Source organism: Oncorhynchus kisutch, linkage group LG20 (assembly GCF_002021735.2).
Source record: "Oncorhynchus kisutch isolate 150728-3 linkage group LG20, Okis_V2, whole genome shotgun sequence".
In the NCBI taxonomy this organism is placed as follows: domain Eukaryota; kingdom Metazoa; phylum Chordata; class Actinopteri; order Salmoniformes; family Salmonidae; genus Oncorhynchus; species Oncorhynchus kisutch.
This window is the reverse complement of record NC_034193.2, coordinates 49,674,601-49,798,362: the sequence shown is the minus strand read 5'-3', so window position 1 is coordinate 49,798,362 and position 123,762 is coordinate 49,674,601. Positions and strand designations below refer to the sequence as shown.

The window sequence follows — 123,762 nt, the reverse complement described above, 5'->3', positions numbered from 1 at the left end:
TTCAGAGGAGACTGAGTGTATCAGGCCTTCATGGTCAAATTGCTGGAAAGAAATCACTACTAAAGGACACCAATAATAAGAGACTTGGGCCAAGAAACACAAGCAATGGACATTAGACCAGAGGAAATCTGTCTTTTGGTCCGTTGAGTCCAAATTTGAGATATTTGGTTCCAACCCGCCAGAGTAGAGTAGGTGAACGGATGATCTCCGCATCTGTGGTTCCCACCATGAAGCATGGAGGAGGAGGTGTGCTGGTGACACTGGCAGTGATTTATTTAGAATTCAAGGCACACAACCAGCATGGCTACCAGAGCATTCTGCTGCGCTATGCCATCCCATCTGGTTTGCGCTTAGTGGGACAATCATTTGTTTTTCAACAATCAAAAACACACCTCCAGGCTGTGTAAGTGCTTTTTGACCAAGGAGAGTGGAGTGCTGCATCAGATGACCTGGCCTCCACAATCACCTGACCTCAACCCAATTGAGTTTGGCCATGAATCAGGGCAAGGTGACCGGAAACATGACCGAATACAAACAGTGTAACTATTCCCTCCGCAAGGCAATCGAACAAGCTAAGCGTCAGTATAGAGACAAAGTAGAATCTTAATTCAACGGCTCAGACACAAGAGGTATGTGGCAGGGTCTACAGTCAATCACGGATTACAAATAGAAAACCAGCCCCAAGACCAGGATGTCTTGCTCCCAGGCAGACTAAATAACTATTTTTCCCGCTTTGAGGACAAAACAGTGCCACTGACACGGCCCGCAACTAAAACATGCGGACTCTCCTTCACTGCAGCCGACGTGAGGAAAACATTTAAACGTGTCAACCCTCGCAAGGCTGCAGGCCCAGACGGCATCCCCAGCCGCGCCCTCAGAGCATGCGCAGGTCAGCTGGCTGGTGTGTTTACGGACATATTCAATCAATCCCTATCCCAGTCTGTTGTTCCCACATGCTTCAAGAGGGCCACCATTGTTCCTGTTCCCAAGAAAGCTAAGGTAACTGAGCTAAACGACTACCGCCCCGTAGCACTCACTTCCGTCATCATGAAGTGCTTTGAGAGACTAGTCAAGGACCATATCACCTCCACCCTACCTGACACCCTAGACCCACTCCAATTTGCTTACCGCCCAAATAGGTCCACAAACGATGCAATCTCAACCACACTGCACACTTCCCTAAGCCATCTGGACAAGAGGAATACCTATGTGAGAATGCTGTTCATCGACTACAGCTCGGCATTTAACACCATAGTGCCCTCCAAGCTCGTCATCAAGCTCGAAACCCTGGGTCTCGACCCCATCCCTGTGCAACTGGGTACTGGACTTCCTGACGGGCCGCCCCCAGGTGGTGAGGGTAGGCAACAACATCTCCACCCCGCTGATCCTCAACACTGGGGCCCCACAAGGGTGCGTTCTGAGCCCTCTCCTGTACTCCCTGTTCACCCACGACTGCGTGGCCACGCACGCCTCCAACTCAATCATCAAGTTTGCGGACGACACAACAGTGGTAGGCTTGATTACCAACAACGACGAGACGGCCTACAGGGAGGAGGTGAGGGCCCTCAGGAGGCTGAAGAAATTCGGCTTGTCACCAAAAGCACTCACAAACCTCTATAGATACACAATCGAGAGCATCCTGTCGGGCTGTATCACCGCCTGGTACGGCAACTGCTCCGCCCACAACCGTAAGGCTCTCCAGAGGGTAGTGAGGTCTGCACAACGCATCACCAGGGGCAAACTACCTGCCCTCCAGGACACCTACACCACCCGATGTCACAGGAAGGCCATTAAGATCATCAAGGACAACAACCACCTGAGCCACTGCCTGTTCACCCCGCTATCATCCAGAAGGCGAGGTCAGTACAGGTGCATCAAAGCTGGGACCGAGAGACTGAAAAACAGCTTCTATCTCAAGGCCATCAGACTGTTAAACAGCCACCACTAACATTGAGTGGCTGCTGCCAACACACTGACTCAACTCCAGCCACTTTAATAATGGGAATTGATGGGAAATTATGTCAAATATATCACTAGCCACTTTAAACAATGCTACCTAATATAATGTTTACATACCCTACATTATTCATCTCATATGTATATGTATATACTGTATATACTGTACTCTATATCATCTACTGCATCTTTATGTAATACATGTATCACTAGCCACTTTAACTATGCCACTTTGTTTACATACTCATCTCATATGTATATACTGCACTCAATACCATCTACTGTATCTTGCCTATGCCGCTCTGTACCATCACTCATTCATATCCCAGCTGCCCACTGCACTGAAGATAGGAAACACTGTCTGGACGGCTCTGACTTAGAATACGTGGACAACTACAAATACTTAGGTGTCTGGTTAGACTGTAAACTCTCCTTCCAGACCCATATCAAACATCTCCAATCCAAAGTTAAATCTAGAATTGGCTTCCTATTTCGCAACAAAGCTTCCTTCACTCATGCTGGCAAACATACCCTTGTAAAACTGACCATCCTACCAATCCTCGACTTTGGCGATGTCATTTACAAAATAGCCTCCAATACCCTACTCAACAAATTGGATGCAGTCTATCACAGTGCAATCCGTTTTATCACCTAAGCCCCATATACTACCCACCATTGCGACCTGTACGCTCTCGTTGGCTGGCCCTCGCTTCATACTCGTCGCCAAACCCACTGGCTCCATGTCATCTACAAGACCCTGCTAGGTAAAGTCCCCCCTTATCTCAGCTCGCTGGTCACCATAGCATCTCCCACCTGTAGCACACGCTCCAGCAGGTATATCTCTCTAGTCACCCCCAAAACCAATTCTTTCTTTGGCCGCCTCTCCTTCCAGTTCTCTGCTGCCAATGACTGGAACGAACTACAAAAATCTCTGAAACTGGAAACACTTATCTCCCTCACTAGCTTTAAGCACCAACTGTCAGAGCAGCTCACAGATTACTGCACCTGTACATAGCCCACCTATAATTTAGCCCAAACAACTACCTCTTTCCCAACTGTATTTAATTTTAATTTATTTATTTATTTTTGCTCCTTTGCACCCCATTATTTTTATTTCTACTTTGCACATTCTTCCATTGCAAAACTACCATTCCAGTGTTTTACTTGCTATATTGTATTTACTTTGCCACCATGGCCTTTTTTGCCTTTACCTCCCTTCTGACCTCATTTGCTCACATTGTATATAGACTTGTTTATACTGTATTATTGACTGTATGTTTGTTTTACTCCATGTGTAACTCTGTGTCGTTGTATCTGTCGAACTGCTTTGCTTTATCTTGGCCAGGTCGCAATTGTAAATGAGAACTTGTTCTCAACTTGCCTACCTGGTTAAATAAAGGTAAATAAATAAATAAATATATCTTTATGTACATATTCTTTATCCCCTTACACTTGTGTCTATAAGGTAGTAGTTTTGGAATTGTTAGCTAGATTACTTGTTGGTTATTACTGCATTGTTGGAACTAGAAGCACAAGCATTTCGCTACACTCGCATTAACATCTGCTAACCATGTGTATGTGACAAATAAAATTTGATTTTATGGAAAAGCAGCCAACAAGTTCTCAGCATATGTAGGAACTCTTTCAAGACTGTTGGAAAAGCATTCCTAACGAAGCTGGTTGAGAGAATGCCAAGAGTGTGCAAAGTTGTCAAGGCAAAGGCTACTTTGAAGAATCTAAAATATATTTTCATTTGTTGAACACTTTTTTGGTTACTACATGATTCCATATGTGTTATTTCATAGTTTGTGTCTCCACTGTTATTCTACAATGTACAAAAAAGTAAAAAATAAAGAAAAACCCTTGAATGTGTGTGTGTAGGTGTGTCCAAACTTTTGACTGGTACTGTATTTAAATAAAAAGGCATCTTTCAGGAATTCACTGGTTTTCCAAGTCATTTAAAGGGATCGTTCCGTTTGAAGTTTTAGTAACATTGCTAAATTACCAGCTAGCAAACCATAAAACCCTTTGCATTTACTGTCACTTTCAGGAAGATAAAAAATAACACCTTTAACTATCCCTTTAAGAGAAACTCAAGTCAAAAATAAGAGGAAGGAGTAATGCTTCAGTGATTTATTCAACAGAAATCATTTGGTCCCCTCAACATCAATGAAACGGTTACAACAACATCTTGTATGGTGAGCTGAGGTGAAGGAGGAACAGGGAGAAGGAACGATAGAATACTTCAGTGAAACAAATACAGAACAGAAAAGTTATCACAAAGGATAACCTTGACAAAAAACTGGAGGGGGTGAGATCCATGGGGGTACAACAGAGAGACTAAGAGAAGTGCAAACAAACGTTGACAGACACGGTAGTATCCAAAATAGCACCACATTCCCTATATAGTGCACTACTTTTGAAGTAGTGCACTATATAGGGAATATGCTACCGTTTCAGATGCAGACCATGACACTCACTTCGAGATACAATTAAATCGCACTATAGTGGAGTCCGATACAAATTAACCAACGACAAAACCTTGCAAAACAATTCTTTTTTTCACCTCAGAAATGAACAAACCCACAATAAACCTCCTTTTACAAGAACCAAAGCTATGCAAAGGTGCATACGGAGTACTTTACCAGTACATGCTGCTTTTTACTGATGTAAGCAAACTTATGAGAATTGTACCTCTTATTTTAACTCTGCCTTCTGAGATAGTGGACACTGTAGCACCTGGGAGTTAGTTCTAACGTAAAACGCAGTTGTATCTTTCGAGGCCAAACTAAAGTATAATTTAAGTTTTAGTGCACAATTTTAAGGCCATTTTTGTGCCGATTGTCCCTTTGTTAAAGAGAGAAATAAGATTATGCCCATTGTTAAAATTGGATCTAACACTTTCGGAAGATTCTGAGCCTTTAAGCCGTTATGCCTCAATATACCGTATCGGAAATCACTCAAGATTCTGGTAAATCCACCTCCTTTACTGAGTGAGTCATGTAATTAGAAACAGGAAGGAAATCTTGGGCGTCAAAACACAAAAGTCTAGTAACTAACGAGGAGAATCAAATTAGATGCTAATTTGAAACACAGTCAACAGGAAAAACACTAACAGAACAGGAATCTGAGTAGCCATATTGGCTCTTGGCAAGGAGATCACTATCATGGGCTCTGGCCCAATTTCTCTGGTCTTCAACTGAATCTCCAACACATACAGTAACACTGACAGAAGGAAGACATTTTGGATCAAAGGAGATGAACATCAGGGGCCCTGGCCCAATTCTCTGGTCTTTTCTGCATCTTCAACACAGTAGCACAAGAGAGAAAACTGCATCTTTCAACATCCGTTCATAGGGATGCTGTTTTTCCCTTACATCAAGTCATGCCTTCTACTTTCCAAACCATGCTTGTAGGTAGGAACTCAATGTCATAACTTGGGTTTGGTTGGTACAATCAGCACTCTCATCAACACGTTTGATAGGCAACAAAAAAATAAATCTAGACAATCACAAGTAAAAATGTTATGTAAAGACAAATGAGGTATGTTATGTCTCCAGTCCATTCAGTAGCCATCCCTTACTCAGCGCCATGGCAGATACAAGCCATTGTAAGAGCCAGGCGTTGTCCAGAGCCGCACGAGGGCCTTTGTCCCTTTGATCCTATCGGGGCCTCCAGGGGCCCTTCTTGCTGTTTCATGTGTAGCTGGAGCACACAAGTGCCCATCTTTTCTCTCCACTTTTACTAAAAACACCAAGTCTATCTCATTGTTTTAAAAATCAAAAATCCCAGCTCCTCTACTCAACCAGTAGAGACAACACTGAAAATGTAGACAAAAAGCAACAAGGTTGAACAAAAACAACCTTGGGCGTTTCCACAGTAACCAGGAGTGAGGGAGGGGTGATGTAAACTGTAACCAGGAGTGAGGGGGGGTGATGTAAACAATACCTCTAATATATGGTTTCTGCGGAAACAAGACAACTTTAACTAATTTCTTTTTAAAAAATGCAGTTCACCAACAGTCTGATTTCTGACCTAATAGGTTTACACCATGCATAAAATGTCTTGTTTTTTATGCACAACATGCATATTACACACCACCTATAAGTTATTCAAGTGTAAACCGCACTCAATCTCTAAAAATACAAAACCAGAAATCATTTCTACTTAGCTTCCGGCAGGAAACAGTGTCACCATATCGTTGTTCACGCTGCCTCCAAGCTTTTTAACACCTGGTCCGAGTATTCAGGGTCTCGGCTTCTGCCTTGCCTAAATAACGGCCCAAGGCAGACGGACCCTCAACCTCGCCAAGAGCTCGTTCAAAACTCTCCACGGAGGAGTCAGAATTCCTTCTCTTTCACACTGCCGTACACATTGGAGACAGCGCTGATTGCGACACCCCATTGAGAACACACAAATACAAGCTTAGGTCGATTTGACTGAGACCAGACAGTCGTCAAAGTTACTTCGAAGCCACTTTGGCAGCTTGATCACTCCTGCCATTGACTCGATACTTGAATGAGAAACTGAAAACACCAGCCATATAGGCTACTACTTTATGAAAGCACATAGTCAAGGTGGAACGATGTCTGAGGACTCTAACACTGGACAGTGAACTGAACACAATGCTAAACATCGCCCAAGAGAAAGAGTTAAAAGAATGAGATGGGCATGGTTACTCAACAACAATAATTGTCAATACTACCTCCAAAGCTGCCTCAATGGCAAAGCTCAAATATTTTTTTTGTACTTCTAGCTGTATGAAGAAGTGCATTTGTCCGATGACAAAATGCAATGGGGACAACACAGGGGAGAGGGCAGTAGACACTCAAAAATAATGACGTTTCTCTACATATTTATATAGCTTTCCCCTCAGAGCTTCCTTGACAATAATTAACATGATATAAAATCCCTGTATAAGTACCCATTTTTAAACAAGTTACTGAATTAAATCTCTGAGGGGTTTTGAGTTGAGGTAAGGGTATTCAGTGGTAAAATAGGCATCTTTTGCGATTTGCAGTGTAAACTCGTGGCTACAGTGCCAACTACCTCAGTATTTGTTGTTGCTGTATTGTGGGGAAGTTCTCTTTCCACTTTCAGAGAACCATGTTTCCAAACAGTTTATCCATAGTATATAATTCATATCTACCACAAAACCTTTCTTGACATGCATTAATCTGACTAAAAGTACACGGCATAGAAAAATGAATGGCTGTTGCAGAAATAACTACAACAAGAAAACTCATAGCTTTGTGAGGAAACAACTACATCAACATGATGATTGAGTTTGAAAAGGGGAAAAGGCAAAGAAAGGAAATAACGTCACAGTTTGTTGCGGGGGGCATGACTAAAAACAAATCATTCTTTTTGGGGCTTTTTACAATTTAGCTGATCAACTCTTCATTTTCGAGTTGTGTGTGATGAATGTGTGTGTGTGTGCTTGTTCCAGCATGTGATCGTCAGTGAGTGTCTTAGGGTGCGGCTGTAAAAGAGAAGTTAGCTGCCAGCTTCACTTTATTGCGAGGAGTCCTCTTGCTGGGGCTGTTTTCAACGGACGCCATTTTGCGGGTCACATTCTGTGGAGGCTTGGTAGTCATGGAAACCAAAACAACAAGGTTCTGGTTGTTGTCAGTTAATGCTTCTATAGGCTCAGATGTGTCACAGACAGCAGGGGCTGCTACTTCTTCTGCTACAGCTTCCTCCTCAAGTTTATCACGCTCTGAAAAACACAATGGCATCATATATCCAGGTCAGTCCAAGGGAAGATGTCGGCTGTGTGTATAGCGGAGCACGAGTAAGCTCGAAGCTAATGCCTAGGCGGGCTAACAGTCTCATGGCATACAGAAGACCTGGGTTTGAAACGCGGTTGATCACGTGATCAGCTCACCTGCTGGTGATGGCGTCTGCCCGAAGCGGATGAGGTCAGCCTGTTGGAGAACGAGGTCAGGGTGCAGCTGGGGAGAGGGCAGGCAGGAGGGTACTGGGCCACACAGCAAGTCTACTGGAGAGGTCAGACACAGCAGCTCTGTCTCCACCCCACCAACACCTGATGGAGATAAAAAGAGACTTAATTTCTGCTTCAATGTATAAACAACTATTAAAAAGCCTAAAAACACCTACAAGGCAAAAAGAAGAACATCAAAACATTGGTAATAGTGCCTATGACTCCAGTGGTGTGGTTAGCTACCTGGGCTGTGAGTTTCAGACTCTGTGTTGCTACAGGGGCTGTCTCTCTGGCTGGCCCCGTCCTCAGGCTCCTCTGAGGCTGCAGGGCTGGCTCCAGTGGCTCGAGCTGCTGAGGAGAACCAACCAACCAACCCACAGACCATTATTACACTCTTTCCATTACAGAGTAAAACACTGTGCCTTCAAGACACTACCATTTCTGTTCCCATCATACAAGCAAAACACCACGACTTCTGTTCCCATTACATGTCATGTTCAACTAGTCTCATGTTGAAGGATCATACAACATGATGCCCATGAGATGAACTGAACAACCCCTTCCCGTATGTTAATACTAAATGCAGGTACGGCTAAAGCCATTTGTTTCCACAGTTCCTGCTGCCAGACGGTTGATTAGTCTTTACCTTTCATATCGTTCTTCAAAACGATAATCCTCTTGTGGCCATGCCCTTTGATCCACACTACCTGCACACAGGCAGAAACAACATCCCATTTAATTACCACAAACCCCATCCATCCATCCATCATCACAGAGTCTGCTATGGGGGCTAAAGCCACACAGTGCAGGGACAGAGAAGGCAACTAACCACATTGACTACATCTGCTGCTTCGACAGTGACATCCCCAGTGCAGGTCCATATGCTGAAGAACTCTTTAGATACAAGCGTTATCAATTCCCATCTTATCATAACACATCTGTGTATTTCCAACATGTTGTTTAACAAGACGTTTCTTGTCTATCAGCTTTGAATTTGAGAAAAGCACTTAAACTTTTTTTGGTGAGGAGGAAGGCGAGTGTGGTGAGAGTTAGTCATTCTGTACCTGTGGTATGGCGTTGAGCAGGTCGTCTACGCTGCCGTAGCCGTAGGAGCGAGGTTGGAGGCCGCGTCCGGTGAACTTGGCGTAGGCCCCGGGGAACTCCGTTAGGGAGATCTGGTGGTAGTGGTAGGTGTGGAGCAGGGCACGCACCCTACGGGCAAACTGGTACAGACGGGTTAGTCTAACTCTCTCCTCGCCACGCTCGCCTTCCTCCTCACCCTCACCGTAGAACAGCTAGGGGGGGGGGGGGGGGGGGGGAGAGAGAAGGGAAGTTATGAGAAACACCAGGGGAGGGCAAACTTTGTGGCTCGAGGGCCACATTGGGATTTCAAAATGAAACAGAGGGCCACACATTTTTTGGGGGGTGGGCCAGAATGGGTGGTTATTTGAAAATGTATAGGTCCATTGTCATTTCAACATATTTTGTCTAAATTGAGGTTATTATTTATTTTTTAATTATTATTATTTTTTTACCCGCGGGTCGTAGTTTGCCGACCCTGGTCTAGACCTACACACAAAGACCTAATGGTCATCATTCCAAATATTCTAACATATAACCACAGTGTTTCATTCAAAAGGATTGTGCAATACGTCTCAGACAATTACAAAACCCGACTAACACAATGCTACCCAACTTTAAGACCCTGTGAAAAAGCCCCCAAAAAATACTTTCAACAGGAATCCATTATCCTTCTTATCAGACAAATAGGCAGTAGAGCAAAAAGGTTCCAGTCTATAGAACTAGAATTAAACATTCGTATAGTATGATATCGCTATGGTCCAGTCCACCGACCTCCACCAGGTAAGGCAGGCTCTTCAGCAGCTCGCTGAGCGAGAGGAAGCCGTATTCACAGGGGTTGAGCTGTACCCCATGTACAGAATGATACAGCAGACTCAAGCCCTCCACGCTGACGGAGCCGTCTCCCTCGTGCTGCCCCAGGCCCATCAGCAGGGACAGCAGCTGGCACGTTAATGAGCGCAGAGACTTCCTGTTGATCAGCTGGACCTCACGGCCGTTAGTGCCGTCCACCACCTGAGGAGAAGGTCAAATCAGATGTATTTATAAAAATCCCTTTATACTGCAGCAGGTATCAAAGTGCCTTCAGTTGGAGGTGAGAGATGAACCTTGGCATTCAGAAAACATGGATGAATTGATAGCCAATTTCCAATATAAAGATGACATTTCAACGCACCAATAAGGGGCCTGCAAACTCAAACCTCATCCAAGCCACTTCAGTGACATCAATTCATATCAGGAAATACTTGTGACTCATCCTTAGGGGCCAAAATAATGTTTGCTTGTTTACATGAGGTCTTGTATAGCTCAGGATGCTCTTGTTCAGTGTTGGAGTCAACAACCATCAAAACATGCAGTATCACAACCATTTAAATCAGTCTAAATCTATTAAGTACAACAGCCTACTACAGATGTATTTGACTGAACTGACTAGAAACTCCCAACCCATACCTTGACGACATGGCAGAGGTTGACGAGCAGGGCGGGCAGGGAGGAGACGTCGTAGTCCTGGAGCCTCAGGCCGTAGCCGAAGGTCTTGCTGTACTCAGACAGTAGCTGGGCAGCAGGCAGGCTGGAGTCTCTCTGGGAACGGAGCATCTTGACCAGCTGGGCAGCCAGGGCCTTCACACGCTCTACCTCTGTTAGGGTCAGCACCTTCTCCTCTCCACACTCCAACACCTGGGGAGAGAGAGAGGTTCCATAACAAAATGTCCACTCTACTCTAATAATGTTATTTGTACTGATAATCAATTACCCATTGGGACAGAAATGAGACGCACACCAATATTTATTACACACAATTTTTATGAGAGGTAAAAATATAAAAAAATAGCTGCTGGGTATGACAGTTATTACTGTCAGACGTTGCAATTAATTTCCAAATTAAGGTAGTGCTCTGGATAAATTGAGGATAATCTGACATTATCAATGGCTTCTCCTGCAGCACTCTGAAGTCAACAAATAAAAACACACACTCCTCCTGGGACAGAGAATGACTCTGGCCTCCACCTACCACGAGTACGTCGGGGATGGCCTCGAAGAGCTCCATGAGCTTGGTGAAGCCGTAGTAGGCGAGTTTGCACTGGCGTCCGAAATGGTGGTGGTAGGTAGGGATGAACTTGGAGAAGGCCATGCGACAGTGGGGCTGGTGACGCAGTAGGTCCACCACCTCCTTACCAAACTGCTTGGTCCGCTCCATCTCATCTGATGTACGATCTGAATGGGACGAGGACAACAGTTCTCTTTATTTATAATATATATTTTTAGAAGCCAGCTAGACATGTTCTCTGCTGGATGGAGTCTCCCTGTTGTAATAAACCATGTATTTATACATTTACTTCACCTTCTCTCCTTTTAGCTCACCTGGTAATTCCTATTACAGGTCATTTCATTTTTTGCCATTTTAAAGACTATACAGAAAAACAGGTAGAGGGAAAAACAACCTGATCCCCAAACCACATCAACCCCATCCCAAGTAGAACAGGTATATTCTGACTCTATTGAACAGAGAGAGGATGACAGTGTGGAAAGAGGTTGTGTCAAAAGGCAGTAGGCCTGGTTTAAACCTACTGTATGCCGACACCGTAGACGTGTACTGGAGGCTGCGGCATTACTGCTACACCAGCCAGGTCACAGTCAGGAGATAGTCAGGCATACGTGTGTGTGTGAAATGCATTACTTTATTCCATGCCAAGGATATTCTTATCCATCTCCAAGGCAATTTCTGGGTTGAATAAAGAAGAGTGAAAAAAAAAAAACTATCCAAAACAAAAGTGACTAATATTTCACAATTTCCCCCCGGGGATCAAATGTACAACTACAGACACAAACAAGACAACAACCCAACCGTCTGGTCCCAAGTTCAACATATTTTCTAAACAAACATTTCCAATATTTCACATGTTCCTTCCTAAAGCTGGGTATGTTCCCCCAGAGGATCAAATGTACGAGAAAGACAGAACAACCCTCTGGTAGTTTATCCATGACCCTGATATCAGACCCATCAGGGTTGAAAAATTATTGTTACTTTCCCCAAATTCCCAGAAAAGTACACTGGAACAATAACCACGAAAAATACAGAATCCTTTTGGGGAAGTTACCGGAATGTTGCATACCCTAAGACCCATACAGAGGGACCTCATCTCACCTCTCTTGGGTACAGAGATGACCGTGTCTAAGTCCTGGTGTGTGATGGTGATGGTGGTGTCAGGGATCTCAGCTAGCAGGTCCATCAGATCACACATCCCATAGTCCAGCACCTGCCAGTCTCTGGAGAAGCACCTGTAGCAATAGAAACATGTTGAATGAACACACACACAGACAGGGAGCCATTTGACACAGAAAATACACTTCCAAATGAATTCATATAAAACACCATCACAAGTAAATACACTTCCAAATGAATTCATATAAAACACCATCACAAGTAAATACACCTCCAAATAAGCCAATAGAAACAGAATCCAAACGAAGTCAGAAAACAAATACTTTACTGTTAATTAACAATAGCTGACAGGAATGTGCTTAGCTTAGGATAGACAACATGATTGGCTGAGAGTGTGGGAATGGGCGGTCCTCCTATAGAATTGACCAGTGGTTGGTCTGCATGAATTTTAGACTCTTTGGCTCGACGGTATGATTTGCTGAGAGAGTGGCGGAATGGGCAGTTCCTATGGTAGTACTGACCAATGGTAGGCCTGCATGAAGTCTGTGATGGCCACCTGTTTGCTGGCCTGGAACTTGAGCAGTTTGAGGAGGTCCTGGGTGAATCTCTTCACCTGGGCACGGTGGGTCAGGGTCAGCAGACGCTTGGTCCCCATGCCAAGGATCTGGAGTTGAGAGGAAAGAGAGATTCATTCATGCTTTGTTTACTTCAGGGGTCACCACCACTGAGAGTGTATGCTAGCACTTCCTGCTGCAATAATCTATTAGATGTTGTACTAATTGTTTCTGTCAGGGATCTAACCTCAAGGCTGTTGAAGTGTGTAATGAGAAACAAAGTGGGCAAGGCTTTGTCAGAAGGGATAGCAGATGGTCTCCCAGTCTCTTCATTGTGTGTTTGAGCTAGGATGTCACTAAACTAGCAAGATTAAAAGTGATCCATCGTGTGTCAATTAATTGAGCTTGAGTAACTGCCATCTTTGATTATCTGTGTAATGGAGCGATTTATTAAACTGTGCGTGTATGTATGATACCTGCAGTACGTGAGGCACAGCCTCCAGTAGCTCCAGCAGCTTAGAGTATCCGTAGTCAGAGACCCTACACTGCTTGGCATAGTGGTGGTGGTAGGCAGGTATGAACTTGCTGATGGGCATCAGGTTGCAGGGCTGACCCTTCATCAGGTCAATGAGCTCTCTACTGAACTGGATCAACTGGGGGTTCCCCACTGGGGACTTGCACCGCTGCGTCCACTGTTCTATGACACACACAGCAAGAGGTTTTAATGACTTCTATTATGATAGTAGTATGGGTGCAGCTCTGTCTTGGAGTGCTGGTATCTGCGTCAGCAGCACAGTATCCACCTACTAAAAATGTCAGGAAAGCAGTTTTTAGCTCAACATATCTCTGACACAATTCTTATGGCCATCCGAATATCTTCAAGTGTCTTTGAGAACAGTTTTTTGCGATAGGGGTCTCCATTGTTAATGAATATAGGGTTTAAATTCTGTAGGTTTGTATTGCTTTTATGAACTCCAGGGGATTCCTCTGTGAGTCTAAATAAAAGGTTTTCAATGTAATTCTCCCTGAGTGTTAGGGCTGAGAGTCAGGTCAGTACCTGTGTTGGATGCGGGTGGCTTGTTGTGGATCCACTTGATGACCTTGAAGCCGTTCTGAGCAGTGACAATGTTAATGCCTGGTATACAGGTGATAAGGTGCTCCAAGGGGACACTCCCCTCCTCCTCCCCCTCTTCAGACACCGCTAGGGGGCCCAACTCTGATGCATAGCACTCTGAGAAACTGAGTCACAGGAAAGCAAAATTAATATTCATGAAACACAAAATCTAGTAACATTTAGTGTTATACGAAATTCCAAAAGGCCATTGCACTCCATTTGTATGAAATGGGTTCTAGAAATATTGTTTTGATTTATTAAAAAAAGGTCTTTCCCATAAAAGTTCACTTTTATATCAAGGCAGATCTCTCACACTCCATTTATTGAATTCAACTTTATTAAGCATCCACTGTCCGTTAATCTATCCAGGCAGAGACAGCGTTGGTTACCTGAGCAGGGGCAGGGTTCCCTCATGGGACTGTAGCAGACAGTGGACCTGGGAGGCCAGGGTCTTCAGAGACACCACCACAAAAGGAATCTTATACGAGTCTGGGTCAAAGTCTGCCTCGCTACAGGGGGGGACAGAGAGAGAGAGAGATCGAGCTCTTATGAAATACTTTCTCAAAGAGAGTCCTGTAAGATGACATAAATGTGTGTGTTTGCACGCATATGGGTCTTTCAGTCTATCCCTACCTGAAGTTCTGCTGTGTGTAGTGGTAACTGCAGACAGGCTCGTGGTACTCCAACTGTTCAAACACCACAGGACTACCATTAGCCGAGGACCCCTCCTGGGACTGAGACGACCCCAGAGGGCTCTGCCTGGCCTGGCTACTGGGGAGGAGACACACCAGCCTGCCTCCACCCTGCTCCCTCACTGCCACAACCTCTTGTAGTCTGTATAGGTCGCTCACCACCAGCTTACGACCAAATCTGGGGAGAGGTGGGTGGAAAGGAATTAATAAAGTACATTGACATAGCCATTACTTAGCCTCCATTTACACAGGCAGCCCAATTCTGATCTTTTTCCCCCCACTGATTGGTCTTTTAACCAATTAAATCAGATCTTATTGGTCAAAAGACCAATTAGTGAAAAAAAAGGATCAGGGCCCATTTTCCCAAAAGCATCTTAAGAATAAGTTCATTAGAACCATAGGATCCCATAGTTCTAATGTTGAACTTAGCATTAAGATGCTTTTGGGAGAAAGTGTAAACGCAGCCACAGTACTTAACATAGCATAGGACTAACTCCTACAGAGGTGGAGGGAGGTTGAGTGATGAGGAGGAGAGAAGCAACATGACTCACTTTTTCTCGTAGATTTCAGTGAACTTGAAAAGGGGAAGACAGCTGGCTGGCGCGTCCTGGAGAATCTGGAAGATTTCAGAGCTGTAGAAAGAGGAAACCTTTTCATACCATCCGAATCCATCTCAAACCAGGAACAAATCATGTTTTGGCGACATTTAAAAAAGGATGGTGACGAGTTCCGATCGAAGACATGAAACTGCCAAATGATGTGACAAGTAAGGGAGAGAGTACTACCTCAATGTTAGCTGTGCTGTACATACCGGAGCATGGCTAGAGACTTGTTGCCGGCCCCGGTGATGAGGGAGACGTGGATGCGTTTGCTTCCTATCTTGTAGCGGTGCAGGCTGCTCACAGCACTGATGGCCTGCTGTAGGGAGACGAACTGGACGGTGGCCTTCAGCTGGTAGTCTGTGTGGGGACTCAGCTCTACGCCTTTAACCTGGAGGGAGACACGCACGTTAGCTTCTCATGTCGTCTACAGTGTCCGCGATTTGGCACAAGCACACACAGCCGCGTCAGAAAATGACAGAATAGGTTGAATCAATACAATGACACTAAACTACTAAATCCTGACCTCGCCATCTTGCTATTTAGCCTCAATTGGGAGACAGATTAAAGCTCTATTCATCTATAATGAATAGCATCAGAATACTGTCTGTACAGGACTCACCCGTCCGTGTCTGGAGAAGGCGTCGTGCAGGCTCTGCTGCAGCTCCTTACGGGACATCCTGTAGTCCAGGTTGGCCACCTGTAAGTCTGTCCCGTCCGAGAAGGGCTCCGAGGCCTGTGGGCCCACAGGCAGACAGGGGCTGCTGCTGCCCCGGGGAGGAGGGCCTATTAGGGGGGAGGAGCGGCTCGACATGCAGGGGGATCCACTCCTGGAGCAGAGAGAAAGAGAGGAGTTGAGTGGGTTGGCAGCACCATAGGAAGGTATAGATTGAAATGTCATGACCAAATCATCAAAGTGTCCGATATTTGTGTAGCTCAATGAGGTTACTTTAAGACGATTCGTGCAGGAAATTTTAAAACGAATTTGGGGGAATATTCCCTTGCATTTGTTTTTTTGGGGGATAAAAAAAAGGCTCAAGTTAAAACCAAGGCATAGACTGTCTCTCCTCGCCTAAAGACTGCTTACAGGGTAAGGAAACAAAATGGGTAATTCTGTAGTGTCTGATTGTCTCACCGTGAGGACCAGGAGCCTTGGGAGAGGCCCTGTGGCTGGGAGAGGACCGAGGCGCTAAAGGTCTTGTGCAGGGTCAGCTTGCTGAAGGCAGAGGGGGTGCTGATCTGGAACTCTCCAGAGCTCCGGTCCACATGACGCTCAGAGTCCGATGCACTGCGGGGGCTGGAGAGGTCTCTCCTGATGGGAGAGGGGACATTAACTCAAAGTTGAAAGATTATGGCATACTCAGCTCTCTGAAAACAGCAACTGCATGTGAGTTTTTGGCATCACCTCAGCTCCAGTAGTTTGAGCACAAGCCACCTCATTTAGAAACAGCTGCTTATTAATTCCTACATCAGCCCATGTGTTCTACACTTCCTTGGGTCGATGGACCCCTCTATAACAGGGATACTTTTTGCAGGCCATTTTACAATATTGAAGGTAAAAACACATACAAGCCTGTGGGAACCAACTGTGATGGAACCATCTAACAATTAGTCCATTTGTTCTTTCTTCATTTTAGTCTGAAAGGGGCCCTGGTGTCCATAGCGTACCTCCTGCAGCTGAACATAGACTCTCCTATGAGGCCGGCCTTGATGGGGTGTTGCTGGGACGGCCCCTCTCCGTTACTGTGGGGGGAGGAGTTGTGCTGGCCTTTCTCCAGGGGGAAACCCCCAATCTTGGGCTTGGTCTCCAGTCCACCTAGCTCCTGCACCAGGGGGACAACCAAAGTGTAACTAGATATGTAGTGGTGAATGTATTAGAATAGCCACCAGCTTGGCAGAATGGATGTGAAGTGGAAGAGGCTAATAGATAAACGATAAGAGCTGAGAGGAAGTGGTCCTTCAGAATGCTGGTGATTTTTTTACCAAAGCTATTTATTCAAATCAGTTTCCCCCACTGTTAGTATTATTCAACCTCTTGTATTGTCATAACTCTGACATTATCATCACCATTCTGCAGTCTGCAGTCTTCCCCTCAGCTCTATTGTCAGGTGGAGACAAAGCAACAGAATAAAAAGAGCAGAGATCAAAGTAACAGATCAAAAGCGTAGAAGAAAGAGACCATAAAAAACAGACTGTTAGGGCCGGCGGGACAGGAAGCGATTACAAACAGAAGCAGGATTCTGACGAGATGAGGCATGGGATAGAGCAAAGATATGGGAGAGAGAGAGATATGCAATCATTAGATTGATCATTAATTGACGCAATGAATTTAAAAAAAGATCAGCCAGACATTATATGAAGCATGGGACAAAGTGTTAAAATGCCACACATTGATTAAAACATTCCATGAAATGTTGAACGAAGCACAGAAACAGACCAGGCATTAAACTACATGAAGCATGGGATGAAGCATGGCTATAGTTTAAAAACCACAGGTTAGCCCAGGCAGAGTGGAGGACATGGACAGGGTTAGGGGAGGACAGGCGGCACGCGGGATGGGGGGACGGCAGGATGCTGCTGACCTGAGGAAGGGTTCTGGTTTGGGGGGGTACGGGGTAAGGTGTCCCCCCGCTCCCCCTCCTGGGGCTGTAGGGCCTCTCAGGCACCGGAACGGAGAGGGGGAGCGAGGATTCCCTCTCTCTCTGACACTCACGCCTCGCACGTCTTTTCCTCCTAGGGGAGCCCAGCTTCTCCAGGGGAAGGAAGGAAAAAGAGGAGGAGGGAAGAGATTGAACTGGAAGCAGAGGTGGAGTCTCAGATGAGGAGGGTGGTGGGGTCGGGTCGTTTCCCTCCTCAGTGGACGGAGCTGAGAAGGAGAGGGTGATGCGCCGGCCGAACACGTCCTCGTTCTCCATGCGCTTGAGGGCGCGCTCCGCCGCTTCCTGCGAGCTGAAGCGGAGGACGGCGGTGCCGGTGGCCATGGAGACGCCCAGCACCTTGCCCCCGCAGTTGTCCGAGAGGCGGCGGAGGCGGTTGCCCACGCTCTTGCCGTCGCAGCCCGGCGGCAGGTTGTACACATAGAGCAGGTTGAAACCGAGCTGGTGGGGGGAGGAGAGGAGGGAAAGAGAGAAGAGGGGGCCGCTCTGGGTTTACGTTTTTGAACATTCTTTGGAAATGTGTTTTGAAATGACAAGAGGTTTGCAGGGTCGGAGTCTTGTGATTCGTCGCATTACACTACTGAAGATCACACTGTAGAACGAGAGGGAAGACACAGGACCCGTGTGGCTCAGTTGGTAGAGCATGGCACTTGCAAGGCCAGGGTTGTGGGTTCAATTCCCACAGAGGGACCAGTATGGACAAATATGAAAATGTAAGTCGCTCTGGATAGGTGTCTGCTAAATGACTCAAAAGTCAAATGTAAAGAGGTCTAGAACCATTGGCAGATTTCAGATCGCCCAGAAGTAATGCCTAAAGGGCAGATATTGTCTCTGAGCAACCAGTCAGAGTACTGTACATGTATTGAAAAGTGAACTTCTGACATTCTGCAATATGGATTACATATATCAATTAAGCATCTCTGAAGCCTACCTGTGATTTGACAGCCTGTCTGGGCGGCAGGTCGGCTACCATCTCTTCAAAGGCCACGTGGCGGTGGGCGTGCTGCAGCAGGGCGTCCGACGTCTGACCGCTCTTATGGACCAGGATCACCTGGAAACCATGGCGATGCCGGAGATCACTCAGCTCGCTGGCAAAGTTCACGTCGGCTGCGAAACGGATTCAGAAAAGGGGTTAACTACATAGGTATGGAGTGGACGAACGAACGAAATTAAAGAAAAACAGTTTTAATATCCATAAGGTAAAATGAGCACACGCACAGGAGACTAGCACCACAGTAGCAGGGGCAGTGTGTGTTTCCGCAAAGCGCCGCAGGCTCTGACGAAGCTTGTCGTCCGCAGCGTTCTTGGCGGTAGCGTTAATGTGCGCTACCGTCACCTGGGGGAAAAAAATTAACCAGAAGACAATCAGACATTGCTCATTTAGGTCAGAGTCTGAAGAATACAGCGGAACACTTTACCAGCTGAGGGAATCAGATCACACACAGGTTACCTGGCAGTTGTTGAGCTCCTGGATGACGGCCTTGTTCTCCTTGCTGATGTCACAGACGCAGATGAACTCTGCCTCTCTGTGGCCCTGGAAGAAGTGGCTGCGGAGGCGCTGGACCACAGCTGCAGCAGAGCGACCGCTGGGAACGCAGCAGTTCTCGATGTCCCAGAAAACACCCACCGGAGGGATGTTCTCAGGGCCTTCTGGAGAACCTGGGGAGGAGAAAAACACCAAATGTGTTCAGAAATTGAGCGAAACTGGGAGGTACTACTGTCCTGCATGTCTCTAGTGAGAATTGTTTTTGAGAAAAATGTTGGTTCAGTGTGCCCTTCTGAACACGACTGGCATCATTACATTGATACATACCATACTTTGTTGCAGATTTGCCCAGGCTGGAACCCAGCAGTAGCAGGCCGTCGGAGGAGGTCCCACAGCCATTACACACGGGGATGGGCACTGAGGCCGACTGGGCCAGGGGCAGAGGAATGTTAGGCCACAACTTGTCTGCAGGCTGAACACGTGGAAAGAACAAGTTATCATTCTGTAGTCAGACAAAACAACCCATGTCTTCAAATGTTGTAATATTGTACAGTCAGGGACGGCAAAGAGTCATTTCTAAATGATGGGCAAATGACACAAATTGTAACTCGTATGCATGTAACTGAACGAAGTACTGCCCGTTCCTGTATACAAGTGACACCCAATACAATAGAGTGCCACCACCACAGTGAACAAAGAGAATTCCACCAACCTTCGTCAAACAATCCCGGCAGTAGTGCGCCCCCGTGCGACAAACTGTGCGTTCAAGATTGAAGTGCATAGCATTAGAAGAACAGATATGTCCAGAGGTGGGTATGTGGGGGTCACTGTGTGCTGCCAATGATCTCTGGACCCCCAGAGTGGCAGGATTGTAATCACCACCACAGGGGTAATACCCAGCTGCCCTATGGTGGGGGGTGGAGGTGGTAATGAATTTAGACTCGTTGTAGGGTAAAGGGATGGAGGGGTAAGAGTGGAGAGGTCTGAGAAGGCCTCCTGTACAGCAGGAGCATGGTAGGTGGGAGTGAGACTGAAAGGGTAGGGGCTGGGACGTGGTGTCTACAGAGGGGAGGTGGAGCTTGTAGCTCCCAGAGGGGAGTAGCGTGGCTCTGGCATCCCCTCCACCAAGGCTGGGGAAGTGCGGGTGTGAGTTGAGGGTGGTTGGCGTTATTTGACCGGCTCCTAGCCTGCTGAAAGAGGCTTCCTGAGAACTTGGAGGGAGGTAGAGTGGGACACCACTGCTGACACCGACACCACTACTAATACTAGCGCTACCTCCACCACTAACAACCCCATAACCACCACGACCCAATGGGTCTGTGCTGCAGTGCTCACAGTGAGTGCACACGCTTACTTTGGGACTACCCCCCTGTAGTGGTAGTTGTTGGATGGAGTCTTGCGGAAGAGGAGGCAGACAGGGAGGGGGCAGAGGGAGGGGGGCGAGGGGGAAGGGCTGGGAGGCAGCGGTATGATGCGGAGGAGGAGGCAGATCTTTCAGCTCCAATACTGGCTTTCTGTTGTCCATGTAATCGTTCTGGGAAAAGAAGTTAAACAAACAAAAAGGTTATTTCTAAACTAATCAAACAAAAAGGTTATTTCTCAGCATAATCATTTCATGCTTACTACTTATTTTTTTATTTGGCATTTGATTCCTGATTGATATTGTACTGCATTGTTGAGGAGAGTTAGTAAGCATTTCACTGAACAGTGCTCACGTGACCAATAAACTTTGATATGATGGGGAAATGTATTCTAGTTTACCCTGACCCATCTTTGTACAACTTACACCTCAGCTCTACTACACTTTGCCTTCGGCGCAGTGACAATGTGACGTTCTACCTGTTACACAGAACATATGCAACCAAAAATCAACCTTTTCACTCGAGAATTGAACCTCGGTGAATCTTGAGCTTGGAGGCTGCCGTTGGACGGGACGCAAAGACGAGCGCAACGCGGCAGTATAGCAGCTTTCATTGATGTCAAAGGAAACATTTCCTCAATGGCTGATGGCAATGCTGGATGCCCGATGTCTATAGCATAGCAGGGCCGTAAGATGGGAGAGAAAACCAAGTTGATGAAACTAGGCCCGTTCAGTTCACTGATAAGAGTAAAGAGACTCTTTTGTGTCTAACATGTCAGATAGTGGCCTTGGGAGGATTCACGATATGTAATAAGAGGAACTGTCATTCTAGAACAACCAAGTTCAGGAACAAACGGTCTCTGGCTTTTGAAGCCTATCTAAAATGACTGGAGGCAGCAATGTAGATAGTTATGACTATAATGCTACATTTCACATTTCATTAAAAAAGGCAAGTAGGTTAAAGAACAAATTCTTATTTACAATGAAGGTCTACCCCGGCCAATCCCTCCTCTAACGGTGCTGGGCCAATTGTGCACCACCTTATGGGACTCTCGATCACAGCCGGTTGTGACACAGCCCGGGATCGAACCTGGGTCTGTAATAACGCCTTAGACCGCTGCGTCACTCAGGATCCCCAAATCCTCTTTTATTACACAGATTTCACTCTCCACAATTCACACATGGCTTCCTCTCAAAGCTTCAAATTAATTGGTCCCTCTATGTTGAAATCAGTATCTTCAATGTCTACCCCTAATAATACGATTGATTAAAGCTGGGAAGAGAAACCGCAAATTGACACCGACCACTTATTGTGGACATTTAGCTGATATTGTTCATTACCTGAAAGGGACTTATTAAATAAGTTTGCTTATGTGGGCGATTGCTAACGGGACAATTGATAGCTACACCATTTAAAGTAGTAGTAGCTTTAACTCCTTTGGGATAGGGGGCGGTATTTTGACACCCGGATGAAAAGCGTGCTTAAAGTAAACGGCCTGCTACTCAGGCCCAGAAGCTAGGATATGCATATATTGGTAGATTTGGATAGAAAACACTCTAAAGTTTCTAAAACTGTTAAAATAATGTCTGTGGGTATAACAGAACTGAAATGGCAGGCAAAACCCAGAGGACAACCCCCCCCCCCCCCCAAAAAAAAGAATCCTACCACTGATTTCAATGGCTTGCATTTTTATAATAGGTCGAAATCGTGCCCGACTGCAGTTCCTAGGGATTCCACTAGATGTCAACAGTCTAGAGTTTCAGGTTGGTTTTTGGAAAAATGAGCCAGTAATTGTAGTTTTTCTAGGTAGCTCCCATTTTGGCTGTAGTGTTTCCAAGCGTGTGAATGAGAGCGCATTCTTTGGTATTTTTCTCCAGTAGAGATAATAACAATTCGCAGTCTTAAATTGTACCGTTTATTTGCATATTAGGGTACCTAAGGTTTGTATTTTTGTATTTCATACCCATCATAGAAAGTAAACTATCATAGGTCCCCGGCTACAATGTCAATACTTAATTGAAGCAGAATGTAATGTTACATACTTGTTTGTCTGTGTTGTAACTTGGGGTGTTTTGCTGCTCGGGGGTGGAGAAGCACTCTGTGAGTTTCCAGAGCCGGGACGAGGCCTCTTTCTTGGGATGACTGAGCCATGGGAAGGGCCTAGAACTGCATATGGATCTCTCCTTTCCCAGTCCTTCCATCATACAACCTAGCAAAGCCTTTCACCATCTTGCTTGCTTCTCATGCTTCCCTAAGATAGAGAAAAGAGGAAGCCCTTTCTTTTAAATGTTTCCAAATTGGTCTTCATAAGTTTCAACTGGCTGCAATAGGGTAGCTAATGTTATCTAGCTAGCGACTACCACAGAATATTTAAACCTACCCCCAGGGCTTTACAGAGCTACCATTTTGGGGGCATATGCTCCTAAATATTTAGCTGTGCTGTCTGGAATTATAACTTGGGAGCACAGTGCCCCTAAAAAACAGAATCAAGGTAATAATTGTTGAAACGATTTCTTCGCTGTCCCGCAGCAGTATGCAAACATGTGGTGGCACAGAAAGGAAAAGGTTGCTTCTTCAGAAGAACATGTGGTGACACAGAAAGGAAAAGGTAGCTTCTTCAGGAGATGAGCTTCAAAACTAGCTAGGATTAATATATTTTAGTCATTTAGCAGACACTTATCTAGAGCGGTTTATAAGAGCAATTAGCGCTCAGATTTTTCACCAAGTCGGCTTGGGGATTCGAACCAGCAACCTTTCGGTTACGGTCCCAACACTCTTATCCACTAGGCCACCTATATATATGCCCACTATAGGCCATCTTAAAAATCTTCTAGATTTATTAAATTCCAATAAATCCTGTATTTTTTTGCTGGCAATTCTTATCAATGAAAGGGCAATCTGCAATTACTACAAAAAAATCAATAAACCCATTGATTCCTGAAGAGTAGAACTTAAACTGCCCCATGAGCTTAGTTTAACTGTCATAATCAGAGTCAAAAATATATACTTGTTTTCCCTATGTTTGTAAACAAAGTAAATGTAAACAAACACTATAGCCTCAAACATGGTTAAAACTGTACTTTTATATCATGATGGTCGGTCTGTGAATTTAAGTGTGGTTACATTTCCCACAGGCCAATCCCTCAACCTTTTACCGAAACAGTTGCGGGAAATATTCTTAGTTATCGTTTCAACTGTGGATTGCGGCTTGAATACCTCAAATATGTTTATTTGTGTGCTTGGGAGCACGTGTGGAAAATGTCAGCATTAGAGCATCAAGCAAATTGTTAACTGTAGAGTTTAGCCGATTAAACTCAACGTTTTAAATCGGAGTTGAGTTGCCTGTGCAGTTGTGACATGCTAGTGTGGATTTACTGTTTAGCTATACACGTGCCATTAAACTAAATGCGTGTTCCCGTTTGCTATGTTCATGACCAACTGCCCTCATATAATTCACTGGTTCGTTTTAGTGGTGAAACGAGGCGTGTACCTAGCTAACAGGACTGTTTGCGTAAACCAATCTCAGTGTTTGGTTAGCAGCTAACCATAGTGAGTTAGCTAACGTTACATGGATTCGCTTGAAAGTAGTTACAAAAACTAAATAATTTTGCGGCACAACCCAAACGACATAGTTTTATCTCTAAAAACATTGTGGCAATTCCTCATAACATAACCTTGACAAATGACAGGAATTCTCTCCCATAAGAGTACCGTTAAAGTTAGCTCGCCTAGGTTGGTTAGGTAGCCAGCTAATGCTAACTGACGATTGTCTGTTGAGACAGCACCTGCTACATACTGCTTAGTAGTAGGTACAAGGGATAACATCATGTTATATCAACAAACAGTCAACGTATTTGAATGGGGTATTTATCTAGATAACTGGTTATTTCTTACCTGACTGGCGAGCTAGCTAGCTACTTTACTTCCTTTCTTCTCATCATATCCCTCCGTAGTATTGTTTTGCGTTATCCGTCTACCTAGCAACCAGACGTTTTTTTTTTAACATACATTTGCCATAAACGATTCCACCACTGTCGCAATTGCACACAAAGCACCCAACTAGTTTCAAGTGTCCTTGCCACTGAGCTTATCGTTATATCCTTGCTAGCTGGTTATCAAATTCCTCAAAACGAAACATACCATAATTACAACAGTATGCTGATCAAATTTGTAGCCATTGTAATGTAAAATAACTACTAAATAACCTGTAATGGAATAAATAATTTGCTAACGAAGGCAATTCGTTCTCTCTATTCTGGAACGTCCGTCAATTTCAAATCGTGTAATGTTCCCACTTTTCTAGTGGGAAATTGGTTTAGCAAATCGAAACATTTGTTTGTGTCCACAAGGTTTATTTATTACATAACTCGTTTTTAATTTCTTAGAACTTGTAACGGTGCACCGAATGACTAATAAAGTGAACCTGGTTGTCTACACTCAGTCTTCCAGGAAATATAACTTGATTGGTTGAAATGCCTATTCTTTGCCTCATCCTCTCAATCCACCAATGGCGTGCTGTAAACGCGGGGGTTGTAATCGTTTGGATTTGGGTAGAAGGGCAGTTTATTTCCTGATAGCGTTTTGCTATCTATGTTATTGATCTACTGTTAGCTAGGTAGGTAATATGACATTTTCTTAGCTATCAGCGTTCAGGTAAGCATTCTGCCGTATATTTTACTCTCTGAAAGTCGGAAATCTTCACTATCGTGTATCGCACAACAGTTTATATGTTATTCACGTAACGGTTTGGATGTCGCTAAACTAGCTAGTTAGCTAGCCAACATCTTAATGTATTTATTGAATAGGCTAGCTAAAGTAACTGAATAGTTATCTGATCAAACTGGACATCCCAACGGGCTGTAAGAAAACATAGTTAGCTATCAAGTGTCTAACGTTACCTACTGGGCTAACTGTTAAGTGTCAACATGCATGCAAGCATCATGCATTCCATTGTATGATTAATTGATATCCATAGCTAGCTAGACAAACAAGAGCCTGCCTCAACATGACCAGTGCCATGTTCCTTCTTTACTTTATATGTTTACCTAGGTTTTGTGAAACCATAAAGTCAGCTGTAACGTTAGACATGGGGGAGCCCAAGACGCCCAAATTTGGGTCCATAGAAGAAGAGCTGAGTTTCTGGAAGGAGCAGTCAGACAAACACCAGCAAAGGTAAGGAATTATACCAATGGTTGGTAGCTAGCAGCCGAACTGGTTGGCCTAGATGTGTGGATAATGGATAGAAGTGAAACAATCCGAATCTGTATATCTATCTGTAAGTGTATATCTAGGAAGTTTACCATATATCAATCCTAAACGGTCATGGCTAGAAGGGATGTGTGTGTTTAGCTAACCCTAAACTTTTTCCTAACTTTAAGCAATTTCTCCTAACCTGCTGTGTAAGTTCTCCTAACCTGCTGTGTAAGTTCTCCTAACCTGCTACGAAAAATCAAATCTGGTGTTAATTTGACAAAAGCTGGATCCCTTCTAGCCATGACCATCCTACCTTCACCCTGTAACAGAGACAAAATGGAATCTAATCCTAGATCAGAATTCAGTGGCGATTTCCTTCTACATAGTTTAGCTATGAAGGTTAGACGTGTGTTTGTGCCCAGGGCTGAGGAGGCACAGGAGGAGTTGCAGGAGTTCCAGCAAATGAGTAGGGACTATGAGGCTGAGCTGGAGACTGAGCTGAAGCAGTGTGAAGTACGGAACAGAGAACTACTGTCCAACAACAACCGGCTACGCATGGAACTGGAGAACATCCAGGTTAGAACCTAGAACATCTGTATTGTCAAGGCCAACACTACTCATATTATGTAGTCTTGCATCACCACGTCATATTATCTCGTATACTCTGCTTCCCATCACGTAAAGGTTGGGCTCCATAATCTGTATGTTTTAGTAGACTTCAAAGCGCCTTCTGTGTCTTGAGTTGTCTAGTAGTACACACACGGTCACTCTAGCGTCACTAAATCATAGCCACCATCACCAGGGGCCCTGTGTGTTCATTACCACGGAGCAGCTGACTTCTGAGCAACTATTTATACTGCTGGGCCCAGAGGGAAGGTTAAAGTCATTGAATACTTGATTGTACTAAAAGCCTTCATTTCTGGGTCCTGGGGGACAGTCAAGGACAAGCTTTTGAAGAAGTGAAGAGAGAACATCATCTAAGACCACAAATGAGCAGCAGACATGCATCAAAAATAAGTGTTCTGTGATTTTGCAGGAGAAGTACGAGGCGCAGCACTCTGAAGCGTTTAGGCAGATCTCATTGCTGGAGGGAGACCTGGAAGAGACCACAGCGGTCAAGGACCAACTCCAGAAGTACATCAGAGAGCTGGAGCAGTCCAATGATGACCTGGAGAGGGCCAAGAGGTCAGTCTGGACACTTTGACCTCGACTTGGTTGTTATTATTGTGGCGTAATGACACTGACTGTTGTTATGTTGATGAGGGACTTTCAATAACTGTAAAAAAGCCTGTCTCTGCTGGGTTGTCATTGTATTGTAACTCTGAAGTGTCTGTCTGACACTTCTTTATCCAATCACCCTAATGACATTGGTGGGTGTCTTGACATTGGTGTGTACCCATTTTGTCACAAATTTCATAGGCCTGCATACAGATTCAACCATGTCTGTCCTTCCACTCACCCTGGAGGATAGGATGTAATTTAAGACATAACCATAGTAACTGACTGACCAATGTCCTGTCTCACAGGGCGACCATCATGTCCCTGGAGGACTTTGAGCAGAGGATGAACCACGTGATCGAAAGGAACGCCTTCCTGGAGAGTGAGCTGGACGAAAAGGAAAACCTTCTGGAGTCTGTCCAGAGACTAAAGGATGAGGCCAGAGGTTTGTGTGTGTAAGGGTGGGGACGGGGGTCAGTGTGTTTCTCTCTGTGAGAGTGAGAAGCCAGAGGTGAGTCAGTGGAACAAGAAACTCAAAAAGGTTTTCATTTCATGTTCTCATCAAGAACTGCTGCTTTTTCCCAGATTTAGTTACCGGTTTCAAAAATATGTGCAATTTGATAGTTGACTAACTGACATTGTAATATCAGGATGATCCAGCCTTGCCCATTGTATTCCTCAAAAAGTAAGCAGAGCGAATGTGAGATTATGAGTTTGGCATTGTGTGTAGAATTTACAGCTATAAAAGTCCTGCACTGTGTTTTAATGGTCTTCAAGCTTATATATCATCATATTCATGAAAATGGGGTCATCTTAAGATATATACTGTAAATGTTTTTGTGGATTAATTTACCTTTACCCAGTGCCTTTTATGAAGGTTTTTGATTACGGGGGGCAAACGCAATCGAAAACCTTCATTAAAGGCATCAGTTAAAAGTAAATTAATCCACAAATACAAATACAATTTTACATGTACAGTATCTTAAATTATCACATTTTCATGAATTTGATATAAGCTTGAAGCCCATTCAAAAACTTGATCCAGGAAGTAGGTGGGACTTCCATTGCGTATTGGTGATTACTTGTATTGACTTTTTCTATATTTGTACTGTAGTATCAATGTCACACGTCCTCAGTTTTGAGATCTGATCTGTTGTCTCTCCTCTCTCTGTGTTGGGCAGATTTACGACAGGAGCTAGCTGTACAGCAGGTCCAGGAGCGACGCCCCCCCAGTAGCTTCTCTAAAGAGAAAGACAGGACCGAATCATCGTCACGCTCCACCATACCGACCACCCCCTCCAAACCACTTGGTACATTCCCAGCAACCCCAGCCTCAAGCATTCGTCGAGGTGGGTGAGAGCAATGGTAGCTGTGTTGTGGGTTAAACTGTAATAATGACATATGACTTTATCCAAATGTTAATATATGAATAATGGTGGAATGCTAGTTAATCCCTTAGTCAGAGACAGTACAGTATGAAGACAGATAGGCAAAAAATGCTTTTCTAATAGAAATCCCCAATCACACTTGTTGGCGATGTCGGCTAGATAAGCTTGTGCGTAGAAACACATCAGTTTTTTTTAACCTTTATTTAACTAGGCAAGTCAGTTAAGAACAAATTCTTATTTTCAATGAACTGCCTGTTCAGGGGCAGAACGACAGATTTGTACCATGTCAGCTCGGGGATTTGAACTTGCAACCCCTACGGTTACTAGTCCAACCACTAGGCTACCCTGCCGCCCCAGGGTAACGGCGCGTGAGCAGGCCATCAAATCAATGGCAATCCTTCGATTATAAAGTTGTTTTTGAAAAATGAAAGCATGTCACTTTCACGAGGTTGGAATAATAACATGTTCAACCACTTAAGACACTGGCTCGAATCATGGTTATGCATTTAGATTGAGAAAATGTACAACTAAAGAAGAATTTCCCACCAAACCCTGGTCTGTTTTGTTTTGCGAGCTTTCCAGGAAAGTCTTGCGATGTTGCGCCTCTGGCTTTAGAAACGCCTTAGTAGCTGTTGTGATATGTTCTAAATGTGTTTGTGTTTAGGGGATAACCTAACAGGAACTCCACTGACTACGTCGGCTCGCATATCTGCACTCAACATCGTCGGGGAGCTCCTAAGAAAAGTTGGGGTAAGAAACATTGTCTTAGTAGGACCTATGCATTTAATACCACCCTCATAACATCACCATGAACCTTCAATGATGTATATAATAAAATAGAACTCTAATTTAATGACGTAAAGGAAAACTCCATACAAAAACAATATCTTGGTATCTGTTTGGACTTTTCATTTTTAACATATCTCCATTTCTGTGTCTATGATGATCTCAGACTGTAATACCACTTATTTCCCCTCTTGGATGCTCTAGAACCTGGAGTCCAAGTTGGCGTCTTGTCGAGACTTCGTATACGACACGTCTCCGAAAAGATCGGCTCTTCCGTCGTGTCCCGGTACCCCCTCTGCTATAGAGGGAGGCACAGAGATCCAGGCCTGCAGCATGAGCCCTCCACACTACGACAGGTAAATGGGTCACAATGAGAAAATCATATTTCTGAAAATCATATTTTATATATTTCTGTCTCGTTGTGTGTATCTAGATTCAGCCTAATTAGTAGTAGTATTTATTAGGATTCCCAATTAGCTGCTTCCGAGGCAGTGGACACTTCCTGGGGTACCAAATATTAGGAACACCTTCTGCACCCCCCGCCCTCAGAACAGCCTCAATTCGTTGGGGCATGGACTCTACAAGGTGTTGAAAGCGTTCCACAGGGATACTGGCCCACGTTGATTCCAATGCTTCCCACAGTTATCCAGATGTTCTTTTGGTGGTTGACCATTATTGATACACACAACTGTTGAATGTGGAAAAACCCAGCAGCATTGCATTTCTTGACACAAACCGGTGCACCTGGCGCCTACTACCATACCCCGTTCAAAGGCACTTAAACACCTCTACAGGATCGGTGGGTCCCCTGTGGGACGGTTGAGCTAATGTGATTAGCATCAGGTTGTAAGTAACAAGACCATTTCCCAGGACAGACATATCTGATATTGGCAGAAAGATTAACATGAATTTAAGCTAACTGCTCTGTCCAATTTACAGTAGCTATTACAAAACAACAACAACAAAAAAATTCCTATGTGTTATTCTCCTACATTAATTTAGCATTTCCACAAACTTCAAAGTGTTTCCTTACAAATGGTATCAAGAATATGCATATCCTTGTCTCAGGTCCTGAGCTACCGGCAGTTAGATTTTAGGTGAAAATTGAAGAATCTTTTGTCTTGACCATTCAACTTCTGAATGGCACACACAGACAATCCATGTCTCAAAAGAAGGATTTTTTAAAGCCATCTCCCCCCTTCATCTATACCGATTCAAGTGGATTTAGCAAGTGACATCAAAAAGGATCATAGCTTTCACCTGGTCAGTCTGTCATGGAAAGAGCAGGTGTTCATGTTTTGTATACTCAGTGTACATGGCACAACATTTAGCAGATGCTCCCATCCAGGGCGACCCACAGCTAGTGCATTCAACTCAAGATAGCCAGAGATCTGGACTAAAAAGTACTTTACTCTCCATTTAGACTTATACTGGTCTTAGTATCCTACAACTAATGAACTGGGTGGGATGTGTTCTGGTTCCTCATAACATTGTCTGATCTACATTAAAATTAACTTGTTGATTTGTGTTACTCATGGTAGATGTTCTGTCTTTCAGTTTGGTGAAGCGGTTAGAGTTTGGACCTGCGCCTCCTCGGGGGGTCTCCTCCCACGGCTCCCAGTCACCATCGGGGGGAGTCAAGATCCTGCTATGAAACGAGGGCTTCCCCTGCCCCCCTCCACCAGACTGTACTACCCATCAGTAGGGCTTTAAACTGTGTCCCCCTCACTACCAGCTGAACATCCTCCCCCCGAACCAGGAAGCCGCTCCCTCTATCAACTTATTTGCTGCATGGACTCTGCTGAGAAGAACTGCCGTGTCATGATGCTACAGTTTTATTTGATTAATGAATAATATAAGTGAGGATTCCTTGACCCTGCTGCATGTCCTCCTGCTGAACCCAAGTCCTGCTACTATACCACTAACACCCCCCCGGTCCTTCTTGTACCCACGTTCTCTGGATTGAACTCTTGGTGTGCCAGCTGTAGCAGAAGAGTGAAGTTGGTCGATAATTGGCAGTGTTAGCATTGCTGCCTTTTATCAATATCACCACCACATGGAAGTTTTGCCTAGTCATGATTCCTTTCTGTATGTCCAACTCTCTGATATGTCCGTTCGTAGCTAAGCCACATGTGCTTAGAGGCTATACGTGTAAAGTGTCAGAGATGGTAAGTTAGGCTAGCTTTACCTTTGAGAATGTGTATTATTCCTTTCTTCGTGCCGTGTTGTCATCGGCTGTAAAAGCTAAGGATGGTCTGAAGTTATGGGTACTACTACTTTACAGGTCAATGTTTGAGTTAAAAGCAATGGTTTATTAATGTACAAATATACATTATTTTAAAGGTCTTCTACCTGGTAACTTGAAAAAGTATTCTGTGAGAAATGCACAGACTAGCTACCCTTATACCCCGTCATGCATTTGCAGAATGTTTTACAAGGTAGGCAAGATATAGGAACAGAGAGAGTACATTGAGTTAACTTCTGAGAATCTCAAATTTAGTCTGTCTTTGGCAAAGACATTTCTTTCCGTTACCACAGTTGATAAAGTTGCCGTTTAAGTTAGATTTCTCTCCATTTGTTTGATGGTTTGTATATGTTCTTCATCTTTTACGAGTTGGAGAGTTAGGGGGCACCACTGCACTACTGAATGTATAGAATCTATATTACAGATGTTTCTAATAGGAAGTGGCCTAAAGCTTTGGTTCAGTTTGAGCAGGTCAGTCGAGCTGGAATTCCTGTCAAAAGACTGATCTTTTATCAGATCAGGGAGCTATCGAAGATGACAAAATAGCAATAATAGATTTGACAGAGTTCGATTTTACAGAATAGGGTTTTGAGAAAGCACAGTTCCTACTATATTTCCAAAACCATTATGGATGATGCCTTGGTTACTGTTAATGCTGGACGTATGAATTCATTACGTGCTGTTTAAAATAATGTTTTAGCCTTTGTCTTTCCAATGAGGAGCAATAGTCCGATATCAAGGACATGTTACTACTCAACGACAGATGGAACGTTTGTACTTATTAGCAATATATATATATACTGTATATCACTGATTTATATTTGTTCCATCCATATGTGTTTAATCCAATTCCCGTCATGTTCGTGATAAAGGAGTTGATATGAGACCAGAATAATATGTCTACAAAACAACTGTTACAGCAGCTGTTCTTGTGTAAGTACTCTGCTGTTGTGTGAACTAAGGACCAGGAAGTACCGTTTGTACTTTTACAACTGTACATGTAACCGTTTGTGGGTGTGTTACTAACATACTAACTTCTGTTTGCGTTTACATTGAAATGTATGCACCTGAGGTGCTCTACCTTTTGACCTGTTGGTTTGCAATCCTTTTTGTATCAAAATGAACACATAAAATGAACATTCTAAACATGCTTTTGGCATTATCATTCAGGATGTGGAGACAGACATATAGTAGAGAAATAGGGTTACTTTTTCACTCTTTATTATGCAGGTGGTTCCACAATTTATAGATTTAAAGAAGTGGCATGTAAACGTCAATTGAGTCAAAACAAGACAGAACATTGTTAAGGTGACCAGTGGCGGGAAAATCTCAAAAATATTTTTGTTGAATATGCATCTGGACACACACAAAATGGCCTTGACGGTATGACACTATTCCTGCTGATGATATTCTACTTGGCAAGGTACACAACTGAAAAGTATCGGTCTTATTGATACTATCTGTGTATTAGACTATGTACGAGAAAGGGGTGACTGGTTTTGGTTTCTAAAAGTAGGAAGGTGTTCTCTTACCCATACTTTACACTCAGAGAAATATTCAAAGTATGAAATATATATGGTCAATTCACTGTCCTTACCACAGACAAAGCAACTGTGCGCCAGCTATTCTGAATACAAAGAAAATACATTTGGACTACATCAGTTATTTTTTTAGCTGGGTGGGTATACAATTTGTCATAGTATACATTGACCTTCTATAACGATCTTAAAAGTTAACAGCACTGTAGAAGACGGGACAAGTCATAATGCCGTCATAGAAATAGAATTACATGACCGCTAGATGTATAAATCTAGAAATACAATGTGATGCCTATAATTAATTAGGATTTAAAGTGACAAATATTAACACCTGGATTTAGCCTTCCAGATGAAAAGAGAATAAGGAACAACATGTAACCTACGTACATTCGAGGGGTACAACATTATGCTAAGGAAGTATCGTAAGGACAAGTCATTCAGTGCAGTACAAAACAGTGTAGCAAAACAAATCACACCAACATCCCAGGCACTAAACTTACACCAAATTAATTATTACGCCTTTGTCTCTTATGCCTCCATTTAGTCTGTTTTGAATTGTGAAAAGCCTTATGTGCTCTGAACGAGAAGGCAGTCGATATGCGACTGATATAGAGAATCATATTTGGAAGTGATATGAAAGTGAAAGGTTGAAGTCACTTGTGTGTTCTTTGGTAAAGCGGGTCAGTCTGGCACCAGTAATACCGAGTCTGATTGGTTGGATGCTTGTAATACTGAATTTAATTGGATGGTTTTGGGCTCTTCTACTCAACAGACTTTGTTCCGTTGTAGTCCCCCTGTGAGTCCCCGTCTTCTTCTGACGCGTCATCGATGACCCCTCTCCGGGCACTGCCCCCGGCACGGCGCGGCGCGGCGCTGAAAGAGGGCTCGGTCCCACGCCTGACAGACAGACAGCACAGACACAGGACACACAGACAAACACACAGATGAGACGAGCTATGGGCAAGACCAGTCCAGGTTTCCTGGTAACCTCAGGACAATGTTGGAGGACTTTCTGCTCCCATTGTCTGCGTCTGTATATCACTCTGCCTTTATCCACCTTTCTGTTTGAAGTTAAAATGGATGTCTAACAATACCTACCAGAGAGGTTGTGATCGTTAACAAAGTATTGACATCTTATTACAATAATAGTCCCACTTTGAACAATTACAACTTATAAAGGCTTCGTATAGCCTATATAAATGCTTCATAAGCACTACACAAATCTGTGATTTATAAACCATGATATAAATTGTGTATAAACATTTGGCAATTCACCCTACTCTGGATGTCACGTCACTATTTATAGAGAGTATGACATGCTTATAGATGATTTATGAAGCCTTTATGTAGTTCTTATGAGGCCTTTTGCATGCTATATAAAGCCTTTATAAGTTGTACTTCGTTTAAAGTGGAACCACAATGGTCTATTAAGTTCAAACTACATCATTTCATGTAACTTGTCTATTACGTTTTGTTAGACTTGGGTAAAAAAAAAAAAAAACTTGTGTTGAACACGAGGAAGATTAAATGGCATCGCGGAAATGCAGAATGAGTGAGATGTTATAGTAACAGTAGGCACGCTGCACACCGGCCGGTTATATATCTTTAACTCATTTGACTCCTGTCTAGCTAGACAAACACTAGTCTGACCCCAAAACTGTTTGTGCGGAATTGTCAACTCCGATGGTCACCGGAGACCATAGGATTTGGCAAGACAGCACAAACAGATCTGGAACCAGGCTAGACAGACACAGAGAAATGAGTTTGGTTTAGGGCAACTAAACCAAGCATGGAGAAAAATATGGTCACCAGTAGTAGAAAGACCACAATGGAAGTGCAATACACTTTTCTTGCACTGTTTCAGACTATGAGCTCGATCAGAGGAGCTCCATTGAAGATAGACCGATAAACCATATTTCACTCTTTCAGGCGGAGAAATGGCACAGTCAGTTGGACAAGAGTGCATGGGGGTAAGTTATGGAAAGTTAAAATGAAATGGTGATAAACGTCTAAATGCAGAGGTACCTGCCACGTTACTCCTTGGGTTCTGGGATTGGGTTGCCTCTGCAATAAAGATTCAAGAAAGGCTTTGATATCCAGAGGATTCACCATGGTGTTGGAAACAGATATACTGTAGTACAGTGTTCGAATTGTTATCTGCAAGCCCCAAAAGGGCACTTTATGCTCATTTGCCCATTGGGAGAAGATTTAATTGTGGTTGGCGAATGGTTGATTGTGTGAAATGTCAGTGTGGTTGCTGTAAATCTACTCAGTTATATATTGGACCCGCCTTGATTTGGGGTGGGGTTATCCTTTTCTATCGAGTGATTTGAGCAGTGAAACTACAGTACACAGGAGAGGTCAGGAGCAGGGACTCTTGCCAAAGACACCGCCCCGACTCTGGGGTCATACTGTACCTGAGTTTGCTCTTGAGGGAGTTGACCTCGCGGCTCATGGCATCGTTAGCCTCGGTGGACTCATCCAGCTCCCTCTGCAGCTTCCTGCGGGCAGCCGTGATGCGCTGAGACTCCTCCTCCGACTCCTCCAGCTGGCGCTTCAGCTGCTTCATCCGCGTGTTGCCCTTTTCTGCCTGGGGAGGAGAGGGGGAAAGGAGAGGAGTAAGGTGGGGGGGGGGGGGGGGGGGGGGGGGTCATAAGAGTGTCAGAACACTGTCAATAGCAGAAAGGAAGAAGAGGGTGTTCATAAGACTGGTGTCAGCATGACACAACCGCATACCTGTTCCTTGTACTGTTCAGCCTGTTTCCTCTCGTCCTCCACCTGGATCATCAGATCTTTCAGCTTTTTGTCCTTCTGGCGCAGGCCCTTGGCTACAGCCTGCTTGTCTCTGCTCTCTTGCTCCACCTGCTCCTCCAACTGAGCCACCTTGGCCTCCAGGGCGGTGATGGATGACTTGAACTTGGACTTGACCTGGTCAGAGATGAGACCGATACCCCACAATTTAACGGCACACTACACGCCCACTAAGATAGACCGGAATGTAAGGACACTTAATATTTTCTCAATGGTGAGAAACCCTAGATGGTAGATTTACGTAGATGTGACTCTCTCTGACCTGGTTCTCCATCTCCTGCAGCTTGGCCTTTAGGTCCTTGTTCTGCCTCTCCATCTGCTGCCGGGCGCTCTCGTTCTTCTGGGAGGTGGTGCGCTCGGTCTGCAGCTCATTGTTCAGCTGGTCCACCTGAGTGTGAAGAGTGGTCAAGATGTGGTCAATGACACTGAGTTCAAAACTTTGTCACTAATAGTTAAACGTATGGTCAATGTACATCCAAGAGGTGGTCAATGAGGGTTGAAAGTGTAGTCAATGAGGGTTCAAAGCATGGTTGATTAAAGGTCAAGTTGGGGTTCTAGTGCAGGGCTGCCCAACCAGCTTCCTGGAGATTTCCTTCTTTTTCTAATTTCACCTTTATTTAACCAGGTAGGCCAGTAGAGAACAAGTTCTCATTTACAACTGTGACCTGGCCAAGATAAAGCAAAGCAGTGTGACACAAACAACAGAGTTCCACATGGGAATAAGTAAGTGTACGGTCAATAACACAATAGAAAAAAGTCTTTATACAGTGTGTGCAAATGGCGTGAGGTGGTAAGGCAATAAATCGTCCATAGTAGCAAAGTAATTACAGTTTAGCAAATTAACACTGGAGTGATAGATGTGCAGATGATGTGCAAGTAGAAATACTGGTGTGCAAAAGAGCAAAAAATTAAATACAAAGAATATGGGGATGAGGTAGGTAGATTGGATGGGCTATTTACAGATGGGCTGTGTACAGCTGCAGTGATCGGTAAGCTGCTCCTCAGATAGCGGATGTTAAAAGTTAGTGAGGGAGATAAGTCTCCAACTTCAGTGATTTATGCAATTCGTTCTAGTCATTGGCAGCAGAGAACTGGAAGGAAAGATCTACTGTCCTGTAGGATTTTCAGTTCAACCCTAATTTAGCATATCTGATTCAGCTATTTAAGGTCTTGTTGAGCAGCTAATTAGTTGAATCAGGTGTGTTAAATTAGGGTTGGACTGAAAACCCACAGGATGGTAGATCTCCAGGAAGAGGGTTGGACAGCCCTGTTCTAGTGTGTTTAAGGTGTGGTCACAGTGTGTTTCAGGTGGTTAGGAGGGGTCCTGCCAGTCTAACCTGTTGAGTGCTCTTCCTCAATCTGTCGTTGAGGATCTCCATGTTACTGCTTTCTTCCTCCAGCTCCTCCTCCAGCTGGGAGATCTTAGCCTCCAGACGACGCTTTTCATCAGACAGGGCTGATCTGGAAACGGCACACAGGAAACAGTCAATCATACAACGTTCCACTACACCACCACACAATGCTCCACTACGCTTCAGTCGCACAATGAATGCTCCCCTACATTATCACACAATGTTTCAGTTGCACAATGCCACTACACCACCATCTAATGCTGCGTTCAATTCACCGTTTCCAATTCATTCCACTCATTTGACTGTGGAAAAATGGTGAAATACAAGAGTCATTATAATGCTGTTAACATCACACTCATTTAGTAAAGGTTCTACTTACTTTCCAGAGGTGTTGCTGGCTAGTTCGTCGGACAGCTCGTCCCGCTCAGCCTCTGCTTGTTTCCGTGCCCTCTCAGCAGCAGCCAGCTCCTACACACACACACACACACACACACACACACACACAATAGCACTCTGGTCAAAAGTAGTGCACCATATGGGAAATAGAGTGTTATTTCACACTTTGCCATGCTATCTACAGTGAGCCAGGCTACGTTACCTCCTGAATCTGCATGAGCTCAGCCTCCAGACTCTTGGCCTTCCTCTCGCTCTCCTTGGCCGTACCCAGCACCTCTTCTCTGGCTGCACGGGCATCTTCCAGTTCCCTCTGGAAGTCCTTCATCTGGGCCTGGAGATGGAATGACATAGTTACATTATGAGGCATCATAAGGCTTTCATAATGCTTTATAGGGTGTGATGGGTTCCGACTTCTAAACTTGAAATATCCTTGTTCATGGTACTGAGGGAGAGAGGGGGAATGCAGAACGTTTACATTCTCTCAGAACATGTTATTGATAGACATTAGATATCCTATGGAAAGGAGAAGGGCTACAGTCTGGTACAAGTCAAGAGGACAGCTGTGAGTTGGGGAGGAGTGAGGAATTTGGGCAGAGGTCAGGTCAGATGAAGTGAGAAAGAACACTAAAGTCCTGTCTAGCAACAGAGATGTATTGGCTGTCCAGATGTGTAAAGGAGGGGACTCTGCATAGGAGGAAGGTTAAAATACCAGTGCTTATGTAAATAGGTCTTTGTCCTTTCAGCTGTCTGACCAATTGGGTGAATAAACTTGGTTAGAGCATTTTTTCATAGTTGTCCATTAGGTTCTAAATAAACAGTAAAACTAACAGGTTTTATGTCAAAGCCATAGCCAAACCTCACACTAGCTGGATTCATTTTACACCATGAAAGTCAGTTACATAAGGCTACATAAGACATGCTACATATGACTAAATAAGGAATAGGCTGTCATACTGCTCCATAAACAACAGTATCACTGGAAGGTAATGTGTTACAGTATCGTCATTCGCTCCAACTCACCTGGATCTTGCGCAGCTGTTTGATGGCCTCGTCGCGTCCCTTGTTGGACATCTCAATCTGTCCCTCCAGGTCCTTCATATCTCCCTCCAGCTTCTTCTTGGCTGCTGCCGCCGTGGCTCTCTGCTTCCTCTCGTCCTCTAGCTCCGTCTCCAACTCACGCACCTGGGGAGCACACACACAGAAAACGAAAGATGAGCACAAGCTCAATTCAGCAACATCATTTGTTGCTGTGAATGTGTGTCAGTATTGTGTAGCTCAAGAGTGGCTTGAACACCCTGGAGAGTTAATCCCATGAACCTACTACTCTTCTGTGTAACAAAATGGTGGTTTTTCCTCTTTACAGTTTTTCCTTCTTTCCCTACCTGCTTTATGAGCTGTCTCTTCTTCTCCTCTCCCATCTCATCACGTCCCACCAGGTCCCTGTCGAACTGGGCCTTCAGGGCCTGCATGTTGACCTCCAGACGCAGCTTGGCGTCCTCTGCAGCCTGCAGTTCGTCCTCCAGCTCCTCCAGCTGGGTCTTCATCTCCTCCACCTGGGCCTCCAGTCCACGCTTCCCCTTCTCCAACTCATGGACCTACGGATGGGATGGAGGGGTGGGTGGGTGAGAAAAGGTTGTGGACATGCCTGCCACCTATTGGTGGTTTAAGAATATTGCCATAAAAAGAGAAAAAAATTGTGATTAAACCTAGTCCTGGATTAAAGATCATGGAAAGAGGCTCCATGGAAAGAGGCTCCATTGAAATATACTTTTAGTCCAGGACTAGGCTTGATCAGTATCTGGGAAACTGGCCCATAGATTCCAGAGAAGTTGGTTGTCCACACTCACACTCTTGCCCACGTCGTCCTTAGAGCTGACCAGGTCTTCCATCTCAGTCCTCAGGGACTTGTTGGCTCTCTCCAGCTCCTCCCTGCTCTCCTGGGCCTCCTCCAGAGCACGGGCCAGAGACAGGGCCTTGGTCTCCTTCTCCCTGGCCTCTGCCTCAGCACGGTCCCTCTCATCAGCGTACTTACTGGAGATGGTCTTCTCCTCGGCCAACATCTGAAAGAAAGAGGGAAGTGGAGAAGGTAAGTTCAGATGCCTTTCAAATCAAAATAAATTTGAATTCACTTACACGGCAGAGAAAGTAGTTAAATATAAGTATTTTTTTGTTGACGCATGGTTTATTTACATTCTCCTACACCCTGTTGATCTTTAACATAACATTCACCAAAATTGCTTTGATTAGTGTCAGACATTTTGATATGTCTTTTGTACCAGCAGGCAAAACTGGTTGGTATTGCGTCATTTCCATCCTTATAATGTTATGTCGACCAGTTTTGCAGTTGGTTTGGTTGACTGACCTGGTCGAACTTCTTCTGCTTCTTCTCCAGGTTGGAGACGATGGTCCTCTGGTTGTCCAGGTCCATGAGGATGTCCTCTAGCTCCTGCTGCAGACGGTTCTTGGTCTTCTCCAGCTTGTCGTAGGCAGAGGCCTTCTCCTCGAACTGGGTGTTGGACGCTTCCAGGTCTCTCTGAAGACGCTTCTTGCTCTCCTCCAGGAGCTCATTGTTGCCGGCCATTTCTTCTAGCTTCTTCTTGGAGTCTGACAACTGGTGATACAAGGAAAATAGTGTAAACAAGTGTATAAATGTCCTTCCTTCACATTTTCATTATATGTTCATTTAACTGTTATTTTATAAGATTAATTGACTGAGAACCCCTTTTCATTTCCAGCTAGTCTTCATCTTAAGTGGATGCTGTCCCAATACGCTAACTCCGAAAGACACACTACAATCTCTTGTTTTGGGAACATAACGCACAGGAAATGTCCACTTGAAATGGTAACAAGATGGATCTCTTCACATGCAGTATCCATCTCAATGAGGTTTTACCGTTTGACCCTGTGTGTGAACTCTGACCTGTATGTTGAGGGTGGACACGTGTCTCTCCACGTTCCTCTTTGCCTCCACCTCCTCCTCCAGCTGTTCCTGCAGACTGTTGCGGTCGTCCTCCATCTGACGCAGCTTGGTGGAGAACTGCAGCTTCTGACGGGTCTCCTCAGCCAGCAGCTCCTGAGGAGGGCAGAGACAAGGTCAAAGTTCAGTATCAAACGCCAAACAATGAGCAACAAGTGCTACAGGATATCATAAACCAGCATTGAACCACACAGAGCAGTTACGGTGAGTCATTTTGGTAATTCCTCACTTAAAATATACTTACAATGAAATGTTAGCTTGCATGAATATGCAGTACAGAATAAACAGGATGTATTGTGTGTGTACTTGTGTGTCTTGGACTTGGGCACTGAGGGTGGAGACATCTTTGCTCAGCTTGATGTTCTTCCCCTCAGCTTCATTCAGGAGGTTGGTGACACTCTCTAGTTCAATCTGTGTAGAGCAAGAGATGGGATATTAGTCAGTATCTCATCTAGCTAGTGAAACTTGTCTTCTATATCTATGGACCATTTCATCCATTAATCTATTGCATCGTGCGTCATTCTACAAAGAACAAAGAATTGAGTCCCTGTGTGTTCCAGCAGGTCCACATTTTTAATGAATTATTTTCATAGTCGTCACTCACAGTGATCTTGGAGCAGCGCTCTCCCAGCTCGCCCTTCTGCTTCTCGCTGTCGGTGAAGCGCGCCTGCAGCTCGTTCAGCTGACCTTCGACCTTCCTCTTCTTGTTCTCCACGTCCTGTTTGGCCGTGGTCAGGGAACGCACCTCCACCGTCAGCTCCGACGTCTCCTTCTCCAGGGCCTGCTTGGCCTTGTCCAGGTTCGACTTCACCTGGGGGACACAGAGAGGAAGGGGATTCAACCAGTCAATGGAAATACTGTATAATGTAGGTAGGCCCACACAGCATCTAATACATATGGATTTTTCTGTATCCTGAAACCAGAGTGCTTATACATAGAGCTTCCATAATAGAATGGTAAAATGGATCCTGTTCTGTGGAAGATGGATTCATGCACACATGAAATTATCATATGCTTCAGAATGTAGTCAGTTAGAGTCACGTCAAATCTGGCCAGTGATGATGCTATACAATCAGATACAGAACTTTGGGCACTTGAACAGGCCTAGTAGTGTAGCTACATTTCCTTACCCGTTTGGACTGCTCCAGCTGCTCTGTGAGCTCCTCTACAGCCTGGGTGTGTTTCTGTCTCATCTCCTGCACCTGGGCCTCGTGGGTCCGACCCTCGTCGTCCATGGCCTTCTTCAACAGGGTCACCTCCTGTTCTCTCTTCGCCCTGCAGAGAGGAGAGGATGAATGGGTAGATGGATAGATGGGTGAGTGAGTGAGTGAGTGAGTGAGTGAGTGAGTGAGTGAGTGAGTGAGTGAGTGAGTGAGTGAGTGAGTGAGTGAGTGAGTGAGTGAGTGAGTGAGTGAGTGAGTGAGTGAGTGAGTGAGTGAGTGAGTGAGTGAGTGAGTGAGTGAGTGAGTGGATGAAAGAATGGATGGACATGATGAATTGCATGAGTGATTGAATAGACCAAGTACTACCCTAGACTGTATGAATATACAGACAAATGACCAAAATGGCTACGTTCCAATGTCCATACTAGCATTCACTAAGAATATATTGCTTCCTACTTAGTGGTATGCCGGTGTGGATATTGGAACAGAGCCACTGCCTAGTATTTGTACTCACCGGAGCTCCTGCTGGGTAGCGGTGCTGTCAAGTGTATCCTCCAGCTCAGACTTGAGGGCCTCCAGCTCCTCTCCCAGGTCCCTCCTGGCCTTCTCAGTCTTGTTCCTGGCCTGGCGCTCAGAGTCCAGGTCCTCCTGAAGGTCTGAGATGTGGCCCTCCAGCTCCCGGATCTTCTTTAGGGCATTGTTCTTCTGGGCCATCTCGTCCTCTAGCCTAGGGGAAAAAGATGAACATTGTTAATATGTTGTTTGTGGATGATTTCAAGATAATAAAAACATCTAATAAAAGGCGCATTCTGTGCTGATGCTAATATCAATAGATGGCACGGTTACATTTGGTGCTGTGTTTTAGAGGTCATAAACAAGTGTAATGTGGACTTAATCATAGTATCATGTGAAGATCTATAAAACAACTGAAGGGGGCTCAAAAGGAAAGAATAATGAAAAGTGACATAATTACTCAAAATAAATATCAAAATCCAGTGTTTGTTGCCCACCTGCCCAGAGCAGCCTGTAGCTCCTCCTCCTTCTTAGCCAGCTGGGCTTTGAGCTCAGCGATCTGGGCCAGCAGGTCAGCTATCTGCTCCTGGAGGTCGTTAGACTCCGCCTCCAGCTTACGCTTTGCTTTGTCCAGCTCCTGCCGACCCTTCTCCTCCTTCTTCAGACGGACTAGAGGACAAAAGATAAAGAAATATATGGAAGGTTAATCTATGGATGAAGATGTGTGTAGTGGGTTACTCTATGGATGAAGATGTGTGTAGTGGCTGAATAGCTTCAATACGTTCTGCCGACAAACCTAAGGACACCACAGATTGGTTACGATATAGGATGCTCCTGTATGGATAGGGCTAGGAGTTTTTCCTGGTCAGGTCACATGGTCAGGAAAACCCCCAAAGCCACTATTTGTACAGACCAAGATGTGCATTGTTGCTTGATAACTGAATAGGTGTGGTATCCATTGAGAGTGGTTAATGTGATGTCTGGATGGGGTAAAAGATTGATACGAACCCTCAAGTTCAGAGATCATCGACTCATGTTTGTTCTTGAGCTTGGTCAGGTTTTTGGACTTCTCTTCCTCCTCTGCCAGGTTGGAGCTGAAATCTGCTAGTCTCTCCTCCATTAGTTTCCTCTCCTAAAACAGGGTAAACATGGCAAACAAACAGGTAAACACAGTGTAAATCCTAAACGTCATACCCTTGCTTTCATCAAATGCCGATTGAGTGGACAAATGGAAAACAGGATCAACTGTCATTATCAAATCTTCATTGGACTCACGGACCCAGAGACAATGCTTCTTCTTTGATGCGGAGGACATAATATGGAAACTGACACACGAGTCTCTTGATAGACGAAAACACTCAAATGTTCCTTTAAAATGGCCCATTGCCTTGACAATATGTATCATATGATGCCTGAGACATGGTACTATAACTAACCTTTAACAGTTTGGTGTTGTGGTCCTCCATCACTAAGACATCGTCCTCCAACTTCTTGATCTTGCCTTCACATGCTACCTTCTCCAGCTGCAGCTTCTGACGGGCATCCTCCTCCTCCTCCAGATGCTCCTCCAGGTCCTAAACACAAACCAAGAAGAACTTAACTGCCAGACTTAGGATTCAAACCGGCAACCCTCAACCTTAACATGACTGGCACAAGCCTAAAGCAACACACACCCCGAACTCCAAAATACAACGTCAAGGTGAAAAGACATAGAAGGAAAGAAAAGGTCAAACAAACCTGCATCTGTTGCTGCATCTTTTTCTTATCCACCTGCAGGGCCTGAGCGCGGTCTTCCTCCTCTTCCAACCTGGCCTCCATTTCATGGAGGATCTCCTCCAGCTCCTGCTTCTTAGAGGCCAGACGCACCCTCATCTCCTCCGCCTCTGCATACAGCTCGGTCTCAGCCTGCAGCTGCTCCTGCAGTGCGTTCCTCTCCTCCATGATCTGGATAGAGGAGGAGCCAGAGAAAAAGCTAAGAGAGCTGCATAGAAAGAAAAGTGTAGGGGGCCCAGCACACAACCCTGTGAGACACCAAACTTTGAGTTAATAAGTGTTATGAAATAAAAACATTATGTAAATGCCAAAACTTTTTTTGAGAGGCAATGAAAGTGGTGAAAAGGGTTACAATAGTAATTGAATTCAAACAAATATCTGAAAAATGGCAACATAATCCCTACAAAGATTGTGGAAAGCACAGTGTGTTCCTGGTGAATGAACCCTATACATACTGTTGTGTGTTTCAGGGTGATCTCCTTCAGCTCTGATTCGTACTTCACTGCAGACTCCTTGGCCTTCTGCAGCTCCTCGTCCTTCAGGCCCATCTCCTCCTCCTGGCGGGTCACTTGCAACAGAGGCTTGACCTGCAGGTCAGAAGGACGTGACTTGGTCAACACTGCATCCGCCACCAAAGTCTAAATCTGATGTCCTTGGTAAGTAGGACAGACATCAATTAATGGAGTGAGTTGAGTAGTTCATGTTGTTGAAACTCTACCTTGGTGAACAGTCTCCACCATTGCCAGTTTCTGAGTTTGAGGTAGGCAGCACAGTTCCTCTGAATCACCTTCATGGCCATCAGTTGCTGCTGTCTCTTAGCAAAGGCCCTGTTAGAACACAGGAGCGGAACCAACATTGACCACTGTAATGTAGCATTTATTGGCTCATAAAAGCCATTTTCACTGATTCAGTTTCATTTGTGGACAGTGCTAATAACAGCCTACATAGTGGCACTTTCGGAACCAGAATCAGAAAAATAGAACAAACGTCTGTCCTGGGAACGTTACATTGCGATGTCCCCTGGACTTTCGCTAACATTTTGGGGACGTTCCCAGGACAAAATGTTGTTAGCTGTAGAGAATTGATATATAGACTGAGGGCTTTATTGTATTAAAGCAGTGTAAACACTGAGGCCATTGCTCACTTTCTGGCCAGATAACCTCTAGCCTGGGACTGGAAGGCAATAATGACCACCGTAATCTTCAGATCTCTCTCCTCCTCGAGCTGGGCCAACACGCCGGTACGGAAGAAGATCTTACTCTGACCAATCCGGTACAAGTTGGGGTCCAGATCCAGGTGCTTAATCTACAGAACCAGGAAATGGGACAGAAAAGGAATGTGAGAAAAGGGGAATTAAGCTTGGTATGTGGCAGAGTTGGTACCAACTTGGTTTCTATCTTGGTACTTGGTGTCTCGTCTTGGTAGAATTCCAGAGAAGATAATATGTAAGGCTGTTTTCATAGACTTGATATGATAAAAGTCCTGATGCTAGGATTTGGAAATGGCTCCACTTTCATACCATGAGACCACACGCCTGTTTGCCATCCATGAATCCCTTTGGAATAGCACTAGCCGCCAGGATCTCGTAACTGTAGAGTGAAAATATTGAGAGAGACAAAGTCTGATTTAAGAGAAATGTTTAATACATGCCAATGTTGAATGCACTGGATAGTAGGCAATAGTATAGCCTGGTTAAACCAGACTGAACGGTGAAACCATGGTGAGCGACAGTGTCCAGGCTGGTTTAACCAGGCTAAGGCAACAGATTCTTCCATTCCAGTCTACTCACCGCTGACGGAACTCCTGGAAGAGGATTCGGTTGGGGAACCCTTGCCGGCAGATACGGATGCCCTCCAACACACCGTTGCACTTCAGCTGATCCAAGACCAGATGGGCGTCCAGTTTCCCCGCCTGAGGACAACAGGTCAGGATATAGGCTCAATGAATATGATTATATTTGCTTTACATATTGTCTACAAACATCAATTTGTTACAAATACCCAAGCATAGCAAACTCTAAAGTAAGGGCGAGATTATTTAAGGCTCCTTACCTTACGAATAGAAATAAGTACATAAACCTTTTAGAACAAATCTAAAGAATAACTTTAAGGTTGAAAGTGAAAAAGTAGAAAAAGCAGTTGAAGAAAATACTTAACACTCCTTCATAACTGGGGGAGAAACACTTCATTCCATTCAAATGTCCTAAATTGCCTTTATCAGACAAACGGCGTCTTCCCGCTAATCTAATATGGTATTTTTTCCCCATTTTATAGAGGGAGTTGCTTGCACCTCTCCTCTGCATCAACAAACTACAGTTCAAAAGGAATGGCTCTACAAGGGGAACAATAGTGGTGGACTGAGGTAGGCTTGAATTGAATCAAATAGAATTCAAATTGAATCAAGTGGATTCTTCACTCCACTTAGACACTGGCAACAGGGTGAAGGGAACCTCCCTCGACTTGCAGCCTAATAGACCTTATTCACAGCTGAACATTCTATTGAATGGCCACATTGTGAGTAATGTCTATGCCTAGAGTGCCTACCCTCTTCTCGTGGTTAGGGATGATACATCTGACGAAGTTGGGCTGGGTGTTGTGCAGCGTGGTCATGAGCTTGGCCAGTGACTCCTTGTAGAGCTGACCCACGGTCCGGAACATGCCCTTCTTGGTCTTGGAGCCGCTGGGCATGGAGCTGTCGGACATCTTGGCCATGGTCTCCAGGCCCACGACACGGTCCGCTGAGTCACATTCATGACAGAGGGTTTGTTTTAGGATTTGGGTTAGGTTAGGACACTGGCAGCCTATATGCCAAACATGACACCAGTTGGCTAATCGTGGAATAGATCTGGTTACCACGCTTAGGAGGCAATATTTTCAATCAGAGCTAGTCACACAAAATGAAGGGGTATATGTATCCGTCTTGAGACTCCATCTCAATGCTAAAAAAGGCAACTGCTAACTGGAGTTCAGGGGAACTTACCATCTTTCCAGAGCTCCTGGATAAACGTGTTGGACGAGATGTTAAGCAGTGCTATGACGTTGTCGTTGAGAGGGTCCATGTTCTTTGTCAACCAATTATCAGCATTGTAGTCCACCTACAGACAAAGCACCACACATTTCATGTATTTTTATGTGATCCCTGTGGGAAATGAACCCACAACCTTGTCCCTCTTACCCACTTACTGAGCCACACAGCACCACAAAGATGATAGATACACACCTTTCCAGCGTAGTGGTGCACAGAGAACTCTGTCTTGCTCTTCAGCTGTTTGGGTTTGCTGAACTTGATGTGGCTGGCCTGGGTGTTCATGAGTTTCTCCACGAAGGAGACGTCTGTGGCTTTGGGGAACCAGCACTCCTCATCCAACAGGGCCAGAATACCAGGAGGATTGTTCTGTGGAGAAAACATAACTCAAATTAATATTTTCCTGGTTTCTTAATATATCTACGAAAGGTTTCCAGGACACAGATTAAGCCTAGCACTGAACTAAAAAGCTCTCAATGTAGAATCTACCTGAGAATACTATTTAGTCAAGGACTAGTCTTAATCTGTATCTATTTAATGTCTTGAATGCATACATTTTACACCTAAAGAGTGTTTACAGTCTTCCCACTCACCGGCCTCTCAATGAGCTCAATGCAGGGCTGCAGGTCCAGGCCGAAGTCGATGAAGCTCCACTCAATGCCCTCCCTCTGGTACTCCTCCTGCTCCAGAACGAACATGGTGTGGTTGAACAGCTGCTGCAGCCTCTCGTTGGTGTAGTTGATGCACAGCTGCTCAAAGGAGTTATCCTGCAAGAGAAGGGAGAGAAGAAGAAGACAGTGTGGTGTGCCACAGGGTTGTGTGCTAGGCCCCCCAAGTCTTTTCCTTCATCTTAATAGCTCAGCTTTGACGTATAGCATGTGGCCCAAGTCTTACCCAAGATATTGTACAAACAACCTTATGAATCCTTCCATGCAATCATATGAATCCCCTCACTCACCTCAAAGATCTCAAAGCCAGCAATGTCGAGGATGCCCAAGAAGGATGCTCCCTGGCGTTTGGTCTTGTCCAGAGCCTTGTTGACCCTAGCTAGCAGCCAGCGGAACAGACGCTCGTACATAGCCTTGGCCAAGGCCTCGATGGCAAAGTCAGCCTGGAGGAAACAGAATAATATATGGATAACTGAAAACTAAACATAGTTTTAAACTGTCTCAAATTCAGCCCAGCAGTATGGCCTATTCCTGGACAAAAAAAACAGTGGAGATTCTCCTTTGAATATGTTTTTTAGTCCAGGAGATAAAATCTGAGTCTGGGAAACAGGTGAGCAGGACTGTCTGAATTTCAGCCTGCCAAAGCAACATGTACCTGCTCTTTGGTCTGGGCCTTCTGCACCACCTCTCTGCCCACTTTGATGCGAGGCGTGAGGATGGCTCTGGTGAAGTCTACCACGTTGATGCCCTGGAGATGGCACACCTTCTGAGCCGCTGGAGAGGTAAGAAACAAAGACCCAGAAAGAAAGTAGATGTGATATGGTCCTACACATTAATAACATACAGCATGTACTACATTTAATATAAGTGGCATAATACATACCATATTCATAGCACAACATGTACTACTACTATAACATACCATGTCAAATATATACATAACTTGTGCACTATCTGCCATCTCATGTCCTCATCTAACCTGTGTTGTCAGGCATGGTGGCCTGCTCCTGGTTCCTCTCCTTCTTGAACTCTATGTTTCCCAACTGCAGCACCGTGGAACACACCTTCAGGATGCCTAGAGGACACAGACAGCACAGAGAGTACAGGTCAACTACAGTAAGTACAGGGACAAATGAAAATGCCATGTCAGCCTAGCTAGTCAGTCACCATTAGCTATCTAAGATCTTCACACCTAGTTTACTGTGTCTAATGTATTTGACGTGCTGATGTAGGGCCACCGGATTATCCTGACCTTGAAGAAAAAACCCTAGACCCAAGTCATAGCCTGGTTATTCCTGAAAGTTCTATAACATTTACAGTATGGTGTAACCGCCCTAGTAATAAAGAGTTTGTTGTGATTGAATAGAATGGCCCTGGACTGTTGCCTACCTATCCCCTCATCCTCAGTGAGGGCTATGCATGGTCTCATGCAGGACTTGTTAAGGTGATTGAATAATTGATTGATGTATCAATTCATTTATTAGTTGATTCAATTAACGAATAGGTTGATTGATAGATAAACTACCCATCTTCTTGTTCTCGGTGAGGCCCATGAATCCATTTATCAAATCAACAAATCACCACAAAGTCCTACATGTGGCCATGAACATCATTTATTGATTGATACAGTACCGGTCCTCTCTTCCTCAGTGATACCCATGATGTTCATGGCCTCCATGGTCTCCTCGTACATCTCGTCGTCCTGCTGGCCCGAGATCGAGACATGGCCCGCAATCAGGAAACGGTAGGCGCTGAAGTTCTCCAGCAGAAGCTCCTCTGGAATGACAATGATTCAGTGTGTTCAATTTTGACAGTTCTAGAAATTCTAGCTCTAAGTTCAATCACGTACAGGAGTGCATCTGGAAGAACAACGGTTGAGGGTTTTCATTGATGGAGTGGAGAGTCCTAGAAATTCTAGCTCTGCATTATCAAGAAATAATCATATTTGATTGTGTACAGAATGATTCTGCTTCTGGTTGTCTGCGGTCAATGAGATGAAGTGGGACTTCCACAACTGCCTGTCCTGCAGTACAGATTAAATCTCCTACTCTCCTCCACCATGACAATCATCGGGTTGATCAGGAACCCTGACCTAAATCTAAAATGGCACCCTATTCCCTACAGAGTGCACTACTTTTGACCAGAAGAGCCCTATGGACCCTGGTCAAATGTAATGCACTACCTAGGGAATAGGGAACACAACCCAGATCTTACCGCGTAGCTTGTCCTTGACCCCAGCCACCATGTAGTAGAAGATGTGGAAGGCTCTCTCGGTCTTGGCCTGTCTGATACAACGAGACTTCTCCAGCAGGTCTGAGAACAGCCGTTAAGGATATACATTCTAATGCTCTGGACGGAGTTAAGTTTATGCCTGAGAGGAAAACAGCCTAAAGAAAACGCATTTACAAACTAGCTTGTCTACTTTGTCATCTTACAGTGAACATACACGGTGAACTATAAACAGAATATACATTGTATGACACTGGAGCTTCATTATCTCAATTTCTGACACGTTCTTGGCAACCTGTATGTGATAACATGGACGGTTCAGCACCCTGTACCTACAGTATGTATGAACCTTTACAAACAGGGCTCTGTGCCAAAACATCTTTAAACAACATGACCAAATACATCATTCCAACCTAAACATTTCTTATCTCATCATTCCATTCCACAGGAACTCAGAGTTATTGGAGTGACAGCACTTTTTAGACTGTCAGTGTGCAGATGCCAACGACCTCCCCCAGTGTTTACCGTCGGTCACAGGAGAACCCATGACACTTCTAACAGGAATGTGTCAACAGTCCAATACCGCAGGTTTGGGTCTGGGTTCCTGTTCAAACACAGGAGTCCCAGGAGCTTTTGTAGCTGTTTTCCCAAGGTAGTGAACACAAAGAACAGCTTTTCTGAACCTGGATCCCCCCGTTTAGAGTTAGTGTGTAACACAGTGTCAGGATACAGGTCTCAATGTTGGCTCCCACAATGTAGCCAGTCACATCAAAGTTGATGCGGATGAATTTACCCTAAAGGGAACAGGCACACCAGGATTACAGTAGGTCATATGTTACACAACGAGGTACCGTATACATCAACTGTCAGATGACTGTTAAATAACACAAGACAATATATGGGTCACTATGCCTAATTACACGAATCAAGAGCTTGAATTAATGAATTGATGAATGTAAAAGTGGACACTACTCGGTGACCCGCCTCAAATACTCCAGGCCTACGCGTCTGCGAAAGGTGAACTCACAAATCGTGAAGAGTTGTCATTTTTGATGGTCTTGGCGTTCCCGAAGGCCTCCAGGATGGGGTTAGCCTGCAGAAGCTGCTTTTCCAGCTCCCCCTGGACAAAACAACATAACGACAAACATTAAACTAAATGTCACATTGTTTGTGAATAGAGTAGTCAAATAAAAGGCTGGAACAGCAGCACAAGCCCTATGAAAGTCAATTGAAAAAAAGAACATTTTCTAAAGATAGATCCTAAAAATAAAGAAAACCCAGTTGTTTTCAACAGTTTGGACTCCTATATCATCATCTCTACACTGTGTATATCTACACCGTGACTGGGCCTAATAGCATTATAACTGAGCGGACAGCACCTACAACTCCAGAACATCTAATCCCCTATTAGTCTCTATGCACTGAGGACACGTGTCCTACCAACATGACTTATTTCACTACCAATCTGCCTCAAACTGAGACAACCAGGGCCTGATTGTTTAAATGAGGCCCACTAGAGTGTTCACTGGCTGGGCCAGGGGAAGGATGTGAAGAGGGAGTGGCTGGAGGTGGTAGATTCAGAGTGTTGCTGGTCTGGAGGTGGTAGATTCAGAGTGTTGCCGGTCTGGAGAGGGGCCAGAGCAGAGGGTGGCGATGGGAGTGTGTGCTAGTTGGTAGGCAGTGGGTCTGTTCCAGGTCCGCAGACATGACAGGATTGTTATTTCTATAGAAAAGGTGCTTCCTAGAAATCAAATATTTTGTATTTCTCTAGGCTTTGTACAGATCTGATAATATGCAGTTTGATCAAAGGGCCTGCGTTAGCTTCCTGGCTGGCTGGGTCAGAGGCAGGCATACCCCTGTCAAACACACACACGGAAATGTGCACACAAACACACGTAACAATGCTCCTCTGGCTTAAGGGGGAGGGGGGAGCAGTGGATGGTTTAACCTCTCCCATCTTGACTAGCCGAGAATGATAGCTTGTTAGCTTATTGTGGTCCTTACACCTGTTTTTTTCTAATGGGTGTTTTTAGACTGGAGAGTTGAAACCAGGCCAATGTTGTGCAAAACCACAGGGCAAATGAATGTAAATGAGGTAAATGATTTGACTGGAGTTCAGAGGTGTCCGTCACATGCCTTTCAGATCTAGATCTATGAGAAAACTACTTGATGATAACACATCAGCCAAATCTTCTTATTGACAAATTCCCAGTAAGATAAAGATAAACCTCACCCAAGTTCTGAAACCGAATGAGTTACTGGTACTTGAGTGAAAAGAGAGTAGCAACCAGATACTTTACATTTCAGCAGGGAAAAGGCCCTGCTCGCTTCAGACAGCCACTGAGAGAAAGAGAGAGAAGAGACAGAAAAACAAAGGGAAAGAAAGAGCGAGGGGAAATGACAGATGACAGGAAGGATCAGTCATTAATAGGCTGTTGAAATGGAGAGATAAAGGAGGAGAGGAGGAAGGAGAAGAGAGACACATTCTAGTTCTAAAGCAGATGTAAGTTCACTGCTGGTGATAGGCTTCTAAAAAATGAATTACATTCTAATCTCCACACTAGCATACTACTTAGAATGCATGGCCAATACATCGCTTCATACTAAGTAACCACTGGGCAGACGTCAATTCAACGTCTATTCCACATTGGTTCAATGTAATTTAATTGAAATGACGTGGAAATGGCGTTGATTCAACCAGTGTGTGCCCAGTGGGTAGTAGAGAAGGCTGGACAATGAAATTGGGCTTCACTGCATCTCCTGAAGTTCTTGAGGGGTAATGGCAAAGAAAAACATTTTGACCCTTGACCCCCCCCCAATCCGTACCCCCCTACTATTTGAATCTCACTCAGGCATGATTCTGACAGAGAGCTGTCTGAAAATGCAAATAAATAAAAAAATCAGGGGCGAAGAGAGACCTGGCTGTTGTGATGAAAAGGTCAGAGATCACAAGGTCACGTGTAGGTCACATGGTGTCTGAAACTCCACACTAGTGCAAATCATCAAAAGTGGTAGAACAACTACTGTGTAACGGAGGAGCAAGAAGCCGCCACAACGGCCACAGGACAAAATGGCGGGTGGTGGATGTTAGGATTAGGGGATGAGGTAGGGGGGTTCGGTGACAGGACATGATGTCGTTTGATAGACAGGAAAAGGTAGATGGACATGCTCACACTGTGCTCTGTTTATCTGTGATGATCTGTGGTGGTGGTTAACCATTTCAATGCCGGGCTCCAACCCCAGGCAGTGAAAGAGTGTTTTTGGAAAACCATGGACGACATAACAATAACAACCAAACTCAGGGGGAATATAAAGTAAATTGACATATTATCTACCATTTTGTATTTGGATGAGAGGGCTGAATGTTAATTCTTTTTTAAATCACTACTATCATGCAGTTTTTAGTTGTGAGGTCCATAACTGGTAATATCAGGAAGTTATGAGCACACTGTTCTACAATGGGGATATGGGATGATATTGCTCATGTTATAGTACATTTGAAATGTATTATTTTGAGCTCAACAACAAAGGAGATGGGGAACTTGATAGGAGGGGGATCTTGTCAGAAATATATTTGTTACTACAAAAAACCTGTCAGTGAGCCACTCTCACATGCAATCCTTAATTCTAGGAGAAAACACGCATACACCACACGCAAAACACACTTGGGTCATTCCCTTTTTTACTCACGTGGACAAATGCTCCTGGCTGTGTCTATTTGGAGGAAATTGCGGTACAGAATTATCATTCAACGGGGCAGTTTCCTCACACATTGGCCAAGTCTCCCTTAGAGCATGGAAACCGGCTTGGGGAGGTCCCCACTTTTGACACACAATAGCCACTTGTCATTGACGGCACAATGGCAAAAACGATACAAAAAACATTGCAGTTTGCAGTATACTTACAGCACTGGTGTCCTTCTTGCCTTTGTGAGAAGAGGCCACTAGAGCCAGATACTGGATGACCTTCTTGGTGTTCTCAGTCTTACCCGCACCAGACTCCCCACTGGAGAGCAGGAGACACGGGTTAGAGAGAGAGAGAGAGAGAGAGAGAAGGGGGGGGGGGGGGGACAGAGAGAGAGGGGGGGGGGAACAGAGAGAGCGAGAAGAGCGAGAGAACAGAGAGAACAGAGAGAGCGAGGGTGGGGGGAACAGAAAGAGAGGGGGGGCAGAGGGAGAGAGTTAAAGAAAGAGTTTGAGATAGAAAAACAGAGGGTGAGCAAGAGAGAGAGATGAGAGAGAGGGAAAACAGAACTGACAGGTTGTTCACAGTTGAATAACGCACTTTAATTAAACCGTGAACCACGTGAGTGACTGAGTGAAATAACATCAACTCCCAAGCACAATGTTATTGCCATTGTCCAAAGTAACGTAATGCCATCCAACCTCTTCCTGTGTGCCTCTAACAAAGATTAGCCCTACCCTACTGCTTTATACCATGATGAAAGGAAACTAAAGGGTCAGACTGACCCACTACCAGACCAGGGGGTCCACGGAAAGGTCAGATAACCTGGAAAGACCCATGTACATGGAAGGCAGATCCAGGTAAAACATAATCCCTAATCCAGTGTATCTGAGGTTTAAGGAAGACAAAGGCAGGGTACAAATGTATGACATATCCTACAGCTCTAAACCAGAAGGCCAAGGGTGGGTATTGGACATATTTAACAGAGGTAGGAAACTACAGAAGGATGAGGGAGAGTAGTTTATTGGCCTTTGATCTCTAGATGCTGGAGACGCCAACCGCAATGCTGCTATCTGAATGATCCCAGCCTAGCGTCCAGCTGGCTCCAACAACTCCATAAAAAGAGAGGTGTTTGTAAGATCCACCAGCGGCTGTCTGTCATTGGGCCGACAGGAATCTAGCCAGTATCCACCATAAAGATGTAAGCTCTTAATTTGACGTATATTGTCATGGCAAAATAATAATTTTAACGTTTAGTCCATAATGTTGCTTGATCAGTGGTTAGGCTATTAGCGGACACAAAAGTAGACTACATGAAAAGTGCAATACTGTTAATATAACTGTTAGTGCGGGTTGTCAGTGAATTTATGGTCAATCACAAAGCTCATCTGCCTTTCCTGAGGTGCAGGAAAATTCTCAACAATAAAAGTGTGATCAAATTAAGATCCTACATCTGTACCTCATCTCACCATGTCACTCACACTATACAAGGTCGTAACCTCATACTACAGCATATACTGTACATCAGGTCGGATTCGCACTCTCCTAAGAAAACCTACATTCGTCATGAATGTTATCATAAAATTCTGTCATAACATTCATATCTCACCGAAATACAACAGACCAAGCTCACATCAGGCCCAACATTAACTGTCATACAAAAACCTAAAAATCACACTACACCAACTCTGTGCATCAACACACACAGGCCTCAACTCACACACCACTTACAGCGTCACTCCTTACACCAAGTCTAGAACAACACTACCCAGGCCTCAACACATTGTAAAAGCACAGAACTCCATAATCCTTGAAAATATCCTCTGAGACCTATAAGCCCTGAGACAGAGACCTCACATTCTGTATATCTAGTGAAGGGATTCCTCTTCTAACAGTTTGTCTTAAACCATCCCAGGGTCAGGGTGGTCACCGTGGATCACTGGTCTGGATGGCTGGTCCTGGGCTTTGGCCCTTTTCATTCCAAACCTGGGTTCAAATGCTATTCAAAATCATTTAAAACACGTTGTCTGTGCTTGATTGAGCCTGGATTATTGGACATAACTTGAATAATTCCAAAACAGTCAACCCCCGCCCATCTGGCACTCCAGGCAGAATAGAGCAACCACTCAAAGTATTTGAAAGAAAAGAGTTTGAATAGCATTTGAACCCAGGTCTGGTTCTCTTTTGGAAATGATGCTCGGTCTCTTACCACACTCCAATTCTTGTAAAGAGAAAGAGATGACCCCATATAAATGAGATGTCAAGACCCCAAGCAAGGATTTAGTGAGCTATGTGGCTACTTCCTATGCATTGTGGGATTGTGAGGAGATTGTGAGGAGAAATTCAGCAATGGAATGGGAAACTGCAGTGTGTGTCTGTGTATAACATGTTATTGTCAACATACCACACCCTGACAGCAGTCCATTAGCTCGTGTTTTGTCTATGTTCACACTTATGTGAAACGCATCTTACAAAACCATTTATAAGAGTCTGTCACAAAGCCTACACAATGCTGTTATAAACAGCGCCCTCATATAAATGCTATTACATTGTCATAAATGCAATTCAAATCTCTAGACTTCAAAAGATGGTCCAGTACATTGTTTGCCGCCATACAGATGTAGGATCTTAATTTGAGAGTTTTCTACAGCGGGAAAATTTTCCAGCAGCAACAGGAAATGTGAATTATTATGTGGATTATAATTAATGGACATTTTTGTAGACGTTGATACATTTTCATATGGGAAAATCAAGTTTGAAATGTCAGTGTAAATTACAAACTTCAGAACTTTTTAAACCTAAAAAAAAACACTACAAACTTTACATTTCCTGCATTGTAGAAAAATGATCCTGCACCAGGGTGATCAAATTAAGATCCAACATCTGTATTTGACTATGTATGCCATGACGTGTGCTATGTCATGTTTATCAATATACAAAGTAATGCTATCGTCACCAGGTCAAACACCTGTCTGCTATGGCGACAACACAGTCGGTCCCTGGTTCATATGTTTTTACAATACATCAGTGTCATTTCACACACACTCAGGGAGCATGTCATTCCCCGTAGCATATGTTTCGCCTATATATGGATAGAGAGCATGCTTATACCTAGCTGACCCAACTAGGAGGTTCATTTTTTTTCCAAAAGCTCCCAGGTTTTTCAGAATTCCCTGTTGGAAGATGTCCTCTCTGATATTTCCTTACCGATTCCAGGAATCTTTCAACCGGGATTTTGGAAAAACATGGGGGAAACATTAGGAACACTTCTGGAATTTTGAAACCCTATAGCTCCAAACTTCCCTGCTTCCATCCACAACCCTACTGCATTACTGACCTCCCATTCCCTGACTACAACAAACAAACAGGAAAATGAAACCCCACTTCTCCAAATAAGCCTCCTCTGGTAAATTGTTCAGGCAAAACTTCAGGAAGTGAGTCGATTTGATCAGAGAATGCTGCATCCTGGCATCAACCGGTTTAGAAGGAGCCCGGAACTCCAGGGCAGTCTACTTTAGACAGGGACCCTCCCATTTCCTCTACTGGGTACACTGGAGGCTTGACAGGAAAGGTGCTCTGACTTACTGTAGAGTAGGGCTTACTGTAAATAGGCACGAGACAAACATGCCAAGAGGTGCTGAAGTGTATTGGGTTTTGTTATGTGTAGTAGACCTGACTAGCTAAAACCCCTAGAACTAGGGCCTGAATGTGTGGCCTGACAACACCTAGTCTATATAGTAACTAGAATGAGACAAGAGATTCCATTTCTCTCCCTAAGTCCCAGAGAGATTCTCAATAATTGCTCTGCAATAAGTAAACAAACAAAATGGAGCCCAAACAAAAAATTATCTGTCTTTATAATCAGGACAGGGCACACTTCCTGTCTCTGAGAGGAGCGAGGGGAGGAGAGGAGAAAGGAGAGAAGAAAAGAGAGGAGAAGAGAAGTGCTCTAACCCCTAACCCCACAACTCCCTGGATAATGGTTCCCACAACAGGATCTTAATTTGATCACTATTTTGTTGCTTAGCATTTTCATGCACAGCAGGAAATGCTAACTTGTAGTGTATTTGAGTTTTCAAAGTTTTCAAATTTCCACTTCAGAAATTTCAGACTTTATTTGCCATAAACAAAACGTATCAACCCCTGCATAAATGTTTATTATAAGCCACATAATAATTCACATTTCTTGATGCTGCAGGATTATTCTCCAGCTGTAGCAAACTGTCTCAAATTAAAATCCTACATCTGTATGACATGAGCATGTCAGCTAAGATTCACCAAAATACCCACAGAACTTCCTGTCATCCTTATTGTCAAACCAATCAGACATGTCACCATAGTTGTCCCCCAAAGTGTTCATTCCCACCAGACAGACCACAGTGTGTTAGGGTAGTGCAGTAGCAGGCTGGAAAAAGGTCATGTTGATGTTAGAGGTATCTCATTTGTTTAACTGTGGCTGTGTTTGAAATGGCTCCCTATTCATCATGTAGTGCACTACTTTTGACCAGGGCACATAGGGCCCATAGGGAATAGGATGCCATTTCAGACACAGTGTGTGTTTATGTAACCCATAGGTTACATAACTGTTCCATCTTCAACACCCCACCCCCCCTGTCCAACCATGTGACGTCTAGGAAAAATGTGGGGAGAAAAACAAGGTGTATTTTAGGATCAAATGTACTGTATAGTGTGAAGTGTAGTGGATAGTGTAAAGTGTCAAATGTAAAAATAAAAACCACAACATTTTACTCACGTGCAAAGAATGGACTGGTCCTCACGATCTGCAGAAAAAATACAAATCCTGATGTCAGTATAGAGTTGCTCATACATGCACACGTGCAGTATGAAGACGGGCATCTGACATCAGTACACCATATAGTAGAACAATTGGATTGGTTAATCAAGATGTGTTTTCCTGGTCCTGGTAAGAGCATGGTGCTTGCAACGCCAAGGTTGTGGGTTCAATTCCCACTAGGGCCACAAATTCAAAAACATACTCACTGCACTTTAAGTTGCTTTAGCATGATATATCTATTAATCATATACAGTATGGGTATGTTTATCTGCTACCTGTTCATTTGGACAGTATTTCATTTTAATAACTCTTCCTGTATTTCGGTAGTGGTGCTCCTGAGTAATTACTGAGCGATGACGTTCTGTTGTTTCTTGTCTCGATGTACAGTGCAGTCCTCAGATCACACACAGCCTATCATATGAAACATACACTTTAGGACTCCAGAGAAATCAACCAAGCGTTCACATCTTTGTACAGCCATATGTGTTGAACCTTTGTACAAACAGGGCACGAGTTGAATCATCTGCTCAAGTGAGAAATTGGTAGGGCTTTCTCTTGCCTAAATCATGAAAGCAAGACAAAATTTTTTTTTTTTTTACTTTGATTTTGAAAAATAAATATGTCCACCTGATGACTATCAATTCCTGATATGTGATCCCAAAAAATAGACTACGTCACAAATCCTAGGAAAATACTTTAGGTCCATGTAGGGACATAACGAAACAGTATCCCCCTTTAAAACGCTAGACAGGGTGTGTATGTGCTTGTGTGTGTCTGGAGTCTGGGGAATGCGGTTTAGGAGAAAAAGACCATTTGGATATTATTAGTTCAATTATCAAGTTAAAGTATTTGGAGCCCAGTGCAATCTAAACATGACCTGTGTGAAACAGCGTGAGGGGGGGATTGGAGGGAGAGAAAGCGGAAGGAGAGCGAGAAAGAGAGCAGCAGAGAGGGTAAGTTAATCCCCCTGTGCATTATCCTTATCTGCTAATAGAAAGCCCATGGCTCGTATGTTGTGTCATTTAGCGTAACTCCTCAAAGATTGAAATCTCTCCGTACTGGCCATCATTCCCATCCCTGGTCCTACTGGGCATGTACTACACTAGGCTACACTAGCCAGGCTAGCCTGTATGGCTTCGCTCAGGCTGGAAAGAACCAAGCGCTAGGATGCTATTCCTCATTTTGGACATGACTTGGCAGTGGGCTAGGTTCCATTCCACGCACAGCAAAATGCTGTCTGTTCCCCTTTCTTCCTAATTAAGGCACAGAGGGGAGAGAGGGAGAGGGGAATCCAGGGTTGTGCAGCATTTCCAAACACGCTCAAAACAGATTCAAACACAAGACACCAAATGTAACTGAGCCAGGGAGTAGAACCTCAAGGGGGAACGCCAAACAGGGTAGGGGCCAATCTGAAATGGCACCCTATTTTCTACTGCAAAGCGAGATAAATACAATACAGAGAGCGAGACAGAGAGGGAGTCCCCCAAATTACAATTGGTTTAAAGGGAAAATTCCAAGGTCACTCTAGTCTCATCCCAATCACGAGTTCACCAGAGAGAAAGCCAAGACCTGTCACCAAATCACTGTCAAACAGAACATTTCATATAAGAGTTGTATATAAATTCCCCTTATGACAATGGCATTGAAAAAAACAAAGTTTCAATCGTCATCCAAATCATCCTCACCAGCTGAAACTTTTTACACAAAACCCAAATCGCATGAGAACTTACCATCTCTATTCCCTTCAAACTTCAAAGACCAGGCAGGGCAAATTTCTAAGCCTTTGTGAAGGAATGCGAGTCTTCCCAGGAGAGATGAGAGCCAAGATTTCACAGAATTGTCAGAGACTGATTGTAGATAACCCTGTTAAGACACTTAAGAAAGTGTAGACTCCGTAAGACTATTATTTAAGACTTATCATGTAGCAGACAGGCAAGGCTGTGTCTGGTCAAAAGTCCTGCACTACATACAGTGCATTCGGACTGGATTATATTGTTTTTCCCCTTAATCACTCTACACACAATACCCCATAATGACAAAGCAAAAACTGTTTTTTTATACATTTTTGCAGACTCTTTACTCAGTATCTTGTTGAAACACCTTTGGCAGTGATTACAGCCTCAAGTCTTCTTGGGTATAATGCTACAAGCTTAGCACAAAGTATCTCCCATTCCTCTGCAGATCCTCTCAAGCTCTGAGAGGTTGGATGGGGAGCGTCGCTGCACAGCTATTTTCAAGTCTCTCCAAAGATGTTTCGATCGGGGTTCAAGTCCGGGCTCTGGCTGGGCCACTCAAGGACATTCAGAGACATTCTTCTCCCCCATAGCTCAGTTTGGCTCTAGGAAGATTCTCTGGTTCCAAACTTCTTCCATTTAAGAATGATGGAGGCTACTTTATTTTTGAGGACCTTCAATGCTGCAGAAATGTTTTGGTAAGCTTCTCCAGAGCTGTGCCTCAAAACAATCCTAACTCAGAGCTCTATAGACAATTCCTACAAACTCATGGCTTGTTTTTTTGCTCTGACACCCACTGTCAACTGTGGGACTTTATAGAGAGATGTGTGCCTTTCCAAATCATGTCAAATTAATATAATTTACCACAGGTGGAGTCCAATCAAGTTGTAGAAACAGCTCAACAGTGATCAATGGAAACAGGATGCACCTGAGCTCAATTTCGAGTCTCATAGCAAAGGGTCTGAATACTTATGTAAATAAGGTATTTCATTTTCAATACATTTGCAAAAAAATCAAAACCTGTTTTCGCTTTGTCAGTATGGGGTAATGTGTGTAGATTGCTGAGGATTTGTTATTTATTTAATCCATTTTAGAATAAGGCTGTAATGTAACACAATTTGGAAAAAGTCAAGGGGTCTGAATACTTTCCGAATGCACTGTAGGAAATAGGGTGCCATATCAGACACTGCCAGGGTTGTTGATAGTCTTGCTCCTCTTAATGTACATGTAGACCCACGGAGAGATCGCCACGGTGACAGAGCGACACCCCCCCCCCCCCTAAAGGGTTTGTTTGGACCGTACCATTAGTCATTTAGTCATCTACTCTATTCTGTCGTGGGAAATCCTATCAGTCTGTTAACAATAAATACTCCCAACACTCCAATTTAAACATAGCGACAGTAGACAGCGAGCCATTGACCGTCCATCGTCATAATGTTTACTCACGACCCTAGATGCACACACCCCATAGCTGTAGATGTACACACTGACATTTCCTGTGTGTACATGCAATTAAGCTGGTAGATTCCTACACATACAGCATATCAACAGAAAGTTTGAGTCATACACGACACCAGAGATGGGCAGCTTTTGTAGGCCCGCTGAATAAATACAAAATAAGTTGAGTCGGGGTCTTAACTTACTGTTGGGAGTTAGAATAGTAGAACACACAAGGTGCAATTTCGAAATGTTGTTGTGCATCTGCATTTTTTTTGTTCTTGTTATGTCAGTCACTGACAGTCAGCCCATGTCAGCAATATTTTTAAGGGGGGTTAAGATAGCAGCCTAGACTATCTAAACTTATAGTTATCATGGTCGTATTACCGACCGGAGGGCCCCTATTGATTTTGTTAGTCCCTCAGTCAGATATCATATTAAAAACATTTCTCTCCACCCTATGACAAAATGAGTAGAATGGCAGTAAATTTTTGGTGTTTATTCAAATGTGTTTGTTTTTTTGCAAAACTCTATACACTGAGTGTATATACACTGAACAGCTGCTCTTTCCATGACAGACTGACCAGGTGAATCCAAGGTGTTCCTAATATTTGGTATACTCAGTGTATTTTCATTGTCTAGCTGGAATGGCATGTTCGCATCCTGTATATTTGACTGTGATACGTGGTCACCCAAGATGAATACACTCTAAGTTGTTCTGGATAAGAGCATCTGCTAAATGACTAAAATGTTAAATGTAAATGTTTTACATACTCATATTACTGTATTGATTCCTTTTTAAATATTGATGTCACAAATGTATCATTTGTACAGTTTTTAAATAAAAAAAATGTAGTTCTTTGTTACATTTGGCTTTGTAAAACCTAGCAGTACTATTTATTTATCTGAGACTGAGGCAGACAAATATTCTGCAAAAAAACATGATTATTTTTCTCTCTGAAATGAAATGTCTGTCATTGAACAACCCCATTCCATGATTAGACAGTGAAAAAAAACTCATCTCTTTTCATAAGTTCTTTAAGCAATAAAAGCATCCAACATTTCTGAAAATGGATATATAGCGTTTTGGAAAGAAACTCTTCATAAGCACGCCTACACATCTAGCATTTTAAAAGATCTTTACAGCTAGACACACTAAAATGCTGTTTAAATTACTCCACATTTCTCAAAACAGATCAAATCGAGTAATAATCATAGACCAACGTAGATCAAACATAGTGAAGAAAACTAAAAAACATCACTGGTAAAAACATTGAAGTATTTGTTATTCTACTCCAAGGTAGTTATGAACGTGTCAGTGGCTCAATTCATAGATGTATCCAATGAGGGCTTTAACATTCTTGTTGTGTTTTTGTTTAACCTCAACCTGCCTTGTTTCCTGTTCACCTCACAGATCCCCCTAGGAGCTGCGTGCACACACCCACTAATGTGTTAATTCTGACTAAGCTGGAATGTCAAATGCTATCTGACAAGAACCCACAGAACAGCAGGCAGATTCTACGGGAATCCGTTGTGTGTGTGTGTAAATTCAAAGATAATACACACACACACACACACACACACACACAGGCTTAACCTGTGACTTATGAGTGTAAGAAAGTCCATCTAAGATCTAAATCCAAATGATATAAACATGGGGTTTGAAGAGTGACTGATAAAAAGAGAGGATAATCAAGTCAGTGTTTGCGCTCTCCTCTTTGTGATGTATGACTAGAAATGTATCCAGTACTTAAACCGGGTACTACATAATAGGGAACTTGAGCTCGAGTAGGAGTGAGGTGTGTTTCTGCTTGGCCAGCATCACAGGGCTTATTCTAACTTCTCTCATCATGCTGCAGCACTTTGAACAATGGAGAGGGTTGGTTCTTACATCATTTACAATGTGCTTCCAAGGTCATGTTCTGGGAGGACCCCATTGGTCAGAAAATGGTCAAAATGAAGTCTAAAAGGAGAGATGGTGTTGTTTTTTTTCCCCAAGGAGGTGACTATCTGCTCTTTGACTGCAATGTTATGTTCAGTAAAACTCTTTAGACTATCGTGCCAACCTGACCCATATTGTGCCGACTCAGATACATGTGTCACATTCTTTTCACAACTACCGTAAATGAGTAAGCAGGCCAGTGCGATACGTTTGCCTCAGCTTGGCTCAGTGGTGTAAAACTGGTGAAGAGTAACCATGCTGTAGTAGTGACTTGGTAAGGAACGTGGTATGCCAACAAACTTAGCAGAAGAACAACAGCCTTGTCTGCTTCTGCTTTGTGTGGTTATTGATTTGTTTGAGTCAGATCTAAGTTTTGTTGATGCATGGTTAGCAACGCAGTGACTGGCTGTAAAAAAGACAGTCATAGAAGTGTGATAACCACAAAGCCCGTGAGAACATGTTGTTGTATAGTGTCACTTATCGCCGCATAATTGACATGTACTGTCACAAAAGTGATGATCATTTAAATAAACTGTTAACTTTTACTTATAGCTAAAATGTCAAATGTAGAATTTAAAACATAAAAAGGGGCTGATATCTACAATCTGATTAGAATTTACAATAAATTATACAAGTGCTTGAATCAAAGAGGTGAATACAGAAATGTTTGTCTCTGGGAACTTTTGCTTTGGGGCCAAAATGAGTAATTTAAATGGACAGAAATATTGTCAGAAGTTAGCAACTTAAACTTCCATAGTTTATCTTTAATCCTAAAGCAACAGACAGAAAAGGCTAAATGGAGAACACATTTTATTGAAGATTCGAACAGGAACTGTCTTCCGACTTCCTGTCCTCCATCTCTAAAGCCAGATGTCAGTAGGCTCCTCTGAAAATCCCCCAGAATTCTTATAAAATCCTTGGGGTCAACTAGGTCCGCATGACCCCTGACACCACATAACAAAGCCTTGTGGGAAACAGTTGTCCACATCAGGATATTAGCCTCTTGTTCTCTCTCAGTCTTAGCACTGTAGGGGCTAGCCAAGAGCCCTTTACTGGCATTTACTGTAAGCAGAGTTAGCCCATCGTCACCTCGTGTCCAGATTTATCTTTGAATGAGCTACTAAAAGGCTTTTTCTGCTTCAGTTCATTAACTTTTCATTGAAGTAAGCAGTTTTCACATTGTTTTTATGCAGTTTCACAGCCCACATACTTCAGGAAGAGAGGTTTTTGACCATAGAGGGCATTGATAGAGCGTGTAAGGCTATAGTATATTTAAGCAATAAGGTATCTCGGGTGTTTGTTGTATATGGCCCATGTGCTGGTTGGGTCGAGCCCTGAATGCTGATTGGCTTACAGTCGTGGTATATCAGACCATATACCACAGGTATGACGAAACATTCATTTTTAGTGCTCTAATTATGTTGGTAACCAGTTTATAATAGCAATAAGGCACCTCAGGTTTTGTGATATATTGGCCATTTTACCACCCCTCCTCAGGCCTTATTGCTTAATTATATCTCTTGAAGAGTATTGAAGAGCTAGCTATCGTTGAGTTATTGAAAATGTTGTTTTGTTGGTTTGTTGACCTAAAGACAGCTGACACAAGACTGTTGCAATCACTGTTTTGTAGCAGCTGATATTATACAAACCACTTTTAATTCTCCCAAGATAGTAGCTAGCTAGATAGGAAGAATGGCTGTGGTGAGATACCATGGCCCTCAAGCAGGGTTGGGATCTGATCAAATGTCATTCATTTCAGTCAATTCCACAGGTAAATGGAAATTCTAAACACTTCATTTCAGTCAATTGATGGACTGAATTGAATCGACGCCAACCCTGCTTTCCCAAGCAAAGAAGCTAGAGTAACAGGAAGAGGTGTAACTATGAACCTACCTTGCATCATGTTTCTGTAGGCATTGTCAGTGATGGAGTAGATGTGAGGGGGAACTTCGTGGCGTTTCTTCCCTTTGTACATCTCAATGATTTTCTCAGAGTAGATGGGCAGCATCTTGTATGGGTTCACCACTACACAGAACAGGCCAGAGTATGTCTGCAGAGAGAAAACAAGGATGAGCAGGGTTATTATTACACAATAAGGCACCTCTGTGGGTTGTGGTATATGGCCAATATACCACGGCTGTCAGCCAATCAGCATTTAGGGCTCGAACCACGCCATTTATTATTGTAAATAAGCCAACATGATTATTCTACACTTATTAAATTGCTGTGTTTGAAATTACATGTGTATCACAGTCCTTTTTGCTGGTAGCAAGGACCTCTTTCTAAGGTTGTGAAGACTGAGTATTATTGTGAGTATTTATGGGTCTGTGTGCTTCTACGACCATATATTCTCATGTAGATGGGCCTATCCCACTGGCCACACACTGGTTGAATCAACGTTGTTTCCACGCCATTTCAAGGAAATTAAGTTAAAGTGGAATGGACATTGAATTGACATCTGTCCCAGTGGGACAGAATTCATTTACCTCAGGTTGTGTAGAGTGTGTACTGTACAAGTATGACTGTGTATCTGTGTGAAAGTAGAGAGTCCAACTCACATAGATGAGCCCGGAGAAGTACCTCTCCCGGATGTTGTGCAGCACCGACGCCTCGTTCAGGCAGGTGAGCTCGGCCATGTCCTCCACCTTACTGAACTTGGGAGGGTTCATCTTCTGGATATCATCCTTATTCACCGTCACCTTCTTCCCGTTGTCGGCCAGCTCTACCAGACACTCGTCCCCGTGCTCCTCCTTGACGCTCGCTGCCTCGAAGCCATTCTTCTCAGAGGGGATCCACACCAGCTTCTTGGCTGACCAGTCGGCCTGGGCCATGGGACTGTTGATGAAGTCCTTGTCCAGGAAGAGGAACTTCTCGTCCTCAGTCATCGGTTTTTTATTAGCCATATTGGTGGTCGGTGGAGGATCTTGGGTCTTCTAAGATCTTCTGTCTTTTGGGGGGGGGGCAGCTGGAAATGGGGATAGAGATAAGGGGGGGGGGAGAAATGTTAAGACTGGGTTGGATTGACTTGGTTTATGTGTTTATGGTTTGGCTAGTCATTGACTCTGAGAGAAGGGGGTTATGGGTCTGGGTCGTGCACGGCAACCACAAGGTCAGGGGTTAAGGAGTTTGAGTCATTACAAAAATATCAAAAGAAGTGGACTGAATCTAAAGGATTCTGGTATGAATTGCATGATTCTGTCTGTAAATACTTTCTCACACAGAAAACTGTTTTCAGTCCAGCACTTCCAAAACATACTCAAGGGGTTATTAACTAAATGGTGTATGAGTCAGACACTACATGTACACTCTCCTACCACTGCCAGCCATACGTCCACAGAAGGCATGGACACTCAAAGGGTTAACATTTCTTCATCCATACAGAAACTCCCAGAATACAGTAATCCCCCCCCCCCCCCCCCCCTCGGGTTTAGCCTCCTACACACACACACACACACACACACACACACACACACAAGGGAAACTACAACCATTAGTGCCTAGTTTAGATATGAAGATAGACTCTGGGAAATGAGTTCTAAGTAACTGTACCATATGCGATAAGGACTTACATCGATCTTCTCATCTCGTGTACTGTAGGTACTATACACTTTTACAAGTGAGGGGTTTACCCATACCCTAATCAGAAAAAAATGCTTCAACAACAATAAAGTCCATTTTTTTCTTTCCCTCTCTCTCCTGTGCAGCACCGTCCGCTACATTGCAGTCCCGTGCTGTGATGCCCATATATGGCCTGCTTCTCTGGAGCAGGCCTTTCGATGGACCTAAACAGCCAGGCAAGTTCAACTCCCAAACAAAGCCCTTATAGGGAAGAGTATGTCTACAGCTGGTCCACGCAATTTGGAGTTTACTCCAAAATGATAACACGGACAGAGAGGCAAAGCTCGTTTTGGGGGGGGGGTTCATGTTCATGGTTCCTGCTTCACATGGTCCCGCCACTGTGCTGTTCTCCTCTGTGGCTGTATAGTGTAGTGGAATGAGGGATGCTAGCTAGCTGCTGGGCTCTGAGTCATACCTGTATGAAGTGGAGCCACGGCAGGTGCACAGTTCTATGGCAAACTCAGTGCTAGTATTTTATCATTCAGTGCTGTTATGAATGCATTACTGGAATCTTGGTAATAACTTGCTGTGTTTAACACCCTAATAGAAACACCAACGGGTCAGTGGAGGCTGCTGAGGGGAGGACGGCTCATAATAATAGCTGGAATGAAATCAATGGAATGGTATCAAACATGTGATTTTCATGTGGTTGACACCATTGCATGGACTCCATTCCGGGCCTGACTATGAGCCATCCTCCCCTCAGCAGCCTCCACTGCAATGGATCCAGATCAATAGTACTACAGTATCTAAAGGATTCTGACATACTTTATCTTTTAAATTCCAATCAGTCTACGCAGACATAAGACATAACTCATGATAAATGTTGACCTTTGTACTGGTCAATCTACTCTTGCTTGATAAGATTCAGACTATAATAAATTGCACTACATCATGGAGTCCCTGCACCCATCATTCCTATCCAGCCCAGTCACAGTTACAGACTGTCACAGTTACAGACTGGCATGCTCTTTCTAGGACTAGAAATGGGAACTATGCGAACAAGTTACAAGTCCTCCTGGGAAAGATTGTCACTGCATCCCCTGGGACCAGCCAGAGCCAAACTACCCACAAAAGCATAAATATCCACTTAGCCAGAGTGAAACATTTTTTTGGGGGGAAAAAGGACATTGTCCTCTATCCTGTTCCTTATTTGCAATGGTTGTAGAGCACAGCACAGAATGAACTGGGGCCGTACTAATACACAACACAGTAGTCCAAGGTTGTGTATGAAGAGGAGACATTACAGCAGATTCAGTATGAACTATTTCCTTTACTGACTGAGGATAAGTGGACTTTTCCTGACACTCCCCTCCAGTACTGTCACTGTAGATGCAGCAAGACAAGTGTCATCACTCTCGAACTTTTCTGCACCTTTCAAACAATTTAGACCTCTCCCTCTACTACTTTTTATATCTATCTTTCTCTCTCATCCCTAATCCTTAACATTTCAGCCCCTTCCTTCCCTTCTTGTCATGTCAACGCATGGTCAGTGGTTCCTCACCCCCTTCTCTCCGTCTCGCTCTTCATCTTGTTGTGTCAACGCGTGCTCACCTTTGTTCTCAGCCAGCGTACACTGAGGACAGTGGTCTGAGTAGGTGGCTGACAGGGTGGCAGTTTGCTGATAGGAAGCAGTCCAGCTTGGGTAGAGACTATAAGACCGTACTTGAAGAGCATGATAGGGAGGGAAAATGAGGAGGGAGGATGAGGTGGAGGAGGAGAGGAGTCTCAGAAGATTCTGTTTGCCAACACTGTCAGGAGAACGAGGGGCAGAGGAAAAGAGAGTAGAGAAGAGAGGAGCGGGAGGAAGGGGAGGGTACAGTAAAAGTATGGTGAAATTCTCAGTAGCAAAGTTGGTCTTTCCTGGAAGCAAAGCCAGAAGATAAGAAATCACTTAATGTATCATCAGATAAGAACTAATTGATTGTCGTATCTAACCCTGGTATCTGGTACACTACAGCAATGTACAGCAAATACCTGAAGGAGTGATTGAGTCCTTGATACTGCTGATCTTTAAACAGAGGAGGCAACTGTCCAACTCATCACAGAATAGTATGATAGAGATTGAGCAGGAACTATTTTAATTAAATAGTGGAACCTCCTGTGGTCTTGCACACACATCCACTGACCTGCTAAGTTCCAAATAAACCACTGTTTAAATTATTTGTGTATGAATGGGCTGGTTGCCTGAATGGTGACCCCTGGGCCTGTGAAAGGCTTTACCCTCTCCCTCATCATTCCATCCCTTCCCTGATTCCTGGCTTCATTGCAAAAACGAATTTTCTAATAGTTACTGTACTATTACTAAGCACTGTATCATCAAGCCTTGACGACTCAAATGGATTGCACTCAGCTATGCCAGGATACGAGTTTGGCCAAATAAAGGTAATTCTACCAAACGATCACAGTATCTAACACATTCACTACTCTGGTATATCGGCTGGTATACTGTATCAACTAACACTAAGGCCCTGATTTTCTTGCCTGATGACTCAAAACTCTGCTCTACGTTCACTACATACTTCAGTTTGAGACTGCCATCATTGAAGTCGTTTGTGGTGATATCAAAGTGAGGTGTGTTGGACAAAACAAAGTCATCAGCAATAAGATCATTTCTAACCAAGCAGAGTATCAAAGTCAATTTTTTTTTAAAGTCTAAAAGCAGTTGGGTTTCTGGGACCAATCAGTACAGTTAGAATGTGTTTGTGTTCTAGAAATCGTCAGGGAAGTACTCGGATCCAGACTCATTGTGGAGAAGAAACCGTAGCGTTTGGCAGGAGCAAGGATTTTGGGTAGCCAGGCAGCTGATTTGCTGCGCTCCTGAGTCCTGATGAACTGCAATAGCCCCACATGTAAATACAGACACAGTTAAAACCGGGTGTAATGATACCGGATTCAAATAGATTTGCATGCTGAGGTATGTGATGAATAAACACTCCAATCCAGTACATCCAAATAAAAATGTACAGTTGTGTTAGGTCATTTAAACGCAATTAAGGTTAATGTTGTAACTACCTGCCCAGAGATAGTCAGAGTACCATGCATTTCAGTCTGGGGTTCTACTGCTATGGTGTCTTACGTGTTGCTTACTCCAAACACCTCTCCCTTTATTTTCTCCTGATAGACCTTCTGACCATGTTGTTTTCACTTGTGCCTTAGAGCTGTGCTTTATTTCACACAAAAAACTTGGATGAAAGTCGGTTGAAAACATAATTTCGATGATGCTGCAGGCTCTCTGTGGTGGATCGACAAAAGGCCGTCAAAATGAATCTCCAAAGTCAACCAGATACAAGATAGCTGAGAGGTAACAAAGTACTCAGACTGAGATAGAAAACCACATGCTTGCTTTACTCAAACTACCATGCAGCATAATCATACGATAACCACGTCTCCTGTCAGCAAACTACGAGGTTGTGTTTCAACATCGGGTCAACCTCGGCAACTATGATGACGACCCCAATGTCTTTCTGCTCACTCAGACATTTTCCAGTTTGATGCTGGTTTGTGTCACTGCAAACTGGAGAGGATACGACTCTCACAAGTGACAAGTCTACCCTGAGCCACCACACCGCAAAGTTCGGCATCAAGGCAGACAGCTTTAAAACTACCATATTAGGAGAACAGGAAACACCCTGGTTAGCGTTCAGCCTGTTTCTTCTTTCAGCTAGACAAAGTAAACTTCCCCTTACTATAACCTATGGCATGGCACTACTGGTGTAAATAATTCAGTCAAGCTGTTATTCCAAGCTGTTACAGTATAAATAACATGGCTGCTGGTTAGTGTATAGAAAGCATGGTAAAGAAAGGCAATTGTTAGGCAATGTTGTGCTGCACTAGCACTGATAAAAGGGAAAATGATAAAGATGGCCAACATAAAAAAGGTCACAGACTCTTTAACCACAGCATCATACGACTGCATCAGACAGGTGTCAGCACAGCAGTTACATTGTATCGGCTACCACCGATAGTCATTTCTTCTGGGGTGATTTGGCTTGTTCTGCATTTACATTAGAGTCATGCAAAACAGCTGTCAAAAGCATGCAATTGTAACAGAGACCAACAGTGACAATTGATATCCGATATCTATTTGCTGGTCATTTTGCTCAGTAATACATGCAGTGTGTGAAACCTAAACACATTAATTACAATATAGGATACATATGATAAACACAAATGTCAGTTTCAAGAGCCACAATCAATGTCGCTAAGCGTGCGTAATAAAAGTGCGCGCAAAACAACAAGTGCACCCTCATTCTCTCCAACTTGTTTAAAAGTAAAACAATGGCCTTGCATAAAAATAAATGACTTACAAGTTTGATGAATTCGAATCAGCAGGGGGGATTTGGAAAGTTATGGTTTGGAGCGTCCTGCGGTCGACAGGGTAGCCTACTCCAAAGACGAACAGTCCAAATTACCCTGGTAATTACCTCGCTTTACCATTTAAACCCGGGGGGTGGAGTCGCACGCGCAGACCCTCCTCTCTCTGATCTGACAGCATAAAAACATAAAATTCTACCGCAGAGCGCGAATGTACTGTCCAAGACGGTACTGTTTGAAAACTCAGTGGTACTGTCGTGTACACAGCGTGCTTGACGCTGAAAAGCAGAACGAATTGCAATTTGGCTGCGCGCACATGGGTAATTTAATTTGACGCGGACACACTTTATAGTAATGTGGTATGCATAGTATACTTCAGTCTCTCTTCATATTCATTTTCTTTCAGTGAGTTAATGGTAATAATTTAATATTATACCTTCATAGAAACTGTTGAATATGTGGGTGATGAGTCATCCAAGGACTATATGACCCTCCTATGGACCTACTGTGAGAAGCTCAAGGATGCAACAACATTGTTTCAGTATGATATGTTAGATAAAGGAATAAAGACAGACACCAATGTCAGGTTCAATAGCCTTGTTTGTGCATTGTACAAATCCCTACAACTGGAGTCCGGGGAACAGTCCGGCTAGTCGATTACCTATCAACTAGACTCCGTAACAAACATCTATAGTAAACAGTGGATATCAGTGTCATTTGTCTGTTTTTAAGGATGATGTTTAGGATTGACACTGTCACTGTCTCTTTCCAAATGGCACACTTCCATCAACACCAAGAGCCCTCGGCACACATCATATCACGCAGAACCTTTGGAAATGACATCAATTTAACTCAGACTTGGCTCCATTTTCTCTATTTTGAATTCTAAATCATGGAAATCTCAGTATATCCCATGGATATATATACAGTCTGTGTCTCTCCAGTCTGTCTGTTCACTTGATGGTACTCAGGCCTGTCAAAATAAATGATATGGGCAATTAATCTCAATTGGCTGATGTCCATGACACTTCTGATGATGTTTAATGGCACTTCGTCCCAGAGGTTCTGTGGTCCAGTCCCATTGACATACAGTACTATTGTATATACAAGGGTCCAGTCCCACTCCCAACAAGGCAGCCCAGCTGTTACCAGAGGAGAAAATCCATCTTGATGGACTTTACAGGAGGGGGAAGAGAGAGAGAGATTCCCCTTGATACACACTACTGGAGGACGAGGGAGGAAGGGGATGTGTCCCACGTGTTTGTGTCCCCCCATATTGTTACACACATCGCATTCCCCTCTTCTCCCTCTTTCCAGCTCCTCTATCTCTAGTCCAATGGAACGTCCTATATAAGGACACCTCCTGATTGGCTCAATAAATCACCTTGCTTTGTGATGCCATGACTGGGCCTCTCTCCGCTGCCAAACAGCACATCGCCATTGGTATGTGTGCAAAACGACGATGACAGTTCAAGGGACCAAGATGGAGGGGATGACTAGGGGTTGGAAACCTGCTGGCTGGGTCTCTGGTCAACATCAAGATCATGGAGGCTGGTGTGTAGTAAGGAAGGAGAAAGGAGAGAGAGAAAGAGAGAGAAATTCAGAGACGCAACGCACTGTGCCATATAAGGACTGTGGGGTCTGGATGGAATCTGGGCAGCTTAAAAGTCTAGTGCAGGTGGCCTGGGCCCCAGTGACTAAATATGGTCCAGCAGCAACGGTATTGTTCAAACAAGTAGGGGTGCTTCTATGGGGATAACTCTGCACTATTTACTTGTAGCATCTCCCTCTGATGACATCTCAGTGTTTTTTATCATAACATAAATCATTAGATAATATATCAGTCTTTGCTATGAGAGTTTTGGTGATCAGTATTGGTTATTATCAATATACATTCATATGATGTTAATGACATCACCTCAACAGATTAGCATACAATTTGTGTGTTTAAAGGGATCGTTCACTTTTGTGAAATGTCATCTTATTCCTAGGGTGTTGATTCCGTGAAGTTATATTTCATGATGTATTCGCGCTGACTATTTTCAAAGCGCCAGTTCTCCAGCACACACCACAGTTAGGAGTTATTTAGTCGGTATAGACTTTCCGCTCCCTGAGCCCTGCTCATCCCTCCACCTCTCCTCTCACTGCCGCTTTGTTTGTTTCTCGGTTTATTCATTGCCCTTTAATGACAGTGTAACAGACTGCATCTCAGGCAGTAGACATTATGTATGACCCAAGAAAAGTGGGAGGTGCGGGGGAGGGGGGAATGAAGGACGGAGGAGGTGGAAAACCCTGAGGGGATAAGTGCAGAAGTCAGGACGAGGCAGCAGTCCAGGCACGGCCTGTAGCTGAGAAAGAAGCCCTTCTGATAGGTCCGAGCCAAGACATACTCCCCTCCTCTGGTTCTCCAAGATGCCTGCCTCATTCAGCCTCAACTCATCTCTGACAGAAAGTGTCTGACTGGGGTTATGCGGAGGAGGTGGTGATGAGGGTGGGTGTCCACATTTCTGACTGGGAGAAGGTTACTTACAGTAGAAGAGGAAATGGACACCATTCCAGACTAGGGTATTGTTGTTGTTGATGATCACGCTGTTGATTACAAGGATGTAGAGAGATGAAGGGTTTTGCAATGTACAAGTACAGTACTTGGTGATTACATGGGCATGAACCATAAGTGCCTATCAATCTCGCCGGCTTTGTCCCTCACCTCCAAAAACGGCATAAAAAGGTCATGATTTATTGACACGAGTATTAGTCCATAACCAAATTCTCCTTATACAGCACAATCTGTATGGGAGCTGAAAACTATCCAAGACAAATACATATTTTCGGAGTTCTTTAAATCATTTACCATACATACACTTTATGTCCCCCGTGGCACCCCTGACTACCATTTGTAGCCATAGATGGACAAACAGTTGACAGAGCCATATGTTTGTAGATACATTTGTCCCCATAGAAATGTAATTGCGTTCTAATTTAAGCTCAGAACAAACAACGCTGCGCTCTGGTACAGTGAAGTAGCACTGTACTCAATCGTATTTATACAGATGTTGCACACACTTCCAATGTATAATATAAATGGTGGAACAATGCTACCTATTTTCAGGCAATCGGCCCAGTGAATAACAAGTCATAGTTCTATTTCCTCTGCATATATAGCTATGTATCTGTCTGAGAAAAGATTTGGACTGCCTGAGCAGAGGTGCAACCTAGGCAGGGCTAGGGAGATCCGCAGATAGAGCTGTTGCTCTAAGAATTAGCTAAAGAGTTCTAGGAATAGTGCATGGCATCACTCCTAGGGATGTCAAAAGCAGGTTGCTTCTGTAAAGCATCTTTGCTGTCACCATTGATACTGTGTCTACAGGAGCAGCAAAAATAACATCTCCATGAATTAACACTCAGTAAACAAACAGGTACAGGAACACCTGTTCATCTTATAGAATATGGTTAGCCATCATATTCATAACTAGTTTCTCTTTAGATGACTTGCCGATGCAATGGCAGGCTATTCAAGTCATGTCTTTGTTACAGTACAGTTCAGTACAACAACCTGTAACACTACAGTACAAGATATCTGACTGGGGAAACAGGAGGCAAGGTAAAGAAAGATGCTGGACTCTAGGTATAGACTTGAGTTTCCAGGGCTCCGAGCGATGTCATTCTCAGAGTGAGATAAGAATGTTGTGTTCCCTTTTATGGCGAAAGAGGAAATGAGGATGGTGGAGACGGGTGAGAGAGAGAAGAGAGAGGCCCGGCCCACGGCAGCAGCAGGCAGATGTTTGTGTGACCTGTGCTGAGTCTAGGCCACACAGGGACGTCACTAGGGTTCTCCAGCTACGGTTCTTAGCTGCACCACGGAACATGAGGAGGAGGGAGGGATGAGAGGGAGAGAGGGGGTGAGATAGAGGAAAATGAGAGAGAAAAAGAGAGGGAGGAGGGACAGGGGGCAGGTAAGGAGGAGGACGTTTCCCACTTCATAATCAGTTTAGGTCAGGGATCATCAACTAGATTCAGCTGCTGGCCCATTTTTTCTTGATCGGATGGTCAGGGGGCCAGAACATAATTACAAATAATAGACTGCAAATTGACCACAAGAAGCCCAAACAGATATATTTGACTAAAACATAACCATTTCAAACATTACTTACATTTGTACACGATCACATATACTGAGTATAAAAAACATTAAGAAAACCTGCTCTTTCCATGATATAGACTGACCAGGTGAATCCAGGTATGATCCCCCTTATTGATGTTACTTAAATCCACTTTAAGCAGTGTAGATGAAGGGGAGGAGACAGGTTAAAGAAGGATTTTTAAGCCTGGAGACAATTATCTGCCTTTGAACGGGGTATGGTAATAGGTGCCAGGCGCACTGGCTTGTGTCAAGAACTGCAACACTGCTAGGTTTTTCATGCACAACAGTTTCCGCATTTTTAAAGAATGGTCCACCACCCAAAGGACATCCAGCCAACTTGACATAACTGTGGGAAGCATTGGAGTCAACATGGGTCAGCATCCCTGTGAAACGCTTTCGACACCTTGTAGAGTCCATGCCCCGATGAATTGAGAATGTTCTGAGGGCAAAACGGGGCCTGCAATTCAATATTAGGAAGGTGTTCTTTATGTTTGGTATACTCATTGTATCTCTCGATCATGCGTGGGAATACTTTGGAACAGTTTTCCAAAATTAAAGTCACTTGGAGCTGATTTGCTGGTGTTTTTACAGTCTTGGGTGGCCAAATATATTCACTGCCCGTTGAGGAATCCTGGCTTAGGTAAATATAGGGATTAGTAGAAATATTGTTTTTCATTCAACTGATATGGAATGGATATGTCTCAGAAATAATTTAGTTGAGAGGGAGAAGTGGACGTTTCCCATTTTATCATTTAGATAAATGGATAGATTAGTGAGTATTTTATAAAATTATATAAAGGAGGTGGTAATTTTGGTTGGAAAAAAAAGCTAATCTCTGTGGTAATTATATTAATAGAATAGTGTTCTCAGTCAATTTACCTGGTAAAATAATGGTAAAATAAATCTATAAAATAGACCTACTTGTGGAAATGTGAAAGCAGATAGGAGTTGCATCGTAAAGGGCTATGTCTACTTGGCTTGTCAACAATATGTCAATTTCAAGAGATTTAATACTAAAAGGGTGAATCCATGCTGATTCTGGGCTAAAGTGTCTCTGAATCTGCATCCACTACACTGTTATCAGTTGTTTGAAATCTCCATCATAACTTTCCTAACATCAGAGAGGTAGACTACGTAGATAAATCAACAGAAGTCCACAGGGGACATTGTTCCAAGACAACTTCAACCTTTTAGATTTTGGCAGCACTGGGAGAGCATTGCTCAAATCTTTCCTTATACAGCAACAGTACTGGGCTGACTGTAAACGTGGAAAAAAAGGGTTCCAAGAGGGTTCTTCGGCTGTCCCCATAGGAGAACCCTTTTTAGTTCCAGGTATAAACCTTTCAGGTTCAAGAGAGCACCTTTTTTCTCCCAAAGAGTGTATGGTCATCTGGCCTTAGAGATAGAATTTATAGCAGCCATTTATCAAGTGAGAGAAATCAGCTCTTGTAAAGGAGTTTTATGCACTAGACTAGTTAGATTACATGAGAAACGTGATAGCCCATAGGCCTGCCTGCTATGTCCCAAACGGAACCCTATTCCCTATAATAGTGATAACGAATCCCTATAGGCCCTGGTCAAAAGTAGTGCACTATAAAGGGAATAGGGTGTCATTTGGGACACAAATGGATAGATGTGATAGCAGGCAGGCCTAAGTCTTTCTTTACATGTGAGCTACAGCATATTTATATGTTATGATCTACAGTACATGCCTATCTATATACTAAGACCATGAGATAACACTTGTATAAACATACTATACTGACTTCATAAATGTCCGTTTTGTTTGTCGTGACCACAATAGATATTCGAGACAGTTTATTGCACTTCTTCAGTGGAAGGTGTTTATCATGGAGTTTTATGAGAATGTGGGAGTGAAGATACAGTATTCAGGCATTTTCACAGTGTATACAATACATGTACTGGTCTCCAGGCAGAATTATTTTGTGCTACTATAGCCACTGTGTGATGAAACATATAACAGTTATAAAGGGATAAACCCATTGGCTATAACATTAGACCTAATACCAAAGTAGAAATGATTACCTATAGATCCACATCAACAAAATCAACATGTGTAGCCTAGCCCTAAAATTGAATAATGACATATATGCTAAAAATGCTTTATTAAAGTAACAATGTATTAAAACAACAATTTATTTGAGATACATCTTCATGAGCAATTGGCACATCAAACGCTTACTACAGTATGTACAGCTTTGCGGACATAGCAGTAGTGAAGAACAGACTACATTTACAGACTCTCAGGGAACAAACAATTGGCCAAATGAAATGAAATTCAGACCTGTTGGTTTGAACCTGTTTTGGCAACATTAACACACACTACTAAGGCTTTCCTGACATCAACTGCAATTTTTTAAATCAAAAAAAGAATAAAATCACTCAACACCCCCAGTTCCAGTGCAATCTGGAATGACAGACAGGACACACCTGTGTTAAGACTCAGGACCAGGGAGTGTGTTAGGGTCTCTGGTCATAGTAGCAGGTGCTGAGCCCCTGAGAAACAGCTTCCCTCCACTGTCTCCACTGCTGCTTAGGAAGTGGGATAGCAAGCCGTACAGTAGAGGCCTGAAAACACACAATACGTACAGTTGAAGTCAGAAGTTTACATACAGTGGGGCAAAAAGGTATTTAGTCAGCCACCAATTGTGCAAGTTATCCTACTTAAAAAGATGAGAGGCCTGTAATTTTCATCATAGGTACACTTCAACTATGACAGACAAAATGAGAAAAAAAATCCAGAAAATCACATTGTAGGATTTTTATTAATTTATTTGCAAATTATAGTGGAAAATAAGTATTTGGTCAATAACAAAAGTTTATCTCAATACTTTGTTATATACCCTTTGTTGGCAATGACGGAGGTCATTGTGATTGGCATCTAAACTTTCATAGTATTACCACGACGACCGGCAACAAAGTTCGTCTTTCAGTCACAAAGGTGGGTATAACCAATGAGGAGATGGGAGAGGCAGGACTTGCAGAGCGATCTGCGTCAGAAATAGGAATTACTTCTATTTTAGCCCTTGGCAATGCAGCAATGCAGACGCTCGTTGACGCGCACGAGCAGTGTGGGTGCAATAATTGAATAACAGATTCCTACATTTATTTTGCCGCAGACGCGACGTGAGCGGTGTAGTCAGGGTATTAGGTTGGAGTCATTAAAACTCGTTTTTCAACCACTCCACAACATTTTTGTTAACAAACTATAGTTTTGGCAAGTCTGTTAGGACATCTACTTTGTGCATGACACAAGTAATTTTTCCAACGATTGTTTACAGACAGATTATTTCACTGTATCACAATTCCAGTGGGTCAGATGTTTACATACACTAAGTTGACTGTGCCTTTAAACAGCTTGGAAAATTCCAGAAAATTATGTCATGGCTTTAGAAGCTTCTGATAGGCTAATTGACATAATTTGACTCAATTGGAGGTGTAGTGTACCTGTGGATGTATTTCAAGGCCTACCTTCAAACTCTGTGCCTCTTTGCTTGACCTAATGGGAAAATCAACAGAAGTCAGCCAAGACCTCAGAAAAAAAATGGTAGACCTCCACAAGTCTGGTTCATCCTTGGGAGCAATTTCCAAATGCCTGAAGGTACCATGTGCATCTGTACAAACAATAGTATGCAAGTATAAACACCATGGGACCACGCAGCTGTCATACCGCTCAAGGAGACGCATTCTGTCTCCTAGAGATGAACGTACTTTGGTGTGAAAAGTGCAAATCAATCCCAGAACAACAGCAAAGGACCTTGTGAAGATGCTGGAGCAAACAGGTACACAAGTCCTATATCGGCATAACCTGAAATGCCGCTCAGCAAGGAAGCCACTGCTCCGCCATAAAAAAAGGCAGACTACAGTTTGCAACTGCACACGGGGACAAAGATCGTACTTTTTGGAGAAATGTCCTCTGGTCTGATGAAACAAAAATAGAAATGTTTGGCCATAATAACCATTGTTATGTTTGGAGGAAAAAGGGGGACATTTCCTATAGAAAGTGAAAAAAGCATGTGCGAGCAAGGAGGCCTACAAACTTGGCTCAGTTACACCAGCTCTGTCAGGAGGAATGGGCCCAAAATTATTGTGGGAAGCTTGTGGAAGGCTACCTGGAATGTTTGACCCAAGTTAAACAATTTAAAGGCAATGCTACCAAATACTAATTGAATGTATGTAAACTTCTGACCCACTGGGAATGTGAGGAAAGAAATAAAAGCTGAAATAAATCACTCTACTATTATTCTGACATTATACATTCTTAAAATAAAGTTGTGATCCTAACTGACCTAAGACAGGGAATTTTTACTAGGATTAAATGTCAGGAATTGAAAAAGTGAAAAAACGAAGTTTAAATGTACTTGGAACAAGTGTATGTAAACTTCCGACTTCAACTGTATGTCTTTACTAGGCCTAATAGTAGTATAGTTTTCGATCAGGATAGGATAAGTCTTTCAGGTCTGGAATCAGTTTCCTGTGGCCTTTTATGAATTATTTCTAGATAAACTTACACAGATCTGGAACTGGGGTCCTCCACCACTTTCAGCTCATTCGCCATGAACTGTCTGTCAAGTGGTACCTCAGGTTGACCTGATTCTGAAAAACATTGATTTGATAAGGTCATAAAATCCAACTTGCAATTGAATAACGGTGAACCTACCAATGGCACTTATATCTAGTTCTGAAATTGATTGTCATATGGTTGAATTGAATGCATAATATTCACCTGCGGTCAACACAGACGCTGTGTATCGATACTTGTTGAATTCCAGGTACTCGCGGATGAGCTCGTTGATTAGAAGGTTGTCGTGCGACAGCGTAGGACGCGGCTCGCTCTGATCGTCGAGCGCATTGAACACCTCAGCTCTGATCCGAGCCTTCAGCTGACCCAACACACCTCGAGACTCTAGGCTCTCTCTCAGAGCTGGGAGAGAAGATAAGCTGTTGAAAATTGTATCTTAAAAACCTCTGCAACTTGTGGGGACATATTGATAACGTAGACTTAAGGTGTGTTGTGCTGTACGATAGCCAGGCAAACTTTGATAGCTAGCTAGCTAGCGCTACCTACTGTCGTCTTACACTGTGCGTTGCACGAACTATGAAATAGTTGCACAGTTCGCTTCCGTTTTAATAAATGTAATATATACTTTAAAGTGAAAGAAAGGACAATGCTTACCGCATTTCAGTTCCGTTATGGTCGCCATTGCAACAAGTATAAACAAATGACGTTCGTGTCCCTCACCGAGTTCAAAGGGTAAACTGTTAGCTGCACAAGTTAACTTTTGCTCCCACCTAGTGGTCTAACTGGGTTACTTGCCTGGGCATTACCAAATCGTTTCCCACTTGTTCCCACAGCGACAAAGTCAAAGTGGTCTATGTCGTAAACATTTATGAAAACAAAAATGAGCTTTTTGTTCTTAATATAAGGTCAGGTATAGGCATGATGTTAGCAGTGTGATTAAGGTTAGGTTTAAAATCACATTTTAAGTAGATTTTATGACTTTGGCTGTGGTGACTAGTGCCTTTACTGTAAGTAAATTATGCCTAATGTCTGCATCGCCGCAGGAGGTTGGTGGCAACATAATTGGGGAGGACGGGATCGTGGTAAAGGCTGGAGTGGAGTTGTGAATGATATTTGAATGATATCAAATACATCAAACACATTCCATTTGCTCTGTTCTGGCCATTGTTATAAGCTGTCCTCCCCTCAGCAGCCTCCTGTGGTCTGCACACCCTGTCAATGACAGGCTTTGGAAAATGTGATCCCATTTATATTACAGTCATTACATTACCCAACTGCCTGCAGTCATGCTTGACTCATACTTATATAAGGCATAGAGGCATAAAGGTTTCACAGACAAGACTCACAAAAACATTCTTTTCAAAACAGTTTTATTATTTCCAGCATGAATTATTGCACAGTAAAATGTTCAATCAAAAAATGAACAGATTGAATACAAAAAGTATAAATATAATACAATCTCTTAGAATTTTAAGGCAACTTACATGTTCAATATATCACAAATATTGTAGTTTCTTCTTAGCATATTGTCTAAACCAGTAAGACAAAAATATTAAGATCCTCCTTCTTTTGGAAAAGTCCATGTTATAGATATAAACAGGAAGGAATGTCTATTTACAGCCAGTCATAACTGGAACCAAAGGAATAACAACAACACTGACATTGAATGGTATGTGATGAGAGTCTGTTACCTCAATATGTCACTCATACCTTTGAGAATTAGGTGGTCTGTGTGCGTGCTTGCACATGTGTCACATCCATAGCTTTGAGAATTAGGGTGTGTGTGTTCATGCACGCGTGTCTGTGTGTAGGTGGAACGACTGGCAGATGTAAAGTGGAGAAACACTTTTTTTAAAACACATTTTGTCCATTGTTTTGAAAAGGCGTTCTCTTCATTCCTGTCGGGTTTCCCGTCACCACTGTAACAGTTGAACGTCCAGGTTTTTAGGCCTACATACCCGACCATACAGATTCTATTGTCCGTTTTGTGTTTACTAAGACTGAAATAAACCAATACCGCAGAACAGTTGGACGCTAGGCTAGCTAAGCACCTTGGCTCGCTGCAGTGTTTTCTTGACCAGACTCATAAAACACTGAAATGGCTGGATAGGAATCAGACAGTGCGTCTGAAATGGCACCCTATTCCCTATATAGTACAAAACCTAAGAAAGTACACTATATTCTGTGGAATAGGGTTCAATTTTAGATTGATGACTGTGAAAAGCTTTGTGTGTTCTGGGTTTTACAGGGTCAGCCCTTTAAGGCTAGTGTTCGGTCAGAGAATATTGCTCCACTTTCTCTAGACTTACCCTGTGGTTGGATGGTATGAGAATAGATATGAATTCATTATACACTTTTTTTTCCTGTCTGATGAGATGATAACATGGGGTTCTGTTGGAGGAAGAACCAAATGTCAGTTACCATCACTGATATGAACAAAATAGTTGGATTTGGTTGGCTGAGATTTCAACTCAACATCAAAGGTACCCAGGTGTTCTTCAAAAAGAAGATGCTTCATAAAATGTAGCAGATCTACAAAAATTATTTGGTTCACATTCAGAGACAGAACCAAAGTCCTTTGGATTTTGCACTCAATCTGACTTTCATCTCCATAAGTTTCATTGGCACAGCCTATATACAATATTTAAAATGTTTGCCTAGCAACAACCCATCTGCGTCCAATAATAGCTTCATAAATTACAGTCTTTGAGATCAGGGCTTGATGTCTCTCTCCCCTTCCGAGCACCAGTTTGAGTGTGCGTAGGTTACATGTCTTTATTGTGACCAGAGAGCACATACTGTTCACTAAATCGTCATCAGCTTCGCTTCTGGGTCGTCTTTGGTTTACATCGACTTCAGTTCCGGGTCGTTCTAAAAGCATTGCTCTCAGGAAGAGTTTGAACTGCCTGGATCGTGGAGCTAGGAATGGCCGATTCTCCATGTGTTGGTTTGGAAGAGCCAGGGCCATCAGAATTTTCCCCTGGACAGAGCCACCTCGGAGCTGAGTAGCTTTTAGACTAGCCCAGCCTCTCGGCACATATGGTAGAACTGTCCCCTGTTTGAGATGAGGTTGGTTGGGGAGTCCATCTCCGAGATGTGGCCTTTGTCCATCACTATCACTCTGTGGAAGGAAGAGTGAGAAGAAGTGTAAAATTCTGTGACTGAACCATTGATTTTGAGATGTTGCGACATCATTTGACTGGGACGTAGCAGCTACTAGGTGTAGGAAAGGAATTGATATGCACATCCCAAACTTGAGACACCTGGCGCTGGGCAAAAAGTATAGCAGAGAGCCTTACCTGGTATAGTCCATGATGGTGTTGAGGCGGTGGGCGATGGTGAGCACGGTGCAGTCCTCAAACTGTTGTCTGATGGTGGACTGGATCAGGGTGTCTGTCTCCAGGTCCACAGCGGCCGTGGCCTCGTCCAGAACCAGGATCTTGGTCTTACGGAGGAGAGCGCGGGCCAGGCAGACCAGCTGGCGCTGACCCAGACTAGAGAAGGAGACAAATGAAGGAAGGTTGAATATTGACACTTTGAGCACCAAAGCACAGAATATAGAGGTTGACAGGTGATAGAACCAGATATAGTAGACCAGATGAAGCAAAAATAATGCTCAATATCATTTTTAGTCCAGGAATAGGCTTAATCTGGATGCAGGACACCAGCCCTAGCCTATATGCTTTGTGTTTGGTCTTTAGTGGTTCTTTGTAGCTCAGTTGATACGCATCACATATTGTTACGGGAGCGACACAGGAGATGAGAAGCAGGTACGGGGAGTGAAGGTTTATTAGCTGACGGACATTAAACGGAACAGGAACAGTGCCTGGACAAGAACACATAACAGGCACAATGTGGACACGGAACACAACCGAGGAACAGACCGATATACAGGGGGTAATCAACAAAGAGAGCGGGAGCAGGCGTGACAGATATGCATGCCTCAAATGTAGGCACGCATGACTAAGTTTCTTTGGATAAAAGCGTCTGCTAAATGGCATATATTTATATATAATATTATGTTATTTGGTCAAATATATCAATTGTCCGTACCTGAGGTTCTCTCCTCCCTCCGAGCACTCATAATTCAGTTTGTCAGGCAGGTTGGACACAAAGTTCTTGAGGTGAGCAAGCTCTAGCGAACTCCATATTTCCTCGTCAGTATATGTGTCAAAGGGGTCAAGGTTCATACGCAGAGAGCCGGAGAACAACACAGGGTCCTGTTGGAGGAAGAAGCAGAAGTCAGTTACCATCACTGTAGTAAGACATTTTGGAGGATTATCAAATAAAATCAATAACTGTAGTACCTGTGGGATGATGGTAATGCGGGATCTAAGGTCGTGGAGTCCGATCTCTGCGATGTTGACTCCATCGATGTATATCGCTCCCTTGGCTGCCTCTAGGATTCTGAAGATCCCCAGGGCAAGGGAAGACTTTCCAGCTCCGGTTCTGCCCACAATGCCAACCTAAGAATGACAAATGAGACCCTTCATTAAATAGGATCAAACAGTTTTTACTGGTCAGGTAACATGGCCGGGAAAATGGCCCTGGTCCTAAGTATGATAAAACTGTAAAAGGAGTATGTTGCCTCAGACAAAACTGAATATCATAAACAAAGCATTATGGGTACTGTAGAAGGCTACCTCATTCTAGATTGTACTGACCTTTTCTCTCTCCTGGATTTTCAGGGTGATGCCTTTCAGTGCCCAGTCCAGGCCCTTGCGGTACTGCAGTCCATAGTCTTGGAACTCTATAGTGCCAGTCTGAGGCCAGGCCAGAGGCAGGGAACTGCCCTCCACAGTCCACACAGCCTGGTGAGTATAGAGAACAGTTAAGATTAAATGGATCTGTGTCTATATCTATGTTCTTTGTCCCTCTATGTCTATAGATCTAAACAGGTTAGTTGCACAACACTTCCGTTACTGTAAACCTTGCTAAAAAATTGTTAGTTTGGCAACACTCCAGTTACTGTAAACCTGACTAAGGAATGGTTAGTTTGACAACACTTCAGTTACTGCAAACCTGGCTAGAAAATGGTTAGTTTGGCAACACTTCAGTTACTGTAAACCTAAAAAAGAGAATGAATAATATTCATGAAACAGTAACTGCCGACAACTTAATGACATAACAATGTTAATATCGTGACTCATGTCATGCATATTACTTGTATAACAGCTCATTTCATTGAGGGTATTAGCTAACAGAGAAGGTATGCAGATGCTTACCTCTTTTGCAGTGTCAGCATACTCCTTCACCCTCTCAACAGACACAATGTTGTTCTCTACGTCTGTCCATGATCTCACAATCCAGCTCAGAATGCCAGTCACCTGCACAACACGAGGTTCAAATTAAAACAGAGCCCTCTCATTTGAGGTAATATGCAGTTAGGATTGTGCAGCACGTAGGTAGGCTATTCTTCTGGGGTTTTTTTTCTTCAGTTTGGTAAACCACACACTTTCTGATGCAATGAAAGGCATTGCCTGTAATGGGTTATGTGTGATTGTAGCCCGGGTACAAAATATTAAAATGACTATTCTTCTTTGTGTTGCTAAATGAGCCATTTACCTTTAATGACTACGGTATGGGGTGTAATATCTTACCTGGAGGGAGTGTGACACAGCCAAACCAACAATGCCAGGGCTCAGGGTGTCTTTCCCCATCACTGAGAGAATAGCTGCGGCTAAAACCACACCGTTACCGACAAACTCAAGATTAACTGCCAACCACCTGCGGTTATCAAGAGAAGAAAGCCCGATTAGTTGCGGAGAAAGTTTTGGCCTCCATCATTCATCATGAAGGTGTTTTGATTGTGTCAAATCGCCAGTTGACAACCCATCCCTAACGGGATTAATTGACACATAAACAAACATTACAATCCTTCAGGTGTTCTGCGCAGTACGCACCGCATGAAGAATGAAAAATAAATCAATACATAATAGAGATAAGGTTATCCAAGCTATAATAATAACAGTAGAGTAGTGAAGAAAGAAATGCAGATAAAGAAATACAGAAACATTTCACAGAAGGGATTTAAAACCAGTCTGTCACAAAGAGAAGAGAGAAGTGTGAGAGATATAGGCCTACACAGAAGGGATTTAAAACCGGTCTGTCACAAAGAGAAGAGAGAAGTGTGAGAGATATAGGCCTACACAGAAGGGATTTAAAACTGGTCTGTCACAAAGAGAAGAGAGAAGTGTGAGAGATATAGGCCTACACAGAAGGGATTTAAAACCAGTCTGTCACAAAGAGAAGAGAGAAGTGTGAGAGATATAGGCCTACACAGAAGGGATTTAAAACCAGTCTGTCACAAAGAGAAGAGAGAAGTGTGAGAGATATAGGCCTACACAGAAGGCATTTAAAACCGGTCTGTCACAAAGAGAAGAGAGAAGTGTGAGAGATATAGGCCTACACAGAAGGGATTTAAAACCGGTCTGTCACAAAGAGAAGAGAGAAGTGTGAGAGATATAGGCCTACACAGAAGGGATTTAAAACCGGTCTGTCACAAAGAGAAGAGAGAAGTGTGAGAGATATAGGCCTACACAGAAGGGATTTAAAACCGGTCTGTCACAAAGAGAAGAGAGAAGTGTGAGAGATATAGGCCTACACAGAAGGGATTTAAAACCGGTCTGTCACAAAGAGAAGAGAGAAGTGTGAGAGATATAGGCCTACACAGAAGGGATTTAAAACCGGTCTGTCACAAAGAGAAGAGAGAAGTGTGAGAGATATAGGCCTACACACAATCAATATGCATATGTGCACTTTGCTATAGGTCTATGTCTGGAGCTAAATATTTGTATAATTTAATTATAGGTCGCCCTTTTTCTTTTATTCCAGGCTTTATTTGAAAAAATCTGAAAACGGAACAATATACACCAGTCACCACAAACTGGATATTTTATTTTACCAGAGCATGTACTGGAAGGTGAATGTGTTGTTTCTATCAAACCTAACCTGGTGGCCACAAAGCGGGGAAAGTAGGAGGTCTGGTTGAAGTCGACCCTCTTGTTAGCCTGCACAATGAAGCGGTGCTGTTCTCCGAAGGCCCGTATGACACTGGCTCCCTGCACCGTCTCGTTGAAGTGGGTGTAGATGGGCGAGCGGCTCACCGACTCCAGCCTCCGCAGCTGGCAGGAAGTGGCCACGTAGAAACTCTGTATAAAAATAAAACATTACGTTTTAATGAACCGAAAGTACCAAGGGGTGGTGTATATGTGTGGAAGTGGGTTTTCCACTCCAGCATTTCTAGTAGATTTACAGTATGTAGTCTGCCATTACTTAGCACTACTATGTTAGCAGGTGGAATAAATTACCATGCAAAACCAACAATTTGCAAAATCCGCTATTTTGGTTTTCAAGAGTCTAAAACTATTATTCCCTCTCAAAACAGTGTCTCAGTCGGTTAGAAAAATACCTGAACGAAGGCGTAGAGAATGGCGAGGGGCAGGATGACGACCGCCGCAAAAGGTGTAGCCAGCATGACGATGATACAGACTTCCATCAGCTTGAAGAGGTAGCCCAGCATCATCTTGAGGCCGTCGGGGATCATGCAGTCGATAGCGTCGATCTCCTTGGCAAAACGGTTTAGGAGGTTCCCACTGGGGGTGGTCTCAAAGAAAGACATGGGGGAGTGGAGAACGTTCTTCAGGAGGTCCATGTGGAGGTGCCGGGACGCGATGATACCTCCGACCGAAATGGCCACCGTGGTGCCGAAAATAGCAATTCCTGAAATATAAAATAAACTGCTGTTAGGATCCCTGCTGTTTGGCAACTGTGGTTTATATCAGATACTGAAACTCTCAATCTCTCAGAAGGACTCTTGGAGTACTAGTACAATGGAGGGTTATAACAGGTCCAAATAAACAAACATTAGTGGGATTAAAGATGAAAGAAACAGCGCCACTGTCCTGCCCAGCACCTTTGTTGTTATTGTTTGTGTTTTGTGGATGAAATGGAGTTGAGGTGTGTCAAGCAGCACGGTAAAACAAAATGCAGTACATATTCTGCTGTTCAGTCGTGCATGCAATAATAAAACAGTGTTCATTCTTCGGAGTAACTCATTTGTTGTTGTAATAGCCCCAAACGTACCTGGCAGTTTCACCATTAAGGATTCTAGCTAAACTGTAGTCTATGCTGTTTCACCATTAAGAATTCTAGCTAAACTGTAGCCTATGCTGTTTCACCATCAAGGATTCTAGCCAAATTCTAGTCTGTTGTTTTACCATTAAGGATTCTAGCTAAACTGTAGTCTATGCTGTTTCACCATTAAGGATTCTAGCTAAACTAGTCTATGCTGTTTCACCATTAAGGATTCTAGCTAAACTAGTCTATGCTGTTTCACCATTAAGGATTCTAGCTAAACTAGTCTATGCTGTTTCTCTTCATCCAAGTAAAAAAAAACTACTTTTATCTTTGGTGTCTTTTCTCAGTAAAATGCATTCACCACTGACCTTGTGCGAAGCCCAGAGCCCCGTAGACGGCCAGCTTCATGTCCGTGTCGACCTGGGTGCCGTTGACGATGGGTTCGTCGGCCCACAGGCTCAGCCAGTAGTTGTAGGCCAGCGAGGCCCCCTGTTGGAAGGCGTACAGGAAGACGATGGGGATGATGAAGGCCATGCCGATGGTCTTGAAGTACTCCATGTACATCTCCAGCCTCACCTGTGGTAAAAAAGACAGGCAATCAGTTGCTAGAAATTGACAAACACCTGTTAATATGTGAAAGGTGAGAAAGAAGCTCCATTTGTTTTAAAGAAACAATGTACTGGAGCGCTCAAATGGGTACAACCTGTATGGCTATGGAGACTTTATCGTTTAGTTTGAACCATTGTTAACCATAAGAGGTGCAGTCAAAAATCAGCTCTTCTTCTAGACTCACCCTCCCAGTGCGCGCCTTGTCAACCTCCATCAGCTTTCCCAGGTCCTCAGGAACCGGCTCCTCGTCTATCTCAGACATGGGCTCCATACCCTGAAGGTTAGTACTGTTGGTGTCTCCCCTAGAGAACATAGAGGGGTTTCAGTTAGGTTTTTATTTTTAAGATGCTTGGCATGCTCAATGTGACGTTTTCTCCAATAGATGTTTATTATACCATTGAATCAATTAGAACCATGATGTTATCAGGAAAAAATGATGTGATGTGCTCTGGAAATTCACTTACCCAATGAGCTGCTCTTGGGATAGATCTCTTGAGAATGGCATGAAGTCTGTAACACTCAGCCGTGAGCTGGCCCTCCTGGCACCTGCAGCAATGGTACAAAATGTTCATTTACATGGAGAATAGCTTGTTGGTGAGAAGCAAATGTTTGTTCATCAATGGCAATAATGACTTATCCCAAATGTCATTACAATGAGGTCCTACCCCTCTGTGCGGCGGTCTCTGTGACACTCTCTTTACGGTCGTTGCTGGCGAAGGTATGGATGAAGTCTGCAAAGGCCCCATGGCGGCTCAGCAACTCCTGGTAGGAGCCACTCTCTGTGATCTCCCCGTCCACCAGCACCAGGATGAGGTCCGCCTGGGGCAGGAAGCTCATCCCATGGGTTACTAGGACACGGGTCTGGTAGCACAAACCACAGGAGCAGGATTAATCAAAATAGACGATCAGCGGAACTAGCCTAATACAAATGGTGGATTTGATTTGAAGAATCTGCAAAATCATGCTTTTCCATCTCAAAACCACACAAGGAACAGTCGGTTACGTGTAAGCTTCTAATATTGATTTTCACTCTGACTGTTAATAGAGATCATATTTTTGTCATAGTTTTACCTTATCTCTTAGCACTCCCTTGGGTCCGATGACTTTGTCGAAGATGTGTTGCCCCACATGAGCATCCACAGCAGACAGGGGGTCATCCAGCAGATAGACGTCAGCCTTCCTGTACACAGCCCTTGCCAGGCTCACCCTCTGCTTCTGACCACCCGAGAGGTTCAGACCCTGTCAGGGAGAACAATCAAGAAGAAGACATGACTCAAGATTCCAGAACATTCTAGAAGACCATTTGATTGACCATCTAGTGAAAGGAGGTGGAATTCTAGAAGATTATTTTCACACCTTCTCCCCAATCTCTGTGGAGTCTCCAGCAGGCAGGATCTCCAGGTCAGGCAGCAGAGCACAGGCATCCAACACCCGCTGGTACCAGGTCTTCTGCTTCTCACGACCAAACGTAACATTGTCCTGGACCGTGGCATTCTGGATCCAGGCCTGCTGAGGTACATAGGCCACTGAGCCCTGTGGAGACCGAAAAATAAATATAGGAACATTAGCATTGAAGAAGAAGAAGAACATTGAGTGTAAATCAGACCCTTAGATTGAAAACTGAAAACCTTAGATTCAATATATTCAACTTCTGTTGCTTCCTATTTTATGAGAACTTGTTTACCTTAATTGACACACTGCCACTCCTCTTCTCTGTCTCTCCAAGCATGGCAGACAGCAGGGAGGACTTCCCGCTACCCACATGGCCCACCACCGCCACCAGTGAACCCTGGGGTACACGCACATTAATCCTGTAAACAGAAGAGTGGAGTTGAGTCTCTTAACTTAAACTTCAGAACGTGTGAAAATGGGAATACTGTTATGATTTACCTTTTAAGGCATGGAGGACCTTCTTTAGTCCAACTGAACGTTCCGTTGTCTATCAACACACCTTCCCCATCTGAGAAGAACATAGAAAAACAGAGAAAGAGAGGAGAGAGGAACCATTGAAAAAATCCACTCATATTTCCTCTCTGCATACAGGCATAACAGTTTATGCACCCGTTTATGCACCCAACAACTACCCAACGTTAAAAATATAATGTCCTTTTAAGTGACATGTCAAATTGCAGAGTCTACATAATTACAAGAGATCTAAAATTACAGTGTGTTCTTTTCACGAGCTGTCTTAAGGAAGTGTTGACGGATTACAGGCGAAAAAAACTGCTTTTATTTATCCGGAATCATACGTCTGACTGTCTAGAAGTAATTTACGTTCAACCACTGGATGGCAACATCCTATCATTACTCAGTCTCCCCAGTCGACCTCGATCACAGGAAGTGACAACATAACATGACCATTAAGGGTTCTGGATAGAGTGCCATGGATGTAAACAACACATCTTCGGAGGCTTGTTTTTATTGGTTACGACAGGCAGAGGCAGACCACACTTCCCACTGGATAAGAGTTGCTATGAGTGTTTTTGTTGATTAATTGCTATAGGCTGATACAAAGCCCTTTGCTCCACTTGGAGCTGAAGTTATAGGTCAAGTATGTCAACATACATGGCACCAGTAGGTGTTCTTACCGGTACTCAAAGGGGCCTTGGCTACATTGTCGTCTTTCAGCTCCTCAGAACACAGGTATTTCCCTAAGCGCTTCAGCGAGACAATGGCCTAAAATTCAAAGATTTTTTTTTTTTTTTAACAGCAGCACAAAACATTATACATTGGTTTGGTCTGTTGAATACTGGACATTGTATTTCACCTGCATGGTAGTGCTCATGGCAAAGGGTAGCTGGCTCAGTGGGGTCTTCAGAATGTTGATGAGAGCCATGGAGACAAAGACCTTCTGGGCATCTAGGACGTTCTTGTCATCAATCAGCACATAGACGCCAAACATGGCAAAGGCAATCTGGGGGGATAAAAACAAATAAGCATGATTGGGACATGGTGACCTGAAGCTGTAACTGTAACCATCATACATTTCTACTGTGAGGCTTGAAGCTATGGATAGAAAAGAGTAGACCTGTATAGCCGAGCGAACACTGCAGCACGGGTATTATTTACCATGCATTTTCCAGTCATTTTTCGGTGTTCTGGCTTGTTAGGATGTTCAACAGAGTGTTACATTTATACAAATGTTGAATTTAGCCTATACTTGCTTTTTTAAATATTGTTTTACTATCCTTAAAATATGCATATTGCATAAGATACCATAGATAACTTTGGTGGTTCCCTCCAGAATCCCTTCCCTAGTTGTAACTGTATTATGTTGGCCCTGGACAGAGCTCTACTGAGGTTCATTTGAACATGGTAGCATTTTGCTCTGGTCTAGGAGAGGTAGATGCAGCCTTCCAACAGGAGGAAGGCCAGCATAAGGGGAAGGCCAGCATAGGGGTCCAAGGTTTTCTTCTGGGTATTTTGTTGTTTTAGCTGTTTTTTCTTTATATTTTATTACTCTGACCTTTCAGCACACTGGCTGATTCTGATTACTATGACTACGCCTAATTAACATACTCTAGGCTCCACATGCTTTATCAGCTGGGACGTGAGAGGAATTAACCAGGTGGTCAAGCGTAGCCGAGTGTATCCTCATCTTATGTCCTTAAGTCTGGACGTTGTTTTTCTCCAAGAGACCCATCTCCGGTCCAGCGACCATGATGAACTAAAGAGAGGATAAGTAGACCAAATATTTCACTCCAACTTTGATGCTAAGGCCAGAGGGGCAGCCATCCTTATCAGAAAAGGAACCCCGTTTGTCTCCTCCAAAGTAATTTCAGATACTAATGGAAGATATATTATAGTCATGTGGAAATGGTTTAGCACACAGGTTATTCTGGCTAACCTCTATGGTCCTAATTGGGATGACGGCAGGGTAGCCTAGTGGTTAGAGCGTTGGACTAGTAACCGGAAGGTAAAATAAAAAATGACGCAACATTTTTCTCTGACTTCATCGCAACACTTCCTGACCTTAACACTCATCATTTGATATTGGGCGGAGATTTCAATTGTGTAATGCATCCAAGTCTAGACAGATCCAGACCGAAGCCCAACAATGTAATTTCAAAATCAGGCGCAGTAATCAACTCATTTCTAGAATCCTATCATTTGTCTGATCCATGGAGGAGGAGCTATCCCACTGCTAAACATTACTCCTTTTTTTTCTCCAGTCCACAGCTCATACTCTAGGATTGACTTGTTTCCTCCAGTCCACCGCTCATACTCTAGGATTGACTTTTTCCTGCTGGACAATAGAATTCTTCATTTTGTAACTAATAGCCAATATTAGTGTTTGAGATGCCACCAGAGTCCAGTGACTGTGGGACACATGTTTTGGTCATGCCAATCTTTGAGTAGCCTCTGGGACCCCATTTTTTTAGGCATTCTGTTTACACATATGTACCCCACATTTTTGTGGGGGGTACTTTACACAAAGTATCCCAAAAATGGCAGTGACCCCAACCCAGTCACTGACATTTTTGGTGTACTTCCCCTAGACCAGAATGCTACATCGCTGCTAGCTCGCCACCTTGTCCTCTTTCACTAGAAGTCTGCAAAGCTGTCCTCCTTCGTGCAGTGGGTTAAGAAGGTGATGTCATCTCTGTCTCTGGAGAAGGTTAAGTACACTGTGCTTGGTTCCCGATAGAAGTTTAACCTGGTCCCCATTAATACAATACCTGGAGAGCCTGCCTTTTACTTAGTGGAACTTGCATATTTTGATAAGTAATCATGCCTGTTCTAGTGGCCATTTGTGCTGCTAAGAATAGTTATTCTGATGGGAAGTATGGGAGAATGAGGGGTTGGGGTTGTACTGTTTGTGTCGTCTATAAAGTTTGTTATGTGTTGTCTATAAAGTTGTTGTTTTTTATAAATAAAAAAGTAAAGAGTAGACACTGAGCTATACTCCAAAAGACCAAATAACTATTACTACTAGTTATATTGTATTACACATACCAGGAAAGTGGATGAGTTGAAGGAGGCGATGGAGATGGAGTAGAGGATCTGGGACTTCTTCAGGGCCTTCAGTTCTTTCTCCCTGTATCCCAGGACCTGCTCCAGAAAGGCCTTCTCCCATGCATAGAACTTCAGGATCTTGATCCCGTTCAGGATCTCGTTCATCAGCTTGATTCGCCCATCCATAAACTTCATCTGTACCTCCTAGGGAGAAGCATTCAAAGACCTGGTTAAATAGATAGTCGGCCCTTCTATAAAGAGGGAAGAGGATAGCAACACCACAAGAGAACAGCACAATAGAAAACCTGTAGAAATGTTGTTGCAACAACATACCTGTATCTATTACTCATCTCAGGGTGGCGCTGCAGTGGATAGTAGCTGTCTTACGGGCTCCTGACTAATTCTGCTATTTTGTGTGTTTTTTTTGTTTGACGAAGCCATTGACAAATAAAATGTGATTTTATAAACATTGAGTTGTCAGTTACAGCTGCAGATACTTGTCAAGTAACAGCTAATGTTGAGCACTCTACAGAAGTATGTACTTGTTGAATATAATTTACGACGAGGAAACAACAAAGGGGCCAGGAAAGCGGTCAGTGACATTCTACGACTGTAAATTAGATTAAAACAGGCATTATTGCCAAAACTGTCTGTTGTTTTTCCAAAAAACAAATGAAAAATATAGCCTTTTATAGACCCTTTTTTTCTGTGGTTGTTTTTCATAAGCATAACATGGTGGAGACATCCATCCAACCCGCACTCCCACACAGCTCCGCTTCGGCTATGTAAACCAGCTGTGGCATCCCTGACCAAGCATGCAAAATCACATTCTGATTCGGCTACTGCCTGGGGTCAAAGTAGCCTGGAAAGACTGTCTGATCCCAGATCTTTTTGCACTGAGGTCAAAGTGCATATGAATCTCCTCTTAGGACATGTCCGTACCTGCAGTTTGCTCCTTTTCTTGGCGATGAATCCATTGAGTGGGAAGATGAGGATGACGGTGGCAATTCCGGCTAGCGCAGATGGGCCTAGGTGCTGTAAAATAGCATCGTTTTACACAAGTCATCAAAAGCAATGTTTGTTATAAATGAGTACCAAAGAAAACAAATGTCCGTCATCAATGAGTACCAACAAAAACTGAAGTGACCGTGCCATCCATACCTGCCAGAGGAAGAAGAGGCAGAGGGCGATCTCGATAGGAGCCAGCCACACTGCGTTGAAGTAAACCACAAAGTCCATGAGCTTCTGAGTGTCGGCTGATACCAGGTTGACGATCTCCCCCACTGTGCACGTCCTCCTGGATGCGCTGTTGATCACCAAAGACTAGAGGAAAAACAGAACAACCTCAAGTTAAACCTACAGTAAATGAGTATTATGTAACACTTGGTTTCAAGGTTTCTTAACACCCAGAACCTCTTTTTCCAACTTAAATAAACCCTAAACTTGACAATTAACATGTTAATTTTTCAATATTTTTCTTCTTGGTCCTTGGAAAAAATAATATGTTAATTGTCGAGGTATAGTTTATTTACGTTGGAATTTCAAGTCTGCCATTAAGAGCCAATGTTTACAACGTAACGCCCAGTCACCCACTGTCTACTGGTTGGCACGACGACGTACCTTTCTGTAGACCAGTCCCATCACGGCTGTCTTCACTCTCATGCCCACGGTGAAACAGGTGTACATGTACTGGTGGTTGAACAGGGACTGGAGACAGGACAGCAGGAACATCAGGGTAGCGTAGAAGTAACCCTTCCACAGGGGTGCGTCTTCTTCGTTCATGAAGCCCAGAAGAAGACTGTTAGAGAGGGGATAAAGGTGAAAGAGAGAACATGGTAATATCATACAGTGCTTCCTGTGGATACGTTCTGCTTCATGTTTCTGGAGACTTTCAGCATACTCAACTCAACAGAGTCTTATTCATACTATAAAACATAAGCCTATACACTGAACATGGACACTGTGCCACTGCCAATGCAGTGCATTTAATGGAGTCATAAGCACAGACAAGTTACTGTTCTCTGTCAGCTTTGTATACCCCTGTCATGTTCCTTCACTTTCACTGCTTTGCCATGCAGCCCTGTGCGGACTATGATCATTAGTGTGGCCGCAGGGTTTGCTGGTCGACACAAAGCAGTCTCTAGTTGCACAACAGTGCGCCTCTTGTGGCTGGTCTGGCCTCAACACTTGGCTAGTGGCTCTCTTATTGTGGTCCACCAGAGCAACCTCAGCCTTTCTGCCGTTTAGAGCCTTCTCTTCACTCTCTCTCCCCTTCCTTTCTTTATTTTCTTCCCTCCCTTAAGCTAAGCTAATGTCCTTGATTCTCCATGTTGGGGCAGAAAGCTGTGGTCTCTGACTCCTTTCTCTTGACCGTAATTAACACTTCCACCAAGCCATGGTTGTGCAACAACAACAACAAGGTTCCTGTCTAGACTGGCATTGGGTCCCAGAGATGGGGTCAAGCATGGCGGGTCCAGTTTTAAGGTTGCCAAATTGACATTTTAGTATGTATATCAATGTAAAGGGTATTGGAAATAGACGTGGAATCTGTCTGACTTGCAAGGGATTATTGTGTCGTGCTGCCCTGTTTACAATGCCATGGATTTATGGGAGCTTAGTCTCCGGTGTAGAATTAACATCAAACCCTTAGCCATTTTTACCTGAGCACCTGAGGGATGGCAAACATAAAGAAGTCGTGGAAGATGATGCACATCGTCCCAGTAAGGAAGTAAGGTCCCAAGTTCCTGGCCAGTGTCCTCAGCAGACAGAAGCCAGAGCTCTGCTCCTTCTGCAGCTTCCTGAGTATCTGGGCCTGGTCAGGCAGTCTGGTGCCCAGCGCCACGGCTGCCACCATGGTTTTCTCCTGCCTGGTTAAACAAGCAGACAGAGAGGACATCTGGGTTTGATGGCCCTATATATTGCCTGTTTTTTTTTAATATGAAACAAAGGTTATGAAAAAAATTCAACAATAGTCATTGTTGTTCATTTGACACATCTCCGATGCAAAGAATGTGAAGAGAAGACTTTTCAGCAGCCATAAAAGGCATTATCCTGCTCACACATGAGTTGATGAGCGCTGAACACAAGGTTTTGGAATTTAACAATGGGGTCTTCAAAGCTAGTGTCTCGACGTTACAGTATGCTGTCCTTAGGGGACCTCTTTTGACCTATTTTCGGACTTAAGTGTCCCTTAGCGAGACAGCTTGTTTTTCCGATTACAACTACACAAGCTCTTCAAGGGACCTTGATCATCTAGAGTTCTAGGCAGACACTATTCTGAAGTTTAACCAATGTCATAAAATTAAGTTTATTGATTTCTGAGTGTCTGAAGCTACAGAATTAGTTTGGCAAGAGTATGCATATTGTAATTGGTTCTTACTGTTGCAGTTTGGCACATTCTGTTGTCCACTCCTCCTCCAGATCAGAGAGGATCTTGTCCGATGTGTCCTCTTCCCTCAGGTTCCACAGGTCTCCAGCTTCCAGAGGGGTACGATAACCTTTAACCACCAGCCTGAGGGGAACAGCGATGACATACTGAGTGTGCAAATTAAGAACAACTTCCTAATATTGACTTGCACCTGGTCAGTCTATGTCATGGAAAGAGCAGGTGTTCTTCAGGTTTTGTACACTCAGTGTATAAGTTATACACAAACCACCACGTACATTATAAGATTTACAGTATAAAAGATTTTTCAAACAAGTCAACATGTTGTTTGAGAGTTTCATTAAACCATCTTACCCAGTAAACCACCAGAAGAGCATCTTCGACAGGAAAGAGGCATCTTTGACTGGACATGGGTTCTGAAACAGATTAGAGGGTGAATGTCACTGACTTTGACCACCATGTAAATCTCTCAATGTTTAAAGGCTTTGGTAAAACATAGGACTCCTCTGTGGCTGACTTTAATGGTTCTATGATGTACTTGTGGAGTCTATTTACTGGATGCTAATGAGTTTAAACAGCATGATGCAGTAAGGTGGTCCTCAGTGGAAACTGCATGTGTAAATAGCTGGAGACTGTGGACAGGAGTAAAGAGCGTAAACAGTTAGAGTTAGTGTCGGAGCTAGGGTTGGGAGGAGAATTTGAGGTCCATGCTGGGTGGTAACGTGTCGTCACTGTGGCACCATGCTGAACACACACACCGACACACTAGCAATTTGTGCTCATGCTCGATCTTTGGCAACCTCTCTTCCCTCTACCGCCCCCTCACCGGAGGTCTTACTCTGTCTCTCTTTCCATCTCTCTCGCTCTTCCTCTCCATCCCTCGCTTTCTCTGTTGTTGTGACTGACTATGAGAATCTCTGACCAAGATGTGGGGGGAGCAGAGAACACACTAGGGTGTGGTTCTTACACCAGGCTGTGGCTTCCAGTCCTCTGAACCTCACTACCGCTGGCCGACCAGGACAGATGCTGAGAGACATTTAGGAGTTTTTTGGGACAGTTTGTTTTCTTGTTTTTCTCTCAAGATACAGTATTATGTCATGGACTATATAGGCTTCACTGTAGCTACCACTACCAAAGTCAGGTTGATTAGAACGGGAGTTGTTATAGTCGCTATGGTTGTTTGGTTGGAACATGATTCAGTCTTTTTTGATTGGACCGACTGTGAGAGAGTGTGATTCCGTAAATTGCATAAATACAGAACAACGTTGGTGTAGTAGTGGTGTAACGGTCGTAGCATGGTTCATGTGGTGTGTGAGTCGTGTGTATGGAATGGACAGAGTAGACAACACATTCATTCATTAATTCACAGTGTCCTTGTAGGAAAGTGGGCAGAGAGAGGAAGTGAATCACTTGATCTTCCACCAAAAAGGAAACTCAGGGAGTGTGTTGACAACGAAAGTCAAAAACCACAAGATGGCTTCTATTCTCAATCCCAGTCTCAGCCCAAGAATTCTCTCATGTTTTGGAAGGAGAGATCGTTTTGACGGAAGTGAAATATAGCCCACGTTCTGATCTAATGCCTACTTTGACGAGGACGGTTTTTCCCTCTGGAGGCTGGTCAGCGAAACAACACAGGAAGAGCTGGGCCAGTTGGAGTGAGAAGTAGGAGAAAAACGTTGTGTATCTCACAATATCGGTGGTGATACCCTGTTAAAAAAAGAAAACAGTGAATATTACATGATTTGCCTACGTAAATAAAGGTTAAATAAGTACAATTGCCAACGTTATTGTTGTCATTGCATTTCTCATGCAACATATAGTTGTGTAACCATTTGTGGGTTACTGAGACATGCATCTTTTGAGTTTTAAGACATGGAAATGGGTTGGTTACACACAGCATTGGAACTGTGGCATCAAGGAAATCGTGTTTCAATTTAAATGCTCTGTCACAACTAGTAAACAATGTATCATTAATTGCGATACTTTTTATTTCATCAGTGTGGGTTTGCATGAGTTCGTCAAAATGCAAGCTTTTCTTCCCAGATAAAGATTTCAAGATTTCCCATGCTTGAACTCAACATAAGGAACACTATATAGGACAGGATATGGTTATATGCCACGATCACAGAGAGACTCAATAAAGCTTATTTTGAACCGTAAAGTCAAATCATGGTGAAAAACCAAAGTCTTTAATATAAATGAAGCAATAGTAAAAAGCTCCCTGCAGTCACGCTATGACCCATATCTGTAAATAGAGAGATTGTGGGTGAAGCAGACAAAAAACAAACAAACCTCCCTCCCTCTTTCTCAATGGAAGACAGCCAAAATAGTGATATTAACCACGTATTATGTGAAATGTGGTTTTCACATGTTATTCTTAACTTATAAGAGACCAGCAGGCCTGTTTTTGATGGCCCATATGTCAACCTAAGTTGACCCGTTTCCCTTTGTGTGAAAGTTAGAGCCATAGTAAACGGCAGTTGGAGTGATTTTGTCATTTTAGTCATTTAGCAGACACTCTTATCCAGCCCTTACAGGAGCAGTTAAGGTTAAGTGCCTTGCTCAAAGGCAAAATATTTTTCATCTATTTGGCTCAGGGATTTGAACCAGAGACCTTTCGGTTACTGGCACAAGACTCTGCCGCACAGGTACGACTTATGATCAAATCAAATTGTAATTGTCAGATGCTTCATAAACAACAGGTGTAGATTTACAGTCAAAGGCTTTTGAGCAATGATAGCGTGGCTATGTACAGGGGGTACCAGTACCTAGTTGATGTGCAGGGTCTGAGGAAATTGAGGTAGATATGTACATATAGGTAGGGGTAAAATGACTAGGCAACAGGATAGATACACTGCTGCTATTGTCTATTTCTGTATGTGATGAGTGAGTGTGTGGCGAATGTGTGCCTGTGTGTGCGCGTGTATGTGTTGGATTGTTTGTGTGAGTGTGTGGGTAGAGTCCAGTGTGTGTGCATAGAGTCAAAATAGTGCAAAAAGGGTCCATGCAGATATTCCGGTTATCTATTTGGTTAACTATTTAGCACACTTATGACTTGGGGGTTGAAGAGGTTCAGGAACCTTTTGGTCCCAGACTTAGCACACCTGTACCATTTGCCATGCGGTCTATGACTTGGTTGGCTGGAGTTTTTGACCATTTTTAGGCCCTTCATCTGGCACCACCTGGTATATAGGTCCTGGATGGCAGGGAGTTCAACCCCAGTTATGTACTGGGCCGTACGCACTACCCTCTGTAGCATCTTGCGGTCAGATGCCGAGCAGTTGCCATACCAAGTGGGGATGTAGCCAGTCGAGATGCTCTCAATGGAGGCAGCTGTAGAACTTTTGGATCATCTGACGGCCCATGCCAAATCCTTTTAGCCTCCTGACGGGGAAGAGGCATTGTCGTGCCTTCTACACGACTGTGTTGGTGTGTTTGGACCATGATAGGTCCTTAGTGATGTGGACACTGAGGAACTTGGAAGCTCTCGACCCGCTCCACTACAGCCCATGTGAATGGGGGAATATTTGTCCCTCCGTTTCCTGTAGTTGTTGATGACAACCTCACCCTGTTGCGCCCAGAGTGCAGATGGGGAGAACAAACTAGATCCGGCCGCATAGTGAAAACAGGGTCAGGATGGTATGGGGCTAGGAGTGGGTGGTAATATATGCCTGTAAACATAGGTCAGTTGGTCTGACCAACGAGCCGAGGGAATTGGGTCTGCAAAACCAAACATGAGCTCTGTACACTCTGTACACTCTCAACGCTTTTACCGTTGCAGTGAAATGTCTCATGTTGAGATACAGGAACTCTTCTAATGTTGTTTCCTGTCTACCAGAAGAGCTGTCTCAAAGTTCTTCTCTGAGTTTGTCCATATGATCAGTGCTGGTGGTGGCCACGTGTGTGCACGTTTGAAAATGTGCCCGTCTATACACCAGTGTACAGACTGACCAGGTGAATCCAGGTGAAAGCTATGATCCATTATTGATGTCACCTGTTAAATCCAACCAGGGTTTTTCACACTCAACAGTTTCTAGTCTGTATCAAGAATGGTCCACCACCCAAAGGACATCCAGACAACTTGACACAACTGTGGGAAGCATTGGAGACAACATGGGCCAGCATCCCTGTGGACCGCTTTCAACACCTTGTGCCGATGTATTGAGTCTCTTCTGAGGGGAAAAGGGGGTGCAACTCAATATTAGGAAGGTGTTCTTAATGTTTTGTTCTCCCGGTGTATGTGACTGTGTTGAGAGGATAATACAAATACTGTATTTCCCAGTAGGTTGGTCCCAGTAGGTGTTTGCTGGCTGCTCCTGCCTTTAAAAGTGGTGTTGACGTGCCTCTGGTCTGACCCTGGGCTGCCATGTTGGGTTGTCTCACCATCACTATCGGTTTTACCTCAGACCTGTCATTATCGGTGGCCTAAACACTACATGTGGTAATGTCATACTGGAGGCGATAAGGATGTGATATGGATGTGTGTTTTTCTAAAAGCACGAATGCTGTTACCGCTTTGACAAATACGAGGACAATGATTGCAGTGTCTGGAAGGAAGAGACACAGGATGAGAGGAGAGGGGAGTCTAGCAATCTACAGAGGCTTTAGGGAGACAAGAGAGACGAGTGTTGGCGGTGTCTGTCATCCGCCCTACCAACACTGCAGGGTTTCCTCTGTCGACTTTGGGGAGGCAATGCATTTCTACCCAAGTCATGCTAAGTCTAGACTAGAAAACCCTTGGTTAATTTTGTGGAGTTACGAATAAAGCATAGCAGGCACAACAGCATCTCTATATCAAGCAATGCACTCTCTAGTCTCTAAGTCTAGACTATGGGTAGACAACCCTAGACAACCCTTCAGACAAACTGGTTCTGCGGGGTCACTGAGTGCAAACCTAAGCAGACATAACAGTCAGGATGTAGGCGTAGCATATTCATCCAAGTAAATTGTTTCCTACGATACAAAATTACTGTGTCATGACTGTTTTGACAGTAGTCTCTATTAACCTACATTCACATAGCGTGAACTTGTAACATCAGTCATGCAGACACTGAGTATGTTAGTGCCTGTGTCATCACACCTGCTACTTCTCCCATAGACCATAGAGAATAAAGTCATGTTCTACTACCACCGTACCTCGTACATAGCCAGCTGGATCTTTGCCCGTAGGGGCACCAGGGAACACACCACCACCAGGACCCAGAACAGGAAGAGGAAGACAGAGGAACGACAGCCTCGTATCCTCTCCAACTGGATGATGCATATGGCCAGGACCTGAGGAGAGAGTGGGAGAGACAGTGAGATTAGTAAGACTTGCATTACAACGGACAGTGAAAGTCAAGCGAGTGTTTTGAAAGGAGAGAGCCCCGACTGAGGACTGGCAAGCGAGTCTACTTTGAAACTCAACAACTATTACTTTGAAGATGAAAGTTAATCCCTCAATAAATCCTCTGTATTCACTGTCATTCCCAGTAGTCTCCCTGAGGCTGAGAAGAAAGCTGAGAAGAATCAATGGCTAAATAGAAAATATTTGTAAGGATTGGTTTTGGCTTTTGCTGGTTTTGGAGAAAGAGGTTAGATTGGGATTTCCCTAACCACAGAAGCAGCTGTTATCCTGCTGACTTCCTTCAATAAAACACCAGATGTATGGTACTATGCCCTCCACCCCTCCTTCCTTCCATCCCTCCATCCTTCCATCCCTCCATCCATGCATTGCCTTTTGCCTGAATTGCACTATATTTATTTTCTTTTATTCAAAAACGTCTCTGAGCTCTTCTATTTTGTTCGAATACAGGCTGTCATTGTAAATAAAATAACATTCTTAACTGACTTGCCTGGTTAAATAAATGTTTAGTAAAATAAGTAGATTAAACAGGACTGATTCCATGTTTTGGGGCACCAGTGTCTATCCGAAAAATGCCTCGTCTCTCCACGGACTGAGTTTTGGCTGTAATTATCTCTGACTGTCTGTAGTTTGGTCACGTTGAGAAGTCATCTAGCCTCGCCAGCTCATCACTAAAAGTAGAGTGTGGTTATAGAGTTGCATAATAGATACCATACTCGTTCCATCAGATCTTAAAAACTGTCCTGTTTTTAAGCAACCAGCCATGAACACTATAGAAACACTATATGTATGCTATAGAGTGGAGATAAATATGGTGATTGTTGGGTTAATTTTCAGATTCTATGCCAATTGTTAGACTAGCCACATTGCAGGCAAAGAAATGGCCTCCAGACTCATAATTACCAGTATAAACTCTTGATAGATCAATGACGCCATAAAAACTAGCCTGGTCCCAGATAGTTTTGTGCTACCTTGACAACTCCTAAAGGTTATAGTGTGGCAAGACAGCACAAACTGATCTGGGACCAGGCTAGGTAGAAACACTGTATAGAAAAAGATCTATGCTGTGTGGTTGGATGTCAGGTTCATTTCCCAGTTTCTATGCTGCTTGGCCTGTTGCCTAACTAACCACATTGCAAGCAAGAAATGGTCATTCCCTTTTGAGAGGAACCCATTTCCTTGAATGGAAGTCAGTGGGTGTAACTAAGTCCATTACTAAACTAAAACCTAACTCAATTCCCTACCTAGTAATTATACTGGAAGTCTGGGAAATTGGGGTGGAAAAATAACTCTGCGTCATGGTGTCGCTGATTACAGCAGATGGCGTGCCTTGCAAGCAGCTCTCATGGTAGGAAGGGAGAGTAACCATGACCACGAACTGGGGTGAGTCTGGTGAATTAAAAAAAATTCCCATACATTGACTGTATATGGGTCGATGAGTACGAGAAACAAGCAAAATAACGTAGTTTCTTTTGGACACGGTGTTCCTTAGCTTTACATATGGGGAAACCAGAGGGTGGTGGCTGCCATTATGGTTCTGTGTCCAGAAAATGATATGCCTTGGCTTTTTATTTACATAGCAACCAACCAATCAACTGTAAATATCATGGCTGGTTAACTGTAGCAATGTCTTAGATTTCAAATCTGGGTCCCTAACGTGATAAAAAAGTGACCTTTTAAAAAATGGATGCCTTGTGTACCTGGTACAAGAGATGCATTCAGTATTTCTTCACCCAAACAGTTGCTGATATTGACCTAAGAGTCTGAGGTGACCACAGGTGGGCCAGGCTGTCTGATTTGGAGGGACTGAGTCTGTGCAGCACTTGTGTTCGGCCTCTGAGGGAGAGGGGATTTATGGGTAGGGGGGTCATGGCTCTGTGAGTCAGCTACAGGAGGCACACTGCCATTCCCAACCCCTTGCACCTCTGCCTCTGTCTTAAATCTGACATTATACCCCCCCACACAGTAGTAAACATGACTTCATTCTATCTAGCTGGGCCTCCCATAGTGCACTGCACTGCTCTCCACTGACGTTCTTCTCTGCCTGATCCCAGTACTGTAAATTAGTGGGGAGGATGATTTGAGAGTAGAGTACAGTATGTCTTTGTAATCATTGTAGAAGTTGTCACACAGTGTTTATTGACAGAAGTCATGGAGTGCTTTACTTAGCCCCTGCCCTCTCTAAGAGTAAATCAGGAGTAAATGACTCAAACTGCTGCTATACACATGCACCCCAGGATCTGCTGTCAGGGAAGCCTCTTTGTTCACGATTGCTCTCTCCGTCTACTATGTCTCAGTATCGCCTCTTGACTTCTCTTCCTTGACAGCAGATCCTGGCGGTGCATTAAAAATATATATCATGTTTGTCACCTGCTTAAATAAAGGTAGGGGGGAAAAGCAACCCCCAGGATCTACTGTCAGGGAAGAGAAGTCAACAGCAGATACTGAGACATAAACAGTAGATAGAGAGAGCAATCGTGAAGAAAGAAGCTGAGACAAAGACATTGGCTGATGGTTACAGTACTTACCACAGTCAAGCTTCGTATGATGGGACTGAGGAGGAAGACCATGTGGTTTTGGATCTCATGACTCCTCTCCAGAAGAATGTAGAAGAACTCCACGAAGCCAAATGAGGCCAGGAGGAACCCCAGCACCTGGAGGATGGACAGACACAGGGAGGGAAGCAGAATGAGGTCTGCAGTACTGTCATTGTGATTGATTCAAACCTTTTGGTTACTGGGGAAACCAGAGAAACATGCATCTTTAGCACCTAAATGACAATCTGGACTCAAGAGACTCTGGAACTGTCAATACATATTGTCAAGTTGCAGGTCTCCATATTGTAAGTATTTTATATACTTTATACAGACTGAAGTACAACCACATGGAACATAACATTGGAAAGTGAGAAGGGACCAAGACATTTAAATGTACATGTAACCCTCTTGGAGTGCCATGTATGCCATCCTATAAACTCTTACGTTCGTCCTGTAAACTCTCCATGCTTTCTTGAGTACTCTCTAAACCTTCAAGGCTTTTCCCCACTGATATCCCCTCCTCTTGCTCTCTAAGGCATGAAATTGTCCCCGGCCGGCTCTATATAAACACTAACCATTTGGTGCTTGGTTTTCACAGTACTTCACACTCATATTATTTTATGGCAGATATGGTTGGTGCACTCGAACACTCGCCTGGTCTTGTATAATGTTAATGGCCATGCCATGTCTACGCTTGCGGGTTTGGTTTAAGGCTGGTCTTAAGGCTCAGGACTGGTTGGTGCAGGCTGGTTGTACTTTCGGGTTGAAACGTTGCACTGAATAACACTACAGGCGCATCCAGCAGTGTGTGGGTACTGGCTAACTATTTTATTCTTTCATGACTTTACTTTTTGTACCCTGCATCTGCAAGCCACTGGATGTGCTTATAAACTCAGAGATAGAATGACTAGAATGGACAATTCAAGTCACTGTTCTGTGATCGTTGGACCGACCGCTGACCATATTGGGATTCTATGGGTTGGCTCACCGTCTTGGCAGTGCAGAGAGTGGAGATTCGGATGCATCCACAGTCATGGCAGTAGAGTTTGAGGGCGTAGAAGGGCGCCAACAGCCAGAGGTAGACGCACGGGAACCAGACCAGCACCGTGTTCTGGAAGCACTCGGTCAGGTCCGGTTTGTCCGTGTACCACGTTCGATTCCAGTCCTGGAAAAGACAAAGATGGACCCGTTAATATGTGTGAATTAGGATGGTAGAGAGTGGAGGAGTAGGTTTCTGCACCATTCTCTGCACTGAGTAGAATTCATTTATTTCTTGACTCAATACAGATTTATATTTATGTAATGGAGTATTGTTCATTGTTTTCATGAGTTCATTTTAAGTACAGAATTTCTCATTCAGTCTCTAAATTGGCTGTGTTCAAATAAATTCAACTCAACCAATTTTCCTCCAAGCTTCACCTACTGTACTGTCAACTTGAGGAACGTCAATTTGATATATCAGTCTAACAGTTTACTCCTGTCAGGGTATTAGCCTAGTGACAGATTATTGAGGGCAAGGGTTGTTAAATGAACTGTTTGAAGCAGGGCTGAGTCCAGTCCAGAGAAACTGGACGCTGGCTACAGTATAATGTCCCGGTCTGTGTATCTAGGCAAAGGAGAGTGAAACCACAGCAAGTCAACATACGGTAATCTGTGTGCGCATTGGTTGGATGGTTGGAGCTTGGGAGTTTTTCGTCTTTTTGTCTACAGAGCTGAGTCAGTCCTGGAATATTTTAACCCACGGCTCCACCACGTTTAAAAACTTTCCCCTTTGGAAGGGCGAAGTCAGTCAAAATATTACAGTACATGATGACGATACAAACCCACTTAGACGACAGTGGGATGTATTCTGTTTGTGCCGACCGAAGTGTGCACTGTTGGCCGAAGTTGCCAAATCCACATTTCCAGATTGCATCATGCAAGCCTGTAGCCCCCGGCGACGGTGGGCTGAAAAGGAAGGAAGTCTGACTGTAAAACCACCAAAATACTCTTAGCCTCTAAGTGCTCTGTTGTACTCTCACCTCTCCCTGTTAATCACCTCTAAGCCCTCTGACGAGGGGCTGGGTGTCTGGCTGCAGTTTGGAGGAGCTAGAGGTGCCTGCAGAGTTGCGAGAGGAAGTGGGTTTAACTACTATGGTCGGCTGGACTTGTTGAGTGGCGGCAATGCAGCATTGTGAATCATACACACACACACACACACACACACACAAACACACACACAGCAGCTTGTAGCAGCGGGGCAAGGCAGACTCCCAAGGGCATAAGGGAGAGTGACCACAATTCATAACAGCTGTATGTTCGGTCTTTACGCAACAGCAACACCAAATGTGTTACTATACTAACAAATATGTTATTAATTTCAGTTTATCCCACAAGAGGAAATTCTGCTCCTACTACATAAAATACTCCAGATCATGTGTGAGGAAATTCATCCACCTACTGAATATTTTCTCTGTGTAACAGGTATTCTTCTGAAGTGCTAGATGGCTATTGACTCAATGAGTGGGAGTCTTTTTCACAGTCTCTCCTTGGCTCCTGTGGTCAATTTAGGCCTGCGAACAAACACTTTTACAACTGTTATATAAGAATCGTAAGTTGTCAAACAAACTCAAAAGCTTTTTCTTGGTCACCTTGCTCAGCGTTTTCTGAATTGGCTACAGAAGCTTCATCCAGACCTTGGTTTGGATGGAAATGGAAGGTCTATTTTTACCTATCAAACGTAGTGATGTGAACTGAGGAGAGAGAGCCTGCATGGACTGTGTTGTGCACCTTTCAGTTATCTGAGAGAAATGATACATTCTGATTCCTTTTTGATATCATTCAATTCTTCACTGTAATACTTTACGTCACTGCAAGCATAAATGTGTCCAAAGATCTCAACCATTTGGCATACGGAGTGTATGTGTTAGTTCAATTGGATCTGTTCATTGTCATTTAGAGAATGTTGTAATTGTCTCGACAGGACTGTTCATCATTGCCTTTGTCACGTCTCCCAAATTGCAGAGTAGTTTTGATTTAAGATAAGGTTTTGAAAACATGTTGAATTGCAGGGTTTCAATACAATCCCTCCAGTTTGCAGAGTAGGTGTTCTCTGAACCACACCTCTCTTGCTGAATGCAGGATTCTCTACTTCAAATTGTCATTATCCACAATGCAATATAATAACATTTGATTGATAGGGGATGAAATCATTCTCTTTTCACCTTTTGGCTCTTTGACCAGAACTGTTACCAAAGTAAGATTATGTTGTTGATGTAGCCGCACAACTCTGAAGGGCCCCGGGCCCCAGACCCAAAGACATACGTTGCCATAGAATTACTCCATATCCGTTATCTATTCTATGTTTCATTTGGATGTTCCAGAGTTCTCCCATTCGCAACATTCTGTTTTATGTCTTGTCCCACGTTGGGAACTTTGTTAAAGAGGCTGCTGGCACAAGATTAGGTCAGCCACCTTTGTATACAGTTAGATTGGTGAGCTCGGAAGGTACATCGACTGATAATGGCCATGTTTTTTTCTGCCTTTGTTGGCAATATAACGGTTATGGCATGTTACTTGGTAGCAGATTGTTCTAGAAGTAGCAGACTGTTCTATGGATGAAATGTCAATTAGTGTTTGCATGTCTATTCCTGAATAAGACTGATATGTGAATATCAGGTGTGTGAGAGAGAGAGAAAGAAAGAGAAAGAAAAAGAGGGGGAATAGAGAGAATGACAGAGGGAGAGAGCGAGAGAGGCACAGAAAAAGAGAGAGAGTGATGACAGGCGATTGACCGATACATCTCTTCCTGGATCAATGCCATTCTCCAATTTTCTAATAAAAGTACACTCACATTAACGATAGTTCACATGTGTATCTGAATTTGGCTGGCATGTGAATAGCAGGTCTGAGTGATAGTGAAAAAGGGGGGGGGGGTAGAGAGAGAGAGAGAGAGAGAGAGAGAGAGAGAGGACAGGGGGATTGACTAATGGCTTTCTAGCTGGATCAGGGCCATTCTCACATTTTTTTAATCAAGATACAGAATGTGGAGCTTTGCTCCTATGTGTGCTATTAGGGATTACCGGCAGCTGTCCACATACTGATTGATCCACATGCCTGGCTGTACCTGATATCCCAGATATCCTTACATTACCTACGTAGCATCACATAGGATGCTTACACTCTTTGAGACTCCAATTCTCGTGCTTAGCGTGGTGTCACTATCCATGCCATCATTCTACTTAGATTACAGCCAGCACTCTACTTAGATTAGAATGCATGTCCAATACATTGATTTCTTTATTAAGTGGTATGCTAGTGTGGATATTGGAACCTCATAGCCTAAGGTCTTTCTTGGCAAGGATTATTCCTGTCTGCCTATGTGCCCTAAGTGCACTTACATAGGTGCCTATGGCTCTAATGTAATTTGAGAAAGGTCAATGCATACTGTGCAACTGTACCTTCCTTGTACCACAGAGAAGTCTACCTGGAAAGTCTTCAGTAACCTAACTTTGAAAGTAAACTTTCGGAAACGTATGCCTGAACTCTGAACTTTTCTTATTGTTTATTACTATTTGGTATTATTTGTTTTTAAAACCGGTCGGTGAACATGCTAACAATGAGCTATTTTGACTGTCCTATTGTACCTGGCATCTAAGCTGCTGGTCATTTCAAAGGCCTAAGTCTTTTCTTTATATCTTTTGAATGTGTCAATGTGTCAATGTGTCAATGTGTGCATGCTGGGACAGTTTGAACTGAACTCTTTCAGGACAATAAAGTCAACCACCAATGAGCACCTTATAGAAAATTGGCAGAATGTTAGTGAAAAAGACAATCCTACACAGCATACACTACTCTGCCAAGATGCATTTATCCCTGCAGAACAATACATAGTCCTGCCACAATAATTGCAAGATACACTATATATACAAAAGTATGTGGACACCCCTTCAAATGAGTGTATTTGGCTATTTCAGCCACACCCGTTGCTGACAGGTGTATAAAATCAAGCACACAGTCATGCAATCTCCATAGTCAAACATTGGCAGTAGAATGGCCTTACTGAAGAGCTCAGTGACTGTCCCATGTGGCACCACCCAACAAGTCAGTTCATAACATTTCTGCCCTGCTAGAGCTGCCAACTGTAAGTGCTGTTATTGTGAAGTGGAAACGTCTAAGAGCAACAACGACTCATCAGCCATGAAGTGGTAGGCCACACAAGCTCACAGAACGGGACCGCTGAGTGCTGCAGCATGTAGCGCGTAAAAAGAGTTCCAAACTGCCTCTGGAAGCAACGTCAACTGTTCGTCGGGAGCTTCATGAAATGGGTTTCCATGGCCGAGCAGCCGCACACAACCCTAAGATCACCATGCACAATGCCAAGCGTCGGCTGGAGTGGTGTAAAGTAAGCTAACATTGGACTCTGGAGCAGTGGAAACGCGTTCTCTTGAGTGATGAATCACGCTTCACTATCTGGCAGTGTAACGGACGAATCTGGGTTTTGCGGATGCCCCAATGCATAGCGCCAACTGTAAATTTTGGTGGAGGAGGAATAATGGTCTGTGGCTGATTTTCATGGTTCTGGCTAGGCCCCTTAGTTCCAGTGAAGGGAAATCTTAACGCTACAGCATACAATGATATTCTATACATTCATTACTCTTCTGGGAAGGCTTTCCACTAGATGTTGGAACATTGCTGCGGGGACTTGCTTCCATTCAACTACAAGAGCATTCGTGTAGGTCAGCACTGATGTTGGGCGATTATGCCTGGCTCACAGTCGGCATTCCAATTCATCCCAAAGGTGTTGGATGGTGTTGAAATGCTTATGTTTCTAGCTCCAACAGTACAGTAATACCTAACAGCACAAAACAATACACACAAATCCCCAAAATATCAGAACGAGCCATGTCAGAGTCAGAAATGGTGTGTATAGACTGTATGGACAGTATATGAACAGAAAAGGTGTGTACAGCAGTAGTTATATGGGATTCAATGACTGTATACATATGGCAGCACTATGTACATAGAGCAACTGTCTCTAAGGTGCAAAGTAGAGTACTTTGTGGGAGACGGCTTGTTGGGACTATTTAACAGTCTGATGGCCTGGAGATAGAAGCTGTTTTTCAGTCTCTTGGTCCCAGCTTTAATGCACCTGTACTGACCTCGCATTCTAGGTGATAGCGGGGTGAACAGGCCGTGGCTCGGATGGCTGAGGTCCTAGATGATCTTCTTGGCCTTCTTGTGACCCTGAGGGCTGTAGATGTCCTGAAGGGCAGGCAGTGTGCCCCAGTGATGCGTTGGGCTGACCACACCACCCTCTGGAGAGCCATACAGTTGCGGACGGAGCAATTGCTGTACCATGCAGTGATACAGCCCGACAGGAGGCTCTCAATGGTACATCTGTAGAATTTCTTCAGCCTCCTGAGGTTGTTGCGCTTTCTTCACCACACTGTCTGTGTGTATGGACAATTTCAGGTTGTCAGTGATGTGCACACCAAGGAACTTGAAGCTTTAGATCATACTCCACCTCTATCCGAATACCTGAGACCCGAGCGGATCCGGATCCAGAATTCTAAATAATGTCACGGGTCTGGGTCGACTCTGATGTGTGTGAGTGTGAGTGTGTGAGAGAGAGAGAGAGAGAGAGCCGTGCAGCTTGTTGTTGTTGGCCAATCATAAGTCGGCAAAGCGGCAATAGGCTACAGTCATAGAGCCTCTGTGTGTGGCAAAAGTTAGGAGATATCTAATCAGTGGAAGATGAAAGTTAAAGGAGAAGGACATGCTACAACGACCAAGAGCCAACATGTAGACTTCTGCCCAGTATTCTGAATGGAGTTGTTGTTATTTGTAACTGTAGGATGAGAAAGCGCGTGCACTGCAGCCTCAATTAGCCTAGCTAGCTAAAGTTAGTGAGCTTTAATAGCTTCTCCTGGTTTGATGCAGTCAAGACAGGTACTACGTCATCATGTTTGATGATAAATAACCTAGCTATGGCAACTATTAGTCTACTATAGTGCGAGTCGGCTTGTTGGTTGGTTGCCGTCTCTCGTCTGTGTCACTTGCTCATTATTCTTGCTCATTATTCATGATTCATTCAGGATTATCCGTAATCATGGTAGCATCCACATTTTCCATTGTTATTTACTGTAAAAGCGAGACCAAATGACACAATACATTATTTACCATTGATATCTATTGGGCACAAAATAATCTGAATCATAACCATAACAAACTGCAAATGCATCCCACAAGTTTTGCTGCATCATGTTATGAGTATGCTTGTCATCGTCATTTTGTAGGATAAAAATAAATGGAATAAAGCTAAGCACAGGAAACATCCTAGAAGAAAACCTTGTTCAGTCTGCTTTCCACCAGACACTGGGAGACAAATGCACCTTTCAACAGGACAATAACCAAAAACAAAAAAGGTCAAATCTACACTGGAGTTGCTTACCAAGATGACATTGAATGTTCCTGAGTGGCCTAGTTACAATTTTGACTTAAATCGAATTGAAAATCTATGGCAAGACTTGAAAATGGCTTTTTAGCAATGATCAACAACCAACTTGACAGAGCTTGAAGACTTACGCAAAAAGACTCACTGCCAAAGGTTTTATTTGTCATACATTTTTTATCAATGTTAGAATTTTTCTTCCACTTCCACATTACATAGTATTTTGTGTAGATCGTTGACCAAAAATGACAATTAAATCTATTTACATCAAGGGGTGTGAACACTTTCTGCAGGCACTGTATTCTAAATAGATTTCAAACAGTTGACTACAGGTACTTGCTCAAACAAGTGAACTTTTGAACATGAGGTCCATCATGCACTCACCCATAGAGGATCCAGGCCACTGAGTTCACAAAAGGCATCCATCCACTCCCCTTCACCTTCCTCCTCACTTCTCTCTGGGGTTCAATATCCCTTCTCAGGATGGGCACAGGTACTGTATGAGTGAGAGAGAGTGTCTGTGTGTAAGACTCCTCTTTCTGAAGTAAAATATCACTGCTCTCAGGTGTAGGCTAGTCACTCAGTGTGTGTCAGTGTGAGACTTCTCCTCAATGAAGGCACATTGTGTGTGTTTCTGTGTTAAAGTACACTGTGTGTGTCTGTGTTTCAAGGTACACTGTGTGTGTCTCTGTGTTAGTATAATACTTATGTTAGTGAAGCCACTCAAGTGTTCTAGTGTTCAAGTCAAGTGTTCCTCTCTCTCTCTGACACCTTGTGCTCTCTCTGTGCTCCTCCAGCAGTTCTGAGTCCCTCTCTGTGTCTCCGCTGTTTATGAGTGTGTCTCCCTGTTAGGTGGGTGGAAGTATTTCTCTCTCTCTTTCTGTCGCTCTCTCTCTCTCTCTCTCTCTCTGTGTCTCTCTCTCCCCTCTTTTTCTCCAACCTCTGCTGGATCTTGATCACCACAACTTGCTACTCCCCCTTGATAGGATGGCAGTCTGTTCCACACCCAGAAACACTCCTCTCCCCCCTCTCTCCCTTCTTCCCCTCGACACCCGTCCTCTCCCCCCTCGACACCCGTCCTCTCCCCCCTCGACACCCGTCCTCTCCCCCCTCGACACCCGTCCTCTCCCTGTAGTAAAGTAGCAGCTTTATCTCCCTCGGTGACCACGAGGAGTTTTGTTTTTGCACTGACACAGTTAAGTATGTGCGATTTTCAGAGTTCAAAGTTCATTCCTGGCCCCTTGCTTGTCCTGATAACCTAGATATGCATGTCCAGCTGTTGGACATCTACGTTAACAAAGGACCATGGGAATGCATTTAATTTCCTACCAGTATTTAGGTGGAAAACACTGAGCAAGAGCAGAGCACACACACACATATATCTATATATGTATACACACACACACACACACACACACACACACACACACACACACACACACACACACACAGTAATGATTTATTTGAGTGTAGTTCATAACCGTGTCATGCCACTCTAGCTAACCACACACACAGGCAACAGTAGTCTATCAGTGCCCCAGCCAGCACCATGGAGTTGACACAGAGAGACAGGGTGTCATTTCTGAGATATATAGCCGTCCATGATGTTGTGTAGAATGCAGCAACTTACTGATTCGTTTTTTGGGGTGTGGATTCTGAGAGGAGATTATGGAGAGAGAGTGTGTGTGTGTGTGAGAGGAGTTGGAGGGTGTGTATGAGGAACGTTTGTGAGTGTATATGTGTGTGTGCTTGTTCATGCATGCGCCTGTGTGTGTGCGTCTGTGTGTATGTACGTGTGTGCTTGGTCCTGCATGTGTCTGTGTGTGTGTGTGTGCGTGCACGTACGTCTGTATGTGCGTTCGTTTGTGTGTGCGTTCGTTTGTGTGTGCACGCATGCATGTGTGTGTGTGTGTGGGGAAGTTATTGTGTGAGGAGAGTGCCAGATGTGAGGATGAGTAACCATGCAGCACTTCACTTTCCTCCGAACCTCAGCCAAACTTTCCACAAAAAAAACTCACCACAAACTCTGACCCCAACAGACATCCATCCCCATCTGAACCTCATGGAATATTTTTGCCGAAACCCAATAAAAACAGTGTCTGTCTCTCGCTCTTTCAGGGTCTTTGTAGTCTGCTTATAGGTACGGTAGTCTAACATCAGACACACTAACTGATGACCATCACCCTGGTGAAGGCCCAAGGGAAAGTTCAGATGGTGCACGGGGAAAGTATGACAGTGTCTGGTAATACAGACACCACAGTAGAGAAACATGGAAAGAAGGGAGGGCTGGAGGGAGGGATGGCATGGTAGAAGCAACCCACCATGCCCTCTGCTGTGTCTAGCCACGTCCAAAGAGTGAAAGAAAATATTACTCTATTTTTCTTCAACGTGAATCATCATCGTCAAACATATCAGTTCTTCTCAAGGTCACTTGTCTGTCCATGGTGTGAAACCTGAGGGGGTAACACAACCCAGTAGTCTCTCTCTTGGAGTCTGTGTAGAATCCAATTCAATATCCAGTTCAATATTCAATTAGATATATTCTATTAAATGTAACTTTAGGTGTTAAGATGTGTTCTGGCCTATAGAATTTTAAAAAATATATACTAAATGTATGGAGTAATACTGACATATTCTTCATTGGCCCCCTTTTCAGTGTCTTCCTTAACAAAGGTCAAAGATGTGTCATAGTCGTTGTGCTTGAGATCCCTCCTCTCATGTGTGACTCGTTCCACTCTGGGTTGCTCTGTAACATCGCTGATAAGGCAACAGGGTGATAGTGACAGGGGGAGAGGTTTAGAGGAGAGCGATATCTCCCTGAACACCAGCACCACTACTGTAAATGTGAGAAGTTTTAGCTTTTATCATGAAAGGCCAGCTTCCTAATTACTGGGTCATCCATGTTTTGGTAGCGTAGTCTATGGTCACGGATGCTATATGCTGTCTGTAATAGGATGTAGCACTACAATTCTCTAAAACATGACAAAGTAGTTTGATGCATCCAAATGACTCTATGGATGTTGTATATACTGTATAGACAGGACAGCATGTCTATGTATTGTGCATTTATAGTACATACCGCTATATATATATATAGTACCAGTCACACCTACTCTTTCCAGGGTTTTTCCGTATTTTTACTATTTTCTATATTGTAGAATAATAGTGAAGACATCAAAACTATGAAATAACACATATGGAATCATGTAGTAACCAAAACACTTTTAAACAAATCAAAATATATTTTATATTTGAGATTCTTCAAAGTAGCCACCCTTTGCCTTGATGACAGCTTGAACATGATTCCACGTATTTATTTATTATACCTTTATTTAACTAGGTCCATATGTGTTATTTCATAGTTTCATTTCATAGTTGATGTATTCACTATTATTCTACAATGTAGAAAATAGTAAAAATATTAGAAAAACCCTTCAATGATTAGGTGTGTCCAAACATTTGACTGGTACTGTACCTGGTAAAATAATGATTAATAAACAACTCTATGGCTGGCCTTATAAAATATTTGACTTTTGAATGGTACTGTGTGTGCATATAAACTCAGCAAAAAAATAAATGTCCTCTCACTGTCAACTGGGTTTATTTTCAGCAAACTTGTGTAAATCTCTGTATGAACATAACAAGATTCAACAACTGAGACATAAACTGAACAAGTTCCACAGACACGTGACTAACAGAAATGGAATAATGTGTCCCTTAACAAAGGGGGGGATCAAAATCAAAAGTAACAGTCAGTATCTGGTGTGGCCACCAGCTGCATTAAGTACTGCAGTGCGTCTCCTCCTCATGGACTGCACCATATTTGCCAGTTCTTGCTGTGAGATGTTACCCAACCCTTCCACCAAGGCACCTGCAAGTTCCCTGACATTTCTGGGGGGGGGGGGGGGGGGTGGCCCTAGGCCTCATCCTCCGATCCAACAGGTCCCAGACGTGCTCAATGGGATTGAGAGCTGGGCTCTTCGCTGGCCATGACAGAACACTGACATTCATGTCTTGCAGGAAATCACGCACAGAACGAGCAGTATGTCTGGTGGCATTGTCATGCTGGAGGGTCATGTCAGGATGAGCCTGCAGGAAGGTTACCACATGAGGGAGGAGGATGTCTTCCCTGTAACGCACAGCGTTGAGATTGCCTGCAATGACAACAAGCACAGTCCAATGATGATGTGACACAACGCCCCAGACCATGACGGACCCTCCTCACACTCATTCCTTCGACGATAAACGCGAATCCGACCATTATCCCTGGTGAGACAAAACCGCGACTCGTCAGTGAAGAGCAATTTTTGCCAGTCCTGTCTGGTCAAGCGACGGTGGGTTTGTGCCCATAGGCGACGTTGTTGCCGGTGATGTCTTGTGAGAACCTGCCTTACAACAGGTCTACAAGCTCTCAGTCCAGCCTCTCTGAGACTATTGCGAACAGTCTGAGCACTGATGGAGGGATTGTGCGTTCCTGGTGTAACTCGGGCAGTTGTTGTTGCCATTCTGTATCTGTCCCGCAGGTGTGATGTTCGGATGTACCGATCCTGTGCAGGTGTTGTTACACGTTGTCTGCCACCGCGAGGACGATCAGCTGTCTGTCCTTTCTCCCTGTAGCGCTGTCTTAGGCGTTTCACAGTACGGACATAGCAATTTATTGCCCTGGCCACATCTGCAGTCCTCATGTCTCCTTGCAGCATGCCTATGGCACGTTCACGCAGATGAACAGGAACCCTGGGCATCTTTCTTTTGGTGTTTTTCCAGAGTCAGTAGAAAGGCCTCTTTAGTGTCCTATGTTTTCATAACTGTGACCTTAATTGCCTACTGTCTGTAAGCTGTAAGTGTCTTAACGATTTTAATTAGTAAAAATCCAAATAACTTCAGTTCCCCATGCTTGTTTTTTTGCTGAGTATATATATATATATATATATATATATATATATATACAGTGCCTTGTGAAAGTATTCGGCCCCCTTGAACTTTGCGACCTTTTGCCACATTTCAGGTTTCAAACATAAAGATATAAAACTGTATTTTTTTGTGAAGAATCAACAACAAGTGGGACACAATCATGAAGTGGAACGACATTTATTGGATATTTCAAACATTTTTAACAAATCAAAAACTGAAAAATTGGGCGTGCAAAATTATTCAGCCCCCTTAAGTTAATACTTTGTGGCACCACCTTTTGCTGCGATTACAGCTGTAAGTCGCTTGGGGTATGTCTCTATCAGTTTTGCACATCGAGAGACTGACATTTTTTCCCATTCCTCCTTGCAAAACAGCTCGAGCTCAGTGAGGTTGGATGGAGAGCATTTGTGAACAGCAGTTTTCAGTTCTTTTCACAGATTCTCGATTGGATTCAGGTCTGGACTTTGACTTGGCCATTCTAACACCTGGATATGTTTATTTTTGAACCATTCCATTGTAGAATGGTTGTAGATTGTAGATTTTGCTTTATGTTTTGGATCATTGTCTTGTTGGAAGACAAATCTCCGTCCCAGTCTCAGGTCTTTTGCAGACTCCATCAGGTTTTCTTCCAGAATGGTCCTGTATTTGGCTCCATCCATCTTCCCATCAATTTTAACCATCTTCCCTGTCCCTGCAGAAGAAAAGCAGGCCCAAACCATGATGCTGCCACCACCATGTTTGACAGTGGGGATGGTGTGTTCAGGGTGTTGCTTTTACGCCAAACATAATGTTTTGCATTGTTGCCAAAAGGTTCAATTTTGGTTTCATCTGACCAGAGCACCTTCTTCCACATGTTTGGTGTGTCTCCCAGGTGGCTTGTGGCAAACTTTAAACAACACTTTTTATGGATATCTTTAAGAAATGGCTTTCTTCTTGCCACTCTTCCATAAAGGCCAGTTTTGTGCAATATACGACTGATTGTTGTCAGTCGTATATTGCACAAAACTGGACAGAGTCTCCCACCTCAGCTGTAGATCTCTGCAGTTCATCCAGAGTGATCATGGGCCTCTTGGCTGCATCTCTGATCAGTCTTCTCCTTGTATGAGCTGAAAGTTTAGAGGGACGGCCAGGTCTTGGTAGATTTGCAGTGTTCTGATACTCCTTCCATTTCAATATTATCGCTTGCACAGTGCTCCTTGGGATGTTTAAAGCTTGGGAAATCTTTTTGTATCCAAATCCGGCTTTAAACTTCTTCACAACAGTATCTCGGACCTGCCTCGTGTGTTCCTTGTTCTTCATGATGCTCTCTGCGCTTTTAACGGACCTCTGAGACTATCACAGTGCAGGTGCATTTATACGGAGACTTGATTACACACAGGTGGATTGTATTTATCATCATTAGTCATTTAGGTCAACATTGGATCATTCACAGATCCTCACTGAACTTCTGGATAGAGTTTGCTGCACTAAAAGTAAAGGGGCTGAATAATTTTGCACGCCCAATTTTTCAGTTTTTGATTTGTTAAAAAAGTTTGAAATATCCAATAAATGTCGTTCCACTTCATGATTGTGTCCCACTTGTTGTTGATTCTTCACAAAAAAATATAGTTTTATATCTTTATGTTTGACGCCTGAAATGTGGCAAAAGGTCGCAAAGTTCAAGGGGGCCGAATACTTTCGCAATGCACTGTATACAGTTGAAGTCGGAAGTTTACATACACTTAGGTTGGAATCATTAAAACTTGTTTTTCAACCACTCCACAAATTTTGCAAGTCTGTTTGGACATCTACTTTGTGCATGACACAAGTAATGTTTCCAACAATTGTTTACAGACAGATTATTTCACTTCTAATTCACTGTATCACAATTCCCAGTGGGTCAGAAGTTTACATACACCAAGTTGACTGTGCCTTTAAACAGCTTGGAAAATTCCAGAAAATGAAGCTTCCTATAGGCTAATTGACATCATTTGACTAAATTGGAGGTGTACCTGTGGATGTATTTCAAGGCCTACCTTCAAACTCAGTGCCTCTTTGCTTGACATCATGGGAAGATCAAAAGAAATCAGCCAAGACCTCAGAAAAAAAATTGTAGACCTCCACATGTCTGGTTCATCCTTGGGAGCAATTTCCAAACTCCTGATTTCCAAACACCACGTTCATCTGTACAAACAATAGTATGCAAGTATAAACACCATGAGACCACGCAGCCATCATACCACTCAGGAAGGAGATTTGATACTTTGATGTGAAAAGTGCAAATCAATCCCAGAACAACTGCAATGGACCGTGTGAAGATGCTGGAGGAAACGGGTACAAAAGTATCTATATCCACACTAAAATGAGTCCTATTTCAACATAACCTGAAAGGCTGCTCAGCAAGGGAGAAGCCACTGCTCCAAAACCACCATTAAAAAAGACAGACTACAGTTTGCAACTGCACATGGGAACAAAGATCATACTTTTTAGAGAAATGTCCTCTGGTCTGATGAAACAAAAATAGAACTGTTTGGCCATAATGACCATCGTTATGTTTTGAGGAAAAAGGGGGAGGCTTGCAAGCCGAAGAACACCATCACAACCGTGAAGCACGGGGGTGGCAGCATCATGTTGTGGGGGTGCTTTGCTACAGGAGGGACTGGTATACTTCACAAAATAGATGGCATCATGAGGACGGACAATTATGTGGATCAAGACATCAGGAAGTTAAAGCTTGTTCGCAAATTGGTCTTCCAAATGGACAATGACCCCAAGCATACTTGAACATAAAGTTGTGGCAAAATGGCTTAAGGACAACAAAGTGAAGGTATTGGAGTGGCCATCACAATGCCCTGACCTCAATCCTGTAGAATATTTGTGGGCAGAACTGAAAAAGCTTGTGTGAGCAAGGAGGCCTACAAACCTGACTCAATTACACCAGCTCTGTCAGGAGGAATGGGACAAAATTCACCCAACTTATTGTGGGAAACTTGTGGAAGGCTACCTGAAAAGTTTGACCCAAGTTAAACAATTTAAAGGCAATGCTATCAAATACTAATTGTGTGTATGTAAACTTCTGACCCACTGGGAATGTGATGAAAGAAATTAAAGCTGAAATAAATCACTCTACTATTATTCTGACATTTCACGTTCTTAAAATGAAGTGGTGATCCTAACTGACCTAAGACAGGGAATTTTTGCTAGGATTAAATGTCAGGAATTGTGAAAACTGAGTTTAAATGTATTTGGCTAATGTGTATGTAAACTTCCGACTTCAACTGTATATATACACACTGTGTTTCTGGGAACATTTATTTGTAGATTGCAGTGAGGTTCTGAGAACCTTTTACTCCGGTTCCTTGAAAAATATATGAACACTCTGAGAATGGAAATGATTTGTTATTTGGAGGTATTTTAATAACTTTCTTACAACTTTTAATAACAATGCTATTTTTGGATTTATTTTTTTACTGCAAGCACAGATAGGACACATGGCAATTCAATTCCTGAGCCATCAATCATGCAAACACATTTATTTTTTATTGTGACACGGCATCAGTGGGATTTGAACCTATGATCTTCTGGTTTCTATCCATGGAATTAGTCCACTGTTCCACTCGAAGGGAGCAGGCATGCTATGTTTTTTTAGACATAAAAAGCTGTTCATTTTAGTCTGTTGAAACAGACCCCATTTCAAAGGAAACAAGTTATCATTAAGATCAGGTGTGGCCGATTATTTGGCACGGCCAACACATCTGAACACACTTTACAGAGGATAGAGAGAGTTTTGTTGATGCTGAGAACGAAATGTATATATGTTTTTTTTTAAACATTATCGGAACGTTCTTATGTTTTCTTGTGGTTTCTTATGGCAAGTTTTATTAACGTTCTCTGAACAATTTGAGGATATAATCAGGAAATAACCATAGGTCAACCACGCTCTCACCACGCTCTCACCACGCTCTCACCAAGCTCTAAGACACATATGGCTGTCTGAAGGTTTTAGGTGCTATCTGGGTATGGTGTAGTTTAATCAGTATGACTAGGGCCAACATACCATTATCTCTGACAGGACCATCAAGCAAAGAGAGACAAATACATGCTCAACCCTAAAGGTCAACCCTAAACCCTACCAGCCGTTTCACCCACCAGACAGACCAGTTCCAAACAAGAACTAAAAATGACCTGTCTCAGTTATGTCTCAGAGTTCCAGAGCTCGGAGTTCTGAGTGGAGTGTTTTTACTGGGAAGGACATGGTCCGAGTCAACCAATGGCAATAACAAGGCACACACCACCACAACTAGGGGGGCCTCGAGAGAGACCATAACACCGTGATGTTTATTTCACTATTCTCCACTCTGGTAATTGCTCAGAAGTGATACTTATGGAGAAGTTAGGCCTCAAAACCTGTGTTTGGCCCCATCTGTGATTAAAAACACTCATTCAGGGGAATAAAACGTTTTTAAAAAAGAATTGCGGCTAAGCTTGTTAGTCTTTACTAATCAACTCCAGACCAGTCAAAGGAGTATGTTCTGGTAATTGAACGGTAGCAAAACAACGTCTGGTGCGTTGGACAAATCGGGGAATCTATTTTCGGGGGGATTTGTGCAACATTATGGAGCTCAATGTGTACCTGACTGCCACTTCACTTTACAAGTTCACATATACCGTTTGTGTCTCACAGGCGGGCAATGTGAAATTGGTCTGTTGTCTGTCTGTAACTGCCCTCTATAAAAGCCCATTGGTCAACGTTAACAACGTTAGCTCTCACCTCGGCCAATCATAGGTGCATATTGGAGTCCAGAGGAATGCTTAATGTTACAGTTGTGTCCAGAATAAACTCTATGGTCTGTAGACTTGGCCTTATAGCAAGACGTTTCAGCTGGAGAGAGACAGGAAAGTGGAGGAGGTCAGGATTTGGAGGTGTTGCAATCCTGTGAACCAAGGGTGCACATTGCACACACACACTTACACAAGCTTCATGATATACAGTGGGGAGAACAAGTATTTGATACACTGCCGATTTTGCAGATTAATTACTTTAAAATCATACAATGTGATTTTCTGGATTTTTGTTTTAGATTCCGTCTCTCACAGTTGATGTGTACCTATGATAAAAAATTACAGACCTCAACATGCTTTGTAAGTAGGAAAACCTGCAAAATTGGCAGTGTATCAAATACTTGTTCTCACCACTGTATGCCAGACTGTGTAAACCAACCACTGAGCCCCACTGAGCCCCAAGGTGTATGTCTGTACACAAAATGACCGACTGTTCCAGAAAAGAGAACAACACCATACAGAAAACAGCACTAACCAGCTGTTTACATCAATGGGGAGAGACGGAAGGTCGGGACGAGTCATTGGGAGCCTGTCGCTGGACTGGGGCCACTTGCAGTTACGGAGTATAGTAGCTGTGATGGTCTAGCAGTCGGAGGCAGAGGCCAAGCGAGAGATGAGGAGGGAGGTGGCGGAGGAGAGGGTGTCGGTACCAACTGTGCCCATGCCAGCCCTGCCAGTGGTGGTTTACAGACCCAGGTCACCTACACTTCCTCTGGCCTCTCCTCCGCCTCTCCTCCTCTCCGCTCCTCCTCTTCTTCCTCTCCTCCAGAGGGAAAACAGTCTAGTCTAAGTAATGGTGTAATTTTGGGCTCTACGTTGGGTGCTAGGCTAGGGGGATAAATATAGCATCCGACCAGCAGCATCAACCAGAGGAGGGTTGGCTTTCGGCTGCTGAAACCGATTAAGAAACAAAGCGAGCAAAAAAAACACAAAAAAACATGGGTTTTTTTCATAATTGGTGTTAAGATGTGTGGCTTGACTCCAGCTGCAGGCTGTAAAATAAATTCAGATGTGTCAGCCTACGCAACCCTATTATAACTGGGTTCTGTCTTCCGCTGCTTGCTCGCCCTCCATCTCTCCCTCCCTTCCTCGCCTCACTCCTTCCCAGTTTCCTCCCTGCTGCCACTCTCTGCCTCCTTCTTTCATTGAGTTTGGACTCCTGCCCTCCCTTTCTCCCTCTCTGCGTGCAGTCGGCTGGTCCAGACTCCAGACCTATCTCACATGCCACTGTGAGTGTCATGCTCCAAAACTATTTACCACCCTGCTGTCCTGGCACCTGCAAAAGAGCTTTGCCTGTTCAAAGAGACTGGATTTACCTGTGTGTGGGCGTGTGTTTACTATATAACCACAGGAGGTTGGTGGCATCTTAATTGGGAGGACAGGCTTGTGGTAATGGCTGAAGCGGAATAAGTGGAATGGTATCAAATACATCAAACACATGGTTGATGCCATTCAATTTGCTCTGTTCCAACCATTATTATGAGCCGTCCTCCCCTCAGCAGCCTTCCAATGTATATAACCATATATACTGAACAAAAATAGAAACGCAACCATTTCAAAGATTTTACTGAATTACAATTCATATAAGGAAATCAGAA

At 43.6% G+C, this 123,762-nt stretch overlaps 5 protein-coding genes across 19 annotated transcripts; 1 reads left to right on the top strand and 4 right to left on the bottom strand.

The window, feature by feature from the left end:
• Positions 1-4,067: 4,067 nt before the first annotated feature.
• On the bottom strand, positions 4,068-25,015 carry LOC109885349 (meiosis regulator and mRNA stability factor 1-like). 6 transcript variants are annotated; one of them, XM_031799937.1, is made up of 27 exons: positions 24,501-25,015; positions 22,649-22,857; positions 19,958-20,779; positions 19,573-19,717; positions 19,210-19,418; positions 18,978-19,095; positions 18,691-18,866; positions 17,685-18,200; positions 16,771-16,925; positions 16,238-16,414; positions 15,725-15,932; positions 15,315-15,493; positions 15,055-15,135; positions 14,445-14,681; positions 14,201-14,320; positions 13,755-13,936; positions 13,174-13,394; positions 12,665-12,807; positions 12,126-12,259; positions 10,992-11,194; positions 10,430-10,657; positions 9,755-9,994; positions 8,965-9,123; positions 8,547-8,607; positions 8,144-8,251; positions 7,844-8,002; positions 4,068-7,675 (listed from the first exon to the last, which is right to left on the bottom strand). In XM_031799937.1, the coding sequence occupies exons 2-27, from the start codon at positions 22,808-22,810 to the stop codon at positions 7,428-7,430; spliced, it is 5,391 nt and encodes a 1,796-aa protein (XP_031655797.1). In that variant the 5' UTR covers positions 22,811-22,857; positions 24,501-25,015; the 3' UTR covers positions 4,068-7,427. The 6 variants fall into 6 exon arrangements, with proteins under 6 accessions (XP_031655797.1, XP_031655795.1, XP_020332820.2 ...); XM_031799935.1 differs by having other exon boundaries at positions 8,144-8,248; positions 8,965-9,195; positions 24,501-25,014; XM_020477231.2 differs by having other exon boundaries at positions 8,965-9,195; positions 24,501-25,013.
• A 78-nt stretch (positions 25,016-25,093) lies between these two features.
• On the top strand, positions 25,094-33,015 carry LOC109885945 (nuclear distribution protein nudE homolog 1). Of its 3 annotated transcripts, none has more exons than XM_031799940.1 (9): positions 25,094-25,221; positions 25,656-25,778; positions 26,222-26,375; positions 26,836-26,984; positions 27,326-27,462; positions 28,199-28,366; positions 29,070-29,155; positions 29,396-29,547; positions 30,749-33,015. In XM_031799940.1, the coding sequence occupies exons 2-9, from the start codon at positions 25,693-25,695 to the stop codon at positions 30,843-30,845; spliced, it is 1,029 nt and encodes a 342-aa protein (XP_031655800.1). In that variant the 5' UTR covers positions 25,094-25,221; positions 25,656-25,692; the 3' UTR covers positions 30,846-33,015. The 3 variants fall into 3 exon arrangements, with proteins under 3 accessions (XP_031655800.1, XP_031655801.1, XP_020333344.2); XM_031799941.1 differs by having other exon boundaries at positions 25,101-25,259; XM_020477755.2 differs by having other exon boundaries at positions 25,101-25,778.
• Positions 32,636-71,705, bottom strand: myh11a (myosin, heavy chain 11a, smooth muscle). 4 transcript variants are annotated; one of them, XM_031799933.1, is made up of 42 exons: positions 66,030-66,374; positions 65,365-65,521; positions 58,318-58,345; positions 53,786-53,885; positions 53,571-53,594; positions 50,908-51,000; positions 50,611-50,674; positions 49,866-49,964; positions 49,284-49,427; positions 48,631-48,726; positions 48,307-48,425; positions 47,942-48,094; positions 47,577-47,750; positions 47,179-47,352; positions 46,939-47,053; positions 46,503-46,696; positions 45,749-45,870; positions 45,479-45,548; positions 45,104-45,264; positions 44,678-44,786; positions 44,415-44,546; positions 43,924-44,130; positions 43,623-43,760; positions 43,195-43,318; positions 42,684-42,855; positions 42,188-42,400; positions 41,641-41,785; positions 41,115-41,321; positions 40,817-40,921; positions 40,454-40,606; positions 39,896-40,144; positions 39,381-39,593; positions 38,916-39,128; positions 38,554-38,715; positions 37,736-37,864; positions 37,517-37,605; positions 37,123-37,246; positions 36,048-36,173; positions 35,711-35,902; positions 35,392-35,564; positions 35,000-35,038; positions 32,636-33,871 (listed from the first exon to the last, which is right to left on the bottom strand). In XM_031799933.1, the coding sequence occupies exons 1-41, from the start codon at positions 66,372-66,374 to the stop codon at positions 35,008-35,010; spliced, it is 5,838 nt and encodes a 1,945-aa protein (XP_031655793.1). In that variant the 3' UTR covers positions 32,636-33,871; positions 35,000-35,007. The 4 variants fall into 4 exon arrangements, with proteins under 4 accessions (XP_031655793.1, XP_031655791.1, XP_031655794.1 ...); XM_031799931.1 differs by lacking the exon at positions 35,000-35,038 and adding an exon at positions 71,400-71,507 and having other exon boundaries at positions 32,644-33,871; positions 66,030-66,436; XM_031799934.1 differs by lacking the exon at positions 53,571-53,594 and adding an exon at positions 71,400-71,506 and having other exon boundaries at positions 32,644-33,871; positions 66,030-66,436.
• A 5,645-nt stretch (positions 71,706-77,350) lies between these two features.
• Positions 77,351-80,873, bottom strand: cep20 (centrosomal protein 20). 4 transcript variants are annotated; one of them, XM_020477606.2, is made up of 5 exons: positions 80,745-80,873; positions 80,295-80,492; positions 80,080-80,164; positions 79,040-79,067; positions 77,351-78,136 (listed from the first exon to the last, which is right to left on the bottom strand). In XM_020477606.2, exons 1-5 carry the CDS (start codon positions 80,770-80,772, stop codon positions 78,029-78,031), a joined length of 447 nt encoding a protein of 148 aa, XP_020333195.1. In that variant the 5' UTR covers positions 80,773-80,873; the 3' UTR covers positions 77,351-78,028. The 4 variants fall into 4 exon arrangements, with proteins under 4 accessions (XP_020333195.1, XP_031655752.1, XP_020333196.1 ...); XM_031799892.1 differs by having other exon boundaries at positions 80,295-80,509; positions 80,745-80,827; XM_020477607.2 differs by lacking the exon at positions 79,040-79,067.
• A 570-nt stretch (positions 80,874-81,443) lies between these two features.
• On the bottom strand, positions 81,444-113,308 carry LOC109887486 (multidrug resistance-associated protein 1). 2 transcript variants are annotated; one of them, XM_031799513.1, is made up of 31 exons: positions 112,817-113,305; positions 105,989-106,165; positions 104,992-105,117; positions 102,256-102,393; positions 98,704-98,826; positions 97,474-97,535; positions 97,114-97,245; positions 96,395-96,601; positions 95,355-95,532; positions 94,896-95,057; positions 94,677-94,769; positions 93,735-93,938; positions 91,546-91,692; positions 91,367-91,454; positions 90,669-90,738; positions 90,463-90,589; positions 90,135-90,311; positions 89,850-90,017; positions 89,444-89,639; positions 89,243-89,324; positions 88,963-89,080; positions 88,538-88,745; positions 87,502-87,812; positions 87,042-87,241; positions 85,691-85,817; positions 85,316-85,417; positions 84,755-84,901; positions 84,398-84,556; positions 84,144-84,310; positions 83,390-83,584; positions 81,444-83,211 (listed from the first exon to the last, which is right to left on the bottom strand). In XM_031799513.1, exons 1-31 carry the CDS (start codon positions 112,856-112,858, stop codon positions 83,103-83,105), a joined length of 4,542 nt encoding a protein of 1,513 aa, XP_031655373.1. In that variant the 5' UTR covers positions 112,859-113,305; the 3' UTR covers positions 81,444-83,102. The 2 variants fall into 2 exon arrangements, with proteins under 2 accessions (XP_031655373.1, XP_031655374.1); XM_031799514.1 differs by lacking the exons at positions 81,444-83,211; positions 83,390-83,584 and adding an exon at positions 83,594-83,916 and having other exon boundaries at positions 112,817-113,308.
• Between the last annotated feature and the right edge of the window lie 10,454 nt (positions 113,309-123,762).

Coding starts and splice junctions, on each gene's coding strand:
- LOC109885349 (XM_020477231.2), bottom strand. CDS start 22,810: ATGATGGAAGGACTGGGAAAGGAGAGATCCATATGCAGTTCTAGGCCC. Junction 10,658..10,991: donor CCATCCCCGACGTACTCGTG/GTAGGTGGAGGC, acceptor CTCTCTCCCCAG/GTGTTGGAGTGTGGAGAGGA. Junction 7,676..7,843: donor GCAGACGCCATCACCAGCAG/GTGAGCTGATCA, acceptor TGTGTTTTTCAG/AGCGTGATAAACTTGAGGAG.
- LOC109887486 (XM_031799513.1), bottom strand. CDS start 112,858: ATGGATGCCTTTTGTGAACTCAGTGGCCTGGATCCTCTATGG. Junction 90,018..90,134: donor CCACAGAGATTGGGGAGAAG/GTGTGAAAATAA, acceptor TCTCCCTGACAG/GGTCTGAACCTCTCGGGTGG. Junction 83,585..84,143: donor GAGGGAGGAGAGAACCTCAG/GTACGGACAATT, acceptor CTCCTTCTCTAG/TCTGGGTCAGCGCCAGCTGG.
- cep20 (XM_020477606.2), bottom strand. CDS start 80,772: ATGGCGACCATAACGGAACTGAAATGCG. Junction 80,493..80,744: donor CATAACGGAACTGAAATGCG/GTAAGCATTGTC, acceptor CTTCTCTCCCAG/CTCTGAGAGAGAGCCTAGAG. Junction 78,137..79,039: donor AAGAGGCACAGAGTTTGAAG/GTAGGCCTTGAA, acceptor GTGTGTTTTCAG/GCCTCTACTGTACGGCTTGC.
- myh11a (XM_031799931.1), bottom strand. CDS start 66,374: ATGGCTAATAAAAAACCGATGACTGAGGACGAGAAGTTCCTCTTCCTG. Junction 53,595..53,785: donor GCAAGAAGGACACCAGTGCT/GTAAGTATACTG, acceptor TCCTCCAAATAG/ACACAGCCAGGAGCATTTGT. Junction 35,565..35,710: donor CTGAACAGTACAAGGAACAG/GTATGCGGTTGT, acceptor TCTCCTCCCCAG/GCAGAAAAGGGCAACACGCG.
- LOC109885945 (XM_020477755.2), top strand. CDS start 25,612: ATGACCAGTGCCATGTTCCTTCTTTACTTTATATGTTTACCTAGGTTT. Junction 26,376..26,835: donor TGGAACTGGAGAACATCCAG/GTTAGAACCTAG, acceptor GTGATTTTGCAG/GAGAAGTACGAGGCGCAGCA. Junction 26,985..27,325: donor GACCTGGAGAGGGCCAAGAG/GTCAGTCTGGAC, acceptor CCTGTCTCACAG/GGCGACCATCATGTCCCTGG.